We start from the raw sequence: 102,014 nt of genomic DNA on the forward strand, positions 1-102,014 counted from the left end.
AATGTGACTTGATACCCATAACTGCAAAATGTTTACCACAGTAAGGATCATTATTCCTTTACCTATCATAATTACCATTTTGTTGATACGGCAAGAACATTAAAATCTCACTAGCACGTTTCAAGTATAGGATGCAGTATTAATGACTATAGTCACTTTGCTGTATGTCTATCAGAGTCCTGGAACACGTAACTTCCTCACTACTTGAGACTACCCTTGAACATTCATTTTTCCCACCCCCAACCACCACTTGAGATGAGACTGAGGGTCTTTTTGTAAAAGCCTACTGGACTTAAAATGAATATTTAACTTGGGAGGTTCATGAAAAAAAGCACAAAGTTCAGGGCCTTCCTGGTGGCGCAAGGGGTTAATTAAGACTCAGCACTATGAAGCTGTCCGCAGCCACTGCAGCACTAGTTCGGTACCCAGCCAGGGAGCTACCCACACAGAGTATGTGTACTTTCTGCAGTTTGGTACCCAGCCAGGGAGCTACCCACCCAGAATATGTGTACTTTCTGCAGACCACATTTGCTCCCTTAACATAGTTGATTTGGGAAGTGGGGTACAGAATCATCTGAAAGTTCAACTAGGCAGGATGTCCAAGATGACTTTTTCACTTCTGTATTTGGTACCCCTCTTCTGGGATCTCTGGGATAGCCAGGGCTACCCATTTCTCCCTAAAGAGCCTCTCCCTATGATTAGCTTGAAACAGCGTGGTGGTCTCAGGCTAGTAAGACTTGCTAAATGGCAGCTGGCTTCTACCAGAGTAAGCATTGCAAAAGGTGTGGGTGGAAGCGCAAAGGTTTGTTACGACCCAGCCTTGTATGTCACTTCTGACAAGTTGTTCAGGTATTGTACCAGTCAAAAATGAATCACGGGGCTAGCTCAGATTTGAGACTAAGTACTACATGAATACGCTCATGGAGAGGTCATCTTTAAAGACTAGTACCGTATCTGATCTAGAGGCAAATATAGATTTTATAGTGTATGAAGCATTTGCAATAATCTGGGCGGACAGAAGAGGCCCACAAAATAAGGGGGCCTGAAGCTAAAGCTTTCTAGCAGATTGATTAATTTGCTTCTGATCCCCTTCCCAAATCAACTATGTTAAGGGAGCAAATGTGGTCTGCAGAAAGTGCACATACTTTGTGTACTAAAACAATTTTCAGAAAAGGAGGAAGTCACTGAGCTTTCCCCACTTCACATTAAGTGTGCAGGTGAATATAACATTATTATTTGAACAAGAAGAACCCAGAGGACCTGATTTTCAAAAAAAACACACAAAACATGGTAGAATAACAGGATTTGATTTTAAAAATTACTATCCTTTCTATGCCGCCCTCTTAAACATTAATGCCATCCATCACCATAATCAGATGACTCCCAATCCTCTATCTGTATCCCAGACTTCGCTAGTTTCAAATATACTAGACATTTCTATTTGGATGTCCCACAGAAATATCCAGTTATGTGTGACCAAAACCTTATTTGTCCTTATTTCTCACTATGATCAGAAGTACCATTCATTGATTTCCAAAAACATTTATTGAACATTTACTACATGTCACACATTGGGAATAGAGTAGTAAAAACAAAGTCTCTGTGCTCCAGATATTAAGTAAACAAGATCATTAGAGACTGTGAGAAATGCTATAATAAAGTGGTGAGAGTAACTGAAGAATTACTAAAAAAAGTGATGAGAGTAATCTGAAGAATCCCCATGTAGGAGGAGATAGGGAAGAGAAAAAGGTAACATTTGAATTTTGACATGAAAGAAAAGCCAACTATGCACAGAGATGTGGAAAGAGCACTGTAGGCACAAAGTGCAAAGTCCAGAAATAGGAAAAGACTTACAGTCTTCACTAGTAGCAATGAGGTTAATGACAGAATGGCATTGGGGGGTAGCAGTAAGTAGGAATCAGATTACGGAAGGCCGGTTAGTCCATAGTAAGGAGTTGGATTTTATTCTAAGTCACTGAAGGGATTTCGACTGGGAGGAAGGGGTGCAGTGATCTGATTTACATTTTTAAATAAGCAAACTGATGTCTAGTGAATGGACTGTGGAGTGGTAAGGGTGATGGAGTGGTAAGGGTGAAAGAACAAAACCAATTGGGAGGTTATACAACAATCCAGACAAAGCATGGATTAAGGTGGTAGCATGAGACATAGGGTAATTTAAGATTAACTGTGGAAATAAGTCACAGAACTTGGTGATGGACTGAAGTTAGGGTTGAGGAAGAATGTGAGGACAGCTTCCAGGTTGACTTGAGGATCTGCAGATGGGCATCATCATCACTCAATCACCAAAGGCCTCTACTTCTTCCTTTCCTTTTTCCTCTGTATCCAGTTACTGTATTAGTGAGAGTTATCCAGAAAAACAGAACCTGTAGGATGTGTATATACAGAGAAGGATTTATTTTAAGGAATTGGCTCATAAGAATGGGAGCTGGGCCTCCCCATTGGCACAGCAGGTTGAGCGCAGTGCTGTCCTCCGCAGCATCTGCAGTGTGGGTGCAATTCCCAGCCGGCCAGAGAGATACCCACATGGTGTGGCAGACCTCTCCTGTCTCGCCCGCTGCTCCCTCAGTAGTCCTTTCAGTCATCTGCCTGTTCTGGTCCCTGCTCTGTCTCTGGTGAATTTTCTCATCCCCCTGCACCTCTGGCCTGTACCCCAGTTCTTGTATAAATAAATCTTTAAAAAAAAAAAAAAGGAATGGGAGCTGGCAGTCAGAAATCTGTAGAGCAGACTAGCAGGCTGGAGACTCAGGGAAAAGCTGATGCAGCAGGTACAAAAGGAGTCTGGAGATAGAATTTCTATTTCCCCAGGGTGTTTTCTTAGGCCTATAACTGACTAGATGAGACCCATTTATATTAAGGAGGGTAATCTGCTTTATTCAAAGTCTACTGATTTAAATGTTATATATAATATATTCCCAGTAACAACTAGTATGACCAAAAAGTGGGTACTGTGCTCTAGCCAAGTTCACACATAAAATTAACCATCACAGTCACTAAGTTCTATTGATTTTGACCCTTAAAAATGTCTCACACTTTATAGTCATCTGAACATTAAAGGATCTTGCTAAAAAAGTACAGTGATTCTGTTTCAATTAAATGTGGGATAGGGCAGGAAATCTTCATTTCTAACAAGCTCCCCAAGTTCTGCTTCTCAACAAACTTGAGTAACTGTGCTGTACAGTATCTCTTGAAATACCATTTTTATAAAACGTGTTTGTCGACACTCTTAAAAATGGGGAAGGATGGCTGACACTAGAACAGAATGGCTGATCACGGTATCTACCTTTTTATAACTTGAATGTTGTACCAAGTATGTGTACTACAATATTCGAAAAATAAGAAAACGAAAAGTAAAAATATCTTAAACTGCTGACCTTTAGCTTAAAAGCCTGCAGTGGAGCCCAGTGGCCGAAAAGGCAGAGTGCATTTTAGGCCATCTTAAGCCCCTTATCGATTTACCTGTTCAGTTGAACTCTCACTGAACCACCGTCAGGTCAGGGCCCGAGAGTGCTCAAAGATGCACTTGCGTAAATTTCCCTTGGTTTTTCAAACTCCAATTCCGCAGTTCCTTCCTCAGGAAGCCTTTCATGCATCCTCCCGCTCCCTGCTCCCCCACTCCACTCCTCCGGAAATGTTGCCTTTTCACATTTAACATCATAATGCTCCTTTTTGTTGCACCGTGTAGAAATTTGTTTACCTGCCTATCTTTGCTCCTCGATTGTGCACTTCTCCAAGACAGGCTACTTTACGCCCAGAGCGGACCGAGTTCCGAAAATTACTCTGCGAAAGGCTTAATCATGCACTGGCTTCAAGGGGCTCACAAGAAGGGAAAATCTTCGAAAACTGGGATTTTCTTCGATTCCTTAGTGACCGACTCGAGACAAACGGGCCGGGAGCTGACTCTGGGCACACGGGCTGGAAGGTTACCAGAAAAGCGGCCCTTTTCACAGGCTCCTTCCCGCGCCCCAGGGCGCACCGGCTTCCAGCGGGATCCCAGCCCACCGCCCAGGTGTGGCCGCGCGCTCGGGACTCGGGTCTGCGGCTCCCACGGCGTCAGAGGCCTCTCCCGGGCGCGGCGCGCCGAGTTTGGGGCGCCTACAGAACCCGCCAGGGGCTCCGCGCGGGGGCGCGCCCGGGCCGGGGGCGGGACCGAGGGCGGCGGGGAGGGGCGGAGCGCCCCGCTGAAGGCCAAGCGCCCCGCGAGGAACCGCCCTGTCCACCTCCCCGCACTTACACTTCCTCCTCCGGGCCCGGGCTGCGCGCGGCGGAATCCCGGCCGCTTCCTCTCCACCTCCCCACCCGCCCCCAGCCCCTTCCGCGTCGCGGGACTCCGACGCCCATCCTGGCGCGACTGCCCGCGCCGGGGCCGGGCTGGCCGCGTTCCACGGCCCCTCCCCGACCGCGCGCGCGTCGCGCGTCATCGGCGCCGCCAGAAGGGGCGGAGCCCGGGCCCCACGTACGAGTCAGCCACGGTCCCAGCCTGCCCTGCGCGGGCCAACGAGAGCGCAGCCAGTGACTCACCTCCGCCGCGCTAACTCCTCGTTCGCTCGCGCCTCACACACGCTCACACCCGGCTCGAGATGGCGGCGGCCGCGGCCGCGGCGGGGGACTCCGACTCGTGGGGTGAGGAGAAGTTCCGGGGGCAGGGCCCGGGGGGACGCTGGCCTCCAGCGGAGACCGGCGCTGACGCGGTTCGCTCTCTTTTCAGACGCGGACACGTTCTCCGTGGAGGACCCGGTGCGGAAGGTCGGGGGCAGCGGCACCGCCGGCGGGGACCGCTGGGAAGGCGAGGACGAGGACGAGGACGTCAAGGTGGGCGCGGGCCGGGCGCCGCGCGGGCGGCCGGGCGGGCGGGCGGACTCGACCCGCGGGCGCTGCCCGGGCCTGCGGCCGGTGGGTCCGGGCACGAGCTTTAGGGCCGGGCGGTGCCCGCGTCTCCGCGCTCGCTCGGCGGCCGGGTGGGCCGGAGACTCCCGGCGTGGCCTCTCGCGCTTCCCAGGCGATGGCGCCGGCGGCCGCGCTGCCAGCCCTGCCCGGAGCTCCGCGTTCCGGCCTGGGCCGCCCCGGCCAGCTGGCGAGGGGAGGTGACAGCGGCGGCTCGTCCGGCCCACGTGCAAACTTCGCGGTCCGGAGGCGCCCGCCGGGGCTGGGGCCCGGGCCCCGCGCCTCGGCCCATATGGAAAGCCTTGCGGTCCACCTGCCTGGCCGAGCGCGGGTCTCCCGAGGGCGGGTAACCCAAGTGCGACCCTGAAGGCCCCCTCGTTAGTTTATTGGAGCCGTTCCGAGAGTGAAATGTTGGGGTTTAATTTCAGTATTTTCTTTTCCACACAAGACGAACAGAAGCGGTAAAGTGAAATAACTTTTGGCCTCCCCTCCCCCACCGCATGGTGTGAGGATGAACTGAGTCCCGAGGACCGCCAGCAGTTTGTTAGTGGGCAGAGACTTGGGTAGTCCACGCTGCGATCTGAAAAATGCAGTATTGGTGGAGTGAGTTATTCATCGACACGAAAGACGCCTGAGGAAATGTTGAAGTTTTGGGGGTGGGCGTAGGAGACCAGTGTTTTCCCAGGCCTTATTGACCTGAATTTTGCCTACCTTATTTGCTGCCGAAAAGTTCTGGGGACCGCAGCCTTGAGTGGTTGTATCTTAAGTAACTTCAAAAGCCTCAAACTCAGAATGTTAAGACTTATTGTTAACAAAGCTGCTCGAAATCTTTTATATCTTTGCAGATAAAGTTTTGTATAAATTGAAAAGTGGTTTTTCGTGACTGATTTGTTCAGTGAATGTTTTATTCTCCTAATTTCTACCTTTCAGTACATACTGAGAACCCTACAAATCATTCTTCTGCTTGGGTTGAAAAAAATTTAAGCTAGATCATCACTGTGAACTTAATATTGTGTTTGCTTCGATTGTTTTCTTTTTTTCTTGAGTCTGATGAAGCGAATGTCCCATTTGTTGACCAGCCTGAGGTTTAGGAATGATCTGAGCTTTCCCCAAACTGGAGTTAAAAGTGAGGAATACTATTGTGAAGATACTTAGATACTTTATTTACATGTGTAGACTTAGGAATGGATTGTTATTACAGATCTCATTGCAAGATAGTAGTTACAGCCCCACAGTGTAGTGGTTTTTGTGTTTCGGGCTTTACTTTTGTGTTATTAAGATTTATTTATTTATGCATACAAGAAGTGGGGTTCAGGCCAGAGGTGTGAGGGGGGGTGAGTGAGAGGATTCACCAGAGATAGAATGGGGAACAGAACAGGCGGATTGACTGAAACACTGCTGAGGGGAGCAGCGGGCAAGACAGAAGTCCGCTGCTCCTTGTGGGTCAGCAGCCGAGGCTCAAGCTCCTGCTGCAGTGGCTGCTGATAGCTTCATAGTGCTACCACTCAACCCCTTGCACCACCAGGGAGTCCCCTTTATTTTTATTTTTTAAAGATTTATTTATGCTTACAAGAGCTGAGGTATAGGGAAGATATGTGGGGATGAGGACAGGGTGAGAGGGTTCACCAGAGACAGTGGGGAGCAGAACAGGTGGATCCACTGAAATACACTGCTGAGGGGAGCAGTGGGTGAGGCTGGAGAGGTCTACTGCGCCATGTGGGTTAGCTCCCTGGCCAGGAATCGAACTCGTGCTATGGTGGCTGCTGATAACTTCATAGTGCTGAGACTTAAACCCCTTGCACCACGTCGGAGGCTCTGCTTTTGGCCTTTAATTCAGATTTACTCTCCACTTTTTCTCTGCATGCCGGATGCAGCAATTAAGGCATTTAAGGAAATTGGGAATAAGTTGGTAAATGAGAAGAAAAGATTAATCAGGAAAGTACCAGAATATTACATTTTAATGGAGTATGCTGGACTGACAGCTTGTCTGAGATCATTGGCTGTACTTAGTGACAGTCCTGATAAATATAATTTTGATCATGTGGAACTAATTTGGGAGATTTACGAATTGTTAAGGACTATAAATGTCTTTTGCCTGGTCATTCAGTTCAGAATTTCTTTCTTTTATACAAATGATGTATTACTTTTAAAAACTTTGAGGTTGATCTGGGAGAAGAAAATGGAACTTGTCCATTTCATTTCTGAGTTGAAATGTTGATTTATTTCTATTGTGTTTCTCCAAGATTCCTAAGCTAACGTATCCATGGAGTTGTTAAGAGTCCAAGCTTTGGAATCAGCCAGACCTGGGCTGTTATTGTTGCTTGACATTTTCTGTGATCATAAACAAGTTTTTAATTTTTCTTTTTAGTTTACCAATCTGTAAATGGTTACTATAGGAGCTATTTTGCAGGGTTATTTTGCATTTTAAATGAGATAATATAGCAAGCATTTAGCAGCTACCTGGCACTTGATACACATTCAGTAGATATTCTTTCACTTCATGTCTTAATTTTTCTGGTTTGTGGAAAAATGTGATTAAGCTTTCTATTTCATTTTTGCTGCAAAAGGAATACACATTTTTATTTATATTTGATTAGGTGGTTTAGATTTTGTATTTGGAGGTTGTGTCCCATTTGTGGTTGTGTAAGCTCAGAAAAAGTAAGTTCTCTCTACAGTGGTTATTTGCTGTGAAATTTGTGTTTTGAATGGAATGACCATAGGTTATTGAGCAAGTTTGTGCTTGGTCAGAAGTTACCAATTAAGAGCTGAATTTTGCTGCCTTGGATGGAGGTAATATCAAATTTCTGAATGTTTTAGTATTTAAACCTTTTGTAAGGAGATGTAAACAAGGCTTAGTTTCCATGAGATTAAATAATCATAGTCATTAAACAATGCAATATATGAAGTAAAAGTGTTTTTAAAGAAATTTTCAAAGTAAGTTATGTAGAAACTGAGTTCTTCAGTTTGTGTCAGCATCAAGCTTTAAAAGTATAGGTTTAAGGCCTCCCTGGTGGCCTAAAGGTTAAGTCTCAGCACTATCACCGCTAATGGCCTGAGTTTGAGCCCAAGCCAGGGAGCTAACCCATGTATGGTGCAGCAGACTGCTCTTGTCTTGCTCTGCTTCCCTCAGCAGTGTATTTCAGTCTGTCCACTTGTTCTGTTCCCTGCTCTGTCTGGTGAATCCTCTCACCCCCGCACCTCTTGCCTACATCACAGTTCTTCCACACACATGCATGCACGCATGCATGCATAGGCTTAAAGTCATTTGTAATATCCTGAAAAACAATATGAAAACTGAGATTTGTTATAGACTGTTCTCCAATGGTTTACTATCCTTTAATAGACAATGTAGCATTTTGCTGTTCTTGACTTTACAAATAGTAGCAGAAGTGCATTTAGCCAAAATTGTAACATTATGTTAATGTTCATTGTGGGGAAACACCTATACCTCTTACCAGTTAAAAAGGGGGGCATACTTCTCTGTCAACGTTTTATTTGTACCTTATTATCCTGATGTTGTACAGAGACAATGGGAGGAATTGTTCCATGCATGTGTCACTGAACTTCTTTCCACATTGATAGAATGTATAGGCTGTGTTGATTAAGAAAGCGATGCAGGGCCAATGCAACTTTTATACTACTAGTCTCTCATCATTTCAGTAGAATGGATTAGAAGTTAGATTTATTCAAGGGTATAGTTTGTTTTGAGAAAATAGCTCAGAAAATATCTGGCTCAAACATCTCAGACATTTGCTTCTATAACTTTTTTTTTATGGAGTTTCTTTAAATCATTCTAGAGAACTTAGTTGAAAACTGTCATTCTACGCATTCTTATCTTAGGATTCTAATCCAGTTAATAGTTTAAATCTGCCAGAATAAGGACATTGTTTTAATCATTGAAAATATCACTTCTTAAGAAGCCCGTCTCTTTTTCAGAAAAATGAAAGATAATTGGGAATACTTAAACAGTGGATATTTTACCAGGAAATAGGTATCTTGGAGTGTGTGTTTAATTACTTAGAGAATTTTCAGATCTCTACAGAAGTGGAACTAGTTAGTACCCCCATGAACAACCTTATTTCTTCTATATATCCTTACTGCTCTCCTCTCCAACCAGATTATTTTGCAGAAAATCCCAGTCATACTTCATTACCCTGACAGTTTTTATAAACTAGTAAGTTTTTAGTTTGCAACCATGTGGGGACTGTGCTTGTTAATGAAAAATGTTTATCTATACCTAATGCTTTTGAAACGTTGGACCATTGAAAATAAATAAAGCCACTTGTTTAGTGTTCAGTATCTTGATTTTGCTTAGCAGGAATTTAAAGTATAATTGATTGATAATAGTTTCAAATGAGAAAGTTTGGCATTTGAGGTGAAATTCAACTAAATGCTGTGCCATATATAATAGGATGTTAAAGACTTGGTGAATTGAATTAAATGAAGTAGAATTTACTGAGGCACATCACGTACCTTGGCTTTCAGTGACTAGCATACTTCTTAGATGATGGAAGAACATTTGGGATTTTTAAAAAAAACTGAACTTTGCTTGGAAGTCTAGCCTTGCTAGGAGTTCATTACAGAATTCTGAGGCCTCTCAGAGTAGGTGCATGCAGCTTAAAGAACACTTGAAAAAGTTTTTCTTGCAAGAAGGTACGTTTTATCTAAACCAGGCTGCTTAAAGGTATGGAATATATGCTGGTTAATGGGTTATTGCTATGGAGCAGAAGAATTTTACTGCTTTTTTGAAGCTATTTCTATTTGATCTATAAATATATCTTGCTTAAGTTGGAAAGCATTTTCAACCTGAAATGTGTTCTCTCATTGCATGTGACATCCTCTAGTTGTACTTTACAAAAATGACTGACCATCCAACTATTGGCTACATGATTAGAAATGAAAGGAAAGTGGGATTGTAAATTTTTGTTTGGTTTTCATTTGTTAGTTGTGTACAACTGAGAAGTAGGTTTTAAACTTTGGAAGTAGCTATCTCTTTCTGAGAAATGTCTCAAATGATACTGGGTGTGGATCTGTGGGGCAGGCGTATAGATAAGTAGTTTATAAACAGCTTCTGTTCTAAGAAAACTAGTCAGTTTATGTGAGCAGAGTCTGTGTGATTCTTTGGAGATGATTCTGATATTATAGGTGGAAGATTTATTGGCTACCCAAAATAACTGGGTGAGGAATTTAATTGGTTATTGATAAGTAGTCTCTTCACGCAGATGACCAATTCAGAGCTTATTAACCTATATACTTACTATTTTAAATGTCAGTTTTAGGTGTTTGTCTAGGAACCCACTTTGCATTTTGTCAAGTTTATTGTATTTACAGAGCCCTAGTGTTTATAGAAAATTGGATAGATTTAGCCATTCTACCTTACATTTACTTCTGGGATACCCGCACATTTTTTATATATATATAAAAGTAAGGAAACAAAAACTCTTGACATTCCTGAGGAAAGCTACCTGACTTGGCTTTAGAGTGACCAATTTCTCTTTGCTGATATCCCTGTAATACATCCTTTAGGAACTTCTCCCCAGTATGACAGTCATTTCAGGATGACCTTGTTTCAGGTGCTCAGGGGTGAGGGTGACAGGCAAGATTTACCTTTTATGATCCTTTTATGGCTGCTCCCAGGACTTGTTGATAGAAATCACTGTTTTTGCTACTGAAATCCATCCTGTGGTGGAATTCTAGGTAGCCTGTTATGTCTGTGCTGTGATGGGGTTTAACTCTAATGTCTGGGGATAAGGTTTATGCTGTGATGGAGAACTCAGGAATAGAGGTGGGACAGAATTGTGAATGAAATACTGAGGGAGCAGTGATGTGGTGGGATGGGGGAACATTTTTGTTCAAAATGTTCTTTTCTTGTATCTTTTTTTCTGTGTTGAAGTTATTGGAATGGAACTGCTTATTTTCAGCCTCTCCCATCTTTGTACCAGAGGCTGCTAGACTAGTTTCTTAAAATTAAGTAAACAACCATCACAGGTAATTTGAGGTTTTAAGGTGGGTGACTGGTATCATTGTCTCTGGGCGTATGTTCTTGGTATGTACCATACATAACCCTTCTCTTTGATGAGATTTCCTGTGATTCCATGTAGCTCATTCTAGAACTAATTGAAAGAACAAATTTTGGTGGGGACAGACTTAATTCTTAGGTAATTATTTTATAAGTTAAGAAGTCATGTTTACATGACTTTTTCAAAGAACTTTGGTCCATTCAAAAAAAGGTTCCTTCATTATGTTTCACTGAGATTATACTGTGATGGAGAACATTTAAATGGGGTAACACCACCTTGCTTACAAGACTGAGGACTGTTAACTACATGTAAAGCCCTTTTCACAATGCCTGATGTAAAGTAAGCACTCACTGAGTGCTATTTGTTATTGTCATCACTATTATTAGTAGAGAGTTGTAAATATGCATCCCCGGGAAATAAGCAGATGGTCCTCCTATCTGAAGCACTGCCTAAGTAGCATATCACTCACAAACCCAGCTTTCATCTGTTCTGTGAAGATTAAAACAACAAAAAATGCCTGTAGCTGACTTTTATTTTTAGTTCTCTGGTTCCTTTTGTACTATGGTGTATTGAATTAAGACTTGGTTAGTTTATATGCCTAAGTGATTCAGGTTTATGATGTGTCTTGTTATAAAACCAGAAACTTGGTGTCTCAGTTATAGCATATTAATCAGCCTCTGCCTCTTCCAGCAGCATTGAGCCTCCTTTGCATCTGCTATTTTGTGTTGTGGCTCGGCTTCAGATGCCGAGTTACAGAGGCCAGGCAGCCTATAAATTAAAGTCCTATTTAAATACAAGACTAGGTCTATCTCGTATTAAACCTTTTTTTTTCCTTTAAGATTTATTTTTTTGTTTATTTATGCATACGAGAATTGGGGTGTAGGCCAGAGGTGGGGGGGGTCGTGAGCAGAGTCACCAGAGATAGAGTGGGGAGCAGAGCAGGCAGATTGACTGAAATACACCTCTGAGGGGAGCAGCTGGTGAGACAGGTCTGCTGCGCCATATGGGTCAGCTTCCTGGGTGGGGATCAAACTTACCCTGTGATGGCTGGGGATAGCTTAATAGCTCTGAGACTTAACACTTGCACCTCCAGGAAGGACCTATCTCATTTAAACCGTCTGTGGAGCCTTTAGAAAACTGTGATAATTGGTTTATATTTAGTTCAGTTAGGCAGTGAGCTTTGTTGGTCATACAAAAGACAGGGTATAGATTCACCTCAGAAGGCCCTGCCCAAGGTAAGGCGTGGGCCCATGAAGCTTTTTGATCAATTCTTGCTTGGCTCTTTTTTAATACTGGATTTATATATTATAGACTTAATTCATTAATGAGAATTGTGTTGTATGGAACATCACTTGAAATAATTGAGCCAGTGGCTAGACTGGGGGCTGCTTTTATATTTGGAGGATAGTAAGTATCCTCTCAATTCTTTTATTTAAAACACTTGTGTAGTACTTTAACGAGGCAGTCTGTTCTGACTCATTTGTCTTGTGTTTTGTTAATTGAGAAGCTTTTTTAGGGAGTTAGAGAAGAAGACATAAAAATTCATATGGAAAAGCAAACATGGCCAGTTAAACCCAATAAAAACCTTGATGGCGAGGCCTCCCTGGTGGCGCAAGGGGTTAAGCACAGCACTGTGAAGCTATCCACAGCCTCTGCAGCTAGAGTTCAATCCCTAGCTGGCCAGGGAGCTACCCACATGACATAGCAGACCTCCTGTCTCGCCCACTGTTCCCCTCAGCAGTGTATTTCAGTCAGTCTGCCTGTTCTGTTCCACACTCTGTCTCTGGTGAATCCTCTTACCCCTCCCCCCACCTCTGGCCTGTACCCCAGTTCTTATATGCATAAATAAATAAATCTAAAATAAAAAAAACTTGATAATCTACAAGGGGAGACTAACACTGGACTACATAAAAATATACTTTAAAGCCTCTAGTTAAAATAGTATGGTACTGGGCCTCCCCTGTGGCGCAGCGGTTGAGCACTGGGTTGTGAAGCTGCCCGCAGCCTCTACAGTGTGCCGGTTCGATCCCCGGCTGCTCCCGGCCACTGGAGGAGGGTCCCACATGGCGCGCAGACCTCTCCTGCCACCCGCTGCTCCCCTCAGCAGTGTACTTCGGTCCTTCTGCCTGTTCTGCTCCCCGCTCTGGCTCTGGTGAATTCTCTCACCCTCCTGTGCTTCTGACTGTACCCAGTGCTTGTATAAATAAATAAATAAATTCTTTGAAAAAAAAAAAATAGTATGGTACTAGTTGATGAAGAGACAGTATACTGGTGGGATAGACTAGAAAATAGACTAAATACTTATGAAAATTTAGCCTGTGGTAAATCACAGGGCAAAGACAGACTTTTTAATAAACAATGCTGTGAAAACTAGGGAAGTGTTTTGAAAAATTAGATCCACACTTCATACTACAAAAGGGAAAAAAGCTCCAAATGGGTCAGGGATCTAAATGAAAAAATAACAGAAATATGCACTTCTAGAAGAAAATTCCTTGTTGTAAGAAGACTTTATAACTGACTTGAAATCCAAAGGCAATATAAATTTTAGTGAATATGGTGAATATAGCACTATATGGGGAAATGCTAGGACCATTTCCATTCAGAGAAAAGGCAATGATGCCTATTTCTCCCATTACTCAACTTTATACTAGGGTTTTTTGGGGTTTTTTTTTTTTTTTAAAGATTTATTTATTTATACATACAAGAGCTAGGGTACAGGCCAGAGATGCTGGGGGTGAGAGGATTCACCAGAGACAGAGTGGGGAACAGAACAGGCAGACTGACTGAAATACATTGCTGAGGGCCTCCCTGGTGGCGCAGCAGGTTGGGAGCAGCGCTGTGAAGCTGTCCGCAGCCTCTGCAGCGCAGGTTCGATTCCCAGCCGGCCAGAGAGAATCCCACATGGCGTGGCAGACCTCTTCTGCCTTGCCTGCTGCTCTCCTCAGCAGTGTCTTTAGTATTGTCTGCCTGTTCTGCTCCCCACTCTCTCTGGTGAATTCTCTCACCTTCCCGCGCCTCTGACCTGTACCCCAGTTCTTGTATAAATAAATAAATCTTTAAAAAAAAATACATTGCTGAGGGGAGCTGTGGGCGAAACAGGAGAGGTCTGCTGTGCCATGTGGGTTGCTCCCTGGCCGGCTGGCGATTGAACTCGTGCTGCAGAGGCTGCGGATTGCTTCATAGTGCGGTGCTTAACCCCTTGCACCACCAGGGAGGCCTATACTAGGGGTTTGTTTTGTTTAGTTTTTTATACTAGGGTTTTAACCAGAACAATTGGATAAAAGTCATTTGTGGAAGTATAAGACTTGGTGAAGAAGTCCAGCTGTTTTTATATTTGGAAAGCCCTAAAGAATCAATGATAGAACTGAAGTTCACATGGAAAAGTAAATATGCAAGAATTACTAATGGAGTCCTTTTCTTTAGGATAACTGGGATGATGATGATGAAGAAAAAAAAGAGGAAGCAGAAGTAAAACCAGGTGAGCCACTGGGGCTCTTTCAATTTTGGTTTTATGTCTTGGTGAGCATCTGGTGTTTACTTTAAGAGAAATGACAAAATGCTCCCCAAATTAAAGATTTTGGTTTTTAGAAACCAGACATTCTTCCATTTCCACTTTATTCTCTTCTCCCTGCATCTCTTTTCTAAACCCTCACCTCCATTAGGTACTCTTAAAGAGTTGGTTTGGCATCAGAGTTGAATGACCTGAGCCCTACTAAAAGTTTGTGAGGAAAACATGAAGGGAGATTCTTGGGTTGGGTTTTAAGGGTCAGATTAAGGAGAAAGGAAGCGTTCCGGGACATTCCCATTCTTATTTGCCAGGAAATCACTATATGATGTAGCTGGGAGAGTGAGGTTTGGTTTCTTGAAGTATCATGTCTCTCATCCATAAACTGAAAAGTATTCAGGATAATGGATTAGAACATTTCTTTACTTTCAGAAGTAAAAATTTCAGAAAAGAAAAAAATAGCAGAGAAGATAAAAGAGAAAGAACGGCAACAGAAGAAAAGGCAAGAAGAAATTAAAAAGAGGGTAAGTGCTATTCATTTCTAAAACAGAATTTTCATCAGTAGTGCCTTAACAGAAAGCAGATATCTAGCAATTTGAAGGACTTTATATAAAGACTGCAAACCACCAAATAAGTAAATCCCAAAACTGACTGAGTTTGTGGCTTTTGCAAAAAACTGAACCCAGCAGCTTTATGTGTTAGAATGCCTTTTTAGTTTTCAACAAAATTCGGAAACAGTCAATGATTATGTAGTGATCAGAGTCGATGACTTTTTTTGTCAGTGCCTTTCTTTCTAGTTGTGATTAGTCTTTATTTTCAGTGTTACGTATATTGAGTGAACTATACAGTGTTAGTTTCTCTGCCACGTACTGTAATAAGTGTTTTTGTTCTTGATTGTTTGCAGCAAGATCCATGAATATTGTTTGTTGAATAGAAAACAAATTTACATAATTCAAAAATCAAAACTATATTAAGACGCACTCTCAACCCCTTCACTCATTTCTTATTTTGCATTCTCTACCCTAGAAGTAAATACTGGTTTCTTATGTCTCCAAGGTGTCTTTATATGTATTTGGATGTAACTAGTATATTCTTATTCTCCCTTTTTTTAGTTTTCGCCTTGCTTTATTTAATTTGCCATAAGACCTTTGTGCATCATATCACAGAGAGCTACCTTATTTTTTCCTTGACTTTCATTAAGAAAAACTTCAGGGCCTCCCCGGTGGCGCAGCGGTTGAGCGCTGGCTTGCAAAGCTGCCCGCAGCCTCTGCAGCGCCGGTTCAATCCCCGGTTGCTCTCCGGCCACCAGAGGAGGGTCCCACATGGCCTGCAGACCTCTCCTGCCGCCCGCTGCTCCCCTCAGCAGTGTACTTCAGTCCTTCTGTCTGCTCTGCTCCCTGCTCTGGCTCTGGTGAATTCTCTCACCCTCCCGCGCTTCTGACTGTACCCAGTGCTTGTATAAATAAATAAAGAAAAACTTCAAACATAAAAGTAGAGAAGAAAAAATAAATAAAAGTAGAGATGATAGCATAATGAATAACAATTCACTTCACCTAAATTTATTAATATTTTGCCATATTTATTTCTTTCTTTGCTAAAACATAATCAGGTAAATGGCAAGCCTTCATTTTATCTTTCAATACTTTAGTATGGGGCCTCACCGGTGGCGCAGCGATTGAGCGCCGGGTTGTGAAGCTGCCTGCAGCCTCTGTAGCGCCAGTTCGATCCCCGGCTGCTCCCCGGCCACTGGAGGAGAGTCCCACATGGCGCGCAGACCTCTCCTGCCGCCCGCTGCTCCCCTCAGCAGTGTGCTTCGGTCCTTCTGCCTGCTCTGCTCCCCGCTCTGGCTCTGGTGAATTCTCTCACCCTCCCGCGCTTCTGACTGTACCCAGTGCTTGTGTAATAAATAAATAAAAGCAAATCTTTTTCAAAATAAATAAATACTTTAGTATGATCTCTAAAAATGTAAGCAACTTATGATTCCATACATAATACAAACTATTGTCAGTAGTTTTTTTAATATTAACTAATACTATTCAGTTTATATAGACAGTTTTCCTAATTGCACCAGAATGTCTTTTATGTAAGAATGGTTTAAACAGAGACCTTGCATTGCACTTGTTAACATGTCCAGTGTGTCCTTATGTCTTTAAAATACTTGTTGAAGAGAGCTGACCAGTTATCTTGCACAAAATCCCGCCTTCTAGATTTATTTGATTGCATCCTTGTGGTTGTAATTTCCTGTAACTTGGCAATTAAGTCTAAAAGTTTTGGTTGGACTACTTTAGAGGTGATGCTGTGTGCTTCATATTGCATCACCTCACATTAGGAGTCATGCATTTTCTGTCCTGTTGTAGTGATGCTAAAATTGATCACTTAGGTAAGGTGGTGGCAGCCGGAGAGTTTTGTAAAATTAGTTATTTCTTCTTGCAAGTAATCCATTTTCATATCAACATCAAAGCCAATAGTTTTAGTGTTACAGACCATTTTTATGGTGATCACACAATGGTGATTTTTCTCATTCTATTTCATTTTCTAAGGCTGGCTTTTTTCTTTTGCTATTTGGTTACTTTAAATATGGTTTATACTGGGCAGAGTAAAACCTTAATTCTTTTCCTTTAGTAATCAATTTTCAGTGTAAGGAGAATGTGATAACTTCAGTGGTGAAAAATGGGGGACTTTGTGGGGACTTTTATTTTTTCTTAAGCTTTATTTATTTAGAAGATTTATTTAAATATTTATTTTATGCATATAAGAGCTGGGGTGTAGGCCAGAGGTGTGGGGGTAGGGAGGGTGGAGGTGAGAGGATTCACCGGAGACAGAATTGGGAGCAGAACAGGCAGACTGACTGAAATAAACTGCTGAGGGGAAGAGCTGGTGAGACAGGTCTTCTGTACCATGTGGGTCAGCTTCTTGACCGGGGATCGAACTAGTGCTGCAGTGGCTGCAGATAGCTTCATAGTGCTGAAACTTAACCCCTTGCGCCACCAGAGGGGTCTTTTTTTAAAAAAAAAAAAAAAAAAGATTTATTTTTATTTATTTATGCATACAAGAGCTGGGGTATAGGCCAGAGGTACAGGGGGATGAGGGGACTCACCAGAGACAGAGTGGGAAGCAAAACAGGCAAGTCTACTAAAATACATTGTTGAGGGGAGTAGCTGATGAGACAGGAGAGGTCTGTCTGCTGTGCGTGTGGATTTTTTCCCTGGGCAGGGATCAAACTCATGCTGCAGTGGCTGGTGATAGCTTGATAGTGCTGAGACTTAACCCCTTGCACCACCAGAGAGGCCCAACTTCTGTCTTTTTTGAGTAAACTTGCAGACTTACAGGCCTTTATATATTGTTTCATTTGGATACAGTGATTAATTTTTTGATGCTCAAATTGTCCCAAATTTGGCCAGTAGGAGTCTCTTTAAGGGGTTCCTATCCTCACCTCATTGACAAAAGACTCCATGGTTCTTTGAAAATCTTTTTGTTTTCTGGTACACTAAGAAATGCCAGACTCACCTGCTGAACTGCTCTCCTTAGGCCTAGAATCAGCTACTTTCTAAGGTTCCTTTATAGCGGGAAATGATACTCAAAAACCAAATCTAAGTGCTAATAGTACTTTAGCATTACAGGGGTTGGGGGGGCGGAGGGGCCTTTGCCTTCTAGACTCCTTTTCTTGCATGAAAATAGGAAATAAAAGTGTATGTAGTCCTAGTTCATATTGGTTTTTTTTTCTCATTGTGAAAATCTTGGTTTCTAAAGTTAACATAATTGCTTGCTTTTTAATACTAATAATGTAATAATTATTTGCTTTTCTATAATTACTAGCAGTGTAAAGTTTAGAGTTCCTTGAAATTCTTTGTGGACTTAAACTATATACAACTAAGGATGTATAAGCATGTGCTGGGCTCTAAAGACATTTGAATTTTCTTTTTGTCACTATGTCTAGTTTGATATACCTTTCGGGGTCATTTTGGCTTGCTTTCCATTTTAAGGGGTTTTTTTTTCCCCTCCTTATTTCTCTAAATATGAAATCTTTCCAGAAGTCAAACGATACAAAAATGGTATATTCAGAAGTTTCAGACATCCATTTCTGTCTTCTCTACCCTGTTCTCTCTCTCTCCTTTTATGAAACCATTTTCATTAGTTCCTGGTTTGTTTATTTATTTTTTTGGGTAGGTGGGATAGAACTATATATTCCATTGCCTGGATGTATCATGCTTATTTTACCAGTTTTCTGTTGATGGGCAGATTGATAAGCAACACTCCTATGTTTCTATGATAGTAATTGGATCTTTCTTGGTTGTTGTGGTCAGAATTATACTTATTTTGTATTTTGATACTAGTCACATAAACGTGCGTTTACTCAGTTTATTTTAGGTTAAATATATTCTGTTTTTGATGCAGCATAAACTTAACAATGTTCAAGGCTACTAAGACAGGTTTTTACTTTTCCTATTTGGAAAAGTTGAGTTTTCTAAATTGGCATAATGGCCTTTGTTTTTCATTTCATCGTTCTGTGAGAAACAAAATGTGATCTATTTCAGAAGTGGATTTCTGAATCAAATTCCTCAAACTGCAGAGACATGGGTAACCATGCATGGCTCAAATTTCTCTTGCCTTTTTCCCCAGTATTACTATTGAAGGTTTTCCCTTATAATAAAAGTAATCCAGCAGCTCTTCTGTTTTCCTGTGATTATGCAGCTTTTCTTTTCCACCAATCTTTTCCTTTAGCAAAGCATCAGAGGGAAGCTCTTCTCCCATCCCTGCCTGCTTGTGTCTGTACAAATATTCTTTACTTTCCTTCTTTTTTTAATAATAAGCCTGCCCTTTGGATATTAAAAAAAATCCATATTCATTGTAGAAAATTTAAAAAATTGTCTCAGGAGTAGGATTGAGAAATGTGACAACATCTACTTTTGTACAAGTTAAATTCTACAGTTTTAAGTTTGTTATTACTTTTATAATACAAAAATTAAGTTGGAAATGTTTATTGGGTTCTTTGCAAAAAGCTTGCTTTTTATATTTGCATAGTATTGTCATGAATATGCCATATTCTGTTGAACATTTTGTTTGTAAATTTTTTTGAAATTGTTAAGTAATGCTCCACTGAATATCCTTTTGGTTAAATGTTTGTGCTTATTTGTTTTTTAAGAAGTATTTTTAATTAGCTGAAAACATTGGTTTAATATAACCCAAATACTGCTCCCTCTCCACCTTAGCTGTGTAGCGCTTCCACATTGACGGGCTCATGATGAGCCCCCATGTTTTCAGTTCTATTCAACTAATAGTGATGTTTCCAACACATTTCTTGGAGCCTGGTCTCATGGGGTGAGGGGGGAAGATGGACGAGGGGTTGGGGGAAGACAGACACAGGAAGGAGAGTCAATATTAGTGAATTGACACTATTTAGTGTGAGCAGTGGGCAAGAGAGGAGAGGCCCACTGCACCTTGCGTGGAGTTGGCTCCCTGGGCCAGGTATCGAACTCAGGCCTAGCAGCAGCAGCACTGAGCCTTAACCCACTAGGCCACTGGGGAAGCCCTTCTTACTACCTGTCTTTAAGGCTACTAGTACTTCTCTGGAGGTAGCATCCGCTTTGGCAATGGTGTGGTGATGTAGACGCCTCATAAACTCGGCATCTGCAGGTGTAGCCCATGTCCTGAGAGGGCAGTGAGGGGTAAACAACGCAGTCTGGTATCTGCTCATTGGGAGCCTGCACTCAAGTGGGCCTCAAGTTTACAGTCAGTGTGGCCCGTAACTGCTGCCTGCAGATGCTAATATACACTGTGGCTCCCGTCTGGGGGTGCTGACTAGCGTGCATAGCCAGGAACAGCCGTTCAGTCTTCTTTCTGTGGCAGGGCCTGGAGATGAGCATGGACACCTTGGCCAAGAATTCCAAAGACATTCACTCAGGTTCATGCCATCCTGACGCAGCTGGGAAGGGCCCTTCAGGGAATCCTCATGCAAGTCCTTCCAGACTATGGAGGAAAGATTTAAAGATAAAATGTGATATTTCTCTTTTTTCCCAAAAACACTTTTTGGTTGGTTTGGTCCTTCAGCTTTGCGCCCGCGCCATGGCGCACACGTAGGTGTTCCAGGGTCCACAGCGCACGGCCCGCACCTGGAGGTGTTTGTCCACAAAGTAGTCCACGCGGCAGGGTCGGTCCCAGCTGGCCGTATTTGCCCTAGCCCCAGGTATACAGCTCCCCGGTCCCTGGCGCCCGCCCCGACGGCCTTGCGTGGACAGCGGGTGGGGCCTCCAGGGCGCGGGCTGGGCCGGATGGCCCTATGGCCGTGGGGCCTGCACGAAGGCCCCCACGGACCACTGCAAGGAGAACCTGAGGGGCGGCTGGGGCGCCCCGCACAGGCCTCTGCTCCCCCTTAATTTGGTTTCTTAAGATAAATACCTAGAAGTGGTATTAGAGCATCTACAAATATTTTAAGATGATACATAATTATGAAATTGCCCTAGAAAGGTTGTTGGAATAGTAGTTTTAGCAGTGTGTGAGAGTGCCGTTTTCGCCTTCCAAACAGTTTTTTTTTTTTTAAGGCTATAGAAATAATCCCAGTCTTTCCAGGTTCAAATTGGTTTCATGTCTCATCACTATCATAATACTAGCTATGTTGACAATCTGCTACCATAGCAGGCTGCTTTACCTCGTAGTGCCTTTTTTTTTCCCTGTGAAGTTGGGATAAAAATATATAAGGGTTTAAAAGAATGCTTGAAATATATTAATCACTTTCTAAGTGTTTGTTATTTATATGTGCTTACTGCAAAGAAAGTCATACTATACAGATATCTAAAGAGTCTGTCATAATCCTACCACTTTTAAAACTTCATTTCTATTTCATTAGTTAGAAGAACCTGAAGAATCTAAAGAACTAACAGCAGAAGAACAGTTAGCAGATAAACTACGGCTAAAGAAATTACAGGAAGAGTCAGATCTTGAATTAGCAAAAGAAACTTTCGGTAAGTGGGGGTGTGATTGCAGTGTAATAACGAAGCTCCATGTGACTGTCTCAGTAGTTATGAAAGTTCAGAAAACATCTTTTTTTGAAGAAACATGATAGTGGGCTAATTTTAGACATTAGAAAGCAGTTTTTACTTTTTTTTTTTTAAGATTTATTCATTTATACAAGAACCTGGGTACAGGCCAGATGTGTGGGAGGGTGAGAGCATTCACCAGAGACAGAGCAGGGGGGCAGAACGGGTGGATCCACTGAAATACACTGCTGAGGGGAGCAGTGGGCGAGGCAGGAGAGGTCTGCCGCACCATGTGGATAGCTCCCCAGCTGGCCAGAATTGAACCTGCACTGCAGAGGCTGTGGACAGCTTCACAGTGTGGCGCTCAACCTCCTGCACCACCAGGGAGGCCCCAGTTTTCACTCTTGAGATTTCATTACTTATAAGAAGGTTAATATGATGTTCAGATTTTTTAATGTTTTAAGTATCAGAAAGTTACTCAGATTAAAAAGTCACAGGACGCAGATAAGTACACTCAAAGCAGTATACTTTATCAGCTGGATAAAATTTGGACAAAACATGAAGTCTGTAGTTTTGAGACTTAAATACCGAACTTATTGGAAAACTGGCCAGTTGTCTTAAGTCTGGATAAGAATTAGACAATGCCATACAGGTCTTGGTGGGTCATTCAACTTAGGCTCTTGCCTTCTTGTGCTCAAGGTCTTTTCATTCTTTCATCCTCCTCTTCCCTCCCCATGACCTGTCCTCAGATAGCTTCCATTTCTGTTATGCCTACGGCTGTGGTTAGTGCATGAGATATAAGGATGAATATTCAGGTTCCTTTAAGTAAGTTTACAATGTACTAGGAGAGTTATGTGGCACAGATGGATAAAGTAAGAGATCTGGATGGGTAAAGAACAGTTAAAAACTCATATAACCACATTTTTGGTCATTACTTACCGAGTACTTTTTAGAGTAGAAGATCATGTTTAGACTGCTCAATAAATTTGCAGTCTAGCTCCAAGAAGGACCTGGTTACCTTGATTTTTCCCGTAATCTTTTCTCTTTAAAATGGACCAAGAAGGCTATTTTTTTTTTAAAGACTATTTCTCAGTGCGTCTCTAGCAATCTCAAGAGTTACTGTGAATAATCCTGTACTTACAACTGGTATGCTTGGCATGCCTCAATTACCCTTGTCTTATTACAGAGGGCACACTGCTATTATCCTGTGTCTTCATATGGTAAAAGCAAACAACGTGTTTGTTAAAGGTTTTTATAGGCTACTCATAAAGCCTGATATATGGGACACCACTTACAGATTAAAAGTCTTTATTTAATAGGAATTTTAATGTTGTATTTCTCGTACTAAAGTAATGAATCAGTGATGTTAGCTAATTTGATATTGAGGCGGATACAGAAATGTAGTTGTCTTTTAGTCTAGAATCCTTTTAGGCCATATTAATTGTTGTATTGAATTTAATACAGTTTAACCCTGCTTAGCTTTTTGAATTAGTTAGCTAGCTGGATGCTTTGACAGGAGCCTGTTTTGTTTTGTTTTTCCTCCATTGTGTACTATCCTTGAGCAGGCTCTTTAAGGACATCCTTTTTGTGCCAGGGATTCCTTTAGCATTCTGGTGAAGCCTGTGGGCCCTTTTCAGTATTTTTCTAAACATATGAAAGACATAGGATTTTACTTACACAGGAAATCTGTTATACTGAAATAGAGGTATCAAAATCTTAAAATAATTAGTGATACAGTAATTTTGTGCTTTATGGCATCAGCTAAGATCTAGTGGCAGGTCTAATCCGTAATGTAATTTGAAAGATGACTGAACAATTTTTCAAGTTATTTTCAATATGATAGGAAAGTATCTTGATCTCTTGATTACAGTCAGGTTTGGCTGGTGCCACCATGGTTATTTCCTGTAATCAAAATGTTAGGAAGTACTAGAGGTTAATAAAAATTGTGATTTGTGATTCTCCCCGCCCCATACAAACTCACAGATCCCTTGAATTCTGTCCAGAGACTTCAGTGGCCCGGGTTAAGAATCTCTGCTTTTGGGCCTCCCTGGTGGCGCAGCGGTTGAGCGCTGGGTTGCGAAGCTGACCGCAGCCTCTGCAGCGCCGGTTCGATCCCCAGCTGCTCCCCGGCCGCCAGAGGAGGGTCCCACATGGCGCGCAGACCTCTCCTGCCGCCCGCTGCTCCCCTCAGCAGTGTACTTCGCTCCTTCTGCCTGCTCTGCTCCCCCCGCTCTGGCTCTGGTGAATTCTCTCATCCTCCCGCGCTTCTGACTGTACCCAGTGCTTGTATAAATAAATAAATAAATAAATCTTTTAAAAAAAGAAGAAGAAGAATCTCTGCTTTAGAAGGAAAAAACAGGATTATTTAGATAGCTTGGTTTATGAAACTATTAAAAATCTCTGATGTTTTCAGTGCTCCCTTTCTCCTACAGGTGTTAATAATACAGTTTATGGAATAGATGCTATGAACCCATCTTCAAGAGATGACTTCACAGAGTTTGGAAAGTTACTAAAAGATAAAATTACACAATATGAGAAGTCACTATATTACGCCAGTTTTTTGGAAGCCTTAGTTCGAGATGTGTGTATTTCATGTAAGTAATTCTGATATCTAGTCCCTATGGGTGGATTTGATAAGGGCACATCATAGGAGGATAGAGGTTGACTTTTCAGATGCTATAATCCAGATTTGGGATTTTGCTTTTTAGTCGTTAACATTGGGAATGTTGTTCTACAAATATACGATGAGTTGGAGTGGTTTTGTTTTTGAGAGTGCCTTAATGTTATTTTGGCCTCTAAAAAAGAGAGATCTGGGCTCATTAGTGCAGCAGCTAAGAAAACATTAGCTTATTCTTTAATTATATGAGAGGCTGGGAAGGATCTTCTTTCTGGAAATGTTCTCTGGGCATACAGGATTTTGGAGGCAGGTGAGATGATTACATATGTCCATTTTACAAACGAGGAAGCTCTGACTGGGTCCAAGTTGCTCAAGAGCTGGCATCTATTCTCTGGCTCCATGGGTGTGGTGCCATGTCCTGAGAGGAGTCATACATTACAGGGGCAGGGTGTGGGGGGTGAAAACTAGGGGTGGTGTGGCACTCTGTGGAAGGGACTGGTTTTGCTAGTATTTTCTGTTTTTAGGTTTGGGAAAAAAGTACTCTGCACAATGAATTTTAAATTGGTTTTCATTGAGAAGTTGCTGGGCTGGAGATGGTGAATTCACATTTCTGTTCATACACTAAACTTGTATACTGAATACACTATTTGTCCTGTTTTTGAAGGTACTCTGAATACTTCAAAACTGAGTACTTTTTTTGTAACTTAAAACTGGTATTTGTTTCCAGCTTTATATTTTTATGAGGATGTAATGTCCACCTAAACAGGGTTGTCTCCTTTCTGGTAGGATGCTAAGATTTCTGAGATATGTATTTTCATTCTGGTTTCTGTGCTAGAAAATAGAGACTCGAAGAGGTGAGGAATTGTCATCTGTAGTTTTTAGAATTGCTGTTCTGTGTTCCTTCAGCTGTTCCTCACTGAGCTAGATACCTAGGATGGGTTATGGAAGGCAGTGGTATCCTGTATGTAGCTTGAGTGAGGAAGGATTGTAGGCAGCATGTGCGCTGTAAAGACACCTCCAGGTTCTTTTTGGTGATTACAGGCATTTATAAAATAGATGTTTTAGTTGTTGAGTTGCCATTTTACTTGAAATAGTTTTGATTTGTGAGCCTAGCTGTAGACTCAATGATTTCTTTACCACGTTATGTTAAAAAGGAGCAATTTATCTCTTTTTAATGTTACCAAACTTAATGGGGAGGCTAGATTTCTCATGGCACTTGTGGAAAAATGTATTTTCCTTTGACTTACTCCCCAAAACGCTTAAAAATTAGTGGTACGCTTTTTTTTTTTTTAGTGGAAATCGATGACTTGAAAAAGATAACCAATTCATTGACTGTACTTTGCAGTGAAAAACAGAAGCAGGAAAAGGTAAGAAGAGCAGGTTGGGGGTACAACAATGTATTACCTAAGTATTGGAGGGGGGCGAGGATGGAGGGGATGGGCATAATATTATCAACAGACAAAGGAATTTGACCTAAGCAGTTCACCATTTAAAATGGAATTGAAAAGGACTGTGAATGCCATTGCTTTTTGTTTTTTTAGGATTGATTTATTTATGCATACAAGAGCTGGGGTGTAGGCCAGAGGTGCAGGGAGTGAGAAGATTTACCAGAGAGAGTGGGGAGCAGAACAGCTAGATCTACTGAAATACACGGCTGTGGGGAGGCAGGAGAGGTCTGCTTCACCATGTGGGTTGCTCCCTGGCTGGCCAGGGGATCAAACTTCATGCTACAGTGGCTGCAGACAGCTTGATAGTGCTATCTTTAACCCCTGTGCCACCAGGGAGCCCCTCCCCCCCCCATTACTTTCTTTTATTACAGACATAGTCACGATTTTCTTTGCTGAATTAATAGAACATTTGTGGGTGAGGTCTGGGCACTTTTTCATAGGACAAAAGTTTTTCTGGGAACAGAGGCTTTGGTGTGTCCATAGGGGTTGCTATACCTGATAAAATGCCCATAACGTAAAGTCTCATGACTGACTCTCTTTCATCTTCAGCAAAGCAAAGCCAAAAAGAAGAAGAAAGGTGTGGTTCCTGGAGGGGGATTAAAGGCCACCATGAAAGACGATCTGGCAGATTATGGTGGTTATGATGGAGGATATGTACAAGACTATGAAGACTTCATGTGACATTTTACCTTTTCTGGTGTCTTCTTTCTGTTGCCCACAATCCCTTCAACATGTAGCACAACTTCCTTTCCTTTCAGTTCTGCCAAATGCTACAATCAGAAGTGCAGTATCTTTTGTGCTGGTTATTTAACCCCTTGACACTTAGGTGCTAATGTGCAAACGAGGGAACTTGGATCTTGCTGCCAAGGGGTTAAAATTGGGAACCTCAGTTGCTACTAAATCATAGTTTTAAAATCAATCCTAATAATGTTGTCATTGTTGCTATCTGATAGCAGCAGTTACTAAATTGGAAACAAAGGTTGCAACATGACAAAAAATTGTGTAGTATTTACCAGCACCATTCAGTAATACAGCCTTAACCATACCTCCTTGAACTACTTCATAACTTGTCAAGAAAAGCAGTTTGCAGCAAGGGCATGTGGTGTGCACCTAGTATTAAAATTGCTTTGTCTTAAAATTGAGCGTGAGGATATTAAAAATGCATTGTGAAGAAGACTTTTATCTCAGAGTGAAGATACGACGACTGCAGAGCGCTAGTTTGAAACTTAAAAATTAAATGACCAAAATCCTCCAACTTTGAAGCTGATGAAGGTAAACCTCTCCATTACTGCATTATAAGTTGTGGAAACTCTTGACTGCATAAACTGTCTAGTTCTTTATATTTATCAGATTATTCTACTGATGGAGTGCTTCGTATGGGGGAGGGAAGCCCTTTACCTGTTTTATTTGCCTGATTTTAAGTGTCTGAGAAACAAATCTCCTTTGTTCTCCTAGGCTGCAGTGAACAACTTTAACAGGGTTTTGGCATTTCCTTTCCTTTATAAAACATGCTCAGCAAACTGCACCAGTTAACTACAGTTTGGTAAATTGTTATGTTAACAATTATGACATCTGCAATGTTTTATAAAGCAACTAATTTAATAAAATCACTATTGTGAGGACTTAAATTTTGTGTTACCTCCCAAGAGATATTTTTGGAGAATATAGAACACAGCTCTTGGGACTACAGTTCTCTAATACTTGTAATGCTTAGTAAATGCTTGGCAGGTAGTTACAGCTTTACAACAAAAATGATTTGCTGGGTCCTTAATAGTGTTACCCTTGAGCAACAATGGTATATAGAACTGCCTTTTTCTTATTTATTTGGGGAAATGATTTGTTTAGGTACTAAGGCCTAACTAAAAGAACTATTTATTTGGAGTAATTGAGCTTATAACTCAGGTTATGGCTGTAAAAAGACTGGGTGATGATCTTTATATTATATATTGTCTTTCAAGTGATTTAACCAAATTTGTGGTTGGAGTTTTATTTTTTTAACTGTCACAATCAAAATAGGAATAGGACTTAAAGTGTTTTTAATTTCTCTTACATAGGAAATAGGAGCCAAAAAGCTCTGTAGACCACTAAGTGGAAGACAGGACCATCTAAATGATTAACAAAGCAGTGACTACGCAGCAATAATTATAACAAAAATTATTTTAAGGCAGACAAGGGCTAAGATTTCCTTAGCAGTAATAATGACATAAATGAATTTAAAATCTATTTTATTATAGAGATCAGTTTCTAACAAATGGAAATGTATCATCTGTTCCTTAACTGTGTAAATAATATTAAATTCCTTTGAAACTGGAATATGCAGGCACAGGTATTCTTTGCTTAATATTTTATCTCAAAGGAGAAGCCATCCTGAGGAACATGGAGCTTTGGCTCTCAATACCAAAATCTGCATAAAGTGGTAAAAGTGAAACACTTAAATAGGAATTTCCTTATGAAAAATTCTGTCATCCTTTACCCACTATTCACAAAGAACCGGTATGTTCAAAGATCACTAGTATATTCTATTCTGATCATAAACATCTGTCAGTACCTCCTTTCCGTTAAACAGGCACCCAAGAAATCTTGGCAGTGACCACACTCATATTACCTGAATCCAGCTAAGCTGCTAGCATGTCCTTTAGACAGCAACCTGTTTGAGGGTCCTTCAGCAGCACATTTACAATGTCATAAAATTTGTGTTCGTATGCCAGCTTGTAATACAAGTAGATGTCTTCACAATAGGTGAGTAATTTCTTCAGGTTTTTCACAGCCGTTTCCGTAGGCTGATGTTGTTTGTATCTGGACAAAAATATAATGTACAGGTTGAGATTCTGTGTGTTGAGTGAGGACTGTTAGCTGACACTATCACTACCTACAGAGAGGGTGCTGGGAAAATGACCTTGTAGTAGTAGTAATGGTGGTGGTGGTGCCTGTAAACGCTGAAGTTACTTCATTATAACTGTCTTAATGCTCACCTTAATTAGCAAGAGTTCAGTACTCCACAGAGGACCTCTGATGTTTATCGTTTTTGGCACCAAGGCATGGTGAGTTGCTATTCTCCCATTTTAAGTATAAAGTACCATAAGCAAGCTGTCCTCATTCATCTGTTTGCATAAATTTGTGAAAAGATTTTTTCCTTGCAGGAATCCTTAAAACCTTAGCCATCTCAAGCAGAGGTAGCACCCAAGCATGTTAGACTTAACCATAAAATTCCTACCGTCTTATCTCAAAGCAGAGGCATTTTGATACTTACTTCTTTGAAATTTCTTCAAATATATTGGATCTTAATAACCTTTGCTGCTTAAATTCTTCCAAATAATTAAAGTCTCCTTTAATAATCACTTGTTGGTATAGAATTTCAGCCCAATCAGGAGCAAAGTCATAGGCCTCAGCCACAATAGAAGCCTTAAAAAGATGGAGGATGACACTGTTAGAACCAATTTGGTGTAAAACTGAAGGCAAATTATTCTACAAAACTTTATACTGTACACAGTACTGCAGTGAATGTGATCATTACCAATTATGTTAAAAAGGTCTATGAATCAAGGTTGGTGAGAAGTGGTGTTAGGTTTCCTCACAATGGTTTAATAAAACTGCTGAGAAAGAATACTTTTCTCACTAACTCAATTATACAGGGCACAGTGAAAGGGCTGAAACAGCCTTCCAGAAGCCCTGATTCCCTAGGCTAACCCCAGTGCACCATTCTAGAAACACCAGGTCTATCTAAGAGACGTTCAAAGGACCAGGAGCAGGGATGTTTCTCTGAACCTCAACTGTCTAAGGGGCAAAGGTGTGTCTGCTGCTCTGCTGAGCTAACCTTGTAGGGAATGAGACAGTGCCAGCTTAACACTCTCCAACCTCTGCCCCAACAATGTGTTACTAAAAAATACCACCATGAAAAGGTAATCAGCCAGCCAGGTGAGAACTGGCGTGTCCTGGTTCTGTCGCTGATCTGAGTCACAAGAGGGACAGCAAGAAGGCGCAAGCTGGCAACGCTGGTTAGATTTTTCTTCCTTGCTCACCTGGTAGAATCGAGGTAGGGCCATGATACAGTCCATCAGCCTGTGGCGGCTCAAGTTGATAAGCATTGTGTTCTGGCCATTGTTTAGGAAGTGGATCTGCAGTGTTATCAGCTTAGTCAGCCGGTGACAGTGCAAGGCCTGTCGCACACAAGAGTCCTTGAGGGACAAAGGTGGAGGGAGGCATAAGTGGGGAAATACTTTTTGCCATCATTTCCATGGACTTACCCAGCAACTGACCTTGCCACTGGTTGGCCCGTGAACGCCCACTCCCTCCCCCCCATCACCCTTACTTGGAAAAGCCCCTGGACAAGTCAGGTGATTCCTACTGCAGACACTGTTTCAGGGCCAGTCTGAAATAAGACGCCGTGGTTACCTTGGCATAACTCTCTGCTGCATCCAGCATCAGAGTCAGAGCTTTCAGCAGCAGCTGCTTCAGTTGGTACCCATCCTTGAGGCTGTCCTCTGCAAGGGAGTCAGAAAGTCAAGACGCTGGGTGTGTCCTGACTCCTAGTGAGGCCACTCACTGTTGCTATGCAGGACTGGAAACATCCTAGCTCATTTTCAGAGAAGCAGGTATGTCTCAAATAAAGGCTATTGGGTCACGAGTGCATATACCCTAACTTCACTCTGGAGTAGGACTCTGCCCTGTCTGAAACATTAAGGCAGTGCGCACAGCACCAGCATGTTTGTTCCTGATAGGTGCTTGGATGCGCAGGCTACAAAGGACAAATGCCTTCTAGGTAGCCCTCTCTCCACCTTCATCTGTCTGCCCAGCTTAGGCCCTGCTGAGGAGCTGTTGGGTATCAGTCAATTTCACCAGCTCTTAGACATACGAACCTTCCCTGCCTGGCAGCACTGCCTGGGGGTGCTGCTTGATCTCTACTCACCCCAGGGTTGAGACTCAATCAGTTTCAGTTGGATGCAGGCAGCTGCCTCGTGGTTCTCCCCAATTTCCCGACACATGCTGAAGCACAGGGCGATCATGTTGTGCTTTTCACTGTCCCCAGGGCGGCAACGTTTGATGTAATCCAGCAGGGCTGTCTTCAGGGTACCACTCTGCCCCAGGAAAAAAAAGGAATAACAAGGTCCTAACCAGGGATTGCAGGAAGAAAGGATGGGTTGAGTGGTTCTGAAAGTTACAAAAAAAAAAAGAAAAAACAAGGAAAAGTTGAGCAAAAAGTTCATGCTATCCTGTGGATAAGGAGACAGGCACCGCATCCTCTGCTGGTGAGAGAAGGGAGGGTACCACCTGTCAGAAGAAGGAAGACTTAAATGCACGTGTTACTCTAGCAATTTACTTCCAGGGATATATCCCCAAAGAAAAAAGTGCTAAGATGAATGTAACAAGGATGTTTAGTAATAAAAATTAGAAATATTTTGGACATTCAGATTGGTTCATGAGTGCTGAGAATACCATGAACCCATTAAAACCGGTGTTGACTTGGGAAATGCTGGTGCTGGCCTTACTAAGTGAGAAGGGCAGCTATCTCATTCCTGTGCAGCGTAGGGTACATGTGCAGCGTGGGGGGTGGGGCTCATGTGCACAGTAAGGGCTACCTCCAGGTAGTACATGGACACAGGGCTTTTTCCTGCATTGTTTTCGAAGTGTCTTTACACTGAGTATTACTTTTGTAATCAAGAAAGAAAGTTATTAAAAGAACATTTAGATGCAGAAATAAAACTGCCTCAATTTAAAAAACCCTCTCGGGGACCCTAGAGGTATGCCTGTGTTTAAGGCTTGTCCTCTCCTGACCAGTAAACTGGTCTGTCCTGAAACTAGCCCAACACTGAACAGTTTTTCTGACTTTGTCTCTTAATCCTGCTGGGCTGGGCCTATCTTCTTGAGGCCAAAAGTATATATTTAAAATCTTAACTCACAGGTGAAATTTTCTAAACAACACAGCCAAATTACTTTGAAACAGGTTCTGTGCGTGACGTGCCTGGTCACATAGCAGCCTGAGGACAGACACACACCCAGAGCCCCAAGGTGTTTGCTTCCACGCCGCTGCCTCCCTCACACGCCACAGCTTTCCAGGTGCAGCCTTGCCATTCACTCCCTAACCTCAGCAACACATTTTTCCATGGCACCTGAAAACTCTCCAGGAATCCTTAGCCACAACCTCCTGAGCTGGTGAAATGCATTTCCATGGGGCCTTTGCCCTGCCAGAACAAGCATTCAGAGAAGAGGGAGGTGACTGACAAGCTGAGCGGAGGTGGGCAAACTCTTTCTTCATTACTTCTGTCAGCATGACTGCTGCCTGGTCTGTACTCTAACCGGAAACCACTGGCTACACCTTACGTCCTTAATTCCCTCCCTCGCATCCCAGCAGGCCCCTGACTGGGATGATTCCTGAGCAAATTTGAGGTGCCTGAATGTCAGTAGTACTTGTCACTCTAGAAGTCAAAATACTGTACACCTACCGGATCCAACTTCTTCCTCATTAGCACTTCGAAGTAGTGCTTTTTATGCAGCAAGTCAAATATGTATGTCATCTCATTGTACCTCCCAATGCCAGTGAGGAGACGCACCTGGAAAGGGAGAGACGGCGGCTTAACTGGCATCACTGGAATTCTCTGAGCAAGACCATTACCTTCATCAGTTTGGTTGCTTTCAGATGCCAAGCTCCAGGGGCCAGGCCACCATGCTCACCTCCTTCATACCCGTATATTTAACACAGGGCTCCTCTGGGGGATTTAGAAATGCTAATCGTTGGCACACTACTGGCTGTTCTCTCTTTTTGGTGTATTTAAGTGTGACTATCAATGCTGAAGTGCCGCCCTCCTGGGGAGGCACCAGAGACTTTAGTTGTCAGCTCATTTATATTCAAAGATACGAGGTAGGTCTCTACCTTGTCTTGATGGGATACAGTCTTACCTCTCTAGAAAAGGTAACTGCCCTGGCAAGGGCAGCCCCAGATCATGGCAGGAACCCAACCCCTCAATCCGATGCTAACAAATGATAACTTAGAGCAGAGGGTTGAACTGCTCAGGCTATCTGCCTGTTTGCCCTCTGAAAAGGATTCCTCTGGATGGAGGGTGGTGGTTGAGGGGAGTTACTTACCACTAGTCCGTATTCCTCGTTAGGGGCTAAGTGGTTGTCAGTGAGCAGCCGGGCAGCCTGCAGGACTCGGATGATGCCCTCCATGTGGCACGTCATTGTGAAGCAGTGATGGGCCAGGATCAGCAGCTCTGTGGCTAGATAAGTGGGACACTGGTAAGACAGCACAGTGAACCAGGCACCCACGGTCTCATTCAGTGCTGGCAGGAGGGTGAAGGGACCCAGTACAGGCAGCCTGTCAAGAGAAGGCTCTCCCACCATCCCCTGAAACCCCTGGCCTCACTAGCTGGAGCTCTGCAACAGCCCCCTGGCCACGTCTAAATTTTGTCAATAAGAAGAGCACAGGGATTAACTCTCCTCAAAGACAGTCATGTAGTCACTGCATTTCCAATAGGCTCAACAACCACAAGGAAGCCTTGCTTTTTAGAAATGGAGAAACAGCCTGCAGGCAAACTGATGGAGGACCTGCCAGCAGGCGTCCAAGGATCTTTGTGTCTCTGGCCTAATATTTAACCTCTTAAGACCCTATCTCTTAGCATCTAGTCAAGTATAATTTGATGTTTTGCTGGCTTTCTAGATGAATGCAAGATTGGATTACATGCAAATGTACAACTATTACAGCCACTGTAAACAAAACTAAAAAGCAAACTAGGAGAAATTTGCAATGTTGACGAGAGAAAGGTGTTCCCATCCTTAACACGTTGTGCCCTCAGAGTCGCCCGGCTCTACAGCTGTCCCCCAGTTGCCAAGTACTGAGCAACCTTGACTACGAATCCTTCAGGACTTGGTTTGGACATTTCCTCACGAAACCTATTGCTCCCTATACTATACATCACCCCTAGAGCCTGCGCTTCCAGGGTGGCTGTTCACCTTGTTCACCACCTCCCTGATTTTGAGAGTACCTGGCACAAGGCTTGTACTCAGTAAATCGCGTAGAACAGTACGGGAGAGATACAGAAGACATTTTAAATTTTGTATAACTATAAAAGTTCATTGAGCAAAAAACATAAATACACTGTTTGAAAGTAAACAGCTATTGGGGTTGGAAGAGTTGTGGGACCAGATTCTTCAGAATCCAATTTAAGGCCAGCGAGGATTGTAGAATTTTTATCTTAGCTTTTCTGTCACAGAATTTTAGTCATGAAGACATTACCACTGGGCAGCATCCCAGAAAAGAAAACACAAACCCCTGAGCTAGAAAAGAATGCTCATGGTCTCCATAAATCAATTTAGTGGAAACAGTCTTCCCTTATATTTGGAAGACCTGGCTTAAACGTTATTAAGTATTTCAACTACAAATGTCATAATATGCTCTGTTTGCCCCTATTTTATTCCCCAAAGGATCCCAAAATGCACCCCTGAGCTGTGACCAGGGACTCCAAGTCCCTTCAACCTTGATGCGGGGCCAGAGAAGCTTATAGAAACTATTATGCAAAGATAAAACATGTTTTAAAGTTCATAAAACACTGCATTTTCCTACTGTCTTTGATAGTTAAATATTTTTTAAGTTTGAATTGTCTAAATTTTCATTCTCCAACTGGCAATAGGAACTGTCATAGAAATAAGTGACAGTTAGCAAGTCACATCACTTCTCAATTCATATTTCTCCAGTAACAAATCTGCCTGCAAATACGTTTATCAGCTCTGGTCAATATCTTATCAAATTTTGATTGAAGAGAGGCAAAGAACTTGTAGTTGCCATTAATATTACCCAAGTGCTCATGGGATGGCTCAGAAGGCTCTTTTAAAAATAAAACTGTTCAACTTTTTAAAATCTCCCATTTAGTTGTTCACTAAACATCAGTAACGTGCCTTTTTTTGGATCTAATGTGCAAAGTAAGGGCATCCCTGGTGGCGTAGGGGTTAAGTCTTGGCTCTATCACCACTATGGCCTGACTTTGATCCCCTGTCAGGGAGCTGACCCACGTATGGCACATCAGACCTCTCCTGTCTCACCCGCTGCTCCCCACAGCAGTGTATTTCAGTAGATCCGCCTGTTCTGTTCCCCTCTCTTTCTTGGAACAGACATTCCCTTTACCCCCCAGCACCTCTGACCTACACCCCAGTTCTTCTACACAAAACAAACAAACAAAAAAACGCTGTTACTCTATAAAAAAGAAATAACAACTGGGCAAAGTAGAATGGGTCCCAGGAAATTACACTTTCACACATTGTAAGGGCGAGTGAGAAGTTAATTTTTGCCCCTGGAGTAAAATTTGGCTATTATATATAAATATGGGCATACTCTTGAATCATGAATTTATCTTAATCATGGTCATGTGCATAGATGTGCCTCTAGGGATGCTTGTCAGTGTATAAAGTGGCAGAAAATGAAGCAATCTAAAGGTCCCATATAGGATATAAAATTTTTAATTGCATAGAAGAAAAATACTGTGCAATCATTAAAAATATTATCCAGTGTCATGGAAAGATGTTAATGACACCATACTCATAAAGTAGGTGTAAACAGTATGTAGAGGATAATGCCAGTTTTGAAAAATGAAAACCAAGACACTTGCCTAGAAAGAGACCCGAGGGACTCGGCCTGCAGTGGCCCAGACATCACAGAAAGTGAGCAGGCTTGGATGAAATCACAAAGACTAGGTTCAAGTACCAGTTCTGCCACCTAATAATTATAAGTCAATCAACTTCTCTAAGCTTTGTTTCCTCTCTTTCAACATGGAAACGATACAATATCCACTATGCAGGGGAATGTGTAAAAATAAGTATGTCGAATGTTAAAAGGTAACCTTTTGTGTGATTTTACATTTGGAGCTGCTTTTCCATATAAATTTTCTGCAATGAGCCTATGGCTTTCTACCAAGAATCTATACATCATGATGGAAGGGAAGGGATCCAGGACAGAGACGGGTTGAAATTGAGTTTTGGAAAGACTAATTCAGGAAGACTTATTGGAGACCTATTTGGAATTAAAAAAAATGTGAGAAAATAGCCAAGAACTTACTGCAAGCCAGCTCCCCATGAGGAACAGAGGAAATCTTTTCCAACAACTTCATGCCTACTAATGTGCGGTCTTGACACAAAGCAGTCAGCTGAAGAAATGTTTGGCTTTCCTCTGCTTGAGTGAACATCTGTCTGTGTCCTGTACAGGAGAAAGGTGCTGCTTTTTACCTTGAGAGTTGACAGATCAGAGCCTCACGCCAGAGGCCTACTCTGCTCAGGCCTGGGCACCAGGGGAAATGCTGGTGCAGGTCTCTACGCAGCCCTCTTGCAGAGCACAGATACCTTTGCCTAGTGCTCATCTTATAGGACAGAAGCTCCTTAGCTCAAAGGAAGGCACAGATGCTCTAAGCATAATCACAAAACAACAAACAAAAAGCAACAACAAAAATGTAATTTACTCTCCTAAGTGAAATCTGGCAACTAGCAAGAGCAGCATTCAGGATGTATGTGAGCAAAGCTTCCAAATTCTTAAAGCTCAGAACTTGAGAATGTGACTGGGCAGGTCTGGAGGGCAGGGCACCTGTTCCCTCTGATGAGGTCAGCAGCTCCCGTGTCACCTCTTCGGCCACAAGGTCAGCCACTGTGTCTGGCTCGAGGCCCTGGGCGCTGATGAAGGCTTGGGCTCTCTTGCATCGGTCCGGCCTCTGGGAGGCTAAGATCGTCCGGAGCATGGCCTCCCCATCCTGGATGGCGACATCTGTGTAGGAACAGCCCAACTCCTGAGAGGAAGACAAAGCCAACAATATGAAATAGGAAAAAGCTAGCAAAAGACAACCCTTCTAAAATGTGACGTGGACTGACTATCATTTGGAGTTTAAAGATCCATCGCACTGAGGAGGACCCTCAGTAGTATACACTGTTTTCTAACCCTTTCTACTGCTTCACTGATGCGCCAGGTCCAAGCAAGAAAAAGGTTTTGTCTTTAGAAAGCATCAGGTTAACTTAACCTCTCGTTGAAAGCTGAGCTTTTCAAATGCTATGCTATGAAATATAAGCTGAATAAAAGGCAAGAAAGACCCCCTTCCTCACTGTTCCCATGGGGCTTCAGTGCGCAGCTTTATTTCTCTCACGCTCTTCCCACTTCACTTAGTCTGCTGTTTTTCTCCCTCAATCAGTGCAAACCCACAATCAATCCCGTCTGCATCTTCCATTTTATTTTATTTGTAAACTTATTTTGGGCTCTCCCACACATGGAAAGCACCAAGCACTCCTAAAGCAAAATCTACAATTTCAGAATTACAAATCATCGCTTATAGGTCAAGAACCTGGAGCCGAGAGAAGTGAAATGTCTTGCTCTTGCTTCTGGCTGACTGAGCTGCAGCCAGGATTCAAATCACCATAGATCTTGGCCTGGAGTCTTCATACCATTCCCTGGGATGGACTGAAAGTGCTAAAGTCCTGATAAGAGCTCTACTCCCGGGTCACAACTATTATCTGAAGGGCCTGACTTGGCAGCATCCAAAATTCCCCCTCCAACTTCCCATTTCAGTCTCAGAAGGAGCTTCCTGTGAGCCCCCCCCCCCCCCCCCCCCGCCCTTGACACATACCTTGGCAAGTTCATACAGGCAGAGGACCTGCCGGCAGTAGCTCTTCCCGTGGAGGCATTTGCTTGTCAGAGTTTCCAGATGACTCACCACTTCATCACTGGGGGGCAGCATCACAAAGGACTGACTATCCAAACTTGAAGCTGGAAGCAAATACAAGTCTGAGGACTTAAAGCTGACAAGTTAAGGCCTCTCCCCAGACCACTAGACTCCACAGCTCTGCTCAGTCTCCTGTGCTGCACCCCCATGACTTCTTCTGGGTCTGGGATCACTTAAACTTCTTTCACTGACTTCTTCCAGGAAATTCCAGCTCAGAATATTTCAAAGGCCTCATGTGCTACAAAAGACTCAAACTTACCTAGTAAATTTCATCAAAAAAGATGCTGCCTAGACTTAACTCACACATACCTCATCACAATTTCTCTTGTTATTAAATAAGTCATCAGGTTTAGCTATCTCTAAGACATCTCTCCCATCACTGCTTTAGTTCAAGTCTCCCTCATCACCCTGCATCTAAAAGACTGTTACTGGGCCTCCCTGGTGGCACCAGGGGTTGAGCACGGCGCTGTGAAGCTGTCTGCAGCCTCTGCAGTGCGAGTTCGATCCCCCGGCTGACCCAGGGAGCTACCCACATGGCACAGCAGACCTCTCCTGCCTCGTCCGCTGCTCCCCTCAGCAGTATATTTCAGTCAGTCTGCCTGTTCTGCTCCCCACTCTGTCTCTGGTAAATCCTCTCACCTCCCCCACCTCTGGCCTGTGCCCCTGTTCTCGTATGCATAAATGGGCAAATCCTTAAAAAAAATAAAAAAATAATAATAAAAATAAACAAAAGACTGTTACTGTCTCCTGCTACCAGCTTCCCCTTTGCCCAAATCAATCTAACACACACTGAGCAGGATTTTTCTAAAATGCAATCATAAAAATCCAGCATCTGGATAGATACCTTAAAGAAACAGAAAATTAAAATCCATTCCTGACTTAAAGGAAAAAAACTGTTAACCTGAAACAGAAGAAAATTTTCTTAATTTGATAATGGGTTTCTAGGAAATCCTTTTTTTCTAGGGGAAAATAAGTATCAAAAAATATATGACATTTTTATTAACAAAATTTAAAAATTGAAATGTATATTAATAAAGTATTGTTAAATAAATCATAGTAGAATAATCTGCAGTCATTAAAAATATGAAGACAGGGCCTCCCCAGTGGCGCAATGGGTTGAGCGCAGCACTGTGAAGCTGTCCACAGCCTCTGCAGCGCCGGTTCGATTCTTGATGGCCAGGGAGATACCCACATGGAGGGGCAGACCTTTCCTGTCTCGCCCGCTGCTCCCCTCAGCAGTGTTTTCGGTTTGTCTCTCTGTTCTGCTCCCTGCTCTGTCTCTGGTGAATCCTCTCATCCTCCCGCGGCCCAGTTCTTGTATAGAAATAAGTAAATCATTAAAAAAAAAAGTATGAACTCCTTTAAAAAAAATATGAAGACAATATGTATGTACTGATTGGGAAAAAGGTTATAGAACAATTATTATTTCATTTTTGTACAAAATAAATTGTGTGTGAGAGCACAGGCATGCCAATCAATAAAAGATGTTACTCTGGGGAATGTGGTTGTGTTGAGTGGATAAATGACTCACTTGTTACGCATATCTGTATTGTGTGATTTGTTTCACTAAGCATATAGGTATTATACATTAAAAAAATAGCCTTTAAAGACAAAAAAGTAAAAAGCAACTCAGAACATAATTATCCTCCTGCTTACAATTCTTCATTGTGGGTTCCAGTTCTAGGAAAGAGTAAGCTCACTCACCCTTTTCTCCCACTGAATTTAACAAAAAACCCAGACACTCTGAAAAAAACCCCAGTACTCTGAAACCACGAACTGAGGAGAGCAAGAGGGGAGAGAGGGACAAGAGAAAGGAGAGGAGGGGAAAGAAAGAAATTTTAGAAAGAGAAAAAAAAATAACTAAAATTTACAAATCACAGAAATAAAAAAAAAAAAACAGCAGAGTGGAGATACCAGACAGGTCACTGAAACTGAAGTTAAACAAATTATCAATCTGAACAACACAGAGGAAAAAGACTGAAAAATGCTTGGACAAAGTCTCAGCTTGTGAGAGAATAAAAGTTCTAAGAGTCACGTCACTGGAGTCCCAGAAGGACAGGAGTATAGAGCTGGAAAAACATCTGAAAAAAATGCTGTCTGGTGAAACATACGGATCTGTATGTTTAAGAAGCTCAGTGACCTCCAAAAAAGATAAATCCAAAGAAACATATCCCCAATGACACTATGATCAAACTGCTGAAAACAAAAGCAGAAAAATATCTTTAACCAGAGAAAAGTGCATTATGTACAGTGGAACAGTGACTCAAATGACTGAAGATTACTCACCAGATACAATGGATTTCAAAAGAAGTGGTGCAATATTTTTAAAAAGTGCTGAGTGAAAATAACTATATCCAGCAAAAATCATCCTTCAGGAATGAAGGTGAAATAGACACTCAGATAAAGAAAAACTGAGAATCTGTTGTTAGAATGAATTGCTGGAGGAAGTCCTTCAGTTCAGACAGACTTTAAAAAGAAATCAGAAGTAAACTTGGAAATATCAAGAACAAAAGAGTACAAAATTGTACAGGGTTTTAAAAAATCTTTTGAAAAAATGCAGCTCTCCAGTCTGCCTGTGACAGTGCAGGTGCCTCTCTCTCTCTCTTTTTTCTCCTTTTCCTAATAAACCTGTTCTTTTAAAATGTTAAAAAAAAAAAAAAAAAAAGAACTCTTTGGTTGAAAGGCAAAAAAGACAGCAGTGTTTAATGGGCTTTTCATTGTAGGTAGATGTAAAATAACAAGACGACTAAGACAAAAACAGAAGAGACCTACAATATGAGTAAGGTTTATACATTACAGCTGAGTGGTGAAACACTGACTTTAAGTAGACTGTGAGAGTAAAGAATGTACATTGTAACCCTAAAGCAACCAACTTAAAAAAAAAAAAACTATTTAAAAATATATAGTCAAGGGGCCTCCCCTGGTGGTGCAGCGGTTGAGCGCTCCCGCAGCCTCTGCAGCGCCAGTTCGTTCCCCGGCCGGCAGCAAGGGTCCCACAAAAAACAAACATATATATATACACACACACACACCCCACACACACACACATATATAGTCAAAATCACAGGAAGGCTATACTCGTTCTAATAATACAAAAAGCAGAAAAAAAAGGTTTACTCAAAAACCGTAACTACCAAAACTCACCCAAGATGAAAAATAAACTGAATAATTACGTAATTATGCAAGAAATTAAATTCATAGTTAAAAAATCTTCCAAAACATGGGCCTCCCCTGGTGGCACAGGTGGATGAGCGCAGCACTGTGAAGCTGTCCACAGTGTCTGCAGCGTAGGTTCGATCCCGGCCGGCCAGCAAGACTCCCACATGGTGCAGCAGACCTCTCCTGTCTCACCCACTGCTCCTCAGCAGTGTACTTCAGTCAGTCTGCCTGTTCTGTTCCCTGCTTTCTCTCTGGTGAGTCCTCTCACCCTCCCACGCATCTGGCCTGTACCCCGATTCCTGTATGCATGAATAAATAAATCTTAAAAAAAAAAAAACAACAACTTCCAAAACAGAAACCTACAGGTTCACAAATATTAGTGGTAAATACTACTGAAAATTTAAAATAACACCAATTCTGGCGCCTCCCTGGTGGCACAAGGGGTTAAGTCTCAGCACAATGGGAGGTGACCCACATGGCGCAGCAGACCTCTCCTGTCTCACCCGCTGCTCCCCTCAGCAGTGTTTTTCAGTCGATCTGCCTGTTCCGCTCCCCACTCTGTCTCTGGTGAATCCTCTCACACCCTCAAACTCCCACACCTCTGCCCTGCACCCAGCTCTTATATGCATAAATAATTAAAATAAATCTATAAAAATAAAAAATAACACCAATTCCATACAATTTTTTCCCAAAAATTCTTGAATGTATTTTCTAACTCATGACACTATATTACCTAAATACAAAAAACAGATAAGGATAGTAACACAACAACTAAAACACTACAGATCAATATTCCTCATGAATATAAATGCAAAAATCCTCAAGATATGCAGATTGACTCTTGTATCAAAAATAAAACAAAACAAAACAAAAAAACCACCATGGCCAAAGGGGGGATTATCCTGGAAATGCAAAGCTGGCTCAATATTTTTCAAAAAATTAATCGCTGTAATCCATCATATTAATAATCTAAAGGGAAAAAAAAACCCACAATTATATGAATGGATGCCAAAAAATATAACAAAATCCTACACTGATACATGATTTAAAAAGCTGTCAACAAACCTTGAGTTAGGTGGGAACTTCCTCAACATGACAAAGCTTATCTTTAAAAACCTGCAACTAATAAGATGTATGCACAGCTAAAGGATGAAAGACTGAATGCTTTTTCTCTAAGATCTGCTAGGCATGAATATCTTCTTTTGCCTCTGCTATCCAACATTGTACTGGAAGTCAATATTGTTTATTGCCAATGCAAGAGAACAAGAAAAAGAGATAAGAAAAGTAAGAAGAAAAATGAAAAAGAAATAAAACTGTCTCTTTTTACAATTTCCTCTATAGAAAATTCCAAGGGCCTCTCTGGTGGTGACCTAGGGGTTAGTCTCAACACTGTTACTGCAACAGCTTGCATTCGATCCCCGGCCACGGAGCTAACCCACATGGCGCAGCAGACTCTCCTGTCTCACCTGCTGCTTCCCTCAGGAGTGTTATTTCACTGGATCCAGCTGTTCTGCTTCCCAACTGTCTCTGGTGAATCCTCTCACCCCCTGCACCTCTGGCCTACACCCCAGTTCTTCTATGCAAAATAAAATAAATATCTGACAATAAAGGAATAATTCTTTAAAAAAAAAAAGAAAACTCCAAGGCATCTAGAATAAATGAGTTTAGCAAAGCCACAGGATGCAAGGGTAACATAAAAATCAATCATATTTTGGGCCTCCCCGGTGGCGCAGCGGTTGAGCGCTGGGTTGCGAAGCTGCCCGCGGCCTCTGCAGCGCCAGTTTGATCCCCGGCTGCTCCCCGGCCACCAGAGGAGGGTCCCACATGGCGTGCAGACCTCTCCTGCCGCCCGCTGCTCCCCTCAGCAGTGTACTTCGGTCCTTCTGCCTGCTCTGCTCCCTGCTCTGGCTCTGGTGAATTCTCTCACCCTCTCGCGCTTCTGACTGTACCCAGTGCATGTATAAACAAACAAACAAATAAATAAAACATGCCTCTATAAAAAAAAAATCATATTTTTATATACTACCAACGTACAACTGGAAACACAATTGTGTAGAATAAATTTCAATGAACCAATTACCTGTCAAATGAATTCCCCTAACTTCAGTACAACGCTGGTTAAAAGATGTAGGTGTTTCTACTTCAATGACTAGTTATTTATCTCAGTTTGTGGATTACCTGGAATACAATTGCTATCTCCTAACTTAAAATAACTATTATGCCAAAAGTGACCCTTCCTTCTCAGAAAGAGTGCCAACGGCATCATTTAGGATTCAGGGCAATCTGATCTCCTTTACTTACTGCTTTGGACTTTCCGTAGAGGAACATTAGGTTCTTCTTCTGTCTCAAGGTGTTCAGCAGTTTTTAGGAGAGCACGGATCTCTGGGTGCACGTCATTAACATTAGCGTCTCCTGAAGCCAGTGCTCTGCAGTGCAATACCAATGCAACATCCTCGTTATAGAAATGAAAATACCGGCACACTCTACTTGCTTCATGCACGCAGCTGTCATCCAGTAGACGCCCAATCAAAAAGCTTAGTGACTCTTGCTCCTTCCAATTTAGTTTGTTCTCAAGAGTCTCTCTGGATGGAAAACCATTAAGTTCTAAGTATTTTGATGTGTTCAGAGCAGCCAACTTGGAGAATGAAAGTTCACTCGCTAAGCTATCAAAGGAAATTTCACCGCTTGTTGAGATCTGTCGAGAAAATGTGGACTCTGTTTCCTCCTGTTTTTCTCTCCGTGAGTGTTGGGCGATGCGGCAGAGCCAGATCTGCTTCTCCAGCTCCTCCAGCTCCTCCACAGGCACCGGGTCCTCCCGGGCAAGCCAGTGTCCTGCCAGGGTGAGAAGCAAATGGCGCTCCTCCCTGCTGCTCCATTCCTCTCCAGGTGGGTGCTCACCTGCCACAGGGGCCTGGGCTGAGAAAAAGGAAGAAGCTGCTTTGCTTGAAATGGAATTTTTCTTGAAATTCTCGTGGCATTTTTTCCAGAAATCAATTCTTGCTTGTTTCAGGGACCACTGGTCAATGTGTTTTAAGGTCTGCATTTCCTGTGTTATCTGTGAAATTGAATAAAGTGAAACTTAGCTTTTCCTGGGTAATTTCTTAAATGCAAAATCTCCTTAAGTTACCATATCAAGTCAGAGGACATGGGATTTGTGAAGATTTTATCTGAAAAATTATGGTATGAAAACCAATTCTAAATTTATCCAATTGAATGGGGTTTAAGAAGAACAAAAGGAAAATAGTTGTACATATCCTGTAAGTTAACCTTACATTTAAAGCATACTTTCTTTCAGGAATGGGTATCCATTCCTTTCAGGCTCATCATTTCTGAAAATAAGGTGTGTATCAAAAACAAAAGCCTCATCTCCCATTAAATATGTATCTCAGGCCTCTCTGGTGGCGCAAGGGGTTAAGCACAGGACTATGAAGCAATCCGCAGCCTCTGCAGCATGAGTTCGATCCCCAGCCGGCCAGGAAGCAACTCACGTGGCACAGCAGACCTCTCCTGCCTTGCCCGCTGCTCCCCTCAGCAGTGTGTTGCAGTCAGTCTGCCTGTTCTGCTCTCCACTCTGTCTCTGGTGAATCCTCTCGCCTCCCACCCATCTCTGGCCTGTACCCCAGATCTTGTATGCATAAATAAATAAATCAATCTTTTAAAAATATATATATATATCATTTGATTCTTTGTTTAATGCTCGTTCAAAAAGCTAAGATTTAAAGTAATTTAGAAAACTAATGATACCTCTTCAATAACCAAGTTGTCCACAGGTAAATCAGCTAATTCTGCTACCCTCCTGGCCAAAGCAAACTGCCCATCTGTCTCCAGCTTTTCCAAAATAGATCTACATTCATGCTGAAAGTTCTCAAGGCTGTAGCTGGTAATAATGACAAAATTAATGGCTATGGCTGTATCCTTCAAAATTTGGCTAAGGGCACACAGCTTCTTCACATCTGGACCTGTACCAAAGAGAAAAGGACATAAACATTTATTTATTTATTTATTTTTAAGATTAATTTTACTTATGCACACAAAAACTGGGGTGTAGGCCAGAGATTAAAGGGGTGAGAGGATTCACAAGAGACAGAGCGGGGAACAGAACAGGTGGATATACTAAAGTATATTGCTGAGGGGAGCAGCAGGCAAAGACAGAAGAGGTCTGCTGTGCTATATGGGTATCTCCCCAGCCAGCCAGGATCGAACCTGCACTGCAGAGGCTGCAGACAGCTTCACAGAGCTGCACTCAACTGCCTGCGCCACCAGGGAGGCCCTCTTCATAATTTTTTAAGACTAGAGTAACTCTGGCAAGAAAAAAGGAAATTTATCTCTGAAAAAAATTACTAAAGATCAATAAAAACACTGTTAAAAAGACCTATAATTTGTGTACTTAGTAACTGACAAGATCCATCTTATAGGCACTACATTGAGCCCTCTCTTCCTTTGTCATCAGACCCACAGTTCACAACACTGTCACTGAGCCCAGCATTCTTTCAATGATTTGTGCAAATATGAGCTGTCCACTTCAACATCTATGAATTTAAATGTGATAAATAACCTCAGAGTCTAGTATAAATTAATAACATCATTCAATAAGAACTTAAAGAAAGAGGGTCAGACAATATTGGTTTCATTCAATCAGCAACAAGCTTAGAGACTGCAAAAAAATAAAAGTAATTTGCCTCTGAAATCTTCAAAATAAATCAGACATTCCTGAAAACACTGTGGCCCTGAGTAATGATGACATATTAAGGTTACTTGTCAGAGAAAAAAATAATTGTGTTGTGACAGGTTAATGTAAAGGCTAGCTGGGAACCAGGGAGCACAGAACAGACTATTTGACAACTGCTTAGAATGCATAGATAGCTACTATTTATTTTTATATCCTGTTGAACTATGCTTTGAATGCTGTAACCATGACTGAAATTTCCTGTAACTGTTTATTTATAGCCCATTATGTAGTATACTATTAATATTATAGATAAAAATTTAAAGTTGTTGAATTGGGCCTCCCTGGTGGCACAAGGGCTATCAAGTTATTGCCTGCCGCTGCGACATGAGTTCAATCCCCCGCAAGGAAGCTGATCCACATGGTGCAGCAGACCTCTCCTGTCTCACCCACTGCTCCCCTCAGCAGTGTTTTTCAGTAGATCCACCTGTTCTGCTCCCCACACTGTCCCTGGTGAATCTTCTCACACACCTCCCCCCATACCTCTGGCCTACACCCCAGTTCTGTTATGCCTAAATAAATAATGTAAAGTTCCTGAATCTCCATCTAAAATATTTTCAATGGGCCTCCCCTGGTGGCGCAGGCATTTAAGCGCAGGACTGTGGAGCTGTCCGCAGCCTCTGCAGCACATCCCAGCCAGCCGGTGAGATACCCACATGGCACAGCAGACCTCTCCTGCCTCGCCCGCTGCTCCCCTCAGCAGTATATTTCAGCCTGCCTGCCTGTTCTGTTCCCTGCTCTGTCTCTGGTGAATCCTCTCACCCTCCCACACATCTGGCCTGTACCCCGGTTCTTGTATGCATGAATAAATAAATTTTTAAAAATAAAAAAATAAAATAAAATATTTTCAAGATTAAGAAAACTAATCTGTTAATAACAACATAACTGTAAGGATTGCCTTACCATCAAAGAAGAGATGTTCTATTCCAACAAACAGCTGTAAGAGCTTTCCCAGCTCATACTGGGTCCTGCACTGCTGCAGCATAAGCTTCAAAAGAAAACACACCTGGGTCTTCAGCCACGGGGTAGGGATAATAGTGTCAACCCTCATGTCTGATGTTTCAAGCTGATAAAAAAAAAAAGAGAGGGTCAAAAAGTGGTTTTACAGGAACAAATCAAAATTTCCAAATCTGGAGCATTTAAGAAAGTCAAAATACCATCAAAGATACCATCTCCCCATAAAGAGATGACTTATCCAGGTCCTTTCCAAATGACAGGAATTGACAGTGGAGCTTAGAGGAATAGCAAAAATAAACCCTCCTTGCCAGCTTTATAGTCTCTCTCTTTGTGGGATGTCCTAGTGTAGAGATTTGTGTGTATATCAAAGCCAAAGATAGGACAGAGAAGTAAAGACCGAAAGCTCACTAGGCATACAAACACCCCCATGGAGTGACTGCCACCATAATCATCCTGTGAACTGCTGTCACAAAATAATTGTGACAGGTTAATGTAAAGGCTAGCTGGAGACTAGGGAGCACAGAACAGACTATTTGACAACTGCTTAGAATGCATAGATAGCTGCATTATTTATGTTATATCCTATTGTACTATGTTTTGAATGCTTTAACCATGATTGAATACTTTTCACTTAGAAGCACTTTAGAGAGGGGTGTAGGCCTGACTTTGAGTCCAGAATATTAAAAAAACTTGTACATGTTTAACAAATGCCAAGCTGATTGTACCAGTTTCCTTATAAATTATATACTTATTAGAGGAGGATCTGATTTAAGACTAAAAATGTTAACAATCAAATGCTAAATATATATATATTTAAACATTTATTTTTGTTTACTTATGCATACAAGAACTGGGGTGTAGGCCAGAGGTACAGGGGTGAGATGATTCACCAGAGACAGAGTGGGGAGCAGAACAGGTGGATCTACTGAAATACACTGCTGAGGGGAGCAGTAGGCAAGACAGGAGAGGTCTGCTGCACCATGTGGGTTAGCTCCCTGGCCGGGGATTAAATTCATGCCACGATGGCTGGTGATAGGTTGATAGTACTGAGACTTAACCCCTTTGTGCCACCCGGGAGGCCCAAATGCTAAATATATTAATAGGAAGATCACCCTAAGTAGCATGTTTCATTTTACAATTAGTTGTGGCAAAGATATCTGCAATACTGCAGGAAAAGGAAGATTTTAGTGTCTGAAAAGAGTGATTCTTTCTCCCACGATGCTTCTGTAACTTTATTCCTGAATTTTATTTGACCCCTTATTTCATGTCACTTTTGCAAGATTTATATTTAGTGCTTAGTCATTGTAGTTCACTCTAGACCTCATGCAACACAATCACAAAAAATAATGGGCCTTTTAACAGAAACTTACCAGGTTTAAAGAAATAAATATATTTCATGCTGACAGGCACCGAAAACTTGTTAAGTCTGTGCCTAGCATTGGGGTAGGTGCAAGTCTTGGCTCCATATTCCTGAATACTTCTGACAATATTATAAAAAGTATTGTCAATGTGAAGCTGGTATGCAAAGAGACTTTATAGTTGGGATATAGTTAGAAGTGCAATAGCTCAACGGAATGCCTACAGCCTTCAAGAGCTTAAAAGAGTCAAAAGTTATAGAGTATTTTATTCTTTATCCAATTGAGTATCCTTATTAAAAATAATCTGAGTTAGAACATTCTTTATTTGTTTATTATTCTTTAACTACTTCTGTGGCTCTATAAAGAGGGGCACAATTGAACCGGTTGAAGGAAAGTGTACGGAAGTAAAAGGCTGAGGCAAGGGTGAAGTAGTACACTATTCCTCTTTAAGAGGTGAGAGCAGAGGCAAGAAAATGAATATACTTTGGAGGACCTAGACATAAAACTATAAAACTGTTAGCAAATAAAATGGGAGAAAACTTAAGATGACCTTGGGTATGGTGATGCCTTTTTAGAAACAAAACCAAAGACACTGTATGAAAGAAAACTGATGAACTGAAATTCATTAAAATTTTTAAAAATATTCTCTACAAAAGACATGTCAAGAGATTAGAAGTCAAACCAAAGACTAGAAGACATTGTTAAAAGACTTATCTGATAAGGGGCTATTATTCAAAATATACAAAACTCTTAAAACTAAACAGCAGGAATACAAACTACCCTATTAAAAAACAGGTCAAAGATCTTAATAGATACCTTCATATGTATTAATACTGTAATGATCCTGACTGATGGAAAATTAGGGGCAAGTGAGGTAAGAGTTACAAAGTGACTTAAGTAACTAATAAAAAGTAACCACTTATTTATGAAGATGCTGATAAACGGATATGCAAAAGGCAACGACAGATAAAAACCTGTTTAAATTAATAGCTGGTTCTGATAAAATTCCCCTAGAAAGTGGTATAAATGTATATATTCGAGGCAATCAGAGATGCATATAGACTCTGTGCCCAGTCTCGAACTCTTCTTTGGGTTTTAGTTGGAAAGCTGCCAGGAATTCAGAGGACTGCCAGGAACTTTCCTGGTTGGGCTCTGCCCATTCTGCATTGTCAGTATCCCAAGTCTTGCAAAGAGATTTGTAACCTTCCCTCCTTTTTCTGCCAAATCAATTGTATGCTTATATTATTCTTATATGTATTTGGCTTATGTCATAAATGAAACCTATGCATTCTGAAGATACCGAATTTAATAGAATACTAAATCACCAAAAAGATTTATATAGATGGTAAATAAGCATATAAAAAGCAGCTCCACGATATATCACTAGGGAGATGCAAGTAAAACAACAGTGATATATCACAACATACCAAACTCAAACACTGACAACACCAAATGCTGGCAAGGACATGAAGCTACAGAACTCTCATACATGCTGGTGGGAATATAAAACCTTATATAGCTACTTTGGAAGATAGTTTGGGATTGGCAGAATGGATTAAAAACACATGGTTCAACTATATGCTGTCTACAAGACACTCACATGAGTTCCAAAGACAGAAACAGGTTGAAAGTGAAAAAGGTACTCCATGCAAATAGCAACCAAAAGACAGCAGGGGTGGCTATGCTAACATCAGGCAAAATAGGCTTTAAATCAAAAAAGGTTACAAGAGATAAACATATATTAATAAAAGGTTCAAAACAGCTAGAAAATATAATAATTTAAAATATTTACATACCTAATGACACATCAAAATATATGAAGCAAAAACTGACATAATTTAAGAAAGAAAGAACAGTTCTACAGTAGTTGCTGACTTCAATACCACTCACCTCATGGTAAGGGCACAATAATCAGACACAAGGAAAAGGAAGACAAAACATAATAAACCCACTAGATCTAAAAGATGGATACAGAACACTCTGCCCAACAACTATAGAAAACACATTCTTCTCAAGTACACATGGCCTATTTTCCAGGGCAGACCAGATACAGGACATAAAAAAAGTCTCAACAGATTTTGAAAGGTTGATATCAAACTAAGTACCTTCTCTGACCACAATGGGATAAATTTATAAATCAACACAAAAGTAAAACTGGAAAATTCAAAAAATTGGGATTTAAATAACCAAAGCATAAAAGAAGAAACCAAAAGGAAATTAAAAAATACTTAGGGCCTCCCCGGTGGCGCAGCGGTTGAGCGCTGGGTTGCGAAGTTGCCCGCAGCCTCTGCAGCGCCGGTTCGATCCCCGGCTGCTCCCCGGCTACCGGAGGAGGGTCCCACATGGCGCGCAGACCTCTCCTGCCGCCCGCTGCTCCCCTCAGCAGTGTACTTCGGTCCTTCTGCCTGCTCTGCTCCCCGCGCTGGCTCTGGTGAATTCTCTCACCCTCCCATGCTTCTGACTGTACCCAGTGCTTGTAGAAATAAAATAAATAAATCTTTAAAAAAAAAAAAAAAAAAAAAAAAAAAAGAAAGACTTATATGCATATATTTAAAAAAAAAAAAAATACTTAACAAAAACAAGGCCTCCCTGGTGGCGCAGTGGGTTGAACACAGCGCTGTGAAGCTGTCCGCAGCCTGTGCAGGCCACGTTCAATTTCCGGCCTGCCAGGAAGATTCCCACATGGCGCAGCAGACCTCTCCTGTCTCACCCGATGCTCCCCTCAGCAGTGCTTTTGGTCTGTCTGCCTGTTCTGCTCCCCGTTCTGTCTCTGGTGAATGCTCTCACCCTCCCACGCCTCTGGCCTGTACCCCAGCTACTGTATAAATAAAAAATAAATCTTTTTTTAAAAAAAGAACGAAAACAACATACCAAAATGTATGGGATGTAGTGAAGCAGTGCTAAGAGGGAAATTTAAATTTATGGCTATACATGCTTATATTCAAAAGGAAAAGATCTCAAATCAACAATCTAACTTTACAAATTAAGAAGCTAGGAAAAGAAAAATGCAGAGCTAGCAAAAGGAAAGGAATGATAAAAATTAAAGCAGAGATAACCAAAATAGAGAACAGAAAAATAGCAGAGAAAAATCAATAAAATCAAAAGATTATTTTAAAAAATAACAAAATAGAAGAGTACTATAACTATGTCAAAAAATCAGATAACCTAAATGAAATGTACAAGTTCCCAAAGACACAAAACCTAACACAAGACTAAATCACAAAGGAGATAAATTTTTTTTTTTAAAGATTTATTTTATTTATGCATCCAAGAGCTGGGATTTAGGCCAGAGGTATGTGGGCCGGTGGGGAGTAGGGGTGAGAGGATTCACCAGAGAGAGTGGGGAGCAGAACAGGCAGACTGACTGAAATACACTGCTGAGGGGAGCAGCGGGGTAGACAGGAGAGGTCTGCTGCACCATGTGGGTAGCTCCCTGGCTGGGGATTTAACTCATGCTGCAGTGGCTGCAGATAGCTTCATTGTGCTTAGACTTAACCCCTTGCGCCACCAGGGAGGCCCAAGAAGGAGATAATCTGAATCATCCTGTAACTAGTAAGGAGAGTGAACCTGTAATCAAAAATTTTCCAAGAAGTAAAACCCATGGACCTAATGCTTAAGTGATGAATTCTACCAAACACTTTAAGAACTAATACCAGTCCTTCTCAAACTTTTCCGAAAAACTGAAGATGCAGGGAACGCTTCCTATCTCATATTATGAAACCAGGATTATTCTGATACCAAAGACAGATAGATGCTTCAAGAAAAATAAAAAATAAAAAAAAAGACTAATCTCCCTTATGAATATCAATGCAAAAGTACTCAACAAAATACTAGCAAATTGATTTCAATACAAGGGAAAGATTATATAACATTACCAAAGGGACTTTTTCCTGCATACAAGTCTGGTTCAACATATAAAAAGTAATCAATGTATACATCACATCAACAGAATGAAGCAGGGGATGGGGGGGAGACTGTTTCACTTGATGCAGAAAGAAATATTTGACAAAATTCAGTACACTGGGGTGATTAAAAACACTCAGCAAACTAGGAATAGAAGGAAACTACCTCCATATAATAAAGCCATTTGTGAAAAACCCACAATGAAAATCATAATTATTCCTGATCACTCTATTAAAGAAAAAAAATAAAATTAAAAAAAAAAGAAAGAAAATCATAATTAATGGTGAAAAGACTGAAAGCATTCTTTTTTTTTTATGTTGACATGTTTTATTTATTTATTTTTTTAAAGATGTATTTATCCATACAAGAGCTGGGGCACAGGCCAGAGGCATGGGAGAGTAAGAGGATTCACCAAAGACAGAGCAGGGAGCAGAACAGGCAGACAGACCGAAAGCACTGCTGAGGGGAGCAGCTGCGAGACAGGAGAGGTCTGCTGTGCCATGTGAGTTGCTCCCTGACCAGCCTGGAATCGAACCAGCACTGCAGAGGCTGCAGACAGCTTCACAGCGCTGTGCTCAACTTGCTGCACCACCAGGGAGGCCCCTGAAAGCTTTTCTTTAACAAATGTTTAGGAAAAAGACAAGAATGTCCATTCTAGTCATTTCTATTCATCATAGAACAGGGAGTTCTAGGGCCTCCCTGGTGGCACAGCGGTTGAGTGCTGAGTTGCAAAGCTGCCCACAGCCTCTGCAGCGCCAGTTCAATCCCCAGCTGCCGGGCGAGGGTCCCACATGGCGCGCAGACCTCTCCTGCCACCCACTGCTCCCCTCAGCAGTGTACTTCGTCAGTCTGCCTGTTCTACTCTCCGCTCTGGTGAATTCTGTCACCTTCCCACGCTTCTGACTGTACCCAGTGCTTGTATAAATAAATAAATAAATCTTTAAAAACAAAAACAAAAACAAAAAAAAAAAAAAAGGGAGTTCTAGCCAGAAAGAGGCATGAAAAAGAAATAAACACATGCCAATTGGAAAGAAAGAAGTAACATTGTCTGTTCACAGATGATATGATTGTAAATGTAGAAAACCCTAAAGAGTCCATCAAAAATAAACTTAGAATTAATTCAGCAATGTAGCAGTATATAACATCAATGCACAAAAATCAGCTGCATTTCTATGCATAAACAATAAACAGTCTGTAAAGGAAATCACAAAAACAATTCCATCTTGAATAGCATCCAACAGAATAAAATACTTAAGAATTAACCAAAGAGTGAAATACTTGCACAATGAAAATTATAAAACACAGCTGAAAGAAATTGGGCCTCCCCAGTGGTGCAGCGGTTGAATGCTGGGCTGCAAAGCTGCCCACAACCTCTGCAGCACCGTTTCGATCCCTGGTGGCTCCCCGGCCACCGGAGGAGGGTCCCACATGGCGCACAGACCTCTCCTGCCGCCCGCTGCTCCCCTCAACAGTGTACTTTGGTCCTTCTGCCTGCTCTGCTCCCTACTCTGGCTCTGGTGAATTCTCTCACCCTCCGGCGCTTCTGACTGTACCTAGTGCTTGTATAAATAAGAAAATAAATCTTTAAAAAAAAATAGGTAATTAAAAAAAATAGAAATTAGTGACGACAAATCAATGAAAATTCAACCTACATTTATAGACTGGAAATAGTAATACTATTAATATGTCAATAATATCCAGAGTGAGTGACAGATTAATGTAATGACTTTCAAAATCCCAATGACATTTATTTTTGCAAAAATAGAAAAATCCACCCTACGAAGCACATGGAATTCCAAGGGTCTCTGAACAGCCAAAACAATCTTGAAAAGGAAACAAAAACTGAAGGACTCAAGCTTCTTGATTTCAAAACAATACAAAGTTACAGCAATCAAAACTGTGATATTAGCATAAAGACAAACAGAACAATGGAGCAGAATAGAAAGTACAATAATCCCTTGCAAATATGGTCAATGAATGTTGCAAAGGGTGCCAAGACCATTCAATGAGCAAAGGCTGAAAGCAAAAAAAAAATTTCAACCTTTGGTACTGGAAAAACTAGATATCCTTATGCTAAAGAATGAAGTTGAACCCTTTTGTATAACAATATATACAAAAACTAACTAAAAATGGAGCAACCACTCAAATATAAGACCTCAAATAACAAAACTCTTAGAAGGTAGTGCAAAAGTGTCACAAAACTGGATTTCACAGCTTTCTTAGCTATGACACCAAAGCACAATAAAAGAAAAATTGGACTGGACTTGATGAAGCTTTTTAAATTTTAGTCATCAAAAGGCACTATCAGGGGGCCTCCCTGATGGCGCAGGGGTTAAAAACAGCGCTTTTTTAACAGGGGTTAAAAACAAGCTTTTGCCAGCTACTGTAGCATGAGTTCAATCCCAGGCCGGCCAGGGAGCAACACACATGGCGCAGCAGACCTCTCCTGTTTTGCCCGCTGCTCCCCTCAGCAGTGTATTTCAGTAGATCTGCCTGTTCTGCTCCACATTCTTTCTGGTGAACCCTCTACCCCCCGTTCCCCACAATTCTGGCTTACACCCCAGTTCTTGTATGCATAAATAAATAAATAAATAAATCTTTAAAAACAAACAAAAAACAAAACAGGCAACTCACAGGAGAAATTATTTGCAAATTTTATCTCTGATAGGGGATTAATATCCAGAATATATAGAGAATTCCTAAAACTTCACAAGAAAAAAAAAACAGGCAAAGGACTTGAATGGACATATTCTAAAGAAGATTTATAAATGATCAAAAAACGACATGAAAAGATGTTCAGTATCACTAATCACTAGGGAAATGCAAATCAAAACTACATTGACACCTCACACCCTACTTGATGACTACTATCAAAAAACCAAGAAGGAGGGAAAAAGAAGGCAAGAATGGGAAGAATGGGAATGTAAAACAGTATTGCCACAGTGCAAAACAACATGACGGTTCCTCAAATATTCAAAATAGAATTACCATATCACCCAACAGTTCCACTTCTGGGTAAATGCCCAAAAGAACCCAAGGCAGGGTTTCAAAGAGCTATTAGCCATGTTCATAACAGCTTAATTCACCGTTGTGGATTGAAAGCATACACAAAAGTCCATTGATGGATGAATGAAAAAGCAATATAGGATAAATACATATACAGCTAGTGGGTTACATCAGCATTAAAGACGTAGAAAAGTCCGCAATATGCAACGACATGGATGAACCTTCAGGACATTAAGTTAGGTAGAATAAGCCCACTGCAAAAAGACAAATACAGAATGACTCCATTTGTATGAGGTATTTAGAATAGTCAAAATAATAAAGACAGAAAGTAGAATGGAGGTTGCCAAGGGGTAGGGAGAGGGGAGATTGGGGTTATTGCTTAACAGCTGTAGTGTTTCAGTTTTGTAAGATGAAAAGAGTCATCGGGATAGATGGTAGTGATGGTGGTACAGCAATGTGAATATGCTTTATGCCGCCGAACTGTAAACTTAAAAATGATCAAGATGGTAAATATGTGTATATTTTACCACACAAAAAAAGAATAATAGTACTAATAACAGGAGGAGATACCTTGTAGGACCCAAGCCATGGAATGATAAACCAAGGAAATTAATGTTCCTATTTTCTGTAATTCCGGAACCTCACAGATATTTGAGTAATTTGATTCAGTATTTTCAAATAACATAACTTTTAAATCATCATTACAGTTAAGAACAATATGACTGAGAGCAAAAGCCTGCACTGAGATTCCTCTGTGATATAACTGTTGGGTACGATCAGTATATAGTTTTGTCTCATTTATTACAGTGCTCTTTTGGGGGAGAAAAGGCAAAAGTGCTGAAAGCTCAAATAGGACTAAGGGATCGTCTTTTTTCTGTTCTTGTAACTTCTTTTCCCCCACCCCATAGTTTTAATTAGTTTCATATGATTAATAGGCCTGAAACAAGGACCTGAATAGGTAAAGCCTAAAACTGATCACAAGATACTGCCTCAGTTGGACAGAGATCATGAGGGTCGTCAGTGCTGCTGGAGCTGTCTTGGAGAGACCGAATGAGGCCCGTGTACCACCTCATTCCTCTCTAGCATCCACAGCAGATATCATTAACGCCCTCCCCTTTGAGTCTGGCTGAAGCATCAGGATACTGATCAGACTTAGCCCACTCGGAGAAAACCACTCTGGCATTCGTAGTATCTACTGTGCTGTGGGCAAGGCCACTGCAATCCCTATGCTGCCCCCTATCCCCAGAACAGTACAAACGATTGAATTTGAATTATGTCACATAACATGCTATCCTATCCTGACTACTAACAGACAACAGGCCGCTCTAACCAATTTCAGATCAGGGAGAAGATAATCCCAACTTACAGTTTCAAGGCTCTTCTGGAACTCCAGAAGTTTAGCTTCAGCTTCCTTATAGTTCTTGAAGAACATACAGAGTTCACACATCTCTAGCATCAACAGTAACGGGGAATCCTTGGAGGAAGAGTTTGAATCAAGTTACAAAATCTTAATATTATTTTCTCAAAAAGTAATGTCAATATAAGAGACGGTTAAAGTAAAAAATAAATATTACTGGTAATAGCTTCACAGTAGAATTAAATCATGTATGCTAAAAAGAAAAGAAATTAAATTTTATTTCCTTTAAGAAAAAAAATACTCAAGCTGTGCACACCTACTGGAGTCTATTTGTCTATTCTGTACTTGGCACAGGAGCAGGAGATACTCCACTAGATGGCGTTAGGACATCTCTGCAAACACTCCTGGACAGTGGGCTCCACTGAACTGCCAACCTCTCTCTGTCTATGGCTTCAAAATGACCACGTGTGGACATTTCTAGCACTTCAGCAGGATTGTTACCATCAGAGGAGAGGAGCTCTGGAATTAGAAAGTATGGAACTTAACTATACAATGTACCACTAGCTAAAGTACTTTGAGATCCTGCGCATGTTATTTAAGCCTGTGGGCCTTAGTCTATTCTATGAAATGAGGATAATATTGCTTTATAATATTTTCATATATTATCTTTGCATAGGACTACTGAGAGAACACAGTAAGAAGTATATATTATTTAGCACTTTTTAAGAAAATATTTATTTTTATTTATACAAGAACTAGGGTACGGGCCAGATGCACGGGAGGGTGAGAGGATTCACCAGAGACAGAGTGGGAAACAGAACAGGCAGACTGACGAAATACACTGTTGAGGGGAGCAGCGGGCGAGACAGGAGAGGTCTGCCGTGCCATGTGGGACCCTCGCCAGCCGGCCGGGATCAAACTGGTGCTGCAGAGGCTGCGGATAGCTTCACAGTGCGGCGCTCAACCACCTGCACCACCAGGGGCAGGGGAGACCCTTATTTAGCACTTTTTAAAAGAAGCGGTACTTCAATTATTAGTTGGTTTTGGCTTAAAAAAAAGAAAAAATCCAGGGCCTCCCTGGTGGCGAAGCGGTTTGAGTGCTGGGCTACGAAGCTGCCCGCAGCCTCTGCAGCGCTGGTTTGGTCCCCGGCCACCGGGCGAGGGTCCCACATGGCGCTCAGACCTCTCCTGCCGCCCGCGGCTCCCCTCAGCAGTGTGCTCCGTCGGTCTGCCTGTTCTCCTCCCCGCTCTGGCTCTGGTGAATCCTCTCACCCTCCTGCACTTCTGACTGTACCCAGTGCTTGTATAAATAAATAAACAAATCTTAAAAAAAAAAAAAAATCCAGGGATAGGAAATTGAAAAAGCTAATGGAATATTCTAAAGTAACCCTTTTAAACTCAGGAAAGAATAACTATTGGCAACTCTCCTGCCTGCCTCTGACTATGCAGGTGACTCTCTATTTCTCCTTTTCCTAATAAACCAGTCCTTTCAAAATGTGAAGGGGGGAAAAAAAAAAAAGAAACTATCATTACCTTACAGAAAAGTTGGAAACCTCTGAGGAGAGTTTTGCTCTTCTGCCTTGTTAATAATGTTCTCCAGATGATTGCAAGGTCTTCCAGGTCCCAGGGGTGTCCCTCCACTGAACCCTGAATGTGTCCCATTGCTTCAGCTGCAACACTGTCCTCCACAGAAGTGATGATCCAAACACAGAGACAAGGAATGGCACTGGCATCCTGTCATTGGATAAGAATTCTTCAAAAATAAAAAATGGCTAGGTGTGGATTTCTTAACAGAATGTTTCTAGCAATACTACAACTACAGATGAACATTTCCTGTTTTTGAACAAGACACCTCACTAAAGTGGTCAAGATGGCTTAAAAAGCCTTCAAACACCAAACAAACTAATGAACCACCAAGGGAGTAGTATGAATTATGCCACAGAGTGTGGTAGGTCAAAAGGCCAAAGGACAGGGGGAATATATGGAAATCAGAGACACAGTAAGTATAAGGAAACAAGAATGTCCTCCACAGGACTGGTGGTCAATGGACTGCCAGGAGCATCCCTCTTCCCTGCTCAAGAGGCAGTGGTGTTAAGTCCACCAAAGCATCTGCCTATATATTCAAAAGGCTCTGAACACAGAAGTTACTAACTTCAAGGTACAGAGAAGGACACTAAGTGGCCTGGAGTCTAAGCTAGGAGAAGCACAAAAAACTGCAGTGACTTTGGAATCACATGCTACAACTTCACTGTCATCATCACCTCACTTTATCTTTTCCTATCCCTCCTGACTCTTTCTATTGCTTACTGGGTCCTTAATTTAGGTTTCTCATCATCCCCACCTGAAGACAGGAGGCCAGGACACTAAGGATAGGGGCCTGTTGTTTCACTGCTTCAGTCAATAGCCAGCACCAGGAGTTTGGCTCCTCTGAGCACCGGAGCAGAATTTCAAAGAAATCAGTGATCTCTTTGTTTCTCTGGAGTTCCTGGGGAGACCTGTTGCAGACTTGCTCAAAGTCCATTTTGGAATTGGACACTGAGGATAATGTCTCAAAAGCTAGTGTCAAGTGGTCTTGAAGGACAGGGCTGAAATACTGGAGCAGAGATTTCACCTAGAAAACATATTAGATGATTAAAACAGAAAACCAACTTTCAATTTCAGCTGGTGCTGAAAAATGTTAGTGAAAAGCCCTGGTGAAATTTTTATTTCTCACCCTGAATTCTTTCTCACTTTTGTCAGAGGTGAACACATAATTTTACAAAACCGTTTTTTGCTTTTTGTGTGAATTTCAATACTTGATCTGGAGTCACAAAAACTCTACCTTTTACTCTTTTTAGTATTAATGACCAGTCCTTTGAAGTCAACCCACAGTAAAAATAATGGTATCGCATCAAACAAAGGCCTATGCGCACACAACAGAAAAACACTGTCTTCTAAGAAGTGCTTCAACTTCCTCTTCTTGAATAACGGCAATGGCCGCTGGCTTACCTCCTCTGGGTGGTAATTGTGGAGTTGGCAATGAATAATGAACTGTAACCAATCATTTGCTTTAGCACATTCTCTAAGGTATGATGTGCTCAGTTTTATATTGTGGATCCTGCAAAACTGTACCACTAATGCCCATTGATTGCTAGATTCACTGGATAACCTGTAATTGGGGGTAGAGGTAGTAGAGAAAAAAATATTGTTAAATTGTCAGTTTACATTTAAATTGGAAAATTAATTAGTAATAATTAAATTGCAGTACAGGATATTCTCTAAAAAGCCTTTCAAAAAATACCAAATATTTATTAAAGTGTTTGCAAAGAAAAAGAGGACTCTTTAAATCATAATATACAATAGTTTTCTTAGCACACTGACAGAATTTGTCTCTTTATCAACTAAGTAGCTATCAAACTAGTTGTGTACCAGCTTTAGGAGAATTAAGAAAACAATCACTCAAGAAAGTTTGAGTGTTGAGTTCTGTTGCATGATCCACTACAGAGTATTAGAGCCCTGTCAGGTGCCTAGAACTCCTCACTAAGGCATAGGTACCTATTCCTATGTGAAGCAAGAGACTGTTGAGAACAGAGTGCGTGATAGGACATAGAGAAAAACGGTACATTCCTAGGGTCAGAAGTAGCTGAGTCAGCCCCAGTGGGATATAGAGGTGAGACAGCATGAATGCATAAGGCCATTATCAACTAAAATAGATCAGCAAGAAAAAATTAAGGTCATCAGTTAGAGTCAAATTTTGTGAAATCCATTCCACATCTTCCAAAAAGATTTCAATATGTAACACTTACAGGGACCACTTACAGAGCAGTGGAAGAGACAAAGGTCCTTTCCACCTTGTGGAAACTCCATTTCTTTCTTTTTTTTTTTTTCCTTTTTTTTTTTAAAGATTTATTTATTCATGCATACATGAACTGGGGTACAGGCCAGATGCGTGGGAGGGTAAGAGGATTCACCAGAGATAGAGTGGGGAACAGAACAGGAAGACTGAAATACACTGCTGAGGGGAGCAGCAGACGAGACAGGAGAGGTCTGCTGCACCATGTGGGATTCTCGTGGGCAGGCCGGGATTGAGCCAGCACTGCAGAGGCTGTGGACAGCTTCACAGCGCTGCCCTCAACCACCTGCGCCACCAGGGGAGGCCTGGAAACTCTATTTCTAAAGAGGGAATCATCATCTTTACCCAGCTTTTACTGACAAGATATAATTAGAATTCATTGTCTATTTGCTGAGTATCTAATAGCAGATGAGTAAGAAAAGGCAGGTCTAGAGGGGTTGGTAAATGTACCCAAGGTGTTGCAAAGAACATAGACTGGCACAGTAAGTCTGGCTGGAAATGAGGTGGGAATTGTGACCCACAAACCTTTTTATTTTCTGTTGCTGAATGCTGTTCCATATACCTTCTTCTAAGAGAAGAAGTAGTTCTCCTATGGTTGCCTTTTCACCTGCAGCCAGTTTAGACAATTTTTCAGCTATAAGAATCATAAACAAGGAAATATGATTAAGAGGAAAGGTCATTTCTATCCACAAAATAGTGAGTTAGAGACCAAAGACTGCAGGAAAAGGATGAAATAGGAAGGTGACTGGTTTTGCTCCCCAATTACTCATAATTCAATGTCTTAGATCCATTCATCCCTTCCCCTCTAAATAAACCACATAAAGAAAAGGTGGTGTACCTAGAGACTCTCTGATAAAGCTGTACTGAGCATCTTCATTTTGACACCTGTAGCTCAAAATAATATTTGCCACTTTCATATCAACTCTGAGCTTGAGGCTGTCAAGGCCAAGCAATTCTAAGAAACAAACACAGGCAGCTGCTATTGAAGATATGTGGAAGGAGGAGAGTCCTAAAACATAGGCTTCATTGCCTACTTGCTGGATCCTGAAAAAGAATCAAAAATCACATCTTCACATCAGAAGTGTTTCTCACCAGTAAAAGCAGATGGAATTACATCAGTGATAGATGGAATGTCAGACACATGTTATTACTGGCTCCCTTGCATATCCATTTAGGTTTCGGGAAGCATTTAGTTGTCTTCTGGATTCCTAGTCCTCCATTCCCTCATATTTTACCATTTCCTAATTACTCATAGTCAAAATTATTCTTGCTTGCTACTTCATCCAGGGAATGTGGAACAGAACTTCTAAAAACTTCCAACTTGTGACCTTATTGATTATGAGGATGTACACAAACTACCAAGAAAATTAATGACATTTAAAGCACATACATTTTTAAATATTCTCATATCTATACATAGAAAAATTTCCAGGAACAACGCACACAAAATTAATTATGTTCATTTACTATGTAGAAGGAGGATAGGAGACTGAAGGACTTCTATATTTCATTTTTCATCCTTCTGAAATACTTCACTTTTACCATAAAAATACATTACTTTGTTAATTACAAAACAAACAATAAATAAATCTATGTTGAGCTGCTCATTTTATCAAACACATCTTGTAATTGTGTGCTTTATGAAAGTAAATTATAAAAAAGGACAAAGATCTTAAATTCAAAATTCATATCCTATTACAGAATTCCCTCTTTAGAGTACCTGGCAGCATTTGGCAAGCTCTTGGATCATTTTTTTAATATATGAATTTTAAAATATATTTATTATCTCTTTTCCTAGTAACAAAAGTCATAAATGCCAGAATCATGGGATACACAGAAAAGCACAAATGAGAAAAACACAAATCACCAATTGAATATAAATAATTTAACTGTATATGTTTCCACTTACTTTTTAAAACACATGTGTAACATACACAAATATAATTTATACTTTTAATAAAAGGTATATTTTAAATACTCACAGTTGCTTGGGAGTCTTGCTCTTGGTTAATTCTTGGACCAGAAAAGTACCAAATGCAAATGATGGCCGTCCATGATGCAAATAATAAGCAAAATTCAGACGTTCTATTATAGCGTATTTATTAACCAGGTCAGGGCTAGAAAAATGTGGGAGATGACTTGCTGCATCTGAGAGGGGAAAGTGAAGTAATATTAATTCTCTGCATCTCTCATGATTAATTTCAGATTTTGTACATGGAAATCATAACTGCAATGGTGAAAGAAACTGGTTGCTATAATCATGTTGTACTATTGTGCATCAGTTTGAATTACCAAAGTGTAATATTTTTAGTCTAACGTGTAGAAGAACCAATGTTATACAAAAATGTGTAGCTGTGAAGCTGCATAAAAACTTATGATCTGCAAAAGGAGCTTTTTAAATTCATTCACATAGCTGATTACAAAAAGAAATCCCTTCTTAACATACTTACGTGAGTCCTGTATTTACTAAGACTTATTCATTATAGGTCTTTTCCCAATAAATACTTTTCGCGTTGGTGGTATAGTGGTGAGCATAGCTGCCTTCCAATAAATACTTTTCTCCATAATACCCTCCTACAATCTTCTTACGTTACACTATACTTTCTGAGGTTATAGTCATAGAGCATCTCCTTATCTATGTGATGGTACCATCCTCCTAAGACCAGCAAAGCAACTCAGTTTAAGGTTCATCTGTGCCCGTGAAAACAGCAGAATTTTTTTTTTCTTTTTAGAAAAATTCAACATCAGATGATATTTGGATGTGACAATTAGTATGAAATAACACTCCTATCTTTAACAGTCTCTTAACCACTTATTATCTATTTTTTAAAAAGGAATAAAGTAACATTTGAACTTTTAAGAAACCAGTCCTGGAAAACAATGCATCTTTTCTTATTTCAAATGCATCTTCTCTTATTTTCGAAGTTCAAAGCTTATTTCTGAAATAAAATGTTATCCTCCCATGGAATTCTAAGGATTTTTTATATTGTGACTTAGCACCTATTTAAACCAACTTGAGGACCATCAAAGGTATCTGTCATCTTCCAAAGCTATTATATTAAAGTATACCCCCCCCCCCAGATTGAAAAAATTGTTACATGCCCTATCTGCAGTCTTTGGGAGATCATAGTGACTTTAAAAACTTGTAATTACATAAAACTATCCACTCATTCATAAAATATTTGCTGACTACATGGAAAGTATATAGTATTTCAGGTACCCAAATGAGCAAATTGAGTTTTTTATTCAACTAAGAGTCTTTTTAACCACGAAGGGTTAGTGTGGAGATTTTAGGTAAGAGAAACTTCTATCAAAAGGGAAATTTTTCTGGGGCCGCCACTTAAGTCGAATCATCACGTAGTCATTGGTAAAATCATAGGAAAAAAGTAAACATTCTAATTAAATACAACTTTCCAATTTTATAAATTTATTATGCTTTCATGATAAATGTTTCATTTACTTTGTGCTTCATTTCCTTAAATATGTGTGAAACTTCTAAAAGACTGGGAGCATGCTTTAAACTTTTTCTCTGTTCCTCTAATGTATTTAGCAGAGTGTACATCTCCATGAGGGGGGCAGGACTCAAGTAAATGACAGAATTGGAGGCATTACAACAGGATAGAATGTTGTACTATGGGAAAGAGAAATTTTTAGCTTGGGGAGGAGCTGATGCCGTCTTCAGCAGATGGGGAATCCATTTTCAACAGTTCTCATTTTCTTCATTCTGAACAGTCCAAGTAAAAAGTTAGATTCTAGGACCTTTACTGAGATTAGAAAGAGTATTTTAATCTGAAAATGCAGTAAGCACTACTTTATTCAGCAATTAACAAATAATTATGGAATATTATTTATAGGCCTGGCACTACCCTGGGCTCTGGACACTAGGTAAATTCAACAAAGTGGAATCTGAATTTATAAAATTGACACATTGAAAAATTCATTTTGATGTATATCAAATATTTTATAGGGTATGTCTGAATAAAGTGCTAATTTGAAGCTTACCTTAGAGTAACATATGTGAGGACACTACAGGTAACATGGTATTAAATACTAATCAAATGCCAAAGTAAAAAAAAAAAATAGAAGCAGGATTTTAAAATGACACACACACACACACACACAAAAAAAGAAATTCTTATATCTAGAGAGGATGGAGATATGTGAGCCTCTGGTGCTTATTATGCGTCAGGAACTGCTAGAGCTTTACAAATGCCTTGGCTCCTTTCATTCTCATGTAACAGGATGTAAGGGGTTATTATCCTTATTTATAGAGAATTGGAGAAAGGTAAAATCACTTGCCCAAGGTCATACAACTCTGACATGGCAGAGCCAGGCATTGTCTAGTTCTAATATCTATGTTTGTGACTTCTATAATACTATACTGCAAATGAAAAGGGATTTTTGGAAAGCAAGAAAGAGGTATACAGTACATTTCAGCCACAACAGCACCAGAGACCATAAACAATGACTTACAATTTTTCATTGGAATGTGTTTACCAATAGAGCGCAACCTTATTTTTAAAATAGAAATCAGTGAAAAAAAACTGGATTGACTTTAGATAAATTAATTTTTATTGTCAACAGTCCTGAAATGCTTCTAAAGCAAGAAGTACAATGACGACTTACCTCCTATAGCTAGTGTGTTGGCAGACTGCCAGCCAAACAATCTGCTAGGATCAAAGGGCAATAATGACTGGAAAGGGGGAAAAGTCAAATCAGAGTTAAAAGTTATTTGATTCTAAAGTAAGTAAACAAAATTATATGAAAACTTCGAAAGCAGTCAGCTTCCCTTCTCCAGGACAGTCAAAAATCTTGTATTTCTGGATATACATCCTTTTGACATAGCAAAAACCAGTAAGGAATGTGTGAGACATTTTTCTATGTTAATAAAAACCAAGTTACTTATGTTCCTTTTAAACTATATCTACAAAGCATACTCTTCTTTCATAGTAGCAGCATAAATTATAATGTGAAACAGGCTTTAGAAATGTTTTTGGGATCAAAAAGCAAAGGAATAAGGGATTAGGAAATATAAATATGACAATGGTAGCTAAGGGCAGATTAGATCAAGAAAGAAATATTACTACATCAAGGGTTAAAGGAATGTGATGAGCAAATCAACAACAAGGAAAAACGAGACTAAAGTCAAATCTAAAAAGTTTGAGAGCAAGGAGCAGTGGTTTTTTGAAATCTGTATAAGCCAAGTGCTTAGCATTTGGCTATGTTTATAGCAAAGACTAAACAAATGGTGTAACGTATACAGGAGAAAACACCTATTAAATCAAGATTTGGATGGCTAAGGAAAGAGCATCTTTGATTTCAATTGCGGTAAAATTTCAGTTGATTAAGGAATTATTTTCCTAAAATAACAGGGCTAAAATATTTTATGTCAAAATGAAAATAACAAAACAAACTGAAACCAATTATGTTTCAAGACAATTGAATTCACCTTAGGTAATTGGAAATGTATTTTTTAATGTCACTAAAAACTATTTTAAATCACTAATATATTGTTTATAGTAGTGTTACTCAAAGCAATGATTTAAAAAGCTTATCCCAAAATATACATCCAGCATTCTGCTTCCTTCTTCAAAAAAATCTTGCTACATAAAACTGTTTCAGCCTGCTGAACATGTGCTTACATACAGGCATACCTCATTTTATTCAGTGGCTTTATTGCACTTCCAAGATAATGTGTTTACAAATTGCAGGTTTGTGGCAACTCTAGTCAAGCAAATCTCTCATTTTGTGTCTGTTAAGCTTTACATACACTTTTTATAGACATAATGCTATTGCACACTTAACAGAGTACACTATAATATAAACATAACTTTCATATGCACTGGGAAGCCAAAAAATTCATCTGATATGATTTACTGCAACATTTACTTTTTTTGCAGTGGTCTGGAACCAAAACTACAATATCCAAAATACACATGTAGATTTACATTAAAATCTATACAAGATTCTAATCTCATCACATACTAAAAAAAGGCAGTTCATGGACTGGCACCCAACTGGGAACCACTTTTTGAGTAGCATCTTAAGTGTATTAAGAGATGTACCTTTACAGGATTATAGAGGTTATGTTGAATTGAAGACACTATGGGAGCAAGTATACCCAGAGGAAAAAAACAATGAGCTTTCTAAAATGAGAAATCAGCACAGGTAGGTGTTCTTAACTGAGGGTCCTTGAGTAGGTTTAAGGGAATCTGTGGATTACTTTGAAATATAAGCAAAATTATATGTTTATGTGCAGTTTTTCTAGGTAGAACACTCACACCTCTCACAGTGTTAAGGAGATATTAGAGCAAAACATTAAGAAACATTGACTGACTGGAACAAATAGCCATATTCACTGAGAAGTGAGAAATTATCAGTGGTAGAATGGAGCAGTTTTTGATGAAAGGAAGAGACAGATAGGCTGATCAACTACCTATTTGCTCTCAGAGCCATTTCCACCCTTGCCCTGTAATTTGAGAAATACATTTCCCAAACTTGTTTGCCCTTTAGCTAACAGAGACACCTTGGGAGATTAAAGGTGGGGAGAGAAGAGTAACCAAGACATCTTTCCCCTTCTTTGTTTTCTGAGACCATCTCTTCAAAGGTCCAATCCTACCTTCTACATTTCCAGTGCTCACTAAGTGGCCTGGTTGTTAGTTTAGCTTCTAGAGATGGCACCAGCTTCTAGGTTCTAATAAAACCACTTGTGCACTGTTCTTGCAGTCTTAAGATACTGAATGGCCTTATCTGCCAACTTATGGGTTGTCTCACCATTATGTTTGATTTCTCCATTCTGCTGTCACTCTATATAAGCATTCCCTCCATTTGAGAAATCTATAGCAATTTATATTTTCCTGAATGAACTTTGACTGAGTCTTCAAAATACTGTACCTGAATAAGATGGTAGAGTGTAATATCTGGTGGCAGGACACTAGGAACAGTGTACTGTGGGAAGAGAGCAGTTTTTAGCTTGGGGTAAGGAGTTAATGCCATCTTCAGAAGCTGGGGATCCACTTTCTTCAAGCAGTTCTCATTTTCTTCATTCTGAACAACCTATGAAAAGACAGGTAACAAGGTGTAATGATTTTCCTTTTTTCAAACTTAAGTCCTTTTTCCCATCAAAACCTGTGAAATGAGATTAGTGTGAGGGAGTACAAGTTAGTGAAAAGAGCACTGGACAAGGAGTCAAAGGGCCAATAGTTCTACTTCTGGATCTCAGACAAACTAATTGTGTGATCTTGGGGCAGGTATTTAATATTAGGCCTCAGTTTCCTTACCTACAAAATTAGGAAACTGAACTACAGATTAGTAGTTTTAAGATATATGTGGAGGCCTCTCCAGTTGCGCAATGTGTTGAGCGCAGCGCTGTGAAACTGTCTGCAGCCTCTGTAGCGCGGGTTCGATTCCCAGCCGGCCAGGGAGATATTCACATACCACAGCAGACCTCTCCTGTCTTGCCTGCTGCTCCCCTCAGCAGTGTTTTTGGCCCATCTCCCTGTTCTGCTCTCTGGAGAATTCTCTCACCCTCCCGCACCTCTGGCCGGTACCCCAGTTCTTGTATAAATAAATAAATCTTTAAAAAAAAAAATCTATGTGGAGAAGTTGTTTGAAAAAAGGTCCTGTTACTGCATTTATTTTTTTAAATTTTAAATATATTTATTTGAGCTAATCTAGGGGGCGGAGCAACATGGCGACGAGGAGACACTGCGAGTAAGATCTTCCATTAAAAAAAGTTAATAGGGAGGAAAAGCGGCAGGTCCCAGTGAGAACTGGGACACGGAAGATAAACGGAGGACTCCAGCAAACTGCCCAAAGAAGAAAGTTGCCATAAAAGAGGACGAGAAGGGAGGGAAGCTCAGAACCCTGCTCCCCTCCCCCGCCCACAGAGGCGGCACTCTCCGACCGGCAGAGAGGAGGAAAACAACAAACCAAAACGCCCAACAAGAAAAACGGACGCAGCAAGTGGGACTGTGAGTGGAAAGGAACTATTTCAGCCACCACACCCCGTGAACGGGAGCTGAGGCGAACCCTGCAGGATCCGCCGCGGAGGTGAGCTCCAGGCGCCATTAAAGAGAGCCCCGCCCCCCAGGAGGAGACCAGCACCAGCACACAGCCCCGGCCGCCGCCCCACCCGGTAAGCTTGCGCGAAAGCAGCGCTCGGATTGCAGCTGCCCAGGTCCCCGCGCCTGCGACCTAGGCTTGCGGGGAGACGGCGGAGGCCCTCCCTGAGTGAGCAGGAACAAGGTGCCCAGGCAGGGGAGCGGGATTCAAAAGGCGCCATTCCCGCGCCACTGATCTGGGCTACAGCCCGCGTCCTGGAACTGAGGGCTTTGGAACTGAGACCCGGGCGGAGGCCCTCCCTGAGTGAGCAGGAACAAGGCGCCCAGGCAGGGGAGCGGGATTCAAAAGGCGCCATTCCTGCGCCACTGATCTGGGCTACAGCCCGCGTCCTGGAACTGAGGGCTTTGGAACTGAGACCCGGGGCACGAAATTAGGGGCGTGGGTTCCCCACGATGGTGGGGCACAAGGCAGACACAGCACCCCAAAGCCGTTGAGGTGTACCCTACCATCCCCGCTCTGCTCCCTGTCCCACGGGGTGGAAAATCAGCTCCCCAAGGGCTCTAGGAGAGATCTCTGGCGCCACCTAGCGACTTGACCCCAGCACAGGCTACTGAAGGAGCTAGTGGCCAGCTGGGGAGTTAGCCCACACCGGGCCCCTTCCGAACAAGTAGTCTGAGCCCACAGGGAGAGCGAGCACCCACAGCCGGGGCAGACCAGGCGCGCAGAAGAGTGTGCATGAGACCAGAAGCGCAGGGAGTGTGTCCCACATCACCATTTTAGAACAGGGACATTTCTTCAGTAAAGACTACCTGCAGAAAGCTTCCTCAGGAGCCAGAGGTGAGCGGGGGAAGTTCGCCCACGCCAGACCCCCTCTGGCCTGCAGTCCAAGCCCAGAGGGGAGCAGGAACCCACCGCCGGGGCAGACCAGGCGCACAGGGGAGTGTGTCCCCACATCGGCATTTTAGAACAGGGACCTTTCTCCAGTAAAGGCTGCTTGAAACTGACAGATGACTCCTGGAAGAACCAGAGGGGAACAGAGAAGCCCACCCAAGATGCCGGCCAGTCCCAACAACACAGTGTCCCAACGCATACGGCAAATTAGAAAACAGACAGTAGGGAGGAGAAGAACCACACGCAACCTAGCAACTCTCCAGAGAAAAAGCACACCACAAAAAGAAAGCCAGCCCCCAGATTGCAACGACAATAACTTGGAAGAATTTCTGAGTCTTCCAGAAAGAGAATTTAAAATTGCCGTGATTAAAAAACTGACAGAAGTCATAAAGGAAAACAATGATAAGGGAAAAATAATCAACGATCAGAAGAATGCAATTGAGTCCCTAGAGAGGGAAAACAATGGTCAGAAGAAAGAAATTGAGTCCCTAAAGAGGGAAGTAAAAGAAATGCAGGAGATCAAAGAATTAATGGAAGAACTAAAGAATTCTGGGAAAAGCAATGAAAGCAGAATAGATGAAATGGAAGAACGAATAAGTAATCTTGAAGACACAGAAATAAAAAGAACCAAAACAGAAAAGGAAAGAGAAGTACAAAGGAAAAAGAACGAAGAAAGACTTCGGGAACTATCTGACTCCATGAGGAAAGGAAATATAAGAGTTATAGGAATACCAGAAGGAGAGGAGAGAGATGTAGGAACAGAGAAAATATTCAAAGAGATAATTGAAGAGAACTTCCCAAATGTGAAGAAGGAGCTGAAAATTGATATACAAGAAGCAAGAAGAACACCAAACTTCCACGACGAAAGAAAAAATACAGCAAGACACATAATAGTAAAGCTCCCAAGAATCCAGGACAAGGAAAAAATAATGAAGCTGGCAAGAGGGAAGAAACAGATAACATTCAAAGGAAAACCAATCAGGCTGACATCAGACTTCTCCGAAGAAACACTACGGGCAAGGAGAGAGTGGAGGGACATAGTCAACAGACTCCAAGAAAACAGATGCCAACCAAGAATACTCTATCCCGCAAAGCTCTCCTTCCTCTTTGAAGAAAGAATATGGACCTTCCCAGACAAACAGAAACTCCGGAATTTCATTGCAACTAAACCCCCACTCCAAAAAATACTACAAGGAGTCCTAAAGCCAGAACCTCAGAGCGACGAATAACAATGAAAGAAGGCCAAAAAAAAAAAAAAGTTATTAAAAGAATAAATAAATAAAATCAAAGGAAAGACAAACACAATGGCAAATACAGATGTTAACATATCAATATTAACTCTAAATGTAAATGGACTAAACTCTTCAATAAAAAGACACAGAGTTGCAGCCTGGATTAAGAAACAAAACCCAACCTTTTGCTGTCTCCAGGAAACACATTTAGCTACAAAAGATAAAAATAGGCTCAAAGTTAAAGGATGGAAAACAATCCTACAAGCAAATGGACCAAAAAAGAAAGCAGGAACAGCTATACTTATATCAGATAAAACAGATTTCAAACTCAAAAAGATAAAAAGAGACCCCAATGGTCACTACATTATGATCAAGGGGACAATACTTCAAGAAGAAATAACACTCATTAACATATACTCACCAAACGAAGGAGCACCAAAATATATCAGACAACTGTTGTCCTCTCTGAAAACAGACATCAGAGAAAACACATACGTAGTGGGAGACTTCAACACACCACTATCAACAATGGATAGATCAACAAGACAAAAAATAAGTAAAGAAACCAAAGCTCTAAATAAAGACCTAGAGCAATTGGGCTTAACAGACATCTATAGAACACTAAACCCCAAAAAAACGGAGTACACATTTTTCTCAAGCGCACACGGATCATTCTCCAGGATCGATCACATACTGGGGCACAAGACAAACATCAACAGATACACCAAGATTGAAATCATATCAACCATCTTTTCTGACCATGAAGGCATCAAACTAGAAATAAACCATAAAAAGAAGGCAAGGAACTTTCCTACCTCATGGAGATTAAAAACCACACTACTGGAAGACCATTGGACTAATGAGGAGATCAAAGAAGAAATTAAAAAATTTTTTGAATTGAACAACAAGGAGGACACCAATATCCTAAATGTATAGGATGCAGCAAAAGCAGTAATAAGAGGTAAATATATAGCAATAGAAGCTCACATCAAGAAACAAGAAAGAACGCAAAGAAACAACCTAATCTCGAAGCTCAAAGATCTAGAAAAAGAACAACAAAAAAACCCCAAAACCAGTAGAAGAAAAGAAATAATAAAAACCAAAGCAGAAATAAATGAAATTGAAACTAAAAAAACAATCCAAAAGATCAATGAAACCAAGAGCTGGTTCTTTGAAAAAATCAATAAAATAGACAAACCCCTAGCCAGGCTCACAAAGGAAAAAAGGGAGAAAGCACAAATAAACAGGATCATCAATGAAAGAGGAGAAATCACAACGGACACAGCAGAAATCAAAAGAATAATCAGTAACTACTATGAACAGTTATATGGAAACAAGTTTAACAATCTAGAGGAGATGGACAAATTCCTACAACTCTACAATCACCCAAAGCTAGATAAAGAAGAAATAGAACACCTAAACAGACCAATTACAATTAGCGAATTGAAATGGTAATCAAAAACAAAAGCCCAGGACCTGATGGATTTACAAATGAATTCTACCAAACATTCAGAGACGAATTAGTGCCTATCCTTCACAAACTCTTCCAAAAAATTGAGAAGGAAGGGACAATACCAAACACGTTTTATGAAGCCAACATTACACTAATACCAAAACCGAACAAGGACAACACAAAAAAGGAAAACTACAGGCCAATCTCCCTAATGAACACTGATGCAAAAATCCTCAATAAAATTTTAGCTATCAGAATCCAACAATGTATCCATAAGATAATTCACCACGACCAAGTTGGATTCATTCCAGGGGCACAAGGATGGTTTAACATCCGAAAATCAATCAACGTTATCCAACACATCAACAAAAAGAAATATAAAAACCATATGATAATATCAATAGATGCTGAGAAAGCTTTCGACAAAGTGCAACACCCATTCATGATAAAAGCCCTTGAAATTCTTGGGATACAAGGAACATACCTCAACATCATAAAGGCCATCTATGACAAGCCAACAGCCAGTATCATTCTCAATGGTGAAAAGCTGAAAGCAATTCCATTAAGATCTGGAACAAGACAAGGATGTCCACTCTCACCATTGCTTTTCAATATAATACTGGAAGTCCTAGCCAGGGCAATAAGACAAGAGAAAGACATCCAAGGAATCCAAATAGGAAAAGAAGAAGTCAAACTATCACTATTTGCAGACGATATGATATTATACATAGAGAACCCCAAAAACTCCACAGAAAAGCTAATTCAACTCATCAATCAGTTCAGTAAAGTGGCAGGATACAAAATCAACACGCAAAAGTCAGTAGCCTTCCTATACACAAACAATAAATCTGAAGAAGAAGAAATCAAAAAGACCATCCCTTTTGTTATTGAAACAAAAAAAATCAAATATTTGGGAATAAATCTAACAAAAGAGGTAAAGGACCTATACAAAGAAAACTATAAAACACTGTTAAAAGAAATAGAAGAAGACACAAAGAAATGGAGAGACATCCCCTGCTCATGGATTGGAAGAATAAACATTATTAAAATGGCCATCCTTCCAAAAGCAATATACAGATTCAATGCTATTCCAATCAAAATTTCAATGTCATTCTTCAAAGAAATAGAACAATTATTGATGAAATTCATATGGAATCACAAAAAACCCCGAATAGCCAAAGCTCTCCTGAAAAAAAAAGAAGGGAATGGAGGCATCAGACTCCCAGACTTCAAACTATACTACAAAGCCATAATCATCAAAACTGCATGGTATTGAAACAAGAACAGACATACAGACCAATGGAATCGAATAGAAAATCCAGAAATAAACCCACAGATTTATGGTCAACTAATCTTTGACAAAGGAGCAAAGACTATGCATTGGAGCAAAGAAAGTTTGTTCAATAAATGGTGCTGGGAAAACTGGGTCGCTACATGCAAAAGAATGAAGCTTGACCACCACCTCACACCATACACAAAAATCAACTCAAAATGGATTAAAGAACTAGACATAAGACCTGAAACCATAAAATATATAGAAGGAAATATAGGCGAAACACTACGTGATTTGCACATCAAAGACATCTTTACAGACACATCACCCAAAGCAGTGATAGTGAAGGCAAAGATAAACAGCTGGGACTACATCAAATTAAAGAGCTTTTGCACAGCAAAAGAGACAATAACAAAAACAAAGAGAAACCCCACCAACTGGGAGAACATTTTTGCACCCAACACTAATGATAAAGGACTGATCACAAAAATCTGCAAAGAGCTGATGAGACTCAACAACAACAAAGAAAATAATCCAGTCAAAAAATGGGCAGAAGAGCTTAAAAGAAACTTCTCTGAAGAGGAAATGCAAATGGCCAACAGGCATATGAAAAAATGTTCAACATCACTTGTCATCAGGGAAATGCAAATCAAAACTACCATGAGATACCATCTTACACCAGTGAGAATGGCACATATTAAAAAAACTAGCAACAACAAATGCTGGCAAGGGTGTGGAGAAAAAGGAACGCTTCTGCACTGTTGGTGGGAGTGCAAACTGGTCCAACCACTGTGGAAAGCTGTGTGGAGATTTCTGGACCTACTAAACATAGAGCTTCCATATGATCCAGCAATTCCACTCCTAGGTATTTACCCAAAGGACACAGAAACATCAATTCCAAAGAACACCTGCACCCCTATGTTTATAGCAGCACTGTTTACAATAGCTAAGCTTTGGAAACAACCCAAATGCCCAAAAATAGATGACTGGATCAAGAAGATGTGGTACATATATACCATGGAATATTACTCAGCATTCAAAAAAGATAAACACATGCAATTTGCTGCAACATGGATGGCGCTGGAAGGGATCATGCTCAGCGAAATAAGCCAAAAAGAAAAAGAAAAATACCGGATGGTCTCACTCATAGCAGGAATCTAGAAAACTTAAATAAGGGACCAGGAAAATGAATAACTATAAGAAAGTGAAAATCAAAATCAACAAAAAACTATGAACCAGAGACACTTTTAGGGGGGCGGGGGCGGGAGGGGAGGGATTGGGGTCAGAATGGGGGGCTGCAATTGTATGGGGAATATAACAATAAAATTTATAAAAAAAAAAAATATATATTTATTTATACAAGCACTGGGTACAGTCAGAAGCATGGGAGGGTGAGAGAATTCACCAGGGACAGAGCAGAAAGCAGAACAGGCAGACTGACAAAATACACTGCTGAGGGGAGCAACGGGCAGTAGGAGAGGTCTGCGCGCCATGTGGGACCCTCACCGGCCACCTGTGGATTGAACCGGCGCTGCAGAGGCTGTGGGCAGCTTCGCAACCCAGCGCTCAACAGCTGCGCCACCGGAAAGGCCCTGTTACTATATTTAAACATTAAATATTTAGTTAGATATTAAGAGGTATAAATATTTTAAAAGATAAAAAAACTACTAGATTTGATGACTCCTAGCTCCCACAGCAATAAAGTTATTCTATAATTTCTGACAGGTGATTAAAAACAGAAGTAAATAACCATATAATCTAAGGTATATGCAACAATCTAAAAGAGGAGGTATGACATTAAGCTAGTGTCAGTAAAAAACATTTTAAGATTAGATATTTAACAGCAGTCTTAATTAAGTTCCTTTTAACAAAAAAAGCAAAGATGGGCAAATTTCCACTGGTTCCATCAGCAGACATTATATGGGTAGCTAAAGATCATGATTTCCTTTTTATCACTCCAGAGGGCAAATAGTAGAAAGTAATTCCCAAGCCACAGATCTGAAGTATACTCACTCCCAAGAGCAATCAGATTCCATTTTATCCTGAAAATACACTTGAAGTATTAGAAAACAAAGGAAAAAAATAATTTCTCTACTACATACATATTAGTCCCTTTCAATGTAAATTGGAAAATTCACTCTGGTGTTGCACTCTTTAATCTATTGAAACACTTTTAAGTGGTATATTTTAATATCAACTGTGATCTAAGAAATCTATAGATATTTCTGCTAAATTTAAAATCAATTCTATTTCATCATAATAGGTAAAAAGTGCTGTCCATACCTGGCTGACTCCCCCAGGAGCATACATTGTGGTAGCAAGAGCCAGAAGGGTATGTCCTTCCAACAGCATACTGCTTACACTGGTCTGACTGCTGGGAATCAGTATCTGAGCATTTGCAAGACTGGCCTGCAAGATTAGTTTGGGATCTGGAAAATAAAAGAATGTTTTTCTTTTTAAAAGAGAGAAATACTAAATTTAAAATGATATAATTCTGAGAAAAAAATATTTTTTAACTATTCACAGTAAGAACTTCTTAAGTTGAACAGCAATGGGAAAACATCATGATGGGGGGAAAAAAATGAAAGATTTGTCTATATAAAAACAAAAACCTCGAACAAAGAAAATTGAAAGGTAATAATGAAATAAGGAAGCAAATTAACAGTAAATTACACCTAAGAATTAGAGGACATTATTTTGATTTGATTCATAATAATGATTTAATACAAATCAAAGCCCAAAATACAGATGCTTAACAAATATAGACAAAATAATCATTTTACATGAGGAAATATAAATGCCTAAAACAAAAATATGTAATTCACTCGCAATTAAAAAAACAAGTTAAAATAATAATTAGATGTCATATATCAGCTATGAAATTGGCAATGATTTTAAAAAACAATTATCCTCAAGCACAGAGGCTAGTTTATGTGCACAAAGTCTGGGACTTGTGGATAAAATGGTACAACCCCCCTGAAAAGAAATATGGCCTTTATAGCAAAAGCCTCCAAAATGTGTCTAACTGACCCAGTAAATTTATATCCAGAAACCTATCTGTACAAAGAAAATAATATCAAAGAAGGACAAACATTTTTATGGTCAGACATATTCAAGATGATTATAATGAAAAAAAAAAATTGAAACAGCCTTCATGTTAAAAAAGAGAGAGAATAATAAATGAGAGTATACGCATACAATGAAATATTATGCAGCTGTAAAATGTTCATTTCCTCTAAAGACACAGGAAAACTTTTAAGCTATTACTATACGAAAAAAGTAGTATATAAAATTACAGATGTTTCTGGTTGTATCCCTAGCAGCTTACAGTCTGTCAAAAGGCAGCAGCCCAATGAATAATTGCTGGCTGCATCAGACACAATGTAGACTAAGCTTTAAAAAAAAATTACAGAAAAAAAGATGGTGAGCATCAAACTCCCTGATTTCAAACTGTATTATAAAGCTACAGTAATCAAAACAATATGGCATTGATATAAAAACAAATACATAGCGCAAATGAATATAATAGAGTCCAGAAATAAACCCATATGTATCTGGTTTATTAATTTACAACAAAGGAGTCAAGAATATACAATAAATGGCATTGGGAAAATGGACAGCCACATGCCAAAGAATGAAAATGAACCATTGTCTTAGACTACATATAAAAGTTAACTCAAAATGTATTGAGAACTGAATGTAAAACCTGAAGCCATAACACTTCTAGAAGGCAATACAGACAGTAAACTCCTTCATGTAAACTTTTTTTTTTAAGATTTATTTATTTATACATACAAGAACTGGGGGACAGGTCAGACGTGCGGAGGGTGAGAGGATTCACCAGAGACAGAGTGGGGAGCAGAACAGCAGATTGACTGAAATACACTGCTGAGGGGAGTAGCAGGCGAGTCAGGAGAGGTCTGCTGCGCCATGTGGATAGCTCCCTGGCTGGGGATCGAACTCGTGTTGCAGTGGCTGCAGATAGCTTCATAGGTTGTGTCTTAACCCTTTGTGCCACCAGGGAGGTCCCTTCAATCAATCTTAATGATTATTTGGATTTTGCTACCAAAAGCAAAAGCAACAAAAGCAAAACAATACAAGTGGGACTATAAACCTAAAAAGTTTCTGCAAAGCAAGGGAAACCAACAACAAAATGAAAAGGCACCTACTGAATGGGAGAAAATATTTGCAAATATTTGGATATTGGTTAATATCCAAAGTATCACTTATACAACTTAACTGCAAAACCACAGTTTGATTAAAAAATGGGCAGAAGATCTGAAAGGACATTTTTCCAAAAAAGACATAGGTAGAGTCAAAAGGTAAATGAAAAAGTGCTCAATATCACCAATTATCAGGGAATTGCAAATAAAAACCACAATAAGGTATTACCTCATAACTGTTTGAATGACCATTATCAAAATACAAGAAATAACAAGTGTTGGCATGTGTTAGAAAAGGGAATCCTTTTGTACTGGTGATGGGAATATAAACTGAGGCACTCACTAATGGAAAATAGTATGGAGGTTCCTCAAGAAATTGAAAATAGAACTACAGTATGATCCTGATGGGAAAGGGACATAATCACACATAGTATCTGCTCCAAGTCTGGCTTTTCTTGGCTGGTGAGAAGCTAACACTTTTGGTATTCTTCTAAAGTTCGAGGCTAGATTATGGTCAGATATTTACCTACAACTACAAACCACATCATTTATTTAACGAGTTCACAAGTTAAATATCATTCAACAGATTAGTTACAGAAGTATTTATGTTTACCTGTTAAATTTCTGGAAACTTGTCGACACTGAACTAAAAATTCAAACCAAGGGTGAGCTTCATGTAGTTCTTTTTTTTCCAAAAAGGGACAATTTGGAGGACTAAGTCTGTATATATAAAAACAAACTCTGATTAACATACAGGATAAGATAGACAATTAGAACCATCATGGTGATAACTAGCATAAAAAAATAGGTGCTTGGAATTAAAGTAAACATAATATTCTCTCACTCTTATATTGTGTTTTCATATTCCTATTATCTAGAAAAAAAGTTTAGAGTAATAACATTAAAGTGTGTTTACTGCTATGACTAAATTTTACTAACTCTACATAAGGTTGACAGTTATACTTTAAGATACTTTATATATTATTGTGTAACATTTCACTTTACAATGAAAACTTTTTAGCAATTTTAAACTTAATGAGATGTGTTTAAAAGCCTTTATACAACAGGCCTGATGAGTTACGCTTCAGAATAGGTCCTCTGAGAACATAGCTTTTAAATCTGTCCACTTGCTGGTAACCTCATCTAAAACAAGCCTCAATGATATGAACAAGAAATAATCCTGTTTAAATTCCCAGTCTTTACTACACAAAATGAAAATGTTTTCATGGTGCATGAATGTTGTCTCTAGAATCAAACAAAGAATTAAATCTCTATTTGTCAGTTACTAGTTGAGTGACTTAATTAAGGCACTTAGTCTCTCTCAAAACCCGAGTTTCCTCATCTGTGAAATGGAGATGGTAATGACCACTCTGTAAGATTTTTGCAACGATTAAATGAGACATAATGTAGTAAAACACTGACTACTGCAAAGAACACTGCAAGCACTCCTATTAGAGTCCACTACTGTCACTGTTACTATTGGCTCAACAGTAATCAATCCTGGCCAGAGAGAAGATTCTGCAAGTTGATCTCTATCAATCTAAACAAATTTTAGAGTATATTCAACATACCTTGCAGTGACTATGAATTTAAAGTTGTTGAACAATTTCCTGATATTAAAAGTACTAAAGAATTTCAAGTAAATCTTTAGAATGTGGCTCTCAAACTTATAAAGAATTTTTTTAAAAGACTGATTTATTTATGCATACAAGAACTGGGGTGTAAGCCAGAGATGGGGAGTGGGGTGGGGTGACAGGCTTCACCAGAGAGAGTGGGGAGCAGACAGGCATATCTACTGAAATACACTGCTGAGGGGAGCAGCAAGCAAAGCCGGAGAGGTCTGCTGCACCATGTGGGTTTCTCCCTGGCCAGCCAGGTATCAAATTCACGCTCCAGTGGCTGCAATAGCTGCACCAGGGAGGCCCTTAAAACAGTTCTTTCTTATCTCTATTTATTTAAAAGGTTAACAGAGGTGTTACAGAGTTATCATCATCAAAAAAACACATGTACATTTAGTTGAATATAGCACTGAACTAGAAGATTTATCATGTTATGTGGGTGGTGGTGGTTGGACAGGGAGACTATTTTAAAAAGATTCCTTATGTGAATAATGTTTTCTTAAAAGTGACATTCAGAAGTAGTATGAAAAGAGGAAATGTGAAAGTGTGCTTAAGGACAGATCAGTTCTCAGTACTCACTTGTAATAGTTGAGATAGACATAAAGAAGATACTGCAGACTGTTTTCCAAACAATAGAGAATGAAGTGAGAATGGAAATCCCAACCTTCTTTGGACCTGTAATTCTGAATAGGGAGAGTATCTTGCATCACACCCCCAATACGGTTCAGTCTTAGGAGAAAGAGTTCGAAGTCTTCAAGTTCAGATGTAAGAAAAATCCCATTCCTATTGGACAGATTTAAAAGATGGCAAGTTAAAAAGCTGCTAGATTCTGAGCAGACCAAATCACTTTCATTATTTCAGTCTCAACTACTCAAAAATAAGTGCTTGCAAATTAAGACTGCCAATTCTTTATATATTCTGTGACACATATAAACTTAAAAATCAATATACATGTTATATGTCATTAACTTTCCTTACATTATTTTGATTGTTTATGAAAACAGATGAAATTGCTGATATTGAATGATTTTGACCCACAAAAATGGCAAGTTGATATAGTTTGATCTGAGAATTATTTTTAGAAATAAAAGTTTAAAATCTTCACTTACTACTTCAAAAGCTACTTTCCTCATTATTTCTTAATTCAAGAGTCTTCTTTACCTTAAGGTCATACCTTGCAGAGAGGTACAGAGATAGAACTGAGAAAAGTGGAAGACATTACAGGATTACAGGATACGAAGGTATATTAATTTCCATTCTTGCCACATGGTCTTTGTAATATATTGACAGTTTACCATTTATACACAAAAGCACAGTATATTGTTTTGGGAAGAACCTATACCTAGTACTTGAAAGCTTATTCACTAACACATGATGTTAAGTGCATATGATTTAAAAACCTCAACATACTGTAACACCCTTTAGAGACTTTAAAATTTAAGTATTTTACTGTGTCATTTATATTATAATAAAAACTGGAATTTAAGTATGAAACAACATTGCGTTGGATTTATGACATTTCAAAGGAAAAATGATACCATTATTTCTTACTGCATTTCCTTTTATTCATCCCCACAGTTATAATACCTGGCCAGTTTATCTAAAATTTCATTCTTCATGTAGTTGTTGCAGCAAGTATTATGATCAATAACCTCAACAGTTAGAGGGGGCCACTTGTTCTGCTGAAGTGAAACATAACTATTCTGGGTCTGAAATTCCCCAATCCACAAGACAATGTTTAACCAATCATGGCGAGCTGTGAGGTATCTCCAGAGGGCTTCAGGGGAATATGATTTGTATTCTACAGTAAGAAAAAAAAACATTTTAAAATGGTAATGAATTATGGTTATTGGCACATAATAAAACAATCTGCACAAGGGCCTCCCCGGTGGCGCAGCGGTTGAGCGCTGGGTTGCGAAGCTGCCTGCGGCCTCTGCGGCGCCGGTTCGATCCCCGGCTGCTCCCCGGCCACCGGAGGAGGATCCCACATGGTGCGCAGACCTCTCCTGCCACCCGCTGCTCCCCTCAGCAGTGTACTTCGGTCCCTCTGCCTGCTCTGCTCCCCACTCTGGCTCTGGTGAATTCTCTCACCCTCCCGCGCTTCTGACTGTACCCAGCGCATGTATAAACAAAACAAACAAACAAATATAATAAATAAATAAAAACATGCCTCTATAAAAAAAAAAAAAGTTTAAAAAAAAAAAAAAAAAAACAATCTGCACAAATATAAAAATGATTTATTCAGACCCTTTGCTTCCTTTATTATTTTTCTCTTTTGTGTTGTTCCTTTTATAATTAATACTATACTATAATGGGAGGAAGAGCTAAATGTTGATTCTCATTATCACATAAAACGTGGTAATTAGCTGTGTATTTCACTTAGTTTTTCAGTTCTTTTTTCCCTTTTCTTTTTAATATCAAAAAAAACTTTGGCTGTAATAATAAACATGAATTTGACTCTCTATGGTTTAATATGGTTATTCCACAGAGCCCTGATGTGATATAGGTAAGACTATTTGGAAAAGACAAAGAATGTCACTTGGAAGCTGGGATGAGAACTTTTAGTCTTGATAGCTCAATTCACTGAACTGTATACTTTTTCTCTTTCATTGTCACATTATTAATTCCTTACAAAATTGAGGTATGAGGTCTTACTGCAATGACTCACATTTTAAAGCAACTGAATTATTTTTTACCCAAAAGGAATTCTAAAATGGAAATACATCAAAATATCCAAATAGCAATATCTAATTTAATTATCACTCAGTTATGTTCAGATTTCATGCTCTTAACACTTGCCTTCTGGACTTGTCTTAGAGAGCAGGATGGATTCTTGTGTTTGTGGATTCCACCACTGCGCCCAATTTAACACAAGTCTGTGTTCCTGTTGGTTAAGTTTCTCTTTATGATCATACTTCAGGAATGAATCCAAAACAGATTTATGCTTGAAAAACTCTTCTTCCTTTAACCAAAACCTAAAAAAGTGACATCTTTTTAATTTTAAAGGAAAAAGCAACATTCCTTTTCATCTGCCCAAGAACTTTCACTCTTGGGGAGACTTTGTAATTTAGTACTTTTGTGTATTTACTATGTTAAAAATATGTATGATTGGGGCCTCCCTTGTGGCGCAAGGGGTTGAGCACCACACTATAAAGCAATCCGCAGCCCCTGCAGCATGAGTTCAATCCCCTGCCAGCCAGGGAGAATCCCACATGGCGAGGCAGACCTCTCCTGTCTTGTCCGCTGCTCCCCTCAGCAGTGTATTTGTCAGTCTGCCTGTTCTGTTCCCCACTCTATCTCTGGTGGATCTTCTCACTTCCCCCTACCCGCATCTCTGGCCTGTACTCCAGCTCTTGTATGCATAAATAAATAAATCTTTAAAAAAAAAAGCAATCAGTGTCCCAAAAAAGTTAAAAAAAAAAAAATATATATATGTATGATTGTGCAAATACTGAAACAACAGGAATCCCTTCAAGTTTTACCTATAATGGGAATGTAAGTTCAGTTCCATATAAAAAAACTTGTGTTCACTAACAATTACAAACTAAATGTGATCTACAGTATTCTTCACATGTTATGAAAAGGTAATGAGACTACCTGGGAAAGGACTGGATCTGCAAATTTTCTTGGACCTGTCCCGAATAAAACTTCTCAACTTGATGCACCATGTCTATAGTTCTGTTTTCTTTTTCAGAAAGGTAATTTTTTTCTTTTAAGATTTCAACCTTGAATAAAAAGTAATTAAGTTAAAGGAGTGACCGCACAAAAATCAAGCATTTTGCAAAACAAATGTCAGGAGATTAAATGCCATTCAAGAACTGTATTTAAAAGTTCTGAGTAAATGTATATATTCATACAAATTTTCCTTTGCCAGAAACGCTAAACAATTATTTTATTTTTTGAAGATTTACAAATTATGAATAATAATTTTAAAGACAAAAGAGTTGTCACATTTTACTTACTGGATATTAGGTGAATATTCAAAGAATTTATTTTGAAGTTTTATCAAAGTTTTGCAGAAAATGTAACCTACATAGTCTCACCTTTACCTACCAAAAAGTCCCGTATATTTTTATCAGTTGTATAGAAGCATATCTTGAGCAATTGCTCTTTTACATCAAAGCCCTGTAACAGACACATAAAATTTAAAAACCTTAGATTTTGTAATGGAGCTATTTTTAATGAAACTTATGTTGGATACGTTAGTACTCTATTATAGACAAGTATCCAATTAGAATTCCACAGCATTTCTTGTGAACATTCATTTCCTACTCTCTCATCACACATATTTATTGCTTATTTCAAAAGTTCCTTAAGCATTTTGCCAGAGCAAAGGCAACATAAACAACAATTTAAGGTAATACCAGGCTACAATGGCACCAAAACTATAGGCATCTGTTATTATTGACTTGAAAACAAAGGTCAATGCAAACAACAAACCCTTACATGGTTCCACTCCTTGCACCTCTAGAAAGTCATCACAGGCACAACAAACCTCTAGAACCTTCCCTTCTTGAAGAAGTAAAATCAGAGAGCATGAAACAAAGGTATATAAGTCAATAGAAATTTCTTTCCTTTTTTTATAAAATATTATTTATTTATTTATTTACACACACATACATACATACATACATACATACATACAAGCACTGGGTACAGTCAGAAGTGCGGGAGAGTGAGAAAATTCACCAGGGCCAGAGCGGGGAACAGAACAGACAGACTGACGAAATACACTGCTGAGGGGAGCAGTAGGAGAGACAGGAGAGGTCTGTCGCAACCGCTGCGCCACCCAGTCAATAGAAATTTCACATGGGCATGTAGGTGTCACATGAATAATACAGATTGTTCCTGACAAATAATGCAGTCTGGTGATTCTATCACATATGTCAACCTTCTATGAGAAACACTGCCTCCTCTTAACCAAAGTGCCAAATCTATGGAGAGCAGATGATAGAAATTCTGATCAAGAATCTTACTCTAAGAAAGTTCTCAGTATCAAAGAACATTTCTCAATACTAATAATGCTACTATTTGCTACTAAAAGTGACATAAAATTTTTAGTTTGTGATACAACTATGAATACAAATCAATTTTTCTCTCAGAAAAATGGCATGAAATACAGACATCTCCTTTTACATTAGGGAATTTAAGATCAGGTAAACAGATTATGCCACTCACCATATTCTTCAAAAGCTCAGAGGCTTCCATTATATTGTTCTTCTTTAAATTGTCAAAGACCAAATCTAGGCCAATTCTAATCAGTTCCTCAAGATTTTGAGCAGAATGACTGTTAATCCTGAAAAAAGTTTGTGCCTCTGGTATTTTGTTGTTTAAAATGGCATTGGCAATAACCTCCTTAAAAAGGGAAGAAAAACATTTGTTTTAAGTTCCTTTTTATTTTATTACCAAGATGTATAATGTTGTATACATAGAACCTAGCAAGGGACTTTTGTTGAAAAACTGCTACTGGACTTGAAAGAATAGAAAGGAGGCACTCTTAATCATGGCTTTAGAAGGGTCTGTAAACCCCATTAAGAGAAGAGCAAAACTGTGTGTATGTATACATCCTATGTATCCATACATCCATATACATTTTTGGAGACAGTCTATAGTTTTCATCATAGTGACTATAATCTTCCAAAAAGAAAAAAATCAGTGTTTTTGACAGAGAGAGCAGGGAGCAGAAATGGACCACTGGAGAACTGTTAAAAGGGGAAACTGAAAGAGAAATCTGTGAAGAGACTGGGGAAAACTACAAAAAAAAAAAAAAGGAAAATTAAGTAATTTTTGTCTAGAGAATGAATAAACAATACAGAAAATGCAGCCACACAAGGTATTTTCTATCCCTCCATCTCAAGAACAGTAGTCCTGGGAAACTGGCAGCATCTTAACCATATCATTTTCATTCCTTACTGGTTCTGACTGTCTGGGTTAAGCTATTTTGACCTTTGTCTTTCCAATGCCAATACGTTCCATGTGGGTGGAGGGATTCTTCCAGTCTGTAGTCATGAAGAGACCAGCGCACTTAGTGTTAACTTCTATTATGAAAAGAAGGGCAAGTAGAAGAGCATTGAAAATTTTAACTGGATAAATGTCTTAACTAGAATCTGAGATAGGACTCAAATTCAGTTATTTCAAAGCAATGATATCATTTAAAAAAAATTTCCTAAGATCAAATCACAAACAGCAATTGGATTTAGCCAAAGTTCAGCCAGAATGCCTAAGTCCAAAGTGCCAGGCCCTAGCTGTTGAGGAAGTATTGCTATGGGAGTTTCACTTCAAATGGTTTGGGGCCTGGTGTTTGTTGCTGGATCCAAGTGGGCAAATCTGGCATTAAGTGAGGGAGCCTGACTGTTCTGAATTAAATAAACAAAGCTGTAGACAAAAAGTTAAAGACATATGCAAAGATCCCAAAATCTCTAAACTCTACTATCCTTCTCAAAGGTTCTGAATCACAAGTTTATAGACTCTAAATTCTGTTATTCTATTATTTTCTCAGATTCCCTGAATCTGAGAAAATAAAAGAAGTGATAGTTACTCTTATTTACCTCAATGCTGAGTTTCTCCCATACATTGCTCTCCTTTACTTTGGGGACATCTTCATTTACAACATGTTCCTCTACAGCATCTGTTAACTTCCAAGGAAACTTTATCATGAAGGTTCGAAGTTCATTAATGTATTTGGTCAAAATGTTCACTCCTTTCTGTAGATATTCATCTAGCTCTATGGAAAATATTAATGTGCCAAAGAGAGAGAAGATTATAAGTTGTTATAAAGAATTTTACAAAACGCCAAAAATTCAAATTTTTCAGTTTTTTCAAATTTCAAAAAATAAATCTTTAGGGTTTTCCCTATTTACAAGCAGCTGCTCTGTGTTGCAGTATAACCCTTTTTATTTTCTTCACAATTATTAGTCCTAGGCCTTTCTGCCAACTTTCCCAGTATTAAACCATTTCTGTCACTCACCTACATAGTAACTTTGCCCAAATTTAGCAAATTGCACTCTACTAACTTACGTTCTCATATGCAATAAAACCACTTATGACACAAGAAAGCTACAAGTGACTCCTTCTTTGCTGTTACTCTTACCTTTATTGTGAATAAAAAGTTCCTTTATTTGTTTGTTCAGGAAGGACAGTGTAAGATTAAGCAATTGTTCAGAAAAGTGTTTGCTTTGGGTTTCAGAATCACTTTCTCTAATTGCTGAGCAAAGTAAATCCAATGCAGGTGTCAGCTCTTCTATATCTGAGAAGGAACCAAAGAAATTAACATGAAGAACCACTATACTCCCAATAAAATAACATAAAAAAATACCATGCTACTAATACTTTTAAATATTAAATAAGAACTAATGTATTGTTTTTAAAAAGCTTATAGAAGTTTCTTGAAATCTTATTAACTCCAAACTTTAATGACTTTTAGTACCAGTTACTGTTTACTGGTATTTCTAGTACTGCTATTTTGCTTGCACCGACTATCTTCAGTACTTTACTTGACATTTTATAAATGCTATCTCATTTATTCCTTTCAACAACCTAAGAGGTGGGTGTTATAGCCCTTTTTCCATAAATGAGGAAACAGTGGTTCAGAGAAGATAAAGAACTTGCCCAAGCTAATTTAGAAAGTAAGCAGAGCCCAGCCTCTCCGGTGGCACAGCAGGTTGAGCGCAGCGCTGTGAAGCTGTCCGCAGCCTCTGCAGCCCAGGTTCGATTCCTGGCTGGCCATGGAGATACCCACATGGCGCAGCAGACCTCTCCTGCCTCATCTGCTGCTACCCTCAGCAGTGTTTTCAGTCCATCTGCCGAGAGAGAGGAGCCCAAACTGCATTCAATTGAGAAGATTTTTTTAAAAAGAAAATTCTAATCCCTATCTTCAGTGAGAACACATGCTGCACTGATGGAAAAAAAGGTTGTGGTCCTCCCCGGTGGCGCAGCGGTTGAGTGCTGGGCTGCGAAGCTGCCCGCAGCCTCTGCAGCGCCGGTTTGATCCCTGACCACTGGCGAGGGTCCCACATGGCGCGACATGCCGTGCCCTGCAGTGCCCGCTGCTCCCCTCAGCAGTGTATTTCGTCAGTCTGCCTGTTCTGCTCCCCGCTCTAGCTCTGGTGAATTCTCTCACCCTCCCACACTTCTGACTGTACCCTGTGCTTGTATAAATAAATAAATAAATCTTTAAAAAAAAGAAAAAAAGTTGTCATTTTCTCATGTAACTAAAATACAAATTGATAAAACTTTCCTAAAAGACACAGTAAATTATGTTTAAGAACGTAAATTTTATCTCTTTGACCTAGAAATTCCATTATCTAGAAATTTGTCCCAATAATTGTACATATGTGAAATTATATACATAACATACACACACTGTGTATGTCTGTAATCAATCTAAAGTCTAATAGGAGTTTGGAAGGTATGATAATGTCCATATAATGAAATTCTATGCTATCATAAATAACAAGTATATCTATTAACATGAAAGAAGTTCATAATAAGTGGGAAAAAAATATCATAAAACTGTACATACAGGGGAAAACACTATTCTACCCTTTTAAGAAGGATATTTTTTATTATCCTATCCTTCTAAGAAGATTTGCCTGGCTACCTGGTCCAAGAATAAAAGCTAGGTTTCCTATCTATTAAAAAGGAAAACCAAAATCTTGAAAAGAGGTATTGGTAATGTAGCAAGAAAGCAGATGAATCAAGCCGAAAATTCTTATAACAATTCCCAATCCACAATTCAGCTGGCTACATTGTCATTTTATATCTCAGACAACTGCAAGAGTGGACAATTTTGCAAATGAATTTTATTCTCTTTTGAATAAAATTCTCTTGAATTTGAAAGACCATCTCTTTCTCATGTACTAAAAACAGAAATCATTGTACAGTAAATGAACCACAAACACTTCACTTTATAATGAGAACATTAACAGATTCTTACAACTCAAGTTCCCACAAAGTATAAAAATCTCATGGCTTAGTTTTGGCAAGTAAATAACCAATCAGAAAACACAATAATATTTTGAAAGTGACTGAAAAGATAAAATGACATAAATGTATACGTCTCTTTTTTCTACTTACTTCTTAAATATAAATGGGATGGAAAGTGATCAAACTCTTCAGTTTCAGAAGATTTTGAGGATGGATTCAAAAGATTTTCCTTGCTTTTCAAAAAGAAATCTACTGTGTCCAGCTGACGATTTTCTAATCCAGCCTGAAAAGGAAGAAAAGCAGGAAAAAATTACAATAAGAAAAATTAAATTACAAAAAATCAGGAAACAATTACAATTTTTTTAAATTCTAGAACTTAAAATATTGAGACAAAAGGAGATACAAGGTTATCTTTTATCTAAAGAGGAGAGTACCTGAATTCTAGTGAAGATTCTTACAATGATGATAAAATCGGGGCAAGTTTCTATAACATTTCTGCACCTTGAGTTTCTACTTCAGTAGAAACAGATTAGATTTAAAAACCCTTCCAGTACCATTCTAAAGCCATCCAAAAACTAGCTTCTTGGGGATCAGGCATATCTGAGTAGCAGCCACAGAAAATAGAGTAGCCTATAATGTCTAAAAATTTACCATATGGTTTTTCTCATTTGTGAAATACAAACAACCAAAGAAAACAAACACCTTGAACTCTGTGAAAACTATGGTTGTTGCCAGCTTTGGGGTTTGGGGGGAGGGTGTGGTGGTGGGGGAGAAAGAGAGGGTAGAGAGGGTAAGAGGATAGTATATTGGCACTGGAGCTTTGGTAGAGAGCAAGTAAAGCATGTACACATGTTGAAGTGTGAAGTTGTACTCTCCAACTTTTAGATTTTTGTAAATGAATGACAAATAAAATTTTTTTAAAAATTTAAAATGCAGCAGCCAAAACAGATGTCAATTCTTCCAAACTTAATAGGCAGATTGGATAAAATCTTAATCAAAATTCTAATAGTTTTCCATGAAACTTGATAAACTGAGTCTAAGACATGGAAGAGGATAAAGGGAGAAAGAATAACAAAGACATTCTTAAAGAATAAGGTGAGGGATGTATAATTAAGACAAGATAGAATTGGTTGAAGAATAGACAAGGGCCAATGGGACAGCATACAGCCTCAAAACAAACTTGTGCATGTATGGAAACTTGATACATAAGACATTTCAGCTAGTGATAATAGGAAGAACTTTTACCCTAAAATAGTGCTGAGACAAATAGTAATCTATATGGGTGTGAAAAAGGTCACTAAATAAAATAAAAATAAATAAAAAAAGGTGTATGTCTAAATAGACATTTCCAATGGAAAATAATTATTATTTTTTTAAAAGATTTATTTATTTATTTATACAAGAACTGAGGTACAGGCCAGATGCGTGGGAGGGTGAGAGGATTCACCAGAGACAGAGCGGGGAACAGAACAGGCAGACTGACAAAACACACTGCTGAGGGGAGCAGCAGGCCAGACAGCAGAGGTCTGCTGCGCCATGTGGGACCCTCGCCAGCACGCAGGGATAGAACCCGCGCCGCAGTCTGCGAACAGCTTCACAACCCAGCGCTCAATCGCTGCGCCACCAGGGAGGCCCCAAGATAATACTTCTTTGGGGGGTTAGGTTAAATGAATTCTCCTAAGTCTTTAGTCAAATAATGATCAGTCAAAAAATGACAGAAAACAATCATGCAAAATTCTACGGACATATAATTTGTTACCTCTAGCGCATGTATGGGGATGGAGCATCTACCCCAACCGTTGAGACGGCAAAGAGAGTCCACAGTGCTGGCGCTTCCATGTATCATCAGTCTATTTAAAAATTCCTCTTGAGTCAAACCAAACAAAATCAGAGAAAGTCCATTTTCTACAGAAAAAACAAGTTAGCTTTAGTAAATTGTAAGGATTTAGGTATCAGTGTTAGGAATTAATTTGAAATTATTCAATACTTTAGCTCTATAATTACAAATATATTTTATTGGACATTGAGCACCATTGATGATGTTTTAATGTTTTTAAAGAAGAGTTACTTTTGAAACACTAAACACAGCTAAATTCTTCTAAGAGCAATGCATCCTACTAAATGTCACTTTTCATTTGATATTACTTTTGCAGTATCAACATCTGGAATCTAGTTTTTTATAGAGATGTCACATTGATGGTTTATGAAAATAAAAGCATGCTCTTGACATACAGAAATAAATGATTATCAAAATTTGAAAGTTGAAGAAAAAACATGATTAGTTCAATGATAATATTGAACAGGACGTTATAGCATAAATGCTGAATGAATGAATTTCAGAAATATCAAACCTAAATGCTTACAGGAACCAAGGTGGTGAAAGAAGCGTAAGAAGAACCTAACGAGAAAGAAAATGGCTCACCTAACAGAACTGAAGTTTAGCTCCAAACCATTGAATTTTTGCAGGAATGCAGATCCAGTGTTGCCATATCTTACCATTTTTTTTGCTAACAGGTAGAAATGCAGATTTTGTGTGAAATCCTCTAATTTTTCATGTTTATAAAAAATAAAATATTTTTTTAAAAAGATTTATTTATTTATGCATACAAGAACTGGGTGTAAGCCAGAGGTGTGGAGGGTGAAAAGATTCACCAGAGGCAGAGTGGGGAACAGAACAGGCAGATCTACTGAAATACACTGCTGAGGGGAGCAGTGTGCAAGGTAGGAGAGGTCTGCTGCACCATGTGGGTGGCTCCCTGGCCGGGGATCGAACTTTTGCTACAGTGGCTGGTGATACCTTGATAGCGCTGTCCTTAACTCCTGCGCCACCAGGGAGGCCCCAAAATAAAATCTTTTTAAAAAGCCTAGATAGTGCAAGCAAACAAAATAAATCTACATTCCACACATGGCCTACAAGCAGCCAGCTTGCAACCTTTGCTTGTCCACACTGAACTCAACTGAATACTCCCTGGATTAAAACTAACTTTTGTTACTCTCAAACTTCCTCTGACTTAGTATATTAGCATTTAGCTGAGCAGAAATAACCTTAATTAAAAAATTGAACATGACACCTTACTAGGAGTAACACCTAATTTCATGCAAGATTAAATCTTGAGGTGAGAGTGGGAACTAACACAACTAGAGCAGCAAAAATAAAAAAATACAAAAGCCCTTATGTGAAATACAAAAGTTAAGAAAGCATACCTCTCAGCAACAGCTGTTAATCTGATACAAGACTCACCTGTCAAAACAAGGCACAGTTGTTGGTCTCCACTGCTGTCTACAGGAATACACTTTTTGCCAAGAGGAAAACACTGCATGGCCTGGGTCTCCAAATCCCAAAGGACAATGGTGCAACCCGTACTTTCCACTGCCCAAGTAAACAGAGCAGTAAATCCTGTCACAGACAGACATTTAAGCTTGATGGGTTCCTCTTGTTCATTGATGTGCATGATCTTCCATGATCTTCCAGGATCACTGGTCTTGGTATCGTATTTCTGTGTAAAATTATACTGGCTGTGCATTACATCCTGGGGAGTGGAGGTCCAGCCTGGCATACTAGTTCTGTTGTTACCAGAATCTGAGGACTCCACATGCAAAATATCCTGAAACCATGGAATGCCATGGGAAACCTCCAGTTTGGAGTTCTTTAGAGTTTCATCCAATGATGATAACTGGGCTTTCCAAGACCTGGAAGATAAGGTAGAATTCAACTATTATTGTCAAAGGAACTAAGCAAAATAATAAACCAGGCCAAAGATCTTTTTTAAAAAAAAGCATGTACCTCTGAAAAGATCTTTAGTGAAAAAGTATGCTACTAGCATGGTGGGAAAAAAATGGTAGTAATAAAGTAAATCCAAAAAGGAGATTTCTGTACCTATCAACTTGGAAGGAAAAGTTGGTCAGTTTCATGTTGTAGTCAGAATTAATAGGATCATCTTCATCTATCCCCTTGGGTACTTCAACAGGAAGGTCTTCTGGAGTTCTTTCACGTAGTAGATGTCCTGGGTATTGCCTAATTTTAAAATGAGATCCAAATAAAAAATAATGACCAAACCCAAACCTGTTAAAAATGGGGTGGGAGGAGTGTTACAGAGAAGAAATAGTATGCACAGTAAGTTTCCCTAAACAGAATTCCTTATCTTCATTGCTTATGGCAGAGTGAAAGTCAACCTCAAGAATCTGATCCTTAAGAACAGTTAGCTCATATGAAGAAATAGGTGTCTACTATACTGCAGGTGTTATGATGAAAACAACATAAATCATCTTATTTAAACCTTTCAACAACCCTATGAAGTAAATAAACCCCAAGCAAGTTCAGGTAAGAAATGACAGTGGTATGGATCAGTGATGACAGAGAAATTAAGAAAGGAAGACAAATTCAAGAAACATTTATGAGAGGCCTCCCTGGTGGCCTAAGGGTGAAGTCTCAGTGCACTATCACTGTTGAGACCTGAGTTCAATCCACAGTCAGGGAGCTAACCCACATATGGTGCAGCAGACCTCTCCTGTCTCACCCACTGCTCCCCTTAACAGTGTATTTCAGTAAATCCATCTGTTCTGCTCCCCACTCTGTGTCAGGGGAATCCTCTCACTCCCATCACCTCTGGCCTACACCCCAGGTCTTCTACAAAATAAATATTTAAAAAAGAAAATATTTATGAGGTAGAACCCCTTGGTCCTGGTGATTAACTCAATGTTGATCTAATATATATGAGATTAGCGATAGAGGAAAACGAGAGGAAATGGAAAATGGTGCCTGAAAAGGAAGAAACAGGATCCTGAACACACAGGGGGATTTACCTTCATAGGAGGGGAACTATCTCCATTAAAACAGGAGGGAAGACAAAAGAGATGGGGCAGGAAAGTGGGTTTCTAATGTAATGTGAGTAACTAAGGAAGCTCCCATAAGATGGGTTTTATTTTCTTTATAAAATAGGAGGAGTCCAGGGTAAAGGAATAAATAGAAGTTTAAAAACATTGCTGTAAAGAATGTGCTCATGGAAAAAACACAAATTTTCCAGGCAATCTTGAGACCAGTGGAAGGTAGTGAATGTGAACTTGGAGTAGAATCAATTTTCCCTTATGGTTGTCTCACAAGTGCTCCATTGTATGGGTGCAGACACTGAGAAGGCAGAATTTAAAGAAAAAAAAATTTTTTTTTGTCAGACCAAGTGCTACCACAGGGCAGAATTGAAAAGTTTAGAGCGCACATAAGAAATGGTGGGCCCCAGAAACTAAGCTGAAATAAAGGGAAGTGAAGACAGAAGCAGCCTCAAGAGTAGGTCAACGAAGGGGAAATCCCAATGAAATCAGATGACAGATGAAGTATGTGTACTTAAGTGAGGTGTTAGTTTGGGAAACTGTGATCAGAAAGATGTACTGAACAGTGATGTGGGGTGAGAAATAATAAAATGAAATTTGAAATAATGACAAAAGGAATGGAGAGCTAAGGTAAAGTGAAAGAAAAAGTCACTGATAATGAATTGAAAAAGCAAACCATGCTAGAGTCCTCAAGGAGCTTACAAACTCTAGAGAGACCAAGAAAAACTTAAGGAAATAATTTAAGACTATAATTAAGTGCTCAAATGTAGTTCAAAGCAGAAGTGCCACCGATGTTCGAAGTGGAGAAAAATTATAAAATGAGTATAAAATTACCAGCAGAAGAGATTTCAGTAAGGAAAGTCTTCATGAAAGAGGTAGATTTCAAAGAATGAATAGGACTTGGGCCTCCCTGGTGGCTCAAGGGGTTAAGACGCGACCTATGAAGCTATCCGCAGCCACTGCAGCACAAATTTGATCCCCAGCCGGCCAGGGAGCAACCCATATGGCGAAGCAGACCTCTCCTGACTTGCCTGCTGTACACCCCTCAGCAGTGTATTCCAGTTGATCTGCCTGTTCTGTTCCCCACTCTGTCTCTGGTGAATCCTCTCACCACCACCCCCATCTCTGGCCTGTACCCCAGTTCTTGTATGCATATTTTTTTAAAGATTTATTTATACAAGAACCAGGCTACAGGTCAGATGTGTGGGAGGGTGAGAGGATTCACCAGAGGCAGAGCAGGGAACAGAACAGGCAGACTGACGAAATACACTGCTGAGGGGAGCAGCGGGCGAGACAGGAAAGGTCTGTTTCGCCATGTAGGATCTCGCTGGCTGGCCCGGATTGAACCCGCGCTGTGGAGGCTGCGGACAGCGTCACAGTGTGGCACTCAACCAACGGTGCCACCAGGGAGGCCCAATAAATCAATCTTTAAAAAAAAAAAGAATGAATAGGACTTGATAAAATAAAAATGGGGGAATGATATTGCATGTCAGGAAAGAAGAGCTAGGGCCAGGTGACAGGAAAGATAAAAATACTCAGATTTCAGGACCTCCTTGGTGGCACAGGGATTAAAGTCTCAGCACTGTCAAGCTATCGCCAGTCACTGTGGCATAAGTTAGATCCCCAGCCAGGAAGTTAACCCACATGGCACAGCAGACCTCTCCTGTCTCACCCACTGCTCCCCTCAGCAGTGTATTTCAGTAGATTCACCTGTTCTGCTCCCCACCCCTCCCCCACCTCTCTGGCCTAGACCCCAGTTCTTGCATGCATAAATAAATAAATCTTAAAAAAACAAACATTTCAGAGCAACTCCACAGAAATTATACCAGTTTAAGAGCATTCATGTAAATAATTAATAGACACCACTCAGTTAGACGGGACAGATTCCCAAATTTACTACAGGGAACAGAGCAGTAGCTCTTTTTTGGCTGATGTTACAGTAGCTGAGTTCAGTAAAATCTCAAAGGAATGTGCAGGTTACTCTCTCAGAATGTCCTTGGGTCTTGCCCATTCACAGGACTCGAACCTAACACTTAAGGGCCAAAGTAGCTGAGTAGACTTTCCTTCCTTCTCACCTGTAAAATTGTTTTCCAAGGTGGATGACGAAGGGGGAACTCTACAGATAGAAGGTACGTTTTAGTCAGTAAAAGCGTTGTACCAATAACAAGCACACCAACAGAATTTGCTAATTATTCCTGCTCAAAATTTTTTTTTAAAAAAAGCATTAAAAGCCTACTTAAATTTTAAAAATCATAGCGATAAAAAAGCTTTACTAGGTAGGTAAAAATGGAGTTACCCTTTTTGGTGACATGAATAATCAATAAACCTCACCTAAGAATAGTCCTAATTACTCAAGGATTTGTTTATCTCATCTCATATTAAATTGGGACCAAAAACCCCAATATTTTTGAATGGCCTTCAATACTGGAAGTCATAAAATATAAAATGGCCTACTTTTATTTTCCTTTTTTTTTTAAAGATTTATTTATGCATAGAGGAACTGGGGTGTAGGACAGACATATTGGGGGGTGAAAGGATTCACCAGCGACAGAGTGGGGAACAGAACAGGCAGATCAACTGAAATACATTGCTAAGGGGAGCAGTGGGCAAGATAGGAAAGGTCTGCTGCACCAAATGTGGGTTACTTCCCTTGCTGTAGCGGTGATAGCTCTGAGATTTAACCCCTAGGCCACCAGGGAGGCCCCCAGACTGGCCTACTTTTAGATAAGCAAGTTGCAATGAATAGGTTGTGTGTGTGGACGCACATATACTCTCATATATACCATCTCCACTCAAACGTTACAAAATCAGAAGCAACTAGAATATCTAAATCAAAAAGCATCACATGGGGCAATCAATTTTTGATAATTTAGATAGTCACAAGTTTGGTCCCTTCGAGGGAAAGGGAAACACCTGAGAAAGTCCTCAGCTGGAGAAAGCTAGCTTAATATATCTTGTCAGAGTCTTTTGAGAGAATAGTGATACCCAAAGCATCTAGGACCCTGGAATTCTAACACCAAGTAAATGCTATTTCTCTTATACCCTAATGCGGGGTGAGATGTGAGTAGATACTGTATAATGGCCAAAGACTTTTAAAATTGTTCTTGATTACTTTTTTACTTAAATGATATTAGCTATATATAATAGTATATCATATAAATCAAAACCAAAACTTGATATACAAAGTGAAAAGGGCCAGAGAGCATTTGCACAATTACTATGTGGTAACAACCTTAATTATGTAGTATCTAGAACATGATCTAACTGAATAGAGAAAACTGGTAAAATAAAGCAAGCTAAGAAGTACATTTTTAACTCTTCTGGTCCTTAGAAATCCCAATAGTCTACATACCTGAAATACAAGTTTAAGTTAAGAGCAACTGCAGAGTTGGAGGAGCTGACAATCACTGCAACATCTAGATCTTGAGATACTTTCAGCGAAGAAAAGGAAGAAATCTTGGCTGGCTCCTGCTGCTGCTCATTACACATATCTTCTTGGTGAAGTGCTAAATCCACATGAGCTACATGTGTACCATCCACGATGTCAAAAATATCTTTGAGTTTGAGTTAAAGAAAATGCCAGTCTTAAGTATGCCTGACCATTTAAAACACAAGATAGGGTAAAGCTATAGACTTCATTACTCCATCCTTGTAGTAGAGTAACAGAAGATAGAACACTAAAACAGCCTTCATTTTAGTAACCAGGTGACTGTGAAGTTGGTAACTCAATAAGCCACCTGATAGAATTCATTCAACAATAGTTGGTGAATACCCACTCTGTGCCAGGCCCTCAGACACTGCTAATGTTTCCACAGAGCTGCCCAAGAGAAATATAATGTGACTCATTTGTCGTTATAAATTTTCTAGTAACCTTATTTAAAAAGTACAAAGAAACCTATTTTTAATATATCCCATTTAGCCTACCAAATTATCTCAAAATGTAATACAAAAATTTGAAATATTTTCAAATTTTCATTTCAAATTTCAAATTTTCTAATGAAATATGAAATATTTTCATTTGTTATGTAAGTGTTCAAAATCTGGTATTTTACACTTAGAGCACTCTCAATGTGAACATTAAATTTTCACTGGAAATATCTGATTTGTATTTAGACTTCATAAAATTTACATTTAAGAACTTGAAACAACCAAAGTTGTTCTGTGCATATTTAAAGTTCTCTAATAACTGAATCAAGTATCAGCTTTTAAATTTAATATAAAGTGAAGAATTCAGTTCCTTAGTCATGCTAGCCAATTTCGAGTGCTCAGTAATCATAACCTATTGACTACCATGTTGGACAACACAACTATATAACGTGGCAACAAAATAAAGTTAATCTAGTATTTTACAATATTTTTACCAAAGAAATTTTAGTACAGGCTATTGATTACCTAAAACAGAAAAAAAAACATTCTTCAATTAAAAAATGAAAATTTTAAAGTCATAAGGGATCATTTTTCAAGTCTTCAAAATAATTTTGATGATGAAATTTAGATTTGCTAGAGAAAAAAACCTGTAATATTTTCCAAAACCAAATCTAAAATGGTTAAGCAAAATATGATTCGCTGATATGACAGAATTATCTTTAGAGATAAGAGGTAATTTATATTCATATATAAAAATGTCTCATAAGCAAGCACCCAAATCCTTCCCAGAACAAGTGCAAAATAGATTATTTAGTGAGCATATTTGAACAAGTGAGTAATGCCAAGTATTAGAACACAATAACTTGGATGATTATAACCATGATGAAATATATGTATATACTAGAAAATATTTAAATGAACTATAAGGCAATATAATTAGGTTTTAAGTTCATGAAAACTTTATCCCTGAAACGTTTTACTGAAAAATTAACCATTTTATCTACACCCCAGTCCCTAAAACTACCACTTAAAAGTGCTCACCTTTCTAGGTATTGTTCTTCTCTGCCAATCGGATCTTTAAATGCCAAGGATACAGATCCAGCCCAAACTACTCAAAACAAAAAGAATTCCTCTGCAGAGCTGCGTGTCAATAATCCTATCCACTGCCTGTGCAGGCAAGGGTAATGTGAAACAGTTGAGTACTCTAATTTCAGCATCTCTTTCAGGAAATATAAGGTGTAGGATGATACATTTGTTGATGAATAGCAAGGATGTGTTATTTTGAAATGACAGAATTTTCAAAGATAATATGGAAGTACCTATAAAACAAAAGGATATTATTTCAAACTCATGGATCATACAACCGGTAAAAAGGATTTTGTAAACATAACATAAACAAATAAATCAAAAAAGCAGTACATAACTTAGTTCAACTCTAGCCAATTACTGCCAATGCACCCATCTAAGCATGTGGTCATTGGAAGGTAGATAAAGGGGTAAATAAAGATGGCCTAAAATGTCTCTGTCCCTTCTGTTTGGGGCCAATCTGATAGGAACCAGAAGATTCAAAAAAGCTTATTTACCATAGGACCCCCCCCCCCCACATACACACACAAAAAAAGCGGTTTGTATGGGTGAGGAGTATGTTACTGCCTTAAAAAAAAAAAAACTCTGAGTATTCTGATTTCAGCTTCCAGCAGCCCTCAGGAGAGGACATATCAATAGTAAAGAGCTCTGTAACCAGCCCAGACCAGCACTGTCCAATAGAAATGTAGTACCTGCCACAAATGTGAGCCACATGCTGAATTTGAAATTTTCCAGTTGCACTGAAGAAACAATGAACAAATAAAATAAACAAAAACTCTCAGAACATAGCAAGGTAAGGGAGGTGGGTAAATCAAGTAAGAGGGGTCAACTATATAGAGAATAGTGAAGGATGGACAAGACTTTGGTGGCAAACATAACATAGCAGACAGAGATACTGATTTATAATGCTGTGCAATTGAAATCTACACAATGTTATACGCAATTGTTACTTTGGTGAAAAAAATTTAAGAAAAAGCATTAAAGCACTTAAAGGTGAAATTAATTTGAATACATTTTTTATTTCACCGCATCCAAAATATCCTATCAACATGTAATTAATACAAAAAACTATTAATGAGGCATTTTATTTTTTAGCACTAAGTGTTCAAACTTTAGTATGTACTTGACACCTGAAGAAATTCAGTATCCATATTTTATGTGCTCAATAGCCCATGTGGCTAGTGGTTACAATAATGGACAAGGCAGATCTCTCTCCCTGATTTCACCTCTGTAAGAACTTTTTTTGAAATACATAAAGTTATATAACATCAGATGTAAAAGTACTGCAAGACCTCCTGTAAATACTTACTGATATTGTGATCTTCAATAAGCTTTTGTAATGTCTCCTCACTACAGCTCCACTGAACGGTTGCATCACATCTTCCATCTTTCAAATTAAATTCATATATGAGCAGTTCATAATTTTCACTAACAGCGAGCAGTCTGGGCTTGTCTGCTGGTGTGCTGTTATGAGAATCCTCCCATACAAAGCTAAGAAAAAAGTTTATTATAGCCTATATCCACAATAATTTTTTTTAAAGCAGTTTAATGTCTTTTACTTATTTTTTTTTTTTGAGATTTGGGAACTTTTATTTATTTTTTGCCAATTTCTATGTAATTTTTTTTTAATTTAAATTTTATTTTTGTATTCTCCATACAATTACAACCCCCTTATTTTGACCCCAATCCCTCCTTTCCCCGCCCCCCACTCCCCCATAGAGTGTCTCTGGTTCATAGTTGTTTGTTGATTTTGCTATATCCACAATAATATTTAACAACAAAGGAAAGGGAAAAGGGTAGAATGAACAGAGAACAGTTCTTTAGTTTACTTGGAAGCATCAACTCTACACCCAACTTAAGTGAATGTAAACTTCTTTAGGGTGTCCTGCTTCTTCCCCTTTAGCTTCCTTCTTGATAACATAAAAATATAGGAGCGTGTGGTAAAAAGGGGATAAGGAGCAAGAAATGATGGTTGTTTTATTTATCCTAAATCCTAAATATTGTTTAAAGGAAATGTCAAGATCAAGTTTCAACAACCAATATGGGTATTTATATGAGGTGGTGTTCACAATGAACAAAACAGGTGTTTGCTAACTTAAGTACTTTACATGATGTAAGAAAAGTGGTTATTTGTATTTCTAAACTTTGAAGAATCAAATGGTGTATTATAAAATGGCTCTGTTCAATAGAACTTTCTATTACTCTGTGTCTATTTATTTGCACTGATCAGTACAGTCATCAACAGTCACATATGGCTACTGAGCACTTGAAATGTAGGTGCTGCAAATGAGGAACAAAATTTTAGTTCTATGTGGCTAACAGCAACTATAGAGGACAGCACAGTTACAGAATTTTTAAAGCAGTACAGATGTCAATGTGCTGCAGTGGCTTACAGGAGCGGGGGAGGGGAAGTAATGCTGCTACACCTTCAAATAAAATTTTATTAAATTACATTTTAAAAATAAGAGCCCCAAATCTGAAAACAATGCAACGAGATGAGGCAACAATGCTGATAAACTTTCATCTTTAAAAAAATTTCTCTATAGGGCCTCACAGGTGGCACAGCGGTTGAGCGCTAGGCTGCGAAGCTGCCTGCAGCCTCTGTAGCACCGGTTCAATACCCAGCCACCGAGTGAGGGTCCCACTTGGCGCACAGACCTCTCCTGCCACCCGCTGCTCCCCTCAGCAGTGTACTTCGTCAGTCTGCCTATTATGCTCTCTGCTCTGGCTCTGGTGAGTTCTCTCACCCTCCCCTGCTTTTGACTGTACCCAGTGCTTCTATAAATAAATAAATCTTTAAAAAGAAAAAAAAAAGAAAAAATTTCTCTATCGAGTACTAAGTTTTGTATCTAAAAACACTTGGCTTTAAGGTAGAGGCCTTATTAGAGAAAAAGTGACATATTTTACATATGTCTTTATACCTAGACTGATGATTTTTTTCCTGAACACCTGATTCCTTACAGTTTACACTGAAAATTTGTAATAAAACAATCTAAATGTTCAATATGGAAAAGGTTAAACAAAATATATTTAAAAAGAAAACTGTGACACTATTAAAATCATTAGCAAATGGGCTACGCTCCACATGGAAATTTTCAGTGAACTAAATGTAAAAGGAAAAGTGATTTCAACAACACTTTGAGAAAAGCATATTAAAATTCATTAAAATTCAATTCAAATAAAAAGCAAGCCCTTCATGACCTTCTATTAATTTCATGCAGGAGATTATGAATGGCTCCATTATTTCAGGCTGTCTAAGTCTTATCTTGTCAGGTTCACTTAAAGAGTGCTGCTGATTCTTTCTCTCTGCCTCATTTCTTTCTCTACAGGGCTGTGTTCATAGGTACCTAATACTGTTGAATAAACTAACTTCCACTTGGGAGAAATTCTTCTTCCTAGCGATTACATATCAGGAATAGAGAAGGCACCACAGGTAAAAGCAATCACCGATTTAATAAGAAACAAAAACCACCATCCCACCAGCAAAGTCTCACCTTTGTTTGCCTCAAACCCACTTGAGGCAACTATGTGACATACTTGCTAGCTTAAGAGGCAGACTGTAGTAGCTGGAGATTGCAAGATCACTTTTAAAATGTTTATTATTGAAAAGACTCCAAATAGTCAGAGGGCTCTCCCAAACTTAGTAATTTAAATTTTGAGAGCTGGGCCTCCCCGGTGGCGCAGCAGTTGAGCGCCGGGCTGCGAAGCTTCCGCAGCCTCTGCAGCACCAGTTCCATCCCCAGCAGCCTGCGAGGGTCCCACATGGCGCGCTGACCACTGCAGCCACGTGTCCGCTGCTCCCTTCAGCAGTGTATTTCGTCAGTCTGCCTGTTCTGTTCCCTGCTCTGGCTCTGGTGAATCCTCTCACCCTCCCGCGCTTCTGACTGTACCCAGTGCTTGTATAAATAAATAAATCTTAAAAAAAAATTAAATTAAAAAAATTAAAATAAAATAAATAAATTTTGAGAGTTACAGAAGCAGGGTGCAATATATTATTGCAACAGTTTCTTGGTTTTGTTTTCTTGCCGTCCCCATTCATGTAAGACACTGCTTCTAGGGCCTCCTGGGTGGCGCAGCGGCTGAGCGCTGGGTTGCGAAGCTGCCCCCAGCCTCTGTGGTGCCGGTTCGATCCCTGGCTGCTCCCTGGCCACCGGAGGAGGGTCCCACATGGTGCGCAGACCTCTCCTGCCACCCGCTGCTCCCCTCAGCAGTGTCCTTCGGTCCTTCTGCCTGCTCTGCTCCCTGCTCTGGCTCTGGTGAATTCTCTCACCCTCCCGCGCTTCTGACTGTACCCAGTGCTTGTATGAATAAATAAATATTAAAAAAAAAAAGACACTGCTTCTAGGTGAACATACGTGCTTAATGTTGAGTGAATAAACAAACAAACTACACTTTGTCCTTGAAGGAGAAAAAAATAACACCCTTAAGTGAAGTAAATCGGTAGTTGTTTCAGGGACAAGAAAAAGGTAGCAGGAAAATTCCACTTAGAAATGACCCCGGCTGGCATCTTTAACGGAGCGACACGCACAGAGCGGGGTGCAGGGTAACCCTCTCTGGGGGGGACCAGGGGCAGCGCCTCAGCGGGCCGCGCTCCCCGCCCACCCGGAACCCGGAAGCGAGGCCGCGCGCCGGGAAAGGGCGCCGGGCGGGAGCCGCGCGGTCACCCCTCCCGCTACCTCCATGTCAGAGGGCAACAGTGGGACCAGCCAAGGCGAGGGCCCGAACTTCGCAACCCTGCGCAGCTCCTACAGCACTTACTGCCGAAACGGGCCGTCCAGGCAGCAGCCACCGCGGCCCCGGGCGCCCGGAGCCAAGGAAAGCACCTGAAGGCTGCCTGCAGCCGTCAGACTCCCCAGAACCTCCTGTTCTTTGTGCAACTTCGCCCGGGATCCCAGGCGCCCGCTTGCGTCGGCGGGCACCGGCACCAACAACATCGGTAGAACCCGCTCCATAGCTTCAAAGCAACAGCGACAGCGGGAAGCCGTACTTCCGGCCGCCTTCCCCGCAGCCATCTTGGTCTCGCCCTGTTTCCGGTCACCTGCGCGTAACTGCGTCGTGGGCATGCGCAGTGCGGTAGGCCGCTGGCTGCCTCGGGACTGGCCGGGGCCACCTGTGGAGCCGGCGCCCGTCAGACCAGCCACGCCTCACCTGCGTGTGCCTCAAGCCCAC

The 102,014-nt window shown here is 40.0% G+C and overlaps 2 protein-coding genes across 4 annotated transcripts; one reads left to right on the forward strand and one right to left on the reverse strand.

The window, feature by feature from the left end:
- Positions 1-4,559: 4,559 nt before the first annotated feature.
- Positions 4,560-26,147, forward strand: EIF3J (eukaryotic translation initiation factor 3 subunit J; the record flags this gene model as incomplete). Of its 3 annotated transcripts, XM_084239519.1 has the most annotated exons (8): positions 4,560-4,641; positions 4,727-4,830; positions 14,346-14,400; positions 14,860-14,951; positions 21,272-21,386; positions 23,834-23,995; positions 25,312-25,385; positions 26,016-26,147. In XM_084239519.1, exons 1-8 carry the CDS (start codon positions 4,599-4,601, stop codon positions 26,145-26,147), a joined length of 777 nt encoding a protein of 258 aa, XP_084095645.1. In that variant the 5' UTR covers positions 4,560-4,598. The 3 variants fall into 3 exon arrangements, with proteins under 3 accessions (XP_084095645.1, XP_084095646.1, XP_084095647.1); XM_084239520.1 differs by lacking the exon at positions 23,834-23,995; XM_084239521.1 differs by lacking the exons at positions 14,346-14,400; positions 14,860-14,951.
- A 1,934-nt stretch (positions 26,148-28,081) lies between these two features.
- On the reverse strand, positions 28,082-101,797 carry SPG11 (SPG11 vesicle trafficking associated, spatacsin; the record flags this gene model as incomplete). Its single annotated transcript, XM_084240144.1, has 40 exons — positions 28,082-28,262; positions 28,717-28,868; positions 29,486-29,641; positions 29,859-29,947; positions 30,373-30,541; positions 31,907-32,014; positions 32,547-32,680; positions 35,509-35,646; positions 36,028-36,226; positions 37,055-37,194; positions 42,611-43,364; positions 44,054-44,268; positions 45,939-46,101; positions 55,626-55,733; positions 57,150-57,350; positions 57,958-58,227; positions 58,605-58,764; positions 59,974-60,082; positions 60,287-60,492; positions 61,431-61,596; positions 64,075-64,141; positions 66,343-66,504; positions 74,645-74,790; positions 77,138-77,244; positions 78,723-78,926; positions 79,731-79,944; positions 80,943-81,118; positions 81,741-81,868; positions 82,197-82,268; positions 83,322-83,498; positions 84,692-84,867; positions 85,234-85,389; positions 87,219-87,351; positions 88,828-88,973; positions 90,310-90,758; positions 90,946-91,083; positions 95,245-95,446; positions 96,854-97,078; positions 98,155-98,336; positions 101,604-101,797. 40 exons carry the CDS (start codon positions 101,795-101,797, stop codon positions 28,082-28,084), a joined length of 7,272 nt encoding a protein of 2,423 aa, XP_084096270.1.
- Positions 101,798-102,014: the final 217 nt, after the last annotated feature.

The sequence above is a fragment of the Talpa europaea genome, assembly GCF_964194135.1.
Source record: "Talpa europaea genome assembly, chromosome: 8".
NCBI lineage: Eukaryota > Metazoa > Chordata > Mammalia > Eulipotyphla > Talpidae > Talpa > Talpa europaea.